The 144,179-nt window shown below is 40.7% G+C and overlaps 1 protein-coding gene and 1 pseudogene across 2 annotated transcripts; one reads left to right on the plus strand and one right to left on the minus strand.

Annotated features, from left to right (window-relative positions):
* Nucleotides 1-19,897: 19,897 nt before the first annotated feature.
* On the plus strand, nucleotides 19,898-61,858 carry E2F7 (E2F transcription factor 7). 2 transcript variants are annotated; one of them, XM_028533193.2, is made up of 13 exons: nucleotides 19,898-20,098; nucleotides 20,811-20,903; nucleotides 28,601-28,876; nucleotides 32,317-32,485; nucleotides 36,400-36,690; nucleotides 38,087-38,242; nucleotides 39,677-39,811; nucleotides 45,462-45,647; nucleotides 46,140-46,212; nucleotides 47,968-48,472; nucleotides 50,110-50,365; nucleotides 51,825-52,246; nucleotides 59,375-61,858. In XM_028533193.2, the coding sequence occupies exons 2-13, from the start codon at nucleotides 20,811-20,813 to the stop codon at nucleotides 59,543-59,545; spliced, it is 2,733 nt and encodes a 910-aa protein (XP_028388994.1). In that variant the 5' UTR covers nucleotides 19,898-20,098; the 3' UTR covers nucleotides 59,546-61,858. The 2 variants fall into 2 exon arrangements, with proteins under 2 accessions (XP_028388994.1, XP_035874540.1); XM_036018647.1 differs by lacking the exon at nucleotides 45,462-45,647 and having other exon boundaries at nucleotides 19,936-20,098.
* A 12,709-nt stretch (nucleotides 61,859-74,567) lies between these two features.
* Nucleotides 74,568-75,815, minus strand: LOC114513362 (annotated as a pseudogene).
* Between the last annotated feature and the right edge of the window lie 68,364 nt (nucleotides 75,816-144,179).

The following is a 144,179-nucleotide window of genomic DNA, read 5'->3' on the forward strand; positions in this document are numbered from 1 at the left end:
TATATATGGAATCCTTCTTCATCATTAATCTCAAGGCTAAATCTTAAAAGCAGGAGAAAGGGGGGAAAAAAACCCCTGACCAGTTAGGGCCTTACTCCTTTTACTCACCCTTACAGCCACTGAGGAAAGAGTGATAAATTAGACAACAGAGAGCACTATTATAAAATTCCAATTAGTATATTCACATAATTTAGGAACTATTACATTCACTGAATCCAAAACAGATGGCAATAAAAAGAGCAATCAGAGAAATTTCTGGGTAGGGAGTAGCTTCACCAATCACTCCAAAGCCTCCCTGGCTGTAATACCCAAATTAGCAGCCTTATTTCCAGGAATACAGTCTCCACTGGTCATGCAGAACAGCAGTGTTAACTAAGCTGAGGAGATCTGACATTGACCTTTCTGCAATCCATCTTTTCATCACCTTTATTGAAGCATAATTTATATACAGTAAACTACTTATTTTAAGATAACCATTAGAGGAGTTTTGACAATTTGTAACTATTACAATTTGTAACCATCGCCACTACAACCCAGATTCAGAACATTGCCTCACCCAGAGATGTTCACTGTGGTTCTTTGAGGTCAATGTCACCTCACTCCTGGCCATAGGAAACCATTTATCTGCTTTCTGTCCCAGTAGGTTAGTTTTTACTTTTTAGAATTCCAAGTAAATGAAGTCACAGAGTATATAATCTTCCTTGATTGGCTTCTTCAATGCATATAATAGTTTTGAGATTCTTCCACATTCTGTGTTCCTTTCTGGGTAATATCCACTCTATGGCCATACCAGTTTGTTTACTCACTTACTTGTTAATGGACCATTGAGTTGTTTCCAGTTTGGCACTTTTATGAATGAAGTTGTTATGAATTTCATGAATAAGGCTGTGCTGACATATATTTTCATTTATCTTAGGTGAATACTGATGCATGGAATTACTATATAATATAACTCATGCTTAACTTCAATTGCAAAACTGTTTTTCCAAAGTGTGTGTACCATTTTACATCCCCTCCAGCAATGTATGAGTTCCAGATGCTCCACATTTTTGCCAATACTTGATATTGTTAATGTTTTTCATATTTTTAGGCATTCCAGAGGGTGACTAATGATGTACTACTGCAGCTTTAGTTTGCATTTTCCTAATGACTAATAATGCTGGGCATCTTTTGTATGTGTTTACTGGTCATTTGTATATCTTCATTGCCAAATACCTGTCCAAATCTTTAGCTCATTTACTATTGGGTTGTTTGCCTTCTTATTTTTGAGTTGTGAGAATTCTTTATATTTTCTGGATACAAGTACCTTTTCCATATATATGCATTGAGAATAATTTCTCCTAATCTGTGGCATGCCTTTCATTTCCTGCACAGTTTCTTTCAAGGTTTTAATTTTGATGAAGTCTAATTTATCCTCTAAAAAACTATGGTTTGTACTAAGAAATTATTACCTACTTCGAGGTCACACAGACTTTCTCCTATACTTTCTTCTGGAAGTTTTATAGTTCTGGATTTCACATTTAGGTCTATGATCAATTTAAAAAATAATTTCATATTTAGTGTAAAGTACACACTGAAATTCATTGTATTCCATGTAGATATTCAGTTATTCCAATATCCTTTGTTGAAAATATTACCATTTGACTCATTGAGTTACCTTAAAATCTTTACCAAAACCAATTGTGTGTGTGTGTGTGTGTGTGTGTGTGTATTTCTGAACTCTCTATTCTAGGTTATTGATCTATAGATCTATTTTATGCTAATATTCACTATCTTAAGTTCTGTAACTGTAGCATCTTGAAATTAGATAGTGTAATTTTTTACCTTGATTCTTAGTTTTCAAAATTGTATTGGATATTAGATTTTCTGTATTTCCATACAAATTTTATAATAACTGTGCCAATATCCACCAAAAAAAGGCCACAGGATTTTTGATTGAGATGTTAAATCAGTAGAAAACTTTGGAGAATTTTGAAACTTCAATAGTTCTTATTCTTCCATTTCATGAACATGACATATGTTCCCACTTGTTTAGATCCTCTTCAACTTTCCTAAGCAATATGTGGCAATGTTCTATGTGTAGGTCTTAAATGCGTTTTGTTAAAGTTAATGTTAAGTATTTTATTTTTATGCTATGTAAATAATATTTGTTTCTTTTAATTTGACTTTTGTTTGCTACTAGCATAAAAAATTAAATAGAAAAAATTCAACCGAGTTTTGCATACTTGAACTTGTATCATGTCATCTGGCTAAATTCACTTATTAGTTCTAGAAGCTTTTTTGCAGATTCTTTAAGAATTTTTACATATACTATCGTATCTTTTACAAATACTAGAAAGTTTTACTTCTTTCTTTCTGATCTATATACCTGTTATTTATCTTGCCTGTTGCAACAGCTAGGATCCCCAGGAAAGTGCTGAAAAAGAGCAGTGAAAGCATATACCCTTGCCTGTTCCCAGTCTCAGAAGGAGGCCAGCCAGTGTTTCACTGTTAAATACGCTGTTAGTTGCCGGTTCTTAAGACTCTGTTCAGGATCCTTCCTCAAGGGTTTTTTTTTTTTTTAATCATTAATGAATGTTGAATTTTTAAAAGTAGTTTTACTGTACCTATGAAGATAATAATCTGTTTTTCCCCTTTATTATTCTTTTAATATGGTCAATCACACCAATTGTTGAATGCTAAGCCATTCTTGCATGTCTAGGATTAGCCTAATTTGGTCATGAAGTGTTATTCTTTTAATATATTGTTGGATTTGATTTGTTAATATTTTGTTAAGAATTTATCTGCCTGTGTTCCTGAGGGGCACTGGTCTTTAATGTTATTATCTTTTAATATCTTTGTTTCCAGGGAAATTCTGGCCTCACAAGATAACTTGGAAAGTATTCCTTTCTCTTCGATTCTCTAGAAGGTCTTATATATGACTGGTATTACTCTTTTTAAATTTTTGCTTGAATTCACTAATAATTCCATGTGACACTAGACTTTTCTTTGTGGAAAAGCTTTTTATTATAAATTCAAATTACTTAAAAGTGTAATGTTATTTACATTTTCTTTCTTTTTGTGTTTTATTTGTGACTCACTTATGTCCATTTTGTTTGTATCAAATTTGGTAACATATTACCATTATTTATGTTTATTCTATCTCATGCACATGTATAAGAATTTCTCTAGGATATACACTTACGTGTGAAAGTTAAGGCTTTGTTTACCCTCTCCATTGTATGTTTTCCTTTGCATTAATTTTTTTCTTATTTTACTTTCTTCTGCTTTCTTTGAGTTTATTTGTTTTTTTCTAAATGTATGCCTAACTTCTTGATTTCCAACCTACATTATTTTTCCTTTAAAAACATTTATTACAAGCCCTGGCTGGTGTAGCTCAGTGGATTGAGTGCGGGCTGCAAACCAAAGTGTCGCAGGTTTGATTCCCAGTCAGGGCACATGCCTGGGTTGCAGGCCATGGCCTCCAGCAACTGCACATTGATGTTTCTCTCTCTTTCTCTCTTTCTCCCTCCCTTCCCTCTCTAAAAAATAAATAAAATCTTTTTAAAAAAACATTTATTACTATAAATTTCTCTCTAAACACCTTTTTCCCCCATCCCTGAAAATTTGGTATTTAGTATATTCATCACCATTGAGTTCTAAGTCTATTTTCATCTTCATAATTATTCCTTTTTGACTTAGAGTTATTTAGAAATAGATACTTTCAAATGTTCAAATGTATGTGGTTTTGCACTTTTAAAATAGTTTTGTTACTGATTTTATACTAACTTGCATTGTTGACCAGAAAATATGAGCTGTATGATACCTCCTCTTTGAAATTTGTTGAGGCTGGTTTTATGGTCTAGCACACAATCAGGTTTGATTGTTTGCTTGTTTTTATTATTTTTATCTTTCATTAAATACTTTTTATTGTTATTCTATTGCAGTTGTCCTAATTTTTCCCCTTTGCCCTCTTCCACCCTCCCCAACCCTGCTCCCACAGTCAGTCCCCACACTGTTGCCCATGTCCATGGGTCACTCATACAGGTTCTTTGTCTAGTCCCTTCCCCTTCTTTCCACTGTTACTCCCTCCCTCTTTAATGCTCCTTATGTTTGTTAGAATATGTATTTTTTAATAGTTGGTTCTGTAAATATGATTCTCACTCTCTCTCTCATATATATATATACATATACACACATACACACTCATATATATGTGTATATATATATAAATGTGTGGTTCGAGCCTTCCATACATTCATTAAACTTTAGATCTATACCACTATCAATAATTAAGACATGTTGAAGTCTTCCAGTCAGTTATTGCACTTGTACACTTCTCATATAGTCATATTAGTTTTGCTCTATATATTTTGAGGTCTAATAAATTTCACAGTATATTTTATATTTTTATTGAGTTCTGAAAATTTTGAATTATTAAAACTTTCTGCAGAAGTAAACCTTTCATCATCACATTGTGTCTCTCTTTATCTTTAATGATATTTTTGTCTGAAAGTCTACTTTAATGTTAATACTGAAATCCCAACTTTATTTTGGCTAGCATTTTCCTGGTATACTTTTTTTATTCTTTTACTTTCAAGCTTTCTTATTCCTTATGTTTCAGGTGCATCTCTTATAAACATGCAAATGAATTCTGCATTTTTATACCTAACAATCTCTTTTAGCTATTGAGTTCAGCTGATTTACAGATATTGTTACCTCAACTTGTTTCTATCTTCTCACTTGTGTTTTCTCTCTTTGTTGTTTCTTTTTATGTTTCTTTATTCTTTCTTCAGGCAAACTGCAGGTTTGCTTTTTATATTTTTAAGGTAAATATGTATAGTATACCATCTGCCATTTGACCATTTTTAAGTGTACGAATGAGTGGCACAACATTGTGCAATCATCACCACTACTTATTTCCAAAACTTTTCATCTCTTCAGACAGAAACTCTGTAACCATTAAGCAGTATCTCCCTCATTCCTCCCTTGCTCCAGCCCCTGGTAACCTCAATTTCTGTCCCTATGAAATTGCCTATTCCTGATATTTCACATAAGTGAAATCATACAACCTTTGTTATTTTGTGTCTAACTCATTTCACCTAGGAAAATGTCCTCAAGGTTCATCCATGTTGCAGCATGTACCAAAACTTTATTTCTTTTTATGGGTGAATAACATTCCATTGTATGTATACACCATATTTTGTTTATCCATTCATCTGTTAATGGATATTAGGGTTGTTTCTACTATCTGGCTATGAAAATAATGCTGTAATGAACCAGAGTGTACAAATATCTATTCCAGTCCCAGCTTTCAATTATTTTGGTTATATAACTAGGAGTAGTATGTGATTTGTTCTATTTGATTTTTTCCTTCTTCTGGTTCAAGATTACAAATTCTGTATCTACTCTTTATCATATTTCAAATAATACCTTGTATTCATAGGTATATAGTAACTAAGTCTACAGTTAATGTTTTTTAAATGCTTTATTTATTTTTAGAGAGAGGAAGAGTGGGAGAAAGAGAGGGAGAGAAACATCAATATGAGGTTGCCTCTTGCATGCCCCCTACTGGGGACCTGGCCTGCAACCCAGGCATGTACCCTGACTGGGAATCAAACCAGTGACCTTTAGTTTGTAGGCTGGTGTTAAATCCACAGAGCCACATCAGCCAGAGCTACAGTTAATATGTTAACCCACTCCAAACAACACAAAAGTTTAGAAACTTAATTCTGATATTCTCCCTACTGTCTTACTTACATTTGTTGTCAAGGATTAGGTTCTGTCTTTTTTTTAACCCCCAAAAGTATTTATTATCATTATTATGACTGGATGCTGATATGATACAAATTAAATACAACCACTAAGAGACTAAAGAATATATAACTTGAAAAACAGGAGAATAAGAGTGAAATTATTTTTTTATGTGAAAGCATTCAAAAATTTTTTAAGTTAGGCACTAATAAAAACACACAAATAAAAAGATAAAAATTCTGCATTCCCACCAAAAGTACACTGGCGTTCCCTTTTCTCTACAACCTCTCCAACATTTGTTGTTTGTTGAATTATTTATAATGGCCATTGTGATTGGTGTGAAGTGGTAGCTCATTGTGGTTTTAATTTGCATCTCTCTGATAGCTAGTGATGCTGAGCTTCCTTGCATATGTCTCTGAACCCTCTGTAGGTCCTCCTTGGAGAAGTGTCTACTCAGGTCCTTTTACCATTTTTTAATTGGGTTGTTTGTCTTCCCAACCCAATTGGGAAGTTGCAGGGTGGGTTGGGGGGTCAGTTGTGAGAGTTCTTTATATATTTTGGAGATCAGACCTTTATCCAAGGTATCATTGGCAAATATATTTTCCCATACTGTTGATTCTATTTTCATTTTAATGTTGTTTTCTTTAGCCATGCAGAAGCTTTTTCTTTTGATGAGATCCCATTTGTTTATTCTTTCCTTAATGTCCCTTGCCCTAGGGAACATATTGGTGAAAATATCGCTGCATGGAATATCTGAGATTTTCCTGCCTATGTTCTCCTCTAGGACTTTTATGGTGTCACAACTTATATTTAAGACTTTTATCCACCTTGAAGTTATTTTTGCGTATGATGTAATCAGTAAATGAGTGAATGAAAAAATTTTGGTACATTTACACAATGGAACACTATGCAGCAGAAAGAAAGAAGGAGTTCCTACCCTTTGCAACAGCATGGATGGAACTGGAAAGCATTATGCTAAGTGAAATTAGCCAGGTGGTAAAAGAGAAATACTATGTGATCTCACCTATAAGTGGAACATAATCAACAAAACAAACAAGCAAGCAAAATACAACCAGAGACATTGAAATAAAGAACAAACTGACAGTTACCAGAGGGGAGGGGGGAGAGGGATAATAGGTGAAACAGGGGAAGGGCCATCAAGTAACATGTATAAAGAACACATGGACAAAGCCAAAGAGGGTAGGTTCAAGGGTGGGAGGAGGGGATGGCTGAGGTGGGGGGAACGTAATGGGGTAAAAATGGAGACAGCTGCACTTGAACAAAAAGAAAAGAAAGGAAGGAAGGAAGGAAATATTAAAAAAAAAATTCTCCCCCAAATTTCTTTCAATATTGTTCAAAGCAATAAAAAAACTCACCAGGATGGAAAATTTTGAGTCAATTTTAAAAATCTGTGTTGTTAAGTTGACATTGATATCATGTCTAACTCTGGTTTGCTCATACCTACATACAGATAGAATATGATATATTATTTACCTTGTCTATATTGAGTTTCTGAACTATGTCATCATCTCAAGTATCCTAAATTCCTTCCTCAATGCTTTATTTGAGGCTTATGAGGCCAGTAAGCCTCCGTCATTAACTTGTTCAGCATACAGTCCTTGAGTGTGCAGTAATGTGGCAGCACGCTTCCAGGCGCCGGGGGAACAGCGCTGAATCCACAGACAACGGTGAATGCCTTCTGACGTGAGTAGACACTTCTCCAAAGAAGACATACATATGGCCAATAAACACATGAAAACATACTCAATATCATTAATCATCTGGGAAATGAAAATCAAAACCACAATGAGATAGCATTTCACACTCACTAGAATGGCTCCAACAACAACAAGAAAAAAAAACCAGACAACAAATGTTGGCAAAATGTGGAGAAATTGGAACCCTGTGCACTATTGGTAGAAATGTAAAATGGTGCAGCTGCTACAGAGAGCAATTAGCTAATTATAATTAAAAATATAATCACCTTATGATCCAGCAATGCTACTTTTAGGGACCTACTCAAAAAATCAGGGTCTCAGAGAGAGATTTGAATACCCATGTTCATAGCAGCATTATTCACAATAACTAAACTGTAGAATCAATCCAAGTGCCCACAGACAGATAAATACATAAGCAAAATCTAGTACATACAATATTATTTAGCCTCAAAAAGGAAGAAAACTCTGACCCATGCTACAATATGGATGAACCTTGAGGACTTTGTGCCAAGTAAAATAATCCAGTCACAAAAAGACAAAGATGATATGACTTCACTTACCTGAGGTACTTTGACATGTCAACATCATACAGACAGAAAGTGGAATGGTGGTTGCCGGGTACTGAGAGGGGAATGGAGAATGGAGGAGTCATTGTTTAGTGGGAACCAAGTTTCAGTTTCGGAAGATGAAAGAGTTCTGGAGATGGGTGGTAGTGATGCTGGCACGATGGTGTGAACGTTCTTAGTGCCAATAAACTGTACATATAAAAATGGTTAAAATGATAAATACTATGTTATACATATTTGACCACAATGAAAAAATCCCTTCAAGAAGATTACAAAAAGAGAGAAAGAAAGACAATGAACCAATAAAACACACAACATGCCAAAGGTGGAAGTGCTCTAGAGAAAAACAAAGCAGGGAAGGAAAGGAATGCCAGGGGTGCGGGTGGGGATGGCTGCTGTGGTCTGGAAGACTTCACCAAGGAGGTGATGTTTGAGCCAAGACCTGTGTCAGAGAGGGCTAGCTGTCCACAAGTGTTCATGGGTCCCCTTCTTAGAGTAGGTTGTTCGCAAGAGGTGGCCTCTGAGCCAGGACTGCACTCCCTAGGCCTCTAGTGTGAACATAGTCACATATCTAATTCTCACCAGTGGATGTGGAGTAGATGGTTTTTTTTCTTGCTTCTAAGCCTCGGTTTTTCTGAATCTGATTTGGCTCCTCCACTGTCTCTTTCCCTTTCTGAGGCTTTAGGACAGTGCTGTCCAAGAGAAATATAATGTGAGCCATATAGGTTATTTTAAATTTTCTAGTAGCCACATTATTATAATAATATTAAGTATAATTATATTAATATAAGTAATTATTAATATAAATGTGAATTTTTAATATAATTAAAAGGTAATGTGTGAGCTTCATTAATAAGTACATATTTGAACCCAATATTTCCAAAAAATATGTCAATGTTTATCCAATGTAAAAATAACTGAGATACTTAATATTTTTTTTTCAAAATCCAGTATATGTTTTCAACTTACAGCACATTTCAAGTGCTACTTCTCACTTACCAAGTCCTCAGGCGCCACATGCGGCACCATACCGGACAGCACAGGTCTAGATTATGGTAGAGCCATAAGATGAAAGGACGGGGGATTCCGAACCTCTGTATGGAGGGCAGCCTCCCATTAACCAGGCACTTCCACATTTTATTATTATATGAGAGAAAAATAAACCTGTAGTGTCAATCTTCCAAAGTTGAGGTCCATCTGTTACAGAAACAGATTCCTTAAAGTGTTATGTTACAAACAAAAAGCTACAATAGAAAGCACTGGCTTAGCAATCAGGTAACAGGCAGCACAAAAGAGACACAGAAGCTGCAAATCAGAGACCCAGGATATGCGGTGGTAAAGCTGTCACCTGTGCATGCTCATAAGACAGAAGATGCACCTACTGCTCCTGCGGCATTAGAGTAAGTAGTTTGAAAGATCCAGAATGCCTCCAGATGCTGTATTAGTTTACTAGGAATGGCTTATACAACAGTAATTTATTTTCTTACAGTTCTAGAGACTGGGAGTCCAAGATCAAGGAGCCAAGCAGGGTCAGTTTCTGATGAGACCTTGCTCCTTGGTTTTCAGATAGCCTCCTTCTTTCAGAAAAGCCTCACATGGCCTTTTTTCTGTGTGTATCTACTCCTAGAATCTCTTCCTTTTCTTATATGGACACCAGTCCTGTTGGTTTAGAGTTCCACGATTATTACCTTGTTTAACCTTAATTACCTCCTTAAAGGGCCTATCTCCAAATATAGTCACATTAGGGCTAGGGCTTCCACATATGAATTTTGGGGGACACAATTCAGTTCATAAGAGATATAGAATGCTCTTCTCTACACTGAACAAAGATGATAAAGAAATGTGTTCAGAAGAGAACTGGCTGCTTTGCAAGCAGTAAAAAAGACAGTGAAGGGAATCTAGAAATCAAGGTGAGTTTGGGGCACTGCAGGTTTGGGAAGCTGTCAGCTTCTAGACAGCAGGCAGAGGAGACAATACCTGTATGCTTTGAGCAAAAGCACCCATCAAGTCATTTTGGTTAAGTAGAGATCCTTAAGGCTGAAACACAGACTGGAATAACAGCCTCCTCCCACCAAGCCTACTGCTTCAAAGGCCCTCAAGTTAGCCCCATCAAATTAAGAGAGAGAAATGCAAGGGAAAGAAAGAGAGCCAACTTAAGAAACATTTCTGGGAAAGAACTTTGGATGTGGTTACCGGCACATGGAACTGACAAGAAATCAAGGGAATAATGTTTTCAAAGAGCAGTGATCTGGGCCTTAAAAAGTCTGTGACTGTAAAACATCCTCCCAGGGACCTCAGATATCCACCAGCAGGAGGCTGGCTGTGAAAGCTGTGTGAGCTTCCAAGGAAGTCCTGTTCTTACCACTGCTATCAGATACTGCCAGGAGGGATTAATGGACAAAGCACACCCCCCATGGCAGAGCCAAGGACCACAGAAAACAGTGAACCAGAACGTTCTGTCCACTGAGCAGAGCCACAGTCTAATGAGGGAATCTGCCCCACCCCCAGGCAGAGCCTTCTTAATCCTGCCCCATTGGGTCCCTCATTGCTGTGGACCAGTTACTGCACTGGGTCTCCCCACCTGCCCCTTTCCAAAGAAGGGTTTCCTCTATGGTTATCCAGTCTTTGAATTCTTAGGTCTCTGAACCAAAAGAACCTCTTACCCAGAGGGCATAGACTTCATCCTGGATGTGGCACCGGGGTGGAACTTTGGATTGTCTCTTTTAAGGAGGAGGCCACACAGATATTTGGTGGCCAGAGGACAGTCTATGGCAGAAGTGCCTATTTGACCCACGAGTTCTTACTCCCTGACCAGCGTTAGGTTCTTGCTGGGATGTGTGGGCTCCAGAGCCAGTGATTATGATCACAGCCCCTTTGTATCTAGTGTGGCTGGGAGACTAGTTGTTCTCTCAAGAGAATGTGAGTAGAAGTGATGTACACCGTGTGTACACTGTTTCTCCTTCCACTAGCTAGAAACAGAGGACTCAGAGGCCTGTCTAAAGAGACTGCAGGGCCACACATGGAAGGAGCCTGGGCCCCGGAGCTGCCATACGCAGGAAAGCCTCCTGCCATCCAGGAGCACCATTATCAGACTGTTAAATGAGCAAGAGATAAACTCCTGTTTTGTTAAGGCACTACAAATTTAAGGTTTCTTTGCTATAGAAGTTAGGGTTACCCTAATTAATATGCTTCCTGAAAGAACTGAAGTAGAGAGCTATGCAGCTCTCTGGACAAAAAGCATTCCAGGCAGAGGGAAGAGTAAGCAGGAGAATATGTGTGTCTACGGATTAGCATGGAGCCTAGCATGGCTGAAGCAAAGCAAACAAGTGGGAAAGTCGAAGATGATAAGATCACAACTATAAAAAGACTGAATCTTGCAGACCTTAACTTTTACTTTGAATGAATGGGGAAGACACTGGAGTATCGGGAGAAGTAGCACATGGTCTGAAATTTTATGTGGATCACTATAGCTAGTGCTTAAGAACAAATTACAGGGGAACAACACAGCAAGAGACCAGTTTTGACACTATAACAATCCACAGCCCTGGAGCATCATCCCATACACAAAAATGTTGCAGATTCGATTCTTGATTGGGGCTCCTATGGGAAGCAGACGACTGATGTTTCTCTCTCCACTCCTCTCCACTCCCCTCCCCTCCCCTTCCCTTCTTTCGTCTGTCTCTCTCTCCCCAACCCAGCCCTTCCTCTCTAAAATCAATAAATATATCCTTGGGTGAGGATTTAAAAAAATACAATCCATGAAAGAGATGAAAGTGTGGAATCAGCAGGCTGTAGTAGAGGTGGTAAGCAGTGTTTGGAGTCTAGGCATATCTTTAGATAAGATAGTGCCAAAGCTCCTTGCCTGAAATTCGGGCGTATATAATCATGTTCTGGCTGGCTCAGGTGTGAGACCTACACATGCACGAAGAGCAGAAGCTGGCTCCTAAAGTGCTTGGTGTCCTCTGTCGTGAAAAGGACTCTGTCGATGCACAATAGTATTATTTCATTACAGGTATTAATAATTACTGTGTAAAAAATAAATGAAACTAATCTAATGTTTTATGAATGCTTTCTGGGCTACTCAGCCCATAAAAACTTTTCATTGGGATGTAATGCTATTAAAATATATTCATCTTCAAGGCATCTTTAATATTAACCATAAGATTGCCATTGACCTGAGAGAAGATTGTTCTGTGTCCTTTCAGGCAGCCACTATGATTGCTCCAAAACAAACAAAAATTTAGTCTTCCATTTTAAATAGGAAAACTATCAAGACATCAGTTTTACAGCCATGAAATCCAGTGAAGCTGGCCTCATAGATTGTATGGAGGTTTCTTTCTTGTAATTTCTAATTGTATGTTTAACGAGATCATTAGAAAGTAGTGAGAGCAAAATTGTTTTCTTACTATTGTGAAAATTTTAATTCATCCCTTGCAGAAGCAAGAAGTTGACTTGTAGCCTTGTAGTGAAAGCATGGGGTATCCATCCCCCACTGGCAATGTGGTCTGCTTCCCTCTTGACAAAATATTGGATATTGTGCAAAAAATAAAAATAAAAACCCACATAACAAATAGGAAGATATTTGTACTTTACTTCCTTAAATGACATAAAGTAAAAGATAAAATAAAGAAAGCTATGCTCTCATGGATAAAGATTTACAACTTTTAAAAATAACATTAAACAAAAGAAAGTTTTTTGGCACTCCTTTGGCTAAAACACAATCATTTTTTATGGGACTTTTATAACAGACATCTAGAGAAAAGAAAAAAAAACCTTAAAGTATATCAATAAAATATAGACCAAAAAAGAATATGTGCTAATTCGTAGGGCTCTGTGGGTCCTGTGCTAGATGGTGTCCTTCCTTACATATAACCACATAGCTGAATATAAGAACAAAACAAGTCTATATTCCACCATCTTAGAAGTAGCTGTTTACTTAATACATTTGTTCTATCTAGAGATTTCTCCACTGTAGATTTTATTCATACCTACCCAATCTTTGAGAAGAATAAAAATCCAGGAACCCCCGCAGTATCACGAAGTTGATCACACAGGCCTCCATTTTCCATACTCCTTTCTGAATCTTTCTCCTTTTACCAGGAGACTCTTCCCCTTCCTACGCCATTAGAAGCGTAGCGTGACCCCCATTCAAGCCTTCCTCCTGGAGGAACAACTCCAGTCTCCGAGTTTACCCAATTGCGCTCACCTCTGCCCTGAGCTCTCTCTTCCCAGGCCTTGTGGCTTTGGTGTCCTCTTCTCTATAGCTACACTGATAAACTTACCTGAGTGCAGTGAGGTCACTAGTGAATGCCTAAGTGGCCATCTGAAGGAGCAGAGAGGCAACTAAAGGAGTAGAGAGTAGCATCTTGGGAAATAATTCATCCAAAGAGGGTAAAATTTGATCCAATTACAATGTCTAAGCAATTGGGACAAGGGAGGAATTACAACAGTGTCTGCTACTCAGACTTGGCCCCGGACCCAGGCCCTGTGACCGAGTGCTTAGGAAAAGGGATAAGAAATGAAGAATAACCACCAACAGAGTAAGAATGTCCTCTGACTCCCTATTTCAGCACAGAGAGGCACTGGCCCACTATGAGCTCACTGGGGGGTTGGCGGAGCACAAGAGCAGGGCCAAGGCCATACTCTCTCATACTCTGTGGCAGCAGCAATTTGCAGAACCAATGGCAGCAGGAACACCAGTCCTAGGGGCAGTCCTAGGGGACTGCCACTTTACTCAGTGGCAGCAGCAGTAGCTGGCACTCCTGAGGGAGGGCACAATGGCACCTCAGAGTATCCTTGACCTTCTGTGTGCCAACAGCTTTGCTAACAGGAGGTAGCCATGCTACACGGAGACACCTGATGTCACACATCACCAGTAGGAGCAAAGAAAACAACATGTGGCAATGAAGGTCTTGAGTGTCAGGGAGAATTGAAAGGACTTGTTTGAGAGTATGTGTGACTGGGGACGCCCAGAATTCACTAGGGAGGCAGCCGTGTATTTGAACAAGGCTAGAAAGTCCAGTATGTTATGGAAAGTATTACAGAGAAGCAATGTTTCATACTTCAAGGTTAATCCCATTTTCACCCATAGGTATGGACTGAGGAAAAATGTCTTAATGTTACATGGGTGATGTTGGCTAAATGATTACTCTTTCCAAGAACCATGTGCACTTTAACAGGGACTTCTTATAGACAATACCTTAACCTTTGTACATGGATATTTTCCCATTTGTTTAGTCAATGCCTGGGCTAACCTATCTCCATTTGGGCTCAGCACTCCACTTCTCTAGTGTTCTCAGGAGTGAGGCCCCACATAGTTGAGGTGACTCTGGGTTAGGAAAAGGTAGTATTTGCAGCATTTAAACTTAAGTTTCCAGTCCCTAAGTCCCTAACCCCAAACTCCTCTTTCCACTGCACAATGGAAATATTCTCATTTGGTCCTGCAAAGTATGATCATGAATAAATGCTATTAAAGTAATGATATGATGTACACATAAAAAGTTACATTCAGCAATTGAATTCTAAGCTTGGAAAAATTGAGGTGACAGAGGTCAGTCTTTGGTCTGATTTTTTTATCATTCTCATTATGTATGTATGTACATGTGTAATGTCATGAGTACATATGGTGAAGGAGACTAGACTTTTGAGTGGTGAACACACAATATAATTTACAGGTGACATATTATAGAATTGTATACTTGAAACCTGCATAATTTTATTAACCAATGTAACCCTGATAAATTCAATATGTATTCAATTTCACCAAATATGGAATTTAAAAAGTGATTTCATTTTCAAATTAGTCAGCAAGAGTCTTACATAGCCACACTAAGTGATTGGGAGTCAGTAGCAAATACTTTTAAGACGATATCCTCAGTATTTGATGAGTATTTAGAATGACAGAATTGACAGGTTTTTCAGAAGTCTTCCAAATCAGCCCTACTACCACTTTAAAGAGAAAGCTTAAGCCTCGGTAAGCCAAACCTCATGTTCCGGGTAGTCCAGCAAGTTCATAGCCAAGCTTAGTCTAGAACTATATCTCTCTACTCCTCAAGTTAATTCCTTCTCTTCTGGGTGAGCCTCTGGAGATTAAGGAGAAGCTTGTCCCCATTTTCTCCAGCATCTCAGTTGCGGAGCAGTGGTCCATCCTCATTTTTTCACTGCTCCAACCACTGTGGTTCCCCCCCAGACCATGCCCGAACCTGCAGCGTAAAAGCGGCAGCGTATAAAGGGTACCCATGACACTCTGTCCATTATCCCATTGTTCCAAGAAACACCCAACCCAGCTCAAAATCCAATCTATCTGTTGTGGTCCGGAATATTTATTTCTTCCCCACATCCTCGCCTTCACTATGCCCACACAAGAACACACATGCACACCAAGTATGCTCTCTTTTCTTTCAGTAAGAATGCAAATGGCATGATCATCAAGGAAACTGACTTGCTCCATAGTGCTAAGCATGAAAACGAGCCTGTAAAGATAAAGAATGAATTCCCTCTGTTCCCTACGGGACATGGAATCACAGCTTAAGCACCTCCCTTTGAACAGCGGGACATCTGGATGTCATTAGAAATGGGAGCCATGACTGCCCTTCTGTATTAATCTGCTGTTGTTGTTGTTGTTGCCAAGGCCATTGGCAGGAAACAACCATGGACTTATTCTCCATGTGACACTGGTTGGGATCAGTCATGAATACATTTTCTGCCTTCTCAAAAACAAAGCAAAACAAACAAATAAAAAAAGCCTCATAGACCCAGACAACAATATGGTGATTACCAGAGGGAAATAAGGATGGGGGAGGTAGAAAGGGGTAAACAGGGTAAAAATGGTGAAGGAGACTAGACTTTTGAGTGGTGAACACACAATATAATTTACAGGTGACATATTATAGAATTGTATACTTGAAACCTGCATAATTTTATTAACCAATGTAACCCTGATAAATTCAATAGAAAAAAATATATAAGAACAAATTTTTTTAAAGTTCTTGCAAAGATAAAAAATTTAATTAAAAAAATGTTCTGCCTTCTCTGAACTTGCTTGCAGTTGTAGAAGCAAATGTGTCATATTCCCAGACTCATGAGTGACTGAAAACAAAGGCTATTTTAAATGGCAGCCTGCAGTTTGAGAAGAACTGCTAAACTGATCCACTCAGGAAGACGAGAACTGCCTGGTGTGAAGCCAAGGTCCTTCTCTTCCCCACGCAGTGAAAACTCAGTTTCTAATTCCCTTCTGTGGCTGCACTTTTGTGGACAGATGATACATCAAGACAACTAGACTTGCAGTAGTGGAAGGAAAGGAAACTCTCTGAGGAAGCTTACCCATTAACTGGACAACTCAGACTGTGTGACATGGATTATATTCCACTACAGTATATTCTTTCTGTAAAGTGACATAAATCTTGGGACTTGGAACCCTGAAAGGGTAAAAGGCTACTTGCAAGTTGGAGAGGCTGTGGAGTAAGTCTTTTGCACAGAGGGATGTCAGACATCATCACTGCATATTCTCCTGAGCACAGCCTTTGTTGCTCATTCTTCCGCTATACCTCCATTGCACGTCCCACTCGCTGGCTTTCTCATTTACAACCTGGCCTCCTTCCAAAAACCAGTGGCATAGCCACATACAAGCAGGACCTAGCTCTTTGAAACCTCTGCATCTATTTCAAAGGGTAACATACCTGCCCAACTCCTCCTGTCCTTAGTGGTGGGACTTGAGGATCTCTTTCTAAAACCACTTCAGAGTCAGAAGTATCCAAAGGAATCAATGAGCAGACATACAACTAGCATGATGCTAATGAGCAAGATGCTAAGCATTGAAAAAATACTTAACACCCAAGCCTGATTCCAGATCAAGTAAACTAGAAATCTATGGATGTGGCATTCAGATATTTTCAAAAACCTCCCCAGCTGATTTTAAAGCCTAGACAGGGCTCAGAACCATAGGCCTAGGACAATACAGAGCCATGGGTACTGTTGCCACAGAGGTAATAATATAGTGTGCCCAAGTCAATGACCTTCCAAGCAGAGACCGTTGAGGTAGAACTGAAAATGACCTCCATTAGCATGAAACCAGGTATGACAGTTTTAAAAAATGGCTCCAAATTCTTCAACACTTCTCTCATTGAGAGGTAGGATGTATGCCCTCTCCTTGTTTCTTGTACATATGTGTGGATCTTGACTGCTTCATCGAGAAAAAAAAGAAAAGAATCAATGCTACATTCGTTCTGAGACTACACAGCAAAAGGCAACATAATTTCCACTGCATGGGCTGGGACACTCAGAGCCCCGAGCCATCATGCCATAAAGAAGAATACGGGGAAGCCACACGCAGGAATTGATGCCCAACCTGAGTTCTACCATCAGTGTCAATGGAATAACTGAGAAATGGACAGATTATTTTAAAATTCCAGGACTTGAAAACATCAATATAAACAGCGTTGGGGTAATATCTCTGAATTTGCCCATCAAATGTTCATTTTTTAGTTTTCCTCCAAATCTAAGATCAATCTTACTTTTTAAACAATCAATGAAATTACAAGTTCCTGAAGCTGTATACATACTGAGTTTGTCTTGTTTTGAATAGTGGCTGCATTTGAATTGAAATAGAAAAAATACTCTGAAAATGATAGGAAAAGGTCTGTAACATAAAACTGCCTAACTTCAAAGAAACAACCACTATTATTTTGAAATATTAGAAAAATGAATGGACTCAATAATTTTAGTATAGGTCTAAAAGGCTGAATAGTGGTCCCCCCATAAAAAGGCATATCCCTGTCTTAATCCCTGCAACCTGTAAATGTCACCTTATTTTGAAAAAGGGTCTTTGCAAATGTAATTAATGATTCTGAGATAAAATCATCCTGGATTATACAGGTAGAACCTAAATTCACTAACAAGTGTCCTTATAGGACCCAGGAGAGACGAGACCTGGGCCACTGATGACGAGATCTCAGAGATTTGAGTGAGGCAGCCCCAAGCAAAGACTTGCTTATGGCCACCAGAGGCTGAAGAGGCAAAGAACAGATTCTCCTCTAACACCCCAGGAGTGCGGGGCTTGATTTCGGATTTCTGGCCTCCAGATCTGTGAGAGAATAAATCTCTGTTGTTTTAAACGAACCAGTTTGTGGTGATTTGTTACAGCAGTCACAGTGAATTAATACAATTGGAGAAAAAAAAACCAAAACATTTCATCATCAAAATTTACTGTTTCTGTGTATGTGCAAAATTTAATAAATTGCAATTTTATTCTTTACACTTGTCTCCTTATGCTTCTACCTACAAGACAGATTTCAGTTCAAAATATCACTTCTAATATAAAGTGTCAAATTTTTATTAACATTATTTTCTTTATGTTTAAGTTTTCCATACCTTTTTGTCTTTTTAACATATGACCTAGCAGTGATTTTTAGGCTGTTTTTATCACCAATCTAAACAGTACAAAGTGAAGGGCTAGACTGAGTATTCTGAATTCTGCAGACAGTTCGTTTAAAAATGTGTGTATCAGGGAGGTGAGGGATGGAAGGTGGAGCACTTGGTACAGAAAAGATAAGAGGAAAAAAGACATCCTTGCTACAAAGTATATGGTTTGTAGGGAAATGTCTACGGACATGTTTTAAAGAAGGCTGTCTCAATTTCCAATAGTGAAGCATCCTACAAAATGACTTACCTGTACTCTCCAAATCTCTCAAGGTCATCAAAAATGAGGAAATTACCATATAACAAATTGTACAGCCAAGACGAGCCTAAGGAGACATGAAAACTAAATGTAATGTGGTATCCTGGAAGTGAAAAAGGGCATTAGGTAACAATGAAATCTGAATATGGTAATGATTTTAGTTAAAAATAATATATCAGTACTGGTTCGTTAATTTTAACAAAAGTACTACACAAACGTAAAATGTTCATAAATACGTGGGACTAGTTGCCGGATATACGGGAACTCTGTCTTATTTTTTCAATTTTTCTGCAAATTTAAAACTGTTCTAAACAATAACATCTATTAAAAGACACGCACACAAAAGACTGTCTATATCAATAGTTATATTTTAAATAAGAAACTAAAGTTGAAGGAAGTGAAACAAATAGAAATCCGTAATGTTGAGGAAAGTTTCTTGACTGTTTCCCAGAATGCTAGTTATTACAAATAATTACTTAATAAAGCTTTTTTTCTTCTAATTACTAGCGATGTTCTGAAATGGGAACACCACCAAGAAACTTTTCCAGACTTGCAAGGGGGGAAAAAAACCCAAACAGCTGGCTCGGCTGGCAGTCTAGTTTGTAGGGCTAACCGGCGTGCCATCTGCTCGCAGCACAGCGGTAACCATGGTTCACGTGCCACACCGGCGTTCGGTGTTAGGAAGTGCTCCAACAAGCCTGGGCAACTCCGCTTCCGCGCAGGTTGCTGGAGTCAGAGGGTGGCGGCAGCAACACCCAGAGTGTGTGTATCGTTTTTCCAAACTCCATCTGCTTTTCCCCTCCCGGGCTGTGCCCGGCGGTCTCCCCGCGCGGCAAGTTTGGAAGACCGGAGCGGGTCTTTTAGGCAAAACAAAAGAGCCCTCCTCCCCCGAGCCGCCCCGCCCGCCCCCACCTTGGCTAAGCGCGGCTGCCGGGGCCCGCGTCCTCAGCTGGAATTGGCTCCAGGACCCGAAGTTTCCAGGTACCCGGAAGGGGGAGGGGGCCGAGGCGGCAACAATTGGGCGGGTGAGGGCAAAACGCGCGGTCCGGAGCGCCAAGACTCCCCGGGCGGTGAGCACGGGCCCAACGGCCGCGTGATAGGCCAGGGCCGCCCCACGGGCCACCGTTGATTGGTGGATTCTCAAATTCGGCCTCAAGGCGCCAGAAGGAGGTGTTTTAGCGGGGACCGCAATCCTAGACTGCAGTCAGAGTTAGCGTGTCGGAACCTGGTGCAGTCCGCACGCTGCGGAATCCCCTCTAGCGCAGGGCGTTCTGAGCAGGGGTCTGCGCGTCCGGCTTTCGCCGCCCGATGTCGCCGCCGGGCTGTTGATCGCCTCCCTGATCACGCGGGGGTGTGAGGCCGTGGAGGTCCAGGTAGAAGCAGAAAACTTCCTACGCTAAGCGGGAGTAAGTAGCTTGCGGCCCCAGCCCTGGCGGGCAGGCGGGACTTGGGGGGAACGGAACCCTCCCACCTTGCGGCCAGTCTGCCACTCCTCCCCTCGTAGGCTGGCGGGGAATCGAGGAATTTATGCTGCCAGACAGGGCGCGCGTGGGGTGTCCTGGTTCCATCTCTAACGCCGGCCGGGCAGTAGAGGGGACTTATCTTTGCTCACTATTTGGGGGCTTCACTGGAAGAGTTTCTCCTTGGGGTCTAGTTGGAAGCCTGGAAAGGGGCTGCGCTAAGATCTGAATGGATTTGGTCTAGGGATCAGGTTTCCTCCCCCCCCCCCCCCCCCATTCAAACCTTCTCAAAGCCGAATTCCTCCCAGTTCTTTGCGCCAAAATTAACTGACCTAGGAGACCCTGTACTTTCTGACAGATTTGCCTTTCACTTTCCTGACTTGGTAACGTTATTTTGTTCTGTTGCTTTTCATTAAAAATTACTATTTTGTCGATATTTTCTTACCAATTTTTCAGTAATTAGTGGGTGTTTGTATTCGTTCCTGTGCATTCTAGAGAGTGGGGGGCGGGGGGAGGGGGTGGCTATGTTCCTGGAAATTCCCAGGATGAGTTTAGGGAGGGGAAGTTCATGTTCATGAGCAAGTAATAAATAGATATTTTTGTTGGAGGAGGAAGCATCTAATTGTAAAATCATTTTTAATGTAATTGTGCATTACAGATGGAAGTAAATTGTTTAACACTAAAAGACCTGATCAACCCCAGGCAGCCCAGACTAGATTTTGCAATTGAAGATGGGGAAAATGCACACAAGGTAGGTGCACTCAGGTCTAATGCATTTAGGATGGTGATGGGTAATTCAGTTGTGTTTCAATATGCCACTTGTATTTGTCTTACAAATCTAATGATTCTGATGAACATTATAGAAATATACTCTTTTAAATGGAGGCATGCAAAATATTATTGAGTTTCTCAGTCATTGTGCAGTGGAAAGAGGCTAGGTTAGATGTAGTGTTGGAACCAGTTATATGAATCAATGATATGCTGGATGCCAGAATCAAAAGTACATATTATTTCTAGTTGTCAAAATTGGAATTAGCTAATGCTGTGCAGGAATATTAAGCCTCAGTTCCCAGGAAAATAGACTCTCTGCTATAAAGACTGGATTATTTTTTTAAAGATTTTATTTATTTATTTTGAAAAAGAGGAAGGGAGAGAAGCATTGATCAGTTGCTTCTTGTATATGCCCCCACCAGGGATGGAACCCACAACCCAGTCATGTGCCCTGGCTAAGAATTGAACCAGTGACCCCCTCAGTTTGTGGGAGGATGCCCAACCAATGGAGCCACACTAGTCAGGGCTAATGCTGGATTATTAAAGTGCTGTGAAATGTTCTTTATACCTGTTAAGGAGCTCCTAGAGGCTGTTCCATTCACCCATATAGGGAGATAAGTGACTGAGCTTTAAATATTTACAGTATATACTCCTAAAATATTTACAGTACTACTGTTGGTGTAGTTTTGCACTGAGTCATTGCCCCTTTTTTGCACCCTTGTGACTTTTAAGACCATGGTGGTGTCTTCAAGAAACATTACTAAGTAAACTGGCCATTGCAATACCATTGCAATATCACCATACCTGCATCAGCACAGTTACACTCACCACCAAGTGCCCTACCAGAAAGCTGTAATAGCTTCTTAGTAGCAAACATCTAAGCATTTGTAGGCAAAGGCAAATAGATATAATAAACCTGGATGTAGAAACTTTGAATATAAATCTAAGCATAGCAACTTCCTGGGGCACTGAACCTGGTCTAAATTTTAGATTTAGCATCAACAATGAAACTGCCTGGTTGCAAAGAACCTGCTATATGGCCCTTTGAAGAATATTTAATAACTTGATTTTAGGTAGGCATGAAATTGTATGCTTTTCCATGTAGGATTTTTCCCCCTAGCATTTGATTTATTTTTGTTAGGAAAACAAGTACACCAAAACATTATTGTTTTAAAGAGGACTTTTCAAAAGAATTACCTAAGTCGTATGAGAGTAGAAATGCCCAGGGTTGCAGAGTTTTGGCTTTGAGAGTTTCAGAGCAAAACTTTGCCTTTTATTATTTGGATGGGACAGCCTTGAAAAAATATGTATACATTTATATAAAGCTGAAGTCGGTGTCCACTTTTTTCCTTCTGGGTCAATGACTTTTTATCAAGTGCCTTCAACAAGGGCACTTCTACTCTAGTTAGCATCTGTCAGTAAGTGCTATGTCCAGGTGAGCTTTCACATTCTAATAGATGCCGGGGGGGGGGGGGCCAAGTGACTCAAAAGAGAATCCCTACTCTCTTTTGAATGGTTAAAATGTCTGAAATGGAATGTCTAAGCAGGAATCATTTTGCCTCTCTAAGCAAAGACAAGGGATGAGAACAGAGTGTTTCTGCCTGGATACTTGGAGGGTCTGCTCCAAGTGTACAGATGTCTTTCCTTCCAGGGATAATGAGAACATGGGATGTGGAGTCAGACCTGGGTTTGAGTTTCTGTTCTGCCATTTATTAGCTATGTCACCTCAAACAGATGCATTTGTTCAGTCTTTCCATGAATATTTATGTCAAAGGCGCTAGGTGTACAGTGATTTAATAAGTCTCCTAACCTTGTTAAGCTTGCTTCTTTCTTCCATAAATTGCAGCTAATAATAACACCACCCCCTCTGGGTTTCTGTGAAGCACTCATACTGTTCACACTGTGCTCAAACCAACAGCCCAAAGATGAGTATGAAGTGGGCAGGGCCCTCAGTTACCTGAGAGACTTTCAGGGACTCCTGTAAAACTAACCAGTTGTACTATGAATTGGTAAGTGCTGTAATAGGAGTGGCAACAAAGTGGCCCCCACAGAACAGAGGAGCAAAAAATAAATGCATGGAGAGTGTAGGAAGAGTTGGAAGGCTTCAGAGGAACTAACATTAGTTGAGGGTGTCCAGCCTACAAGAAAACAGGAGTGAGTGAGAGGGACGTTTTGGGCAGGAGAAATAACATGAAGTGTGTGCGTTTAAGAAATGTTCAAGAGATTTAACATCGCCACAAACTATTGGTGCTGAGTTGTTCCTTCTTACAACCCTCGGAGAGGTGCCTCAAAATTGGAATTAGCTAATGCTGTACAGGAATATTAAGCCCCAGTTCCCAGAAAAAATAGACTCTGTGCTATAAAGAGTGGATTTTTTTAAAGATTTTATTTATTTATTTTGAGAGAAAGAGTAAGGGAGGGAGAAAAGGAGAGAAACATCGAGCAGTTGCCTCTTGTATGAGCCCCCATGCCTGCTAGAGTGTCCTCTGGATCAGTTGGTGTGTAGAGCATTTATCTTTCTTGACTGGTCAAGAACTCTTGTAAATGCTGTATTATACCTGCATGTTTCTAGAACTCTTGGAGAAACTTACTTTAAAACAAAGGAGTTTTCAACTTGATCACACAAATTTACTGTGCCCATTTGTGGGATTATAAACAACCCTCCTGAGTTGCTTACAGTGCATTTAGGCATGACAAAAGTAGAAAATGGATGATTTGAGATGAAGAGGTAAGCAGTAAGGATTGAGCTGTTGGGAGGGCTTTCTGCAGGAGATAACACTTGAGTAAGGCTTGAAGGAATAAAGGCTAAGACTGAGGCAAGTAGAGAGGAAAGAAACTAGTAAAGAAGTCAAAATGAGTGGTATATTAGGAGACAATGCCTAGACTTAGTGGGCACAGGGTGTTTTTGATGGTCATTCTTCTGTTTTGGGAGTGGTAAGAAAGAAGGGGAGTTCAATTTGAAATACGTAGACCTGTACCTGTGTGTTACAGGCAAATAAGTATGTGCAAAAGGCAGCTGGTTGCCTGACTTTGGACTTCACAGAAGGTGTTAGCTAGATACAAATGTAGGAATCACCAGCATACAAATTGGTTTCAAAACCACATACATGAAAGCGGTGAACTACCCCAGAAACAGCAGGTGGAGCAGAGTAGAGGGCTGAGGTTTGTAAGAGTGGAAAAAGAGGAACCAGTAAAGGAGACTGTGAGGGAACAGAGAAATAGAAGATAACCAACCAGAAAGACGCTGTCTCAGGGGGTACTGACAGTTTTCTAGGGCAGAGAACAGTCAGCAGTTGTAACCATTACAGTGAGGTCAAGTGAGGCAGGTGTTCTGCCATTGATCTGGCCCCAGAAAGGCAACGTAAGTGAGAAGCAGTGGATCAGAGCCCACTGTGACAATGTGAGGGATTCCTGGGTTGTGAGTAGGGGGAAGTCCTCAGTGTGGATTACTCATTCTACAAAGTGTGCTATGAGTGGAAGGAGAGTTTTTAGTCAGTATCTAGGGCAACTTCCTAATGGGTCATCTTTGCAACAAGACTTAAACGATAGGTAGGGTTTTAGCCGGCCGGGTTTAGCCGATGGCATGAAAGACAAAGTGATGGTGTGAACAGCAGCTCAGATGTGATAAACTGCAGGGCAGGTTTAAAAAAAGCAAGTGGACTATTGGGGCAAAATGTGGAATTTGCATAAGGTGGAACTGGAAAAGAGGTTAGCACAGTATTGCCAAAGGCCTTGACAAGGCTGATGACTGTATATTTTTTAAGGTTAACGTGATCGAAACTATCTGAAACAGAAGCAATATTGAAACCAAGATCTTTTAACCACCAAGCCCTTTCTGTGGCAGCAGATAGATAGTTGGAATGCTGGTATAATTAATAATAATGATGAACATTTGTATAGCACTTCACAGATTACAAACTGATTTCACCTTCATTATCTGAGCTAATCTGATCTGATTCTCACAGTATCTCTATGGCAGATAAGCCAGTGTGTATTACCTCCGTTTACAGATGAAAACTAGGGAACATGTGTCCTGGGTACTTTCTCTAGGCTCTAAGGAAGGAAGTGATTTCCAGGGTGTTGCAGATTAGATTTCCTGACAAGCGTGTGTGACAGGGAGCTTAGTGTACTGGAGGTTTATAGGAAGTGCCCTAGGGATCAGTGCCTTGAGAAGGGAGGTGAAGGGAAGGGAAGGCAGCAAAAATGGACAGAGGAAGAGGCAGGTCTACAACACCGTTTCAATGGAAGTCTGAGTTTCCCCTATGGGGAGTTCTGGGATGACCCTCAGCATAGTCCTGAGCTGGGCAAGGGGCCAGACTTTTACCTATCCGTGCTGCCTCTACCAGCCAGGCAGGTACAGACCTCCTGGGAAGGGGCATGATCCCAGATGAGTCAGCCTTCTTCAGCCAAGGCATTCCAGTTAAGGGCTTCCTATTGGCATCGCTTCCAGCAGCTGGGGGAATGAATCATTCATTTCTGAGGAGGTCTGGTTGCATCTCAGTGTCGACCACTCGGCTGAGCAGCCTTGCTGGAAAGCCTTGGAACTAGAGACTTCAGTCTGAACTCCCTGTTTTATAGGTCAGGAAACTTGGTCTCAGACAAAACGAACAATTTGTTCAGTATCAAAAAGATACAGAGCTGAGACAAAAACCAGGTTTCCAAATGCTTGTTTCAATCCCCTTTCCACTGCCTTACGCAGTGTCAGGATTGCAGGATAAACAGAAAGGTGGAGCAGGATGTGCCTAGGTAGCAGTTGACTTTCTGCCCACCTGAGAACCAGTGAAACAATTTGCTAGGCTTTTTTTGTTGTTTCTTTTGATGTAACGACGGTGTGATATAATCACAACCTACCAGGTAACCTAATTTCCTCCTACTTTAGGTACAGATAGTCCCGACTTAGGATGGTTCAATTACAATCACTCAACTTTACAATGATGTGAAAGTGATACACATTTGGTAGAAAATGGACTTCAAATCTTGAATTTTGCTCTTTCCTGGGCTAGCGATATGCTGCACAATATTCTCTCAGGATGCTGGGCAGTGGTAGCGAGCCGCAGCTTCTAGTCAGCCCCGCAGTCATAGGCTAAACAAGCCATACTTTATTGCCAGTGTCTTTGGATGCTGTATTTCATGTTTTCACGTTCCATCATGTCTACAGAAGGCCCATTTGGGTCTCCTGCTTCTGGTGAGGAGAGGAAGGCAAATACAGATGCTCCTCAACTTTGAATGGGGCTACATCCCTGTAATGTGAGTGTCAGAGCACATTTAAGGTAGGGTAGGCAAAGCTATGATTGTCAGTAGTCTAGGTATGGTAAATGCATTTTCAACTGACGTATTTTCCAGCTTATGATTAGTTAATCAGGACACAACTTCATATGTCAAGGTGCACCTGTAATACTCACAGTGTAGTGAACACATGTCAAAGTGTTGGAGCAAACGATCTAACCGAATTGCTCCCTGGTGGGGGCAAAGTAGGAGCGCATCTTTCCTGTGGCTGCAGGTTCCGTGGGACGTAGAGAAGGAGGATGAATCTCTGTCTGCCTCAGCAAGCCTGGGCCGCATCCTGTGCTGTAGGGGTACCTTTTTGAATACCTAGATGATCAAGGCACAGTGTTCCCTGAGCACCTGTATAGGGCAAGGCATTGTGCCAAAAATTGTGAGGAATGAGACACGTGGAACTCACTCCCTGACCTCCAGAAGTACACAGTCTCGTTAATGAGACAAGACGTACACCCAGGAAGTAAAATACGTTAACTCTGAGTGTCAGAATGAATGGTAATAAAGAATAGGAACACAGGAAAAGATAATGACTGTTTTACTGCGTGCTTGCTCTATGCCAGGAACTATTCTCATAACCTCTGCTATTGGTATTTTTATGAACTTCATTTTCAGTTGAGAGAATTAAAGCCTGGTGAGCAGAAGGAACTTGCCCATCCTCACACTGCTCGGTAGCTGGCCCCGGAGCCTGTGTGCAGAACTGCTCCCCCATTCTGCCTTTCTGTGGCAGAATGCTCTCCATAGAAGCTAGCGGGGCCTACTGGGTGCTGTATGTTGGAGCTGTGGCAAAGATAACTGCCTCCCAACTGGCACCCAGGACAAGCTTATTTCTAGATGCAGAATTTCAGAAACTCTGCTTTCAGTTCTTTCTTGCATACCAATAACTTACCGTGTATACCAAATGAGGTTGTATGTAACCTTGAGCAAGTTATTTAACCTCTGTGCCTGTTTCTTCATCTGTAGACTGGAAAAATAATAGTACTTACCTAGGACATAGAATTAGCTGAGGAGTTAATATATGTAAAGTACATGGATCATGGTGTGGCACATGGTAAATACTCAGTAACTTCCCTGGAGGGCTCCCTTGTAGAAGACTCCATCAGAATTGCACACCAGCAGGAAATTGTAAAGAGATGTGGGTGGATGCAGGGCCCCCAGCTGGATGCTTACTGCTGCTGTGGTGTGCGAAACCATCTCTCCCATTGCCACCCTCTTCCTTCCTGTTACAGGAGGACAGGACCTCACCATGGCTAGCTGGCAGCTCCTGCCAATCCAAGGAACAAGAGTTGGGTTGCTAACACAAACTCTAGTTTCTCCCAGTCTTTTCCCTCTTCACATGTTGCTCATTTATAAGAAAGTAGTTCTTTTTAAACCACTGTTCAGCCACAATCCAAGCATTGTAGTAGCTATACAGTGATTCCTGTGTAGGGAAGGGGTGATGGATATTTACCTCCCCCATCTGCAGAATGATGTAAGACACTCTTGCCTGGAGATGAATTCTGCTATAAGAAGAGCAGGATTTTGTGGGTTCTCTCTATGCAATTCTGTTTTACAATGGACATAATGGGCCCATCATTAATCTTATAATTATCTAAGGCATTCTACTCAAAGTGTGGTCTAAGGGTAGTAGGTTCTACTCCACAAACTATTACCTGCAAAATATTAAGAATAGAACTTAAGAGTTAAGCACTTAGAATTCATTACAGCAATTTGATATTGTCCCCATGACATCTAAGCCTGTGATCAGTGGTCTCTTCTTATTGAACAAGCTGTAGGTCAGTTTGATTGGCAAAGTCAAGTGGAGAATCACATTGGGTGGGGGATGCACATGAGTCCTGTGAAGTAAGACCACATATCATGTATGTGGGAGGTAGAAATTTAAAAACTGGTCCTTCACCATGGGTGGTTCGAGAAGAACAGCTTTGAGGGAATAGCACTAGACAGCTCTCCTTGTTGGATGCACTTCCACTAATTGGTCTTACTAATTGCTATATTAGCACTAGTGAACACTGAACTACAAAAGCATCATTGCTCTTCACTGCTTAGTGCAAACTTGTAAGTAGTGTTTTAAAAATATGGCACTTAGGAGCATATGGACTCAACTCACATTTGCCCTTCTCATCCCCGATTATTGTAACAAGCATCAGATACACCTATGACTTCTTCCACAAGATGCCATGAAAATTATGCATAAAAGGGGGAGCAGATTGTAATCAGTTTCTCATTGGAGCCTCTCCTTGATTCCCATGAATCCTTCTGTCTGTTTTCATTAGTCCTACCCTAACATTTTCCAGCCCTGCACATACGGTCTGTTTGTATCTTCACTATGAAAACTAATTGTTCTCCTAGCTGAAGGCTGCCCTTTCTCATTCTTGCTAAAATGTATCTTTTTTAAAATAGGAAAATGTATTTGTTGATCGGTCAAGGATGGCCCCGAAGACTCCAATAAAAAATGAACCAATTGACTTATCGAAGCAAAAAATCTTCACTCCAGAAAGAAATCCCATCACTCCGGTTAAGCTTGTCGACAGGCAGCAGACAGAACCCTGGACTCCCACAGCTAACCTGAAGATGCTCATTAGCGCTGCCAGCCCAGACATAAGAGACTGGGAGAAGAAAAAGGGGCTGTTCAGACGCATTGAGAACAAGGATGAAGCATTCACGGACTCTCTGCAGGTAAACAGGCTGTGCTCCCAAGGGCTTTTATAGAATTTACAGTTTTTACTTGATTATTAAAAAATCAGAGCTCTTAATTTTTAGCTGCTATTGAAGCCAAAAGCACTATTAAACTTACTTTTTTAGATAGCTGAAATGGAATTCTCACTCTATCTCATTTTTCACAATGAATGCTTTCTTCTCTTTATGATAGTCCTTTGACCAGTACACATTTAAAAATAAGTTTTAAGCAATGATATTTAATAATTCTGATTTAATGAGAGAATTTGTTTTTTTAATGGTGCTGTGGATTTAATTTTACTCCAATTATAAAAATAACATTAGTCTAAATACTTTTAACTTGGGGAATTTTATAATCCTCATTTATGTTCACTCTGTGGGTTTGGGCTTTAAAGTTATCTGTAAATTACATGTCCAATGGCAAACCAGAGCTACTGAATAAGCAGTATATCTATACTTTTAAAAAATCAGTTGTCAATTATTTTCACTCCCATCAGACAATTTTCCAGACTTGCTAAGCAAAGTTACCCACAGATTTGAATGTTACTTCTCTTCCATTTTTCCTCATTTTGCTGGATATTTTTAATCTGTAAAAATTGCCAGAATAAATACTTTGGAACTAAAGAAGAGAAAAAGATGCCCCGAATTACAACTTGAAATTTATAGACCAAAATGAATTGAATCTGCTTACATGCTTTATTGCAGGGGTAGAACTAACAGATTCTTTCATGTAACTGAGTACAAATCAGGTCACACATTGAGAACCACTGCCCTAGAGAAAACTCCGGTATATGTTCACCAAGAGACATGAACGAGAACATCATAGCAGTGCAGTTCCTATTAGCACAGTTGGGGAAGCCACCCTAATCGTTATAAACAGGGAATGGATAAGTAATTGCAGTTTATCCATGCAATGGATTATCACACAGGGATGAAAGTGAGAACTGCCGCTACAGGCGAGAACCTGAATGAGTCTTAGGATACACAGTAAATCTTCCCTTAACACTGTCAATAGGTTCTGCAACATGAAGCAAAATGAGGTTAAAAAAAAAACAACAATTTTACCATAGGCTAATTTACACAAGCCAGAGTTAAGTTCCTATAGCATCTCATCGACATAATAGCAAAACAATGTTGAACTAATGATGTAGAGGTGAGGACTTGTTGTATGGATTGAAAACAGCAAGTCCCAGAAGAGTAAAACCCAAGCCAAACAAGCCTAAGCAATATATTATGTAGGAATATACGTGTATGTGATAGAGTGATTTAAAAATGTCAAGGAAGCGATAAATACAATTTCAAGAGAGAAGTTACTCTGCGAGGTAGGCAACTGTAAATTAATAGTATTGCTCTGGTTAGAGGGTTGGTTGGAAGAAAGATTCGTAGGTATTAAGGACATTACATACATGATAAGTATATTTTATATGACCAAATATTCTATCAAAAGGTAATAAAGAAACAATTTTTTACAAAGATATTCCCTCAGTAATTTTTAAGAATATAAAGGGACTCTGTGAGCAAAATTTCTAGGTTATATACCTACTAGTGGAATTACTAGGTTATTGGATGTTCAAATGCAAGGTTATGTGGTTTACTTCCATCCATAATGTGTAAACATACATTGATCCACATCTTCTCTGACACTTGAAATTCTCAAATGTATTAATTTCTGCCAAGGCGGTGTGTATGCAGTTGTATGTTTTTGTGGTATTCATTTGTTCTTTTTCTTGGTTACTAATGAGGTTAAGCTTTATCTCTACTGGCCACCACATATATTCCTCTTCTTGAAATACCTGTTCGTGTTCTTTGCTGATTTCTACTGATTTATAGTGTTCGTTGTGTATTTGTGAAACTAAACCTTGAGCAGTTACACGTTACATTTCTGCTTGGTGTCCGTCTTTTCCCTTTTTGTTGCTTCTTATAATCAATTGTCCTTGTATCATTTACTCAGTTCTTCCTCCTCCCTGCAGTTAGTGCACTCTGTCATGTGTCAGAGGTCCACTGGTGTGTGCCCCTGTTGTTTCTGCGCTCTCTTCTGTCCCATTGGCCAGTTTGGCCCATGCCATATTGCAGTGAGCCTTCATCTTAGGTAAAGCAAGAACCTCAGTGTGTTTTCCTTCAGAGTATGTGAGCTATGTATGCTTTACCCTTTTTTTGTCCATATGTACTTTACATTGGATTTCAATTGTAATTGCATTATATGTAGATTAATTTGAGAACTAACCTGTTTATAATATCGAATCCACCTATCCATGAGTATGTTTCTCTAAGTTTTAAGTCTATTTAGGTTGTAAGTTTTAATATTTTATGCAACTCTTTGCTAGCTAAAAATGCTGTCATTCTTTTCACTAATATAAATTGTGTCTTTTTAGCTCATTTTCTGTTTCTATTGTGTAGTAATGCAGCTGACTTTAGAGTCATGTCTTTTCAGCTGCCTTGCTAAATTCTCTTACTTTTTAAATAACTTGTCAGTCTTGAATTTTTCATGTAAACAGTCATGTGTTCTGCAGAATGAAAGATTTGCTTATTTATTCCTTTCCAATTCCTGTGTTTTGGTTTCTTTTTCTTGTCCTCATGCACTGGCTTGGACCTCCAAGGTGAGGTGCCATAGGAGCATCCTTATCATTTTCCTGATTTTAAGGGAGCATGTCCAAGGTGTTCTCTTTAAGGCAGATGTCTGCAATTGGGTTTTTATGATATACATACTTTATTAAAGTTGCCCATTCCTAGATTTCTAAGGGTGTTTTTGAAAATCATGAATGGATGTTAAATGTGTTAAATTATTTTTTTTTCCTGCAGCTATTGAGATAATCATACTGGATTTTCTGCTGGAATTTGTTTATTGAAAAATCTTTTACTTTCTTGGGACTGAATTCGGCCCTTTTCATATGTGGGTCGATGAAACAAGGATACTAATTTTGTGTACTTGCAATAAGAAAGAATAAGATTTAGCTGCGTTGGTTCAGTTCCATCAACCCTTGGTCACTTGTAAACATATGAAACCAGTTTAATGACACAGTGGAGGCAGTGCATCTCAACTTTCATGTCAGTAGAAATCACCCAGGATCTTATGAAAAGACAGATTCTGATAGATCAGGTCTAGGTTGAGGCCTGAGACTCTGCATCTCTAACAAGCTCCTAGTGATGTTGATCTACAGTCCAACAAACACACTGTCTGCAAGACTATAAATGACTGCTTTGTTCATTGTTTAAGCTTTTAACCAATAGAGTTGGCCTCAAATTGCAAAGGAGGAAAAATTTAGTTCAGAGAAGGCAATAGGTAAAATGTTAAGAAAGTTAGTTTGGGAAATATATTTTAAGTAGAATCTAGGATGGTATGGATTGGGATGTCTCCCCAGCTTGCCAGTGCTGCCATTGCAATCTGTCCTTTAGAGTGTTAACCGTGTCCTCTCCCCCTCCCTTCTGTCTGCCCTCTGTAGCTTCACGTTGTCGGGAACAGTGCTGTGGACAAATTTGAAAAGCGAAGGCCAAGCAGAAAACAGAAAAGTTTAGGACTCCTGTGCCAGAAGTTTCTAGCTCGCTATCCAAGTTACCCCTTATCAACTGAAAAAACTACCATCTCCCTAGATGAAGTTGCCGTCAGCCTTGGTATGTGTCATCCGCTTACAGCGGAAACTGCTTTCCTGGGGCAGGCTTTAGGCTCCAGGTTACCTTGTCTGTTTCGTAAGCAGTGGGCCTCCCAAAGGAGTGAGGACAGAGGAGCAGGTAGAGCTTCCTTCTGCCATTATCGTGATGTGTAGGATTCCAGGGAGCCTTCTAAGCCGGAGGCTCAGACAAAAATTTGGTTTTCTTAACCTTAAAAAATAATTTTACAAGACTCACATTATGAAGTAATATCCTATGTTTTAATTTCATCTTATTTCATACAGACTCAAAAATTTTTTTGAAATACCCTGCTGTTTATTTTTAATAATGTTTCTAAGGATTCAGAACTGGTGTTATTTCTAATATCAAGCAAGATTTGAAAGCAAGAGCATTATGTTTCAATTCCTATGCTGTGATACTCGCAGCAAGCCTGCCAAACTAGAAAAAGCACATCTGGACATAACTCAAACAGCTAACCCTTATAACAAAGAGGAATGCATGTGTCACATGGATGGGTGTGTATAATGTACAGTGGTGTATGTGCTATAAATGTGTACACAGCTTCTGAATAGAGACCCCTAGTGGACATGAATTGCAGATGGTTTGTGGATGAACACGTTGCAATCATTAAATAAGCAGAAATCACAAAGATTTGAAGGTGTGGGGTGTCTCCTTTGAAAATAAGGCATTATACAGGTTTTACACACATAATTTTGAAAGATTAAATTTTTAGTTTGTTTACTAGTTCTATCTCTTCCCACAGCCCAGAGGAATGTGCACCAGTAGGGGATTGTCAGTCTGAATTATTCAAACTGATGGCTGAAAAGATTGTATTTGCTGGAAATGGAAATAACAAGGAAGCAGTGTGTTGTAATGGGAAAACCAGGGGCTGGGCTTTGGGTCAGATAAAGGTGGATTTGAAGCCCAGCCCCAATTTATAGGCTATAAGAGCTTTAAAAAGTTAATTAACCTTTTCTCATAGGAACCATAGCACCACCTGGCAGAAACTTAACAAAGTCGGGATAATGTCAGCAACGTGCCTAACTCGGGGTCTGGCATGGGCTACTCATCGTAACATGGAAGTCTCACTCAGCTCTTAGTAAATGTAGCCCCCCTTATCCTAAGCTGCCCTTCCAACCTCTGCAACTAGGAGGAGAAGTATTGGTGACCATTCTGCAACTCAGAAGTAGAACACAGTCTTTGACACTGATGGCAGTGAGACAAGAAGAAGAGAGTGACCCAGCTAGAGAGAGGCCTGATGTAGGCCCATTGGAAGCACAGCATCCTGGAAACCAGTCTTAGAGAGGATGAGGGTAAAACAAGAAATCATAGTGTCTTCTCATCGGGCTCATACAGCCAGGACCTTGCATGGATGTCAGTGCAGAGGACAAACTGTTACATGTTGGAAGGCCTTGTTCCAGTTCAGAAAGTGGGCTCCTACTCATGGGCTGCAGGTCATTTTGCAGATCTCCATGTTCTGACCACCTGCAACAGAACTCCAGAGATTTCTGCAAGAGCTTCCTAATGCCTCACCTCACCCAGACCTGCCAAATGAACTCACCATCTCCTTTCACATGAGGTTGAAAAATGAGGTCCCTTCCTGGAAGTTATTTAGCCAGTGCCTGTCTCTTTGGATTGAGTCTGAACTGCCTGCTAGTCCCAGGTCACAAGCTGTAAGACCATATTTTAACCAAAAATGTGCAGAACATTCACATTGCACAGTTTCCCAGATTCTGGTCCCCTGTAATAGATTTGACATGGATATTTTAGGTATGAAGTTAAAGAACTGAGAGTGGCTTTAGTAAATGGAAAATAGCACAGCCTAAGAGACTATTGTATGGGACTGAGAGACGTTCCTGATTAGCTCCATCAGGGACTAAGGGAAGCCTGGTAAGAACTGGTAAATCCTCGAGGGCATAGCTACTGCCATGAATAAACAGGATTGATAGGGTTGCCTTGATACAAAAGCAAAGAAGGCCAAGTGTCAGGGAAAACCTTCCTGGCAGTCCTGTGAAATGGGACTTTCCAGTGTACCAGCCATAGGACCACCAAACTCAGTCCAGGCAGAGAAGGTGAGTGATTATGCAGGCAAGCAGCTGCTCATGCTTTTACCAGCATCACCTACTAGACACCTATTGTGCACATTAAGTATCATCTTACTCTCCAGGTGGTCAGAACCTTCCCCTGTTTTCCCTTCTTGGAATGTCTAGCCACTAGATGGAGACTTAACAGCTTCTTTGGAACACAAAACAACAAAATGGCCCGGCATATGGGGGGCCCTGGGGTGTCTCGGTTGCGTTCACATGACTTTTCTAGTGGGAAGGTTTATAGAATGTTACACTCTAAACAAGATGTGTTAAGATATGAGAACAGACTGGAATGAGGAGCCAGACGGGTCTGGACAAGATGCTGCTACTGCCCCTGCCACCACCTCCCAGCAGACACCTGGCACGGAAGCTGGAGCCTCAGAGGGCGAAGAGCCGTTCAGGGTCAGGAGCCGCAATGTTCTGACTGACTGTGAAATGCCTCTCCGTGCTTGTGGTAGAGCTTCCTCTCAGCTCTGCGTTCTCATTGTAATTTGGTCTATTTCTCTTCTTAAATTTTCAAAGGGACAAAAAGCTACAATCGTGAAGTCTGCCCTGATTACATAACAGCTCCTGGCAAGTGAACAGAAAGAGGCTGGTTTTCTAGGAGATGCCTGGAGGCTCTCTTCAGGGACACTTGGACAAGAGCAAGGGGGGCTAGTGCGCTCCAAAATCCTAAGGCCTATTGCACAACAGAATGAGTCACAGACAGGGGACTTTTGAAATCTGTTTCTGCTCATCCTCTTCTGCTGGCAGGGATCATAGGGATCCCCAGTGCCACGTAGGAAGTATTTGCAAAATAACATATAAAGTAAACATCTATTGGAGACCCTTTATTTTTGTGGTTGCATTTAATCCTTGTCATTTTGGGAGATCAATACTAGGGCATAGATAGGTTAATTAACTTCCCAGGATCACCTGGTTGGTAAGGGACAGCATGGGGATTCAGATCCAGGCAATCTGACCCCAAAGTCCCCACACTAACCACCGTAAATATTTTTGGTAAATTCAGTAGAGAACTCATAATCCTAGCTATTTGGGGAGTGTTGGGGAAGGAGGTAGGGAATCAATGAACTTGATGGTCCATCTGTACTGTAGGTGAAGTCTGTTTCACCATTGGGCTGTTGGGCGGGATGCGGTGAATGAGAACACTGGTAGCGTTGTTAATAGCTGTGGTGAACGCAGGGATACTCACAAGTTGTTCCAGCCCTGGCTGTAGCTTCCTCCATCAACTCAAGAAAGGTGCCTGAGCTCCTGACTCCTGAGCTCCCATTGCAAAGTAGGACACAAAATATTGTTCATGTTTCCTTATTGCACCATTAAGAGAGTTAACAAGAAAATTCTTCCACGTCATTCAAACTCCAGGAAAGGAGAGTATGGTTCAAACGAAGTATCAGTTATTAGACACACTTTATAGTCTGCATAATTAGGAATATAAGTCAAAATCAATGATCCAGCATTCATCAAGTGTCCATTGGGCATACTAGCACTTGTGTTGCTCAGTGTCACCCATTTTAACAGGCTGAAGTGTTCGTGTAGTTTGCCTAAAGGTCTAAAGAAAAGACATACCACTGTGTGTAATACCAAAGGAGCATCATCCATCTCTAGGTGGATGTTCATCCTAGATCTTACTGGGGGCTGGATCCCAAGAAAAGGAAAGAAAACCATTTCTGTTACTTGCATCCTTATGGGATGAATGTGTGGCACATCCACCCTTGCTAGGCTTTCCACTGGGTATCATGCAAAATAGTTCACAGTCATGGTCCAGGCTGTCAAGGAATTTATACTCAAAAAAGTCTGCATGATGATGGTTGGCTTCTGTTTTTCAAACAGGCGTTGAAAGGAGACGCATCTATGACATTGTAAACGTGCTGGAATCGCTGCATCTAGTCAGCCGGGTGGCCAAGAACCAGTATGGTTGGCACGGATGGCACAGCCTGCCAAAAACCCTGAGGACCCTCCAGAGACTGGGAGAGGAGCAGAAATATGAGGAGCAGATGGCATACCTCCAGCAGAAAGAGCTAGACCTGATGGATTTTAAATTTGGTGAACGTAAAAAAGATGGCTACCCAGATCCTCAAAATCAACAGTTACTGGATTTCTCTGAGCCCGACTATTCCTCTTGTGAGTTCATTATAACCAGCCAGTAACAGCAGAGAGACAGTGAGGGTCTCTGCTGAAGGGATTTTACTGCTGAGGTGGGAAGTGCCAGATTGACAGCCTGGAGGGAGGTGTCCTTTTATTCCCTCTACTGAGGAAAGGGAGACAGATGGCTCCCCAACTGGGTTGCCCACTCAACCTCACTGGAAACCTGTCTAGTGGCCAGTCACTTGGTATTTGGTGTTTGGACCGTAGATCGCTAACAGAGCTCCAGGCTTATTTCTGTTTGTGAGCCTTTAAGGAAAATTTGCTTTGAAAGAAGTTATCATCACAATGAATTCAATTTTTCAAATTGCATGTTGGGGTAGACTACTTAGAAAAGACCCCATTAGTGGAAAATGTTGATTAGAAAGATAGACAACCCCTGCTTTCATTTGATGCAGAATTGTTTTCACTACATCTACACTGTTCCTCCCCTCCAGGCTCATTTGTCCTCTTCCTGTTTTAACCAGTGATCTTCACCGTTCTTGCCCGAGCCCCGCTTGCTAAGATGATAAGGTGCAAGTATCACTCACATTTCACTTGCAAATTTAAGAAATATGAATGAAAAGGTGGCCCTGGTTTTCATTCATTTTACTGCCTCATGCCTTTTAGTTCCACCCCATGAGCCAGTTCTTAATAACCAGAGAAGACAGCCATCTGTTGGGGATGGCTTGCCTGCCATCCACGGGAACACACATCGCATCGGTGTCTCCTATTTAGCTGTAGGTTATTTCTTCCCCTATTTCTGAGAAGAGATGAAAGAGGTGGGCACCTGTGTGTTTAGAGTATATTCTAGATACAGGCATAGCTCAGAGCTAGTGTGGGTTAGGTTCCAGACCACCACAATGAAGCGAGGCGTAATCTTTGCTGGTGGAGGGTCCTTGCCTCCAGTTTGTAAAAAAACAAAAAAAAAATTCAATTTCTGTCAAGCACAATAAAGTGAAGTACAATAAAACAAGGTCTGCAATACTGTGGGCACAGAGAAATTAAAGTGGAGTCCTTGCCTTTGAGGGGAGAGTTGACATTCTGAAAACAGTTCCTCATCCCCACCCTACCCTTTTCTTCTTCCTGGCACAAAGCTGCTTTAAGAAAACTACCTCATGGATTCTCTTCCACAAAGTATGAGTATAAAGCATTAAGAGTTGTTTAACATACTCATTTCAGAGTTTATGCCGGCTGAACTTTTATGAGCAACAAGAAAAGCCATCTTTTTTCTTTGTGAGCCATCTTTTGTGACACTTGTCCAGAAGGCTTCTCTCTGCAACAAAAGTGACCTTTCCATCTACTGGTGGAGTTAGAGAGTTCTGGCAAACTGGAAGTGCAGTCTTGCTTGTAGTAAATTATCTCTTTTGATGCCTTTGTTTTGTTCCCTTTGTAGCCTCTGCAAACAGAAAAGACAAGTCTCTGAGAATCATGAGCCAGAAGTTCGTCATGCTGTTCCTCGTCTCTAAAACCAAGATCGTTACTCTTGATGTGGCTGCCAAAATACTGATAGAAGAAAGCCAAGACACGCCGGACCACAGTAAATTTAAAAGTAAGCATCTTCATCTAGATCCACCTAGCACAAAAAGGCTGGGGTTTCGAAAGTTGATGTTTTCTGCCTCTGAAAGTACAAGAATTATTTTTTTGGAGAAGTGCACTCCTTCCTACATCAAAGGTTCTTGGTGTTGTGAGAGGTAAGTCAGTGGCGTACCAGAATCCCCATGACAGGCCCGTCAGCTGCTTTTTCCTCTGCAGTTCGAGTGGACGGTGGAAGCAGAATGCCATCCCGCACAGGCAGGCCAGGGAGGGTGTATGGTGCTTTGCATTTCTCTTTCGTATCGCTGCATCCAAGACAGAATATCTGAGTTTTGTTTCCCCTTTTTTCCTCACCCTCTGCTTACCCTTCTGATGGGTGGAGATGAAAGTTGTCTGCAGGTAAGAACCAGAGGAATGAACAGGGAAGGGGAAGGGGGGTGGGACACGGCTGCCAGACCAGGAGAGCCTTTCTGAGTGTCCCATGCAGTGTGTCTTCCTCTCCATCACACAGTGGTCCTGAGCCACATGCGCTTGGCTGCTAGTCACCCTTTCAACACTGGGAAGCCATGAGCTCAGCATACTCGAGCTTTTTGTTTGTTTGACTGGAATTATAGGCCCCCTGTGGAAGACATGACTAAGTAAATTCTAGCTCTACCATGATTGGGAAGTGAATTGCATCTGGGATGAATGCTTGATGTTTCTAGATGATAATCAAAGCTCCTTTGCTTGATCTCAGCCCTGAAGTCAAGTGGGTTTCCTACCTGCAAACTGATTTCTTAAATAGAAATTACTTTGTGGGCATTATTCTGCCTATTTAATGTTACCACCCCTTCTGGATTTCTCCTATAGTGCATGCATTTTCAAATGTGTCTTCCAAAACCTCTTAAGACGCAGGGATTGTGCATTCCACCCCTCCCCCACTGGGTGGCCAGAAGGCCAGGATTTGAGGTGAGGAACTGCCTGTCTTTAGCACAGTTGTACTTCATAACCTTGAGCCCTGAACGCCTTGTGCACTCAGGACTGCCGCCTTGCAGGAAGCTCTGGGGAATCCCTGTCATTTTCACAGCCCAGCTGCCTGGTAGAGCCCCTGCTGGGAGGAACTGGGGCAAGCTTTTGACATGCCATGCTTCAGAATTACATTCACTCAGCCTCTAATTACAGCCTGTTTCCCTCCCTCAGGGGTTTTTGCAGTCATGGCACTCCCTGCTTGTCTTGTATAGGTGTGAAGCTGTGGAAATGGAAGGACACACTGACCTTAGTATGTGTCTTCAGGTCCATCAGACACATAAATCCTGGGTGATTTTGTGACAGAGCCATTGTTCAGTCCATCCCACCCCACTGCTTTCCCCCTGAGGTTTACATGGCGTCCAAGAAAAGTGACCTGTCAGATAAACTAAAATGTGCTGCTGTCACAGGCAGCAGAACCGTAACTGTGTTTTATATCTTCAAGCAAAGGTACGACGCCTCTATGACATAGCCAATGTCCTGACCAGCTTGGCTCTGATCAAGAAAGTGCACGTGACAGAAGAGCGGGGCCGTAAACCAGCCTTCAAGTGGATCGGGCCTGTGGACTTCAGCTCCAGTGGTAAGGCGCGGCTTGGCCAGGGACCTGTTTTATTTGTAGTCCCAATTCCTTTGTTAAACCGTACATGGACCACAGAGTGAGGCTGAGCTTCTCCTTCATCTTCCATTACCCAAGTCACATTCCTAGTCAGACTGGCGACGTTACTCTTGGAATACAGTGTTCGTCTACAAACCCCGAGTGCTGGCTGGCTCGCACCGGGGCGGGGGGGGGGGGGGGGTTGTTGCTGAGAGCTTGAAATGCGGCTGTCTCTGTAGCTGTTAAATTACAGCTCTTTAGCATTTTCTATTTTATTCAGAAGGGTTTTTTTTCCTAGAAGTTTGGAACTGAGGATTAAAAATGACAAACTTAAAAATGACTTACAAACTCAGGTTATGTCTACATTAATGGAATAAAATATTGAAATTTCAGGTAATGTAAAAATTAAATCAATTAATGTCACAAAACTAATATGTGATTAAGTGACTTCTATATATAGTATGGATGTAATGAACACCTTTTTTATAATGTATTGGAAAGGTTGCAAATGTCATAATTTTACTAAACTAGAACAAAAAGTATTGTCTTCTACCTATTTCACAGGTAATATCTGAGCAATTGGGTCCTGGATCTTACTGTACGAGCCACTTTATATCTAACTAGGCTGCCTGGAAAAAAGCCATTAAAGTTATTTTTAAATTACCCTTCCAATTTTGATGTTAGTGGTATAAATTTCTGCCACTTAACCCAGGCTTATGAAAGGCACCACTCTCTACCTCATTGTAACACATTATTCACTTAGGATCTAGATGAAACCACTTAGCATCTGGTGCAACTAACGTGGCCCAGCAACTACGCACTGAATGTGGACCCTGCACGATTACCAAATGCCGTGAGAGAGCCAGAGATGTATATGACACAGTCCCTGCCTACATGAAATGTACAATTTTGCCATTTTCTATGCTTCTGCCTTTGGCTTCTCTTAATTTTTTCCCCTCCAAAGCCCTCTCTTTGACATGTAATATTCTATTCAACTTTCAAGATCTGTCGCAAATGTCAGCTCTTCCATAAAGCTTTCCCTGATCCCCCAGAGCAAAAAGTGTCTCATCTGAACTATTGCAACTTAGTATCGTGCTGTCTGTCGTACTTGGTGATATTGGCGTTATGCTACTGTCCCTGCTCTATGCATTTGAGGGCAGAAGAGGTCTTTGTTCACTTTTGATGCCTATCGTGCCCAGGTCAGTGTCCTGCTCACTTTAGTTGGTTAATGAGCTCCTACCAAAGGTATATAATTAGCACACATTTGAAAATTAGGAAACAATTAAGGACTACACCTGGCAGTAGTGACTCCATAAGAAATCAGGGAGGATATGGGTTACGTTCTGCTGGACTGTTAGGTTTAAGAGGGATGGAGAGCTTTTAGTTGAAGGAACTGATACCTAAGAACATATCTAGTTTGTGCTTCAGAGATCAGCCATCCTGATTTAAGTGGAAGGCATAGGGTAGAGAATGATGAGAAACGAAATGTAATCAGTTGGAACATTTTTGGAGGGCCTCAAAAGTTAAGTCAAGAAATATGTAATAAATGCAATAGACTGGAGTGACAAGAGGTCTTTATACAGAGAGATTGAAGAGAAGAGGGACTGGAAGGTGGTGGTGTCGTTGCAGGAAATGAGGTAGTTGGAGAAATGGGCTGGAGATGAGAAACTCCAGCAACTGCCAGTGAGACAGCAGTGGGAGAGCTCCGATCTGAGGAGGGAAAGAGGGCTTGGAACTAAGTCAGGAACCTCAAAATGAGCTTGCCCACCCGTCAGAAGTGTCATCCTCTTTCTGCATTCCCTAGTTTCAGCTGACACCACCATCAGCATCAACCCAGCAGTCAAACTTGGGATGCCAAGTTGCCTTTGATTCCTTAATTCACTCCTTCACTCCTTGATTAGTTAGCAAACTCTCACAGTTAAACTTCATAGATGTCTCTTTCCTCTTCTCCCTTCCCACCATCATGGCCTTTTCCCCTTTAGTAGCTTTATTGAAGCTTCGTGACATACAACAGTTGGCACGAGTTCAAGTTACAGTTTGATGAGTTTTTGTATTGTATGCACCGGTGCAGTCACCACCACAGTCGAGATGATGAACCCATCACTCTCCAGCGTCTCCTCCCTTCCTTTCATAATTCCTTCCCTCCTGCCCCCAGCCCCATCCCCAGGGGAAACCACTGGTCTGCTCTTTCACTCTAGATTTATTGATATTTTCTAAAAATTTTTATCAGTGAGTCACATATAGTTGATGTTCATTATTCACAAATTCCGTATTTGCAAATTTACCTACTAACTAAAATCTGTTTGTACTCCAAAGTTAATACCTGCATTTTCTCACTTGTTCACAGACATGGAAATAGTGGTGAGAAATTCGAGTTGCCAAACCCATTTCCAACTGCGGTCGAACAAAGCAATGCCCTTCCTTGTTTCAGCTCTCATGCTATGAACAAGTGTCCTTTTAGTGGTCTTTTTAATGCATGTTTTCACATTTGTGTGTTTTGGGTTGGTGATTTCACTGTTTGAAATCGTTCCCAAGTGTTGTACTGAATGAAGCATCATCTAGTGTTTCCAAGTGATGTACCTTACAGAAAGAGTACATAGGTACATTAGAGGAGCTTCATTTGGCCATGAGTTCTAGTGCTGTTGGCAATGAGTTCAGGGCTGATGGAAATACAATATATATTAAGTAAGGTGTCTTGAAACAAACACATAAAACAGGGTTATTTATTGATCAGTTGACAAAAATGTTGTAGCTCCCAGGAGGCTAATCCTGTATGTCCTCTAGGACCAGTGGCTCAGCGTTGGCTAGTTCATTGTTCACAGAACAAGACAACCACAAGTACAGGAATAGACGGTGCTCTGTGTACTCTTTATCATGCTTCTTTCACTCAGCATAATTGTTTTGAGGTTAATCATGTTGTAGGTAAGTACCAAGAGTTTATTCCTTTTATTGCTGAGGAGTATTCTACTGTATAGATATATCATTCTTTACTCACTTACTTGTTGATGAACACTGGGATCATTTCCAATTTTTGGCTGCAATGAATATTCATGAGCATGTCTTTATATGGTAGATGTGGGCCAGCAGTTCCCTGTGTGAGAGGTTTTTAACAACAGATTCAGTTTCTTTAATAGCTGTAGGGATATTCAGGTTCTCTCTTCATTATTGTAGTTCCTTTCTTCTACTTTGAGTTCCACTTGCTCTTTTTCTGGTTTCTTAAGGTAGAAGTGGAGGTCATTAATTAAAGGCCTTGTTTCCTTTCTAAAAGCTATTTAGTGCTATAAATTCCCCTCATTATCTGCGTCCCACAATTCCTTTGAATATTTTTTGGCCCCTCCTCTCCTGTCCTTTGGAGTCCCTGGTTATGCTTATATTTGGCCACTTGAAGTTGTCCCACCATTCACTGATGTTTTGTTCACTTATTTCCCTCTCTTTTCTCCCTGTGTTTCACTTTGAATGGTTTCTTTTGCTGTGTCTTCAAGTTCACTCTTTTTCCTGCAATATGTAATCTGCCATTAAACCCACTCACTGTTATTTCCGTCTCCAACACTGTCACCTTCATCACTTGAAGTTTGGCTCACGCCTTCATATTTTCTTTTTCTTTTTTTTAAAGATTTTATTTATTTATTTTTAGAGAGGGAAGGGAAGGAGATAGACAGAGAGAGAGAGAAACATCAATGTGCAGTTGCTGGGGGTTATGGCCTGCAACCCAGGCATGTACCCTGGCTGGGAATCAAACCTGGGACACTTTGGTTCCCAGCCCGCGCTCAATCCACTGAGCCAGCCAGGGCAGGCCGTCGTATTTTCAACGTGCAGTCTCTCCTTTACGTAACGTGTTCAGTACTTCCTCCAACTTCTTGAATCTATGGCATACAATTATAGTAGCTGTTTTCATGTGCTTGTTTACTAATTCTATCATCTGTTTCACCTTTCAGTTCAGTTTAATTGATTTATTTTATCATCACTGTGGGTTATATTTCCTGGCTTCTTTGTGTACCTGGTAATTTTTAATTACATGCCAGACACTGAGAATTATATATATTGTTAAGTGCTAGATAGTTCTGTGTGTTTAAAAATGTCCTTCAGCTTTGTTCTGGGATACAGTGAAGCTACTTGAACAGTGATCCTTTCAGGTCTTGCTCTTAAGCTTTGGTGGGCAGGATCCCAACAGCATTTAGTGATAAGGTCATTGTCCCCACCATCAAAACAACACACTTTTTAATATTCTAACCAGTGACCCATGAATTATGAGGTTTTCCACTTTGGCTATTGGCAACAAGCAATTCCCAGCGTTGTATGAGCTGCAGACACTAGTCCCTCAGCTCCTTTGGAGTGGTTCTTTCTCCCGGGGCCTGGGGTCGTTTTCTGGCCTTTGTGAGTGCTCCACTGAACCCTCAAGGGGCACCTGCTGCCATCTTCAGCACCCTCTTTCTCTGTGGCTCTCCTCTCCAATCTTTTGCCAAATGAACTCTAGCTGCCTTGGCTTTCCTGGCCTCCCAACTCCATTCTCAACTTGAGGAGACTTCCAGGCTCTCTCTAGGTCCCTGTTGCTGCACTGCAGCCTGGAAACTCTCTCCAGGCAGGAAACTGAGGCAGTCACAGAGCTCACCTCACTTGGTTCCTGTCTCTGAGGGATCATTGTCTTTCACGTCCTGCTGTTCAAAACATTGTTCCAATGTTTTGTTTCCGGAAGGAGGAGGACTCTGAGTCCTATTACTATCTTGACCCATTTTCTCCTTTTTGATTCTGCAATTTCTGATTTTCTGAAAAGAACATTTATTGGGCTTTTGTTAGAAGAAATAGAAAACCATAAAGGTGATTTTATTTTTCTATTTTTGTGTGTTTTAGAGAATGTAAGTGTAGCTGGACTATTCGGTTTACTTAATTAGTCATTAAAATATGCATGCTTTGGGCTTAAAAAAATAGCACAGATGAACAGGGTAGGAATAACTGTCTGAGCAACAGGGACTACTTCTGTATAGAAATATTGGTCTGGTTCTATGTAGAAATTCTGCCCTGGCTTCATATAGACTCCGTCAAGCATAAAATGGGCCTCGAAGGCCCAGCCTTTTATTATCCTTACCGTTCTGCCGCATTTCAGCCGTGAGGTTTCTGCTGACCTTATTCCTACGGTCACTTAGTAACAGAGCCTCCTACTGCATAAGAAAGAAATAATAAAGCAATAAAAAATAGAAATTCTTATATTCATTGCCCTAGAGATATGGCTTGAGAATCTGATTTCAACTAATGTTAAAATCTCAAAATTCACATGTTGGGCTCAGTATAGCTGGGTTTTTCTTTGATACTCTCTGCCCAGAGAAAATATCGGAAATGTCAGGTCCATTTTAATTTGGGGCAAAGAACTTCTTGCTCTACTTTTGTTGTAGTTTAGATAATTTTACAATATATATAGATTCAGTCTCACTTTATAATCATCCACTAACTTAAAATTCTACATCAAAAGAAATTGGGGTTTGAGACAAGGCTCATAAAATTCCTTTGAGTGTATTAGTTTTTAATTTATAGGGTAGTTCCATTACAATTATAGGCTCTCAAAGCCATATCTTAAAAAGGGTAAAATTATCCTGAATAATTATCCTGTATAACAACACTACCAAATCTCTCATTTATTTAGATGAAGAACTAGTGGATGTTTCCGCATCTGTCTTACCAGAAATGAAGAGAGAAACATATAGCCAGATTCAAGTCTGTGCAAAACAGAAGCTGGCTCGACATAGTTCTTTCAACACTGTGCAGGCTACTGAGAGGATTCGCAGGAGAGTGAGCTCAGAACCCAGCAGCCCTTCCAGAGAAGAACAAGGTATCTGCCTTCACTAGTCCACGGAACCGTCAGCCCCATGGGACTGCAGCCGCCGCTGTGCTCTGGCACTTTAAATTGAGCTGACTCTCTAATCTCTAAGCCCTGCCTGTTTTTTCACTTCCCTGAAGTGAAATAGTTGTTGGGTGTAGAAGAGTCTGTGACTTCACAGGGTATGAACATGGCTCCATTCCCTGAAATTGATCCTAGTCAGCCTTGATGATCAATTAGCTTGCCACAGTTGGCCCATTTGATGCATCTCAAAAATTCATCCAGCTTACAAAGCAACACTTGTTATGTTTTTCTGTTACTAATTCATGATGAGACCTGAATTTACCATTAACAGCTAACTTCTAAACATTTCTCCTTGAATCAAAACCAGAATGGATTTGAGATAGTCTTATAATCCCTGAGCTGTGAATAAGGAGCCCTGCTGTATGTAATTGTTACGTGTAAGTCTCTTGCTGTATTTTAGACCTTCATTTTCCTTCATAGGATCAGGCAGCTTCTCCTTAGAAATTGGAAGCCTGGCAGCTGTTTACCAACAAAAAATAGAAGACAGTTCACAGTAAGTAGTCTTTTAAGAACTCTGGGTGTGTTCCTTTCTACTTCTGAGTGTTAACTTTGACTAAATTGAAATGCCACCCATTAAAAGGTAAATTTTAGCAATCTTGCTCACAAGTCAGCCATTTGTTTATTAAAAATTTTAAATAAAATTTTTGTTTATTAAGTCTTTCCTTTGTGCGAAACACTGCGGCACAATGTAGCATCAGCACCACAAAGTACAAAAAAAAAAATGTGTCCCCTAAGTTATAAAATCTTATAGGGGAAAAACTTTAAAAAAACAAATATGTTGAGAAAAGACAAACCACTCCTGGCGTGACACTGGAAAATAACGCATCATAGTCCCATGAGCCACTCGGTCATCACGGTGACCTGCACTACCAGGTACTGTTCCAAAAGTTTTATGTGTGTTAACTCGTCTAATCATAAAAACAGTCTTTCGAGGTTGGTACTACGATCCCCATTTTACAGAAATCACATTATCAGAGGAAGCAGAGTAAATGCTAAAGAAGGAAAAAGACATTTTTAATGACAGATATGGGAAGGAACAGTTCTGTCTGAGTCAGGGCCAGGAAGTAGGGGGGCAGTAAGCCGATTAGCGATAATGATTTGTCCAAAGAGGATAGTAGAGCATTTGCAGTCATTCTGGTCTGTGGCTCAGGCGAGAGCCAGGTCACCGGGGATGGAAATTAGTATAAGACAGTGAGTCAGCAAGACCTACCACAGTAGGACGGGACATCACGAGGAGCACCTGGGTCTCAGGTGGTGACGATGGTGCTGGAGGTGGATGGCAGGTGACACACTCGGTGTGGACACACTGAGTTTCACAGAGCTGGATAACAGCGATTACTCATTCGGAGGGGACTATGGTTGGAGAGGTTGACTCATCACTGCGGCCCAGTGTGCTCCATCTCATTCCTAGCAGCACAGTGGACAGTGAGACTGTGAGCAATACAGGCCTTAGCAGTTCCATCACAAAGGGTGTGAGAAACCCCTGTCCTCTGTTGACTAGTTCCTAAAGGGTCATAAAAGGGTTTTCCTCTTCTGTTTCCAAAACTGCCCTGAACACAAAAACACTTTTTTAATTGCTCGGAATCTTTTTTGTATAAAAGGCCAGACATTGTTTATAATCTCTCATACTTACGGACCTTAATTCTGAATGCATTGACTAAACATTCTATAGTAATACTGAGCAGAATGGGATGAGAATGACAGAAAATAGTAATTGTGTAGATAAGTCTATCTTCCCACTCACTGCCACTTTATTTATCTCGCAGTGGGTGTGAGACAAACAAAATGTGTCCTTTTAGATCATCCGTCTGGTCCCGTCTCTCATGCGCCCAGGATCTTTCACCGTGACTGAGCGAGGCCGAGTGGGCGGGTGACCTTCAGCAGGTTGCTTAGCCTTTGAACCTCAGTTTTGCTCCCTAGTAAATGGGGGGAATGACGGTGGCTATCAATATTATAATAATTATGTAAATTATAATATTATTCAAATTATTATAGGATCTATGTACCTGGGAAGGGGTACGTGCTGGGTAACTAATAGCTGTTAGTTGTGGAAGAGGCAGGTGAGGAGCTGTATTAGCTCAAACCTGAGATCCTCCCAGAACGACTCCCACATCAGCTCCCCTATCCCTAACTGTCCATCCTGGTTATACCTGGTCACCTGCCTCTGCAATTAGGTTAGCTAATGTGTACTCAGGGAATACACTTTACAGTAACTCAGTGGCTGCATTTGTGTTCCTTTTTTTAACAGGAGGAAAGCCTTTGACAGGAAGAAAGTGATGCCTCCATCAAGTAGCCTGGAACCCCCTGCTCCATTCCCTGTCCACTCTGTAGACCCAGAATACTGTGTTAATCCTTTAGCCCACCAGGTATTTTCTGTGCCTCAAACAGACTTGCAGACCTTCTCCATACACAATGGTCTGCATGGACAAGTGGGTGTTTCACCCACTTCTGTGGCCTCAGACATGGAGGGCCTGAAGCCAGCCCTGCTGGCAGGCCAGCCCTTGCTATACGTGCCCTCGACCTCTCTGTTCATGCTGTATGGGAGCCTGCAGGGGGCACCGTCTCCAGCGTCAGGGTTGGAGAGGAGCCACAGTAGCTCAGAAGTCTCAGCAGCAGCCGAGCTGTCATCTACACCCACAACACAGAAGCGCCTCGGTGAGGACAGGCAGCCTCAGGAGGATGGGGAGCCGACCACTAAAAGACAGAATATGGACGACGACGAAGCCGGCCCTCTCTCTCTTGTCATGCCCAAGGTAAGGGAGTTCGGGTGGACATGTTTAGTGTCCTCCTGTCAACCAAGAGCTTCCTCCTAATAAGGAAACACATACTAATAAGCTATTGAGCCTGGAATGTGAGGTATTTTATGTATCACTTGTAAAATTAAGCCCTGAACTAGTTTTCCAAAAAACTCTTGTAATAAAGTAGTACTGTAAGAAAAGTGATTTTTATAAAAGTCATATTTTATATAAAATAAAAAAACTTTAAAGGAAAAAAAACCTACCATAATGCTGCCACATAGAAGCAATCACTGTTAACACATTTGTATATTACCCCCCAGTCTGTTTGATATACTTTTGTTGCAGACACATTGAGATGACTGAAATAATCCAGAGTGCATATGAGTTCCATAGTCAGGAGTGTGGATGCTGTTTGGCTTCCTGAGTCTGTGCTTAGTCAGTTATCATCTCTGCTCAGAGACCCTACTTCCTTAGCCACAAAATGAAAAGAACAAAAATATGAGCTGTCTGCATCTACCACACAGTAGCCATTCAGAGGTTAATGAGACGTGACCAGTGAAACTGTGAAAGCAGAAGCGCTGTCATTGCAGTGGTTTACAGTGGGTCACCTAGGCACCCTTCGTGGAAATCATTCATTGAGACCCTTTTTCCTCTGTTCCTTTCTCTTGCCCAAGTGAGTTTCCTAAGTTTGTATGTAGCTTGGGTTACAGAACAGAAGTGAAAGGCTGACTGGTAGATGCCTTAGATCAGTGGTCCCCAACCTTTTTGGCACCAGGGACTGGGCACAGTGACTGGTTTTGTGGAAGGCAGTTTTTCCACAGACCGGGGAGTATGGGGAGGATGACTATATAGCCTACCACTAGATGCAGCTTAATTGTCACTTGCCACTAATTGATAAGGTTTTGATATGAGTCTGCAAACAACTGATTTATCATGGTCTCTGTGCAGTCACACCTCTCTGCTCATGATAATCTGTATTTGCAGCAGCTCCCCAGTGCTGGCATCTCCGCCTCAGCCCCACCTCAGCTCACCAGGCATTAGATTCTCATAAGGAGTGAGCACCTTATACCCCTTGCATGCACAGTTCACAGTAGGGTTCATGCTCCTATGAGAATCTGATGCTGCCACTGATCTTGACAGGAGGTGGAGCTTAGGAAATAAGATGAGCGGTGGGAAGCAGCTGTAAATACAGATGAAGCTTGGCTGACTCACCTGCCGCTCGCCTCCTGCTGTGCATCCGAATTTGTAAAAGACCATGGAGCAGAACCAGATAGTGGCCCAGGGGTTGGAGACCCCCACCTTAGATAACCAAGACAGCTGCTTCAGGCTTCTCCGCAATTCTTATCAGGCCCCTAAAAGACTGGTATCAACACCCTTTCTGGGTCAGCAGCTCAGAAATTTATTTCACAGTCTGAACACCATGACCAGTTTTGCATCATTAAATCTCTGTCATTTCTGTGCTTGAGACATGGCATTGATTTTCAGAGCACTCCTATAAATGTGACTGCGACAACTGACATACACAAATCACTGTGGTTCACAGCTATGTTTGACCCTTTTGTTTATATGTTAGCTGTATTGGTAAAGCTGTTATTAAAGTCCACTACTAGGATTTTGACTTGCTTTTCTGTTCCTGGTTTGGTTGTGCTTAGAAACCCCCAGACTCCACAGACTTGGCCTCTCCCAAGACGCTGGACAACAGGGAGCCTGTGCCCCTTGAAGACATGGACTTGAACAGCCAAATGCCTGCAGCAAAGGAAGTTTGGGAAAACACTACACCATATAGCTTCGTTTCTTCTGAGTGGGGAAATCTTTCAAGAAACGCAGAGGTCGAAAAGGCCTCCAAAGAAAATGAAGGCCCCAAAGAGCCCTCTGTGCTGCAGTGTCTGTATCTGCAGTCGCCAGCTGGTAAGGATGCTGCTGAATCTCATAGTCCTTTGGGGTGGTCGGACCGTACACTGGATGTTTAAGTCTTTGTCCGTGTCACCTGACCGAAGCTGCTCTTCGCTGAGCTGCTGTCTGCGGCCGGAGTCACTGCACTCTCAGCCCTCTTGTTCTTCTTGGTGGGATGAAGGGAGAGGCTGCTTGCATGTTTCCAACTTCAGGAATAATGGGAAATAATTAAGGCAGGTGATATTTTTTTTAAAAATGCATTAAACTTTATTTGCTATAAAATACAACAAAGTCAAAAGATGCTTCTACCCTTATAATTCAGCTGAGTCTGGTGTTAGTTCAGACTGAGAGTAGGAACCAGTCGGCCGCTGCGTGCTCCTGCTGCGCCGATCTCGGTATCCCAGGGCTGGAGGGCAGGGCTGGGGCATTAAAACCACGTTTTCTCTGATTTGTTCAGCCATTCTCATTGGTAAAGTGGCAATAATAATCTGCTTTGTGGGGCAGGGGGTGTGAAAACTAAATTAAATTTAATAAGACTACATCTAAAGCATTTAGAATACTAATGCCTGGCACTTGGTAAGACTCAGTAAATGTTACTATTTTGAAATAAAGCTGAGATATAATGTAAATTTAAATTTTAAGATACGCACAGTGTACTTCAGTTGCTCTTGATGCAAAGAGGTAGGTTATTGGCTATCATTCACTCATCTAGAATATATTCTGTATTCCTTTAGCAGGTTTTTTTTTTTTTAAGTTTAATCTAAGCCTGATACTCAGTGTTACAGATCCATGGAACAAAGAACAGACAGCCCTGCTGAATGAATGACAGGGACTGTAGCCTTCTCTGGACCACCGTGGTGCAGCCCACGGTTCCCTCTCAGCATGTTCCCAAGTGCACGGAACATGGGGATTGCAAAGGAAGCCAATTGTATTGAAATACAGTTAGAAAAATACTTGTTCAATTATAGTAACAAAGGATGTGACAGAGAATCCAGTACTCTCATAATTTCAAAGTTGTAATGAGCTTAACAGCCTATTCAGAATTCTGCCATAGCTGTAATGTTCTGTGAATATATCTGTGCTTTTTCCTCATGACAAGGTCAAGGTGCTCTTAAAACTGTTGTGATTTGTTGCCTATGATGTCAACTGAGGGAAATAGAAATTTTGGCTAGAAGTTTGTAGTAGTAAAGATACATGCTTTCCTTCTCAATTTGGATGCAGTGGAGTTCACCTTTAAAACCCTCTCAGGAGACACAGGCATCCACCAAATTCCCACACGGGAATATGTGAGGTTTCATTCGGAGCCGCTGCTGGGAAGAAGTGGTGTGCAGCTGGGAGAGCAGGGAAGAGGAGCCCACCCACTTGGGTGGGGTTGATTGGCTGTGGGCGGCCCTCTGCCAGGGCCACGGGGAATGTGGGATTGAATGTCGTCTGCATGTGGTGCTGACTTTCGCCTGTTCTCCTTCCGTTTCAGGATTAAATGGTCTCGGTGTGCTCTTACCAGGCAGTCAGACCCCTTGTGCTGCGGGACCAGCTTCAGGTTCGCAGCCACCCCTCAGTGTCCCTTGCATGGTCTTACCGCCTTCGACACTGGGCCCATTCCCTGTTCTCTACTCTCCCACGATGGCCAGGCCAGTCTCCTCAGCTCCTGGCACTCTCCCACACCCCGGACCTGTGAATTTCAGCTTGCCAGGCCTTGGATCAACACCTCATCTTCTCATCGGCCCTGCAGCCGTGGTTAATCCAAAATCCTCGACACTCCTTTCTGCAGACCCTCAGCTTCAGGGTCCTCACTTACTTAACCAGAGTCCAGTGATGTCCAGATCACACAATGTCATCCAGCCCGAATCCCCAGTTCATGAGGGACCCCCAGGCTCTGTGGTAAAGTTGCAGCAGGTGAGTCCGGAGGTTTCATTTCACTTTGGCATCAGAAGATTCGTCACACTGTGACAGGCGTGCCTGCATTTAGTTAGTGTTGGTTGGAGTCACCTGACTGCATAGCAGAGGCTCTAGGTCAGGTTCTGCCAGCTTTCGTTATAGACCCTGAGTTACCTGCTTGCCCTGCAGAGCACAAAGTCTAAAGGCAGGAGATCTATGCTTTAAAGACAAAAATATATTTTACTTTATTAAACTTGAATTTATTTTAGACTTAGTTCAGGTATGTTTTCGATGAATGCTGAATATTCAGATTCTCCAAGCTTTCATTAGGTTCAAAAAGGGAAATTGAAAGTCTTGATTCTGACACAAAGATTTTTAGCATGTCATTTCTTAAAATGCAATGTTTAGAAGGCAATGGGTATATATATATATATGCACATATATGAGGGGGGACCCAACAAAAACAGAAATTATCTTCTGGTGGATACGCCCCTTGTAGTACAGGCTTCCCTCACTAGGAGAGTGTTTTAGGAACCCATCTGTATCAGTGTGCCAGCTGGCATTGTTGTGAGAGGCTGTGTTTGGCCTCAGTGAATTGTTTTGAAAACTCTTTCAGTGTGTTTGCCCATTTCATGATGGGTGATTTACTAGTGCACGTGCCTACACTGCACTGAGTATTAAGGAGTTTTTGACCAAAAACGTCATGACCCCCATGTCCCACCCTCCCTGTTCACCTGATCTCTCCCCAAGCAGCTTTTTTTTTGTTTCTCTGGATGAAAAAAGTCCTCAAATGGACATGTTTGGCCAATGTGGAAGAAGTGAAACAAAAAACAGCAAAAGCACTAATAATAGGCATCAGTTCAAAAACTGTTTTGAGCAGTGGAAACAAAGTCTCTCAATAGGTATATTGTGTCAAATGGAGAGTACTTTGAATGTGACTGAGGTTTAAATGTAAGAATAAAAGGATATCCCATCTCTTCTCTACTGGCTGCTACTGTAAATATCATAGAATACTGTCTTGCTGTCTTAAACCATTTTGCCTTACTGCTCCAACTGATCACAAAAAAGAGTAGGGGGAAGGTGTGAACACCAGGATACATGAAGGAGACTCCACCACTGAATCTCACAGGTATTCTACCACAGAAGTTCACACCTTAATCACAGGGAACCAGAACAGATCAATTTAAGAAACAGAGGCTAAAAAGAAGAGTATTATGAACAATGAGAAAACAAAGAAACAATCCCCAATGAAGGGAAATGAGGAAGCCTCAGAAAGAATGCTAAATGAAATAGAGGCAACTCAACTATCAGATATTGAGTTCAAAACAGGATTATCAGGAAACTCAATGAACTCACAATGAGCTACCAGAAACTAGAAGGAAGCTACAACCATCTCACTGCAAACTATATCAACATGAAAAAGGACACAGAAACTATCAACAAGGGCCAAAAGGAAATGAAGAATACAATTTCTGAACTGAAGAACACAGCACAAGGAATGAAAAGCAGGATCGAGGAAGCGGAAGACCGGATTAGCAAATTGGAGGACAAAGTAGAAAAAAACACCCAGAAAGAGCAAGAAAAGGAAAAGAGGCTCAGAAAGAATGAAGAGGGATTAAGAGAAATGCAAGACAATGTGAAACGTAATAATATCCATATAATAGGGATACCAGAAGGAGGAGAAGAAGAGCAAGGGATCGAAAACCTAGTTGAACAAGTAATGAAGGAGAACTTCCCTAATTTGATGAGAGAAAAAGTCACACAAATCCAGGAAACACAGAGAGTCCCAATCAAGAGGAACCCAAAGAGGCCCACCTCAAGACACATCATAATTGAAATGGCAAAATTTCAAGACAAAGAGAGAATCTTAAAGGCAGCAAGGGAAAAACAGGAAGTAACATACAAGGGAGCCCCAATAAGGCTAACAGCTGACTTCTCAATGGAAACTCTCCAAGCCAGAAGAGAATGGCAAGAAATATTCCAAGTAATGAGAACCAGAGGTCTGCAACCAAGGCTACTTTACCCAGCAAGGCTCTCGATCAAGATAGAAGGCCAAATAAGAAGCTTCCCAAACAAAAGAAGTCTAAAAGAATACACCTCCACCAAACCAGCTCTGTAAGAGATGCTAAAGGGACTGCTTTAAGGAAAGGAAGGAAAAGAGAGAGAGAGGAACACACGTACATAAATGGCAATGAATAAGTACCTATCAATAATATCCTTAAACGTAAATGGATTAAATGCTCCAATCAAAAGACACAGAATAGCTGAATGGATAAGAAAACATGACCCCCACATATGCTGCCTACAAGAGACCCACCTCAGGATAAAAGACCTGCACAGGCTGAAAGTGAAGGGCTGGAAACAAATTTTCCAAGCAAATGGACAGGAAAAAAAAAAACCTGGGGTAGCAATACTCATATCAGACAAAATAGACTTCCAAAGAAGGACCATAAAGAGAGACCCAGAAGGTCACTTCATAATACTCAAGGGAAGAATCCACCAAGAAGACATAAACATTGTAAATATATATGCACCCAACATAGGAGCACCCAAATACATAAAGAAAATTTTAGAGGACTTCAAGAAAGATATTAACAGCAACACAATTATTGTGGGGGATTTTAACACCCCACTATCAAAAATGGACAGATCTTCCAAACAAAATATCAACAAAGATATTGTGACATTGAACAATACCCTGGATGAAATGGGCTTTACTGATATATACAGAACCCTCCATCCCAAAGAAGCTAAATACACATTCTTTTCAAATATACATGAAACATTTTCAAAGATTGACTACATGATAGGACACAAAACAAGTCTCAACAATTTCAAGAAAATTGAAATCATACCAAACATTTTCTCGGATCACAAGGGACTGAAGCTAGAAACCAACCCCAAGGAAAAAAACCCAAAACACTCAAAATCATGGAGATTGAATAGCATGCTATTAAACAATGAATGGGTCAAGAATGAAATTAGGGAAGAAATCAAAAGGTTTCCAGAAACAAATGAAAATGAATTCACAACAACCCCAAACGTATGGGACACAGCCAAGGCAGTCTTGAGAGGGAAGTTCATAGCAATACAGGCTTACCTAAAAAAGATAGAAATTTTTCAAACAAACAACCTAACCCTATGTCTACAAGAACTCGAGGAACAACAACAAAGACAGCCCAGAGCAAGCAGAAGGAAGGAAATAACCAAGATCAGAGCAGAATTAAATGACATAGAGACTAAAAGCACAATTCAAAGGATCAATGAATCAACAGCTGGTTCTTTGAAAAGATAAACAAAATCGACAAGCCTTTAAGCAGACTCATAAAGAAAAAAAGAGAGAAGACCCAAATAAACACAATCAGAAATGAAAGAGGAGAGATTACAACAGATACCACAAAGATATAAAGGATTATAAGAAATTACTACAAAGAACTGTATGCCAACAAATTTGAAAACCTAGGTGAAATGGACAAATCTCTAGAAAAATATAATCTTCCAAAACTCAGTGAAAAAGAAGCAGAAAGCCTGACCAAACCAATAACAACAAAAGAAATTGAAGCAGTAATCCAAAAACTCCCGACACACAAAAGCCCTGGACCAGATGGTTTCACAGGAGAATTCTACAAAGCATTTAAGGAAGAGCTAACCCCTATCCTTCACAGACTATTCCAAAACATCCAAAAAGATGGAAGACTCCCAAACTCTTTTTATGAGGCCAACATCCTAATTCCAAAACCAGATAAAGACACAACAAAAAAAAGAAAACTTCAGGCCAATATCGCTGACGAACATTGACGCTAAAATCCTCAACAAAATACTGGCAAATCACATCCAACAATACATTAGAAAGATCATACACCATGACCAAGTGGGATTCATCCCAGGGATGCAAGGATGGTACAACATTCGAAAATCAGTAAATGTAATACATCACATAAACAAAAGCAAAGACAAAAACCACATGATCATATCAATAGATACAGAAAAAGCATTTGATAAGGTATAGCACCCATTTATGATAAAAACACTCAGCAAACTGGGAATAGAGGGAGCATTCCTCAACATAATAAAGGCCATATATGAGAGACCTGCAGCCAACATCATACTCAATGGGAAAAAATTAAAATCTTTCCCACTAAGATCAGGAACAAGACAAGGCTGTCTACTTTCACCACTTCTATTCAGTATAGTACTGGAAGTTTTAGCCACAGCAATCAGACAAGAAAAAGAAATAAAAGGCATACAAATCAGAAAGGAGGAAACAAAACTGTCACTCTTTGCAGATGACATGATAGTATACATAGAAAATCCTATAGACTCCACCAAAAAACTGCTTGACCTAATAAATGAATTTGGCAAAACAGCGGGATACAAAGTCAATATCCAAAAATCAAAGGCATTTCTGTACACCAACAATGAAACAACAGAAACAGAAATCAAGGAAAAAATCCCATTTGAAATAGCAAAAAGAAAAATAAAATATCTAGGAATAAACCTAACCAAAGAGGTAAAAGACCTGTATTCAGAAAACTACATAACACTGAGGAAAGAAATCAAGGAACACACAAACAAATGGAAACATATACCGTGTTCATGGATTAGAAGAATTAATATCATCAAAACGTCCATACTACCCAACGCAATTTACACATTCAATGCAATTCCTATTAAAGTACCAATGGCATATTTCACAGACATTGAACAAACACTTCAAAAATTTATATGAAATCATAAACGACCCCAAATAGCTGCTGCAATTTTAAGAAGGAAGAGTAAAGTAGGAGGGATCACAATACCTGACACTAAACTATACTACAAGGCCACTGTAATCAAAACACCCTGGTACTGGCATAAAAACAGGCGCATGGACCAATGGAACAGAACAGAGAGCCCAGAAATAAACCCAAGTCTCTATGGTCAACTAATACTTGACAAAGGAGGCAGCAACATAAAATGGAGTAAAAATAACCTCTTCAACAAATGGTGTTGGGAGAACTGGACAGCTACGTGCAAAAAAATGAAATTAGAGCACCAATTTACACCTTACACAAAAATAAATTCAAGGTGGATAAAAGACTTAAATATAAAACATGGCACCATTAAAGTCCTAGAGGAGAATGTAGGTAGGAAAATCTCAGATATTTCACGCAGAAGCTTTTTTACTGGCATCCTTTAGAGCAAGGGACATAAGGGAAAGAATAAACAAATGGGACCTCATCAAAATTAAAAGCTTCTGCATGGCTAAAGAAAACAGTATCAACAAAAAGAGAACCAACTGTATGGGGAAACATATTTGCCAGTGATATCTCAGACAAGGGTTTAATCTCCAAGATATATAAAGAACTTACACGACTACACTCTAAGAAGACAAGCAACCCAATTAAAAAATGGGCAAAGGCCTTGAACAGACACTTCTCCAAGGAGGACATACAGAGGATCCAAAGACACATGAAACAATGTTCAATATCGCTAGCTATCAGAGAGATGCAAATTAAAACCACAATAAAATACCACTTCACACCAGTCAGAATGGCCATCATAAACAAAGCAACAAACAACAAGTGTTGGAGAGGTTGTGGAGAAAAGAGGTCCCTAGTGCACTGTTGGTGGGACCGCAGACTGGTACAAACACTATGGAAAGCAGTATGGAACTTCCTCAGAAAACTAAAAATGAATCTGCCTTTTGACCCAGCAATTCCACTGCTGGGACTATATCCTAAGAACCTTAAAATAACACTAATACAAAAGAACCTTTGCACCCCGATGTTCATAGCAGCACAATTTACAATAGCTAAGTGCTGGAAGCAACCTAGCTGCCCATCAGTAAATGAATGGATCAAAAAACTATGGTACATTTATACAATGGAATTCTATGCAGCAGAAAGAAAGAAGGAGCTCCTACCCTTTGCAACAGCTTGGGTGGAGCTGGAAAGCATTATGCTAAGTGAAATAAGCCAGGCAGTGAAAGACAAATACCATATGATCTCAGTTTTAACAGGAATCTAAACAACAAAACAAAGAAACAAGCAAACTATAGTCAAAGACAATGAAACAGAAGACAGGCTGACAGTGACCAGAAGGGGAGAGAAGAAGGACTTTCAGGAGAGAATGGGAAGGGTTTACAGGAACAAATTTAAAGGACACATGGACAAAAACTAAGGGGAGGGCCGTAATGGGAGGGAAGTGGGGAGCGTTGGGTGGGTGGGCTGGAATGGGAGTAAAAGGGAGAAAACTGTACTTGAACAATGATTAAAAAAATAATAAATGCACAATATTTTATAAATAAATTCTGGCTTTTGGGGGTTCCCCATGTATATACACACACTCATGAAGTATATGCAAACATCGTATGTAAATATATATGATCAATATAAATTAATCACTAATATATTTCCCCCCCAAATTCCATTTGTACTTCAGTCAGTAAGTATTTGTTGAATTCCTATCATGCATTCAGCATTGTTCAGAGTGATTACTTTCTCTCCCAAAGAGTTATGTTGTGGCCAGAAATATTTGACATTGAAATAAATATGTTAGTTTTTAAACAAGGCTATTATAACATAACATGTTCTGTGATCACCAGTTATGTGCCAGGAGTGTCTGGCAGTAAGGATATTACAGTAAACAGAATAATAGCCCCTGCCCTTTTAGGCATATTAAGGGGATAAATATTTAAAATTTAACAGGAGAGGGTAAATATTAATAAACAAAAAGAGCCAATACACATATACTTACTATCTGCGTAGCATGCTCTGAAATGCTTTATAAATATTATATTGTTCAATTTTTACAACCCTCTGAAGTCGGTACTTTTGCCATCCCTATTGTGTAGACGAAGACACTGAGGGACATAGCAATTAAGTCCTGTGCCCCAGGTCACACAGCTTGTTATGGCAGAGCCCAGACCTGGCTCCCAGTGCCACACTTGTAAACTCTTTGCTAGGCTGCCTTTCTGCACACAAAGTAAATAAGTTAATTTCCAGTTGTGATAAGTGTTGAGAAGGGGATGAATTGGATGGATGTGATAGAGGAGGGAACACCTGCCTAGGAATCAGAACGACACAGTTCTGGGCCTCCGTTCAGAGGCTGAGAACAATTTGACTTTGCTTCTGCTTTTATTTACTCTTTTTTTTCCTCTTGTAGTCACCAGCTCCAGTGACCCCCAAGAGCATCCGACACACACATCGTGAGACATTCTTCAAGACACCTGGCAGCCTCGGAGACCATGTCCTTAGGAGAAGAGAAAACAAACAGTTGCAAAACACAAGCTCCGCGCAGAGGAGACTGGAAATACCCAGCAGCGGCGCCGACTAGCCTGACACTTTGCCAGGTGTGGGTGGCGTCCAACCATCCGAGTTTCCCTGCATCACCGGCCTTGTCCTAACGCTGGAGCAGACAGCTGGAGCAGACAGCAGAACACACACCAGCACCTCCTTCCTCCCTTCCCTGCACTGGTTCTAATGTTAACTTCCCATCATCACCATCATTTTCCTCAGCGTAATTGTTACTGATTGTGGTTTAATGCCAGTTAGAATCCAGACTCTGTGCCTGATGTCACAGTGAAAGCACCGACTGACTTGTGGTTTTGCTTCAAGAATTATGTTATCCCTGGAAGTAGATCTGAACAGGCTACTGGAGCCTTGTGGTTTTCCCAAAGGTAGGGCCTACCTAGCACTTAACTAGGGTGAGCATTCTTGATGGTATCTCCACTCGCCCTGAGTAGACCTGTGGTGAGAGACGCTTCCTTTCTGCAGTTTAAAAAAGCTACTGCTTCCTTAGGCTTCCTCAGGAAGACAGCTTCAGTTGTGAATCCTATGGCATTATTTATTTTGTCCCTGAAATGGGATTTAGTGCAAAAAGTTTACAACTACAGCAAAACATGTTTTTCAGGGTATGACGACTTGAATGTTTGTACTTTTTTTCCTATAATTTGCCCTGCACTTACTTTACAACCTAGTGATAATGTGCGTAAATATGTGCACTATGACTGAATGTCAAGACCAAAATCACTGTGAATGGCACACACCACAGTAATGAACTGTGCTAATAACCCTCTCTGGGCGTGAGGACTCAGATCAACTTCAGCAGTCTGATAGCTGCTTCTCAAATACCTGAGTGGACAAATAATCCAACCAAGTTCACTACCCTTCACTACAAGCCCCTGTGTTTTCATTTTTTGTTTTGTTTTGTTTTTTAATTTAAATGTAACTATAGACTAGAAGGGGTGTCCAACCTTTTGGCATCTCTGGGCCACACTGGAAGAAGAACAGTTGTCTTGGGCCACAGATTTAATACATTGTGATCACAATGAGATGTAATCACAAAAATATCTCAGTGTTTTAAGTAAACTTACGACTTCGTGTTGGGCCACATTCACAGCCATCCTGGGCCACGTGCAGCCTGTGGGTCATGGGTTGGATGCCCCTGGTAGAGTATCAGGTACGGACGCCTTCTAACAATTGCTGTTTATTGAGTAAATCCGGATGGTGGAAAGTAATTGCATGGAAAATTGGAATCTGGATAGGACCTTTTGGTAGAATTCTGAAGAGTTAATATAGAAATTGATAATAGGACAATAGGTGATTATTTCTTTTATTTTTTTTTCTTCAGTTTGGAAGGGTAAGAGGAAAACGAACGCATTATATTCAGTATCCAAGAACATTCAAACCAGAATTTTTTTTCAGAGTACTTCAGAAGATGAGAGTGGGGAATATAGGAGTTTATTGTTCTCTAGTATGACTGCAGCTCTGGAAACTGTTAGGCAGTATTCCTTTGTTAAACTGTATTACTTTAGGGCGTCAGTAAGTAGCCAAACTAGATCTTTGTATGCATAGATTAACTGATAGTTACCCCCCTCTCATCTCTTCAGAATAAATGGCTTTCTCCCTCCTTCCCTTCCTGCTTTCCTTCCCTCCGTCTTTATTCCCTTCTCTTTTTAAATATTTCTATCTTAGATTTGGAATCTTGGTATAGGGTTTTATTTTATTTTTATTTTTGGACCCAATAAAACGTTATATGAAAGAATGAAAATATTAATTTAAGGGACTCTAGGAGTCTGTGTAAAGTAGCTTTATATTAACTACGGAATAATATTAGTCTTATTACCCCCACAAAATCTTTTGAAACTTGAGATAGGTAGTCAGATTAAATAAATTTGCTACTATATAAAAATTTAATTAACACTAAACTTTTAAAGTTTATAAGGTGATATTTTCCCCTTTTTACAATATTCTCTAGAGTTAAACAGATAAAGATGTTCAGGCATCAACAATTGCATGGGTAATGATTACCTTGAACTAATATGATGGGTTTCCTATCGGAGCCAATCAGAATATGTGCTTTTCAGGACATGTGGTATATAAATCTGCACAGGATAATGCATTTAAATATGCCAGGCTTAAGACTTTCCCCAGAATATTTTCACTTGATAGGTCTGCATTTAGACTGAAACACAAACTAATTTTCTTTTCATTGTTCCTAGATGTTCTTCACTTTCCTAACCTGTTTTAAAAAATTCTGTTAATAATATGACCACATAAACCTTAGAGAATTCACGGTTCTTGAGGGGTGTTAGGAAGCGACCCTGTCAATGAGAATATTATGTCTCTGTGACCACACTTAGCAATAGACAATGGAGAACAGATTTCTTTTGTAGTGAGTACCCACGTAATGTGGCTGTGTGATACATAAACAGAATACAATGGTTGTTTCCATCAGGATGATGAACCTGTTTCTTACAGAGCAACTGATGATAGTGAGAAGCTGCTGAGCTAGACCTAGGTATTGGGGCAGTGGCGCAGCAATGCCGATCTTGAGTCTATCGTTGTGTAACTTAGTAAAAGAAAAAAATCATTGCTGGTGATCCTGTTGCAAAAGCGCAGCTCTGAGTTGGCACTGAGGAGGGTGTGTGCCCTGCACTGTCCAGGGTTTGTGAAACCCTTTCATTCTGGAACAAGAGTTGAGGGTGTAACTTTTATACTTGAATCTACCTACCAAGTTTACATTTCTCAATTCCTTTTTTGTAAGGTGCTGTTTCTATATTTAAGTAACTTTCTTTCAGTGTAAAGCTGCTTTCTGCTTGTCTGTTGCACTGCTAGTTTTACGTAGGTTTTAATTTTATTGCTGCTTAACTGCTTTTGTTTTCATATTTAGTTCTCTCTTTTTAATGGCTATATTATCTATAACTATTTACTTGTAACTCTACTACATGTAAACTGATTCTTTTAGAAAATATTAAACATTATAAAACAGCAATAAAAATTAAGAGATGTTGGTTATGTTTGTCGGTGGACTTTTTGTGTGTGCCGTTTTCAGGAAGACCTTTCACAGCTACAGGGCAGCCAACAGGCCCTCATAAACCCATGTCAGATTTTTCTGCTGAGAGCTTCCCATGGTTCCCAAACTCGAAAACTTGCTGTATCAGAATGACATGGAGATGGGGAAGGTTGACGGACCATGCCATTAAGCACCTGAATTCTGAATTGGAATCTGGACATCTGGAAGTTCCAGATGATTCTGATGCTTAGGCAATATAAGAATCACAGGTGAAGGCTGGCTGGTGTGGCTTAGTGGATTGAGTGTGGGCTGCAAACCAAAGGGTCACTGGTTCAATTCCCAGTCAGGTCACATGCCTGGGTTGCAGGTCAGGTTCCCAGTGGGGCCACATGAGAAGCAGCCACATGTTAATGTTTCTCTCCCTCTCTTTCTCCTTCCCTTCTCTCTCTAAAAATAAATAAAATCTTTAAAAAATTTTTTCTGTCAATATTATTTTTTAAAAAAAGAATCACAGGTGAATGCAGACCCCTCCCCAACTTCTTGTGATATCTACAAGGTTAAATGCTTCTCAGCGTAGTAAATGCCTACCTTTAGTTCAAAGCCAAATCCCATTGTTAACCCTCACTTCTGAATGAACCTCCAAGCAATCTGATTTACACTAGCTCATTATATCCCCAGAGTCCATTATGTTGCATTGTTAGTCTCCCCAGGTAAATTGTGAGGTGCTCAGGAAAACAGCTGGCATTCCAATATCAAGCCCAGTGTGTGGTGCCCAGTCGGGAGCCCCCAAAATGGTGAACAGAGGAACTACAGGACCCACAGTTGGGCTTGGCCCTTGGCCAGGATTCAGTTACATTCAGCCTGTGCCTCCCTTATTTTACTGTAACCTCTTCTAACATGTCACTTCTCACCCCAGTCCCTAGTATAACAAGACAAAATAAGCAAGGGTCAATTTGTCCTGCACTGCACCAGGGTTAGAATTTTACTGGCATATATTCAGTGGCATGTTATAACAGGATCTTGCTGTATTGCAGGCATTTGCCAATACCGTATGTCCTGTCGTGGCTGTAATGGGATAAACCATGCATTGAACAAGCAGGACTCACGAGCAATCATGAAAGCAGCTTTGATACATCTCCCAGAGTCTCTAAGCCTGGTCAGTGGGGCTTACCCACTCATCTTTGTATGAACACTAGGTTAGGTGCTATGAACTTCTATGACTATAGAAATGCTATAGTCATTTCAAGCTGCAAAGACAGTCTTGATTCATTATATGGAAGAGCATTTAAAACTATCTGGCGCTCACTTACAGTAGAGGTGGACATGGTCCTTTGTCTCTGCTGAGTATCTTTTCCTCAGCCTGCTTGCCTACATTTCTAGCCCCAACAAGGTACAGATTCGTGGGTAGAATTGAAAACAGTCCCTGGCTGGCTCCATCATCAGCACACAGCTGTGCCCTGTGCCTTGATTCTTGGAGAAAAGGCCCAACCAAATTCAGCAGCCTCTACCTCCTGTCACTGCCAAAGCTGCTGACACACCCACATGTCCTAGATCCCCTGGCCCAGCGTCACAACAGAACACACTTCCTTTTGCAGGAAAAGGGTGAGAGGCAAGCAACACCCCACACTTCCCTTTAGTGGCTCTAAGGAGGCAGAGGTCAAGACACACAGCGTAACTCTCCAAAGACATCAGAAAAGCCATTTCTCTTCCCATTGGTTCAAACCTTTCAAGGCCTTAAAGGTGCAGGAATTCAATAGTAGTAGAATGGGTTGCAAAACTTCCTCTCTCCATTCTTTGGAGTGCAACAATTATGCTAATTTGGTGCTGCAGTCAAGCTCACCATCCTATTACAACAGTTATAAACTTACATTGTTTGAGATTTGTTATTTTCCTAGAAGACTTATGACATTTAATAGCTCATCTTTATAAAAGTAAGTTTTGGTAGCCATTAATTTGTTTTTAGTGTTAAAATCAGTTTGTGTTTCAATGTTCTTTTTAACCTGAAAATGCTTCTGAAATTACGAAATCATACCTAAAACTAAAACAGTTTTCTTCATTTTATTCTCTCATATCTAAATTCTTTTTTGGAAATAGCCCACTGGCTTTCCAAAAGACCTTCGATATGATTGACTGGCTCTTATATACAAGCATCCATTCTCCTCAACTGTGCCTGAAAAACTCAAAAGTAATCCTGGTAAATCAAAATGAAACAGCTATTTTGTTTTAATACGAGATTTCATAGAGACAAATTCACAAGAGGAAATAAACGTAACTGGTTTGATAGTGGTACAGCTTTTTTTCCTCAGAGCATCTCACAGGTTCTGCAGAAGGTACCATGATAAACAATGAATTAATCCACAAGACAATCCTCTAAAACTTTTAGTTTTCACTGAAAAGAAAAGGAATTAATATTAGTTTCTTAAGGACAGAGACCACAGGTGATTTATATCTGTATTCGCAATTCTCACCACAAAATGTACAGCCACCTAAGTCATATTTAGTCATTTACTCACTCAATAAACATTTACTATGCAAATGAAAGTAATCTTTGTGGGGGGGGGGGCAGGTGGAGTGAGCAGCATTCTATTTCTTTTCCTCTCTTTAATAATGGTAGAAAATTAAAGAAGTATAATTCCCAAAGGAACCTGAAAAGTCGTTTTACTCACCTATTTTACAGAGGGGAAATTGAAGCAAGGGTGACTCATCCTGGATCATACAGCTGCTCCACCAGGTAGCTGAGACCAGGACACAAGACTCCCGATACCCCAGTCCAGCACACTTGTCCCCAAGCCATGCCACATATCAAGCTACGGCAAAATCTTTTAACAAAAAAATGATAAAGTCCTTCACACAAACCTATCCTATTTTCAGGATGTATGAATTTTTTAGACCTCAAACTTGGGTGTGCACAAAGTTGTGACTTCATTACACAGGCACACCTCTCTTTGCACAGCCAGCTGAAACTGTGCAAAGTAACCTCAGCATTTGAACTGGTTTGGGAAGATGTGCATGAGACCATCGTCAGGCAGAGCACCAGAAATGGGTGTGGGGTGAGGGTTCCTGGGGCAGAGGGAATGGCTGGTACAAAGGTAAGGATGCAACATTGCAATTGCTCAGTGATCTTTAAAATGTATCAAAACCTTAAAAACGCTCGCTGTTGACTAAAAATATTTTGGGAAATGTAAAAAATAGTGAAACAAGTACTTATTTAGTACATAATTTAAGACATTAGAAACATTCAGAATTAAAATGTTTTATTTCTTTTTAATAAATTTATCAAGAATAGTTTAAATAGTACTTATGTCTCATTGTATAAATTAGATAAATAGTGATCTTCATTTCTATGTTATGAATGAATTGTTATACTCTTTCCTAAGTTTGGGACAGCTTCTAAATTTTTATCCTTTCGATTCCATGAAATAGCTCCAAGAGCTCATTTCAAGTTTTACAGACATCACTTTCTGTGGGCCATCATCACCCTTCTCATCACAATTACTTTCCTTATCTTTGTTGATTAACTCACCTTCATTCAGTTCCTGTAACTGCATGCGTAAGGTCTCTCAGGTGGTGGCCATGTCAACATCCCCTCTACCAACTATTCCTTCCTCCCTCCCTTCACGGTTGAGTACTGTGCACCTCCAGTACAATCACTTTGTGTTTCTTTACTTCACTTCTTCTTGGTTGGTTAATCCTCTCTTCCAAGTACAGTTAATTCTTGAACATGAGATTTAGGGGTGTCAAACACCCTTGCAGTTGGAAATCCAAGTCTAACTTAAATCTAACTTAAGTTGGCCCTCCACACAGGTGGATTTGTAATCACAGATTGAAAATAGACTATTCATTTTATTAAAATGTCATGTGTTTTATCACTGGGGAGCACAGAGACCACCCATGTACATGCTTTGCTATCTGCATGAAAAGACTTTGTAAACAAAGAAGTTTTAAAAGGAGCGATAGGACTGGCCATCGGTCACAATTGGCACTTGTTTTTATTGTAGAGGTTTGTAGACTGAAACACAAAGTTTCTACTTTTGTGCAACTACTCACAATTAATATACCAAAAATAGAATTATCTTCTGAAGGGTGGGTTCCTTGTAGTACAGGCTTAACCTGCTAGGTGACTGTTCTAAGAACACATCTGTATCAGTGTTCCAGCTGGTGTTGTTGTGAGAGGCTGCATTCACCTACAGTGAATTTTTTTTTAAGACTTAATGCCTTTGCCCATTTCATGATGGGTGATTTACAAGTGCACCTACCATTGTGCAGAGTGTTCAGTTTTTGGCCAAAAATAGCATGACCCCTATGCCCCACACTTCCTATTCACCAGATCTACCTCCAGCGACCCCCCTTTTTTTTGTTTCCCTGGATGAAAAAAGTCCTCAAATGGAAACATTTTGCCAAGTTGGAAGAAGTGAAACAAAAACCAGCAGAAGCACTAAAAGGCATCAAAATTGACGAGTTCACAAACTTTTGAGCAGTGGAGAAAATGTCTCACTCCATAGGTGTGTTGCATCAAATGGAGAGTACTTTGAAGGTGACTGAGGTTTAAACATGTAAGAATGAGTACACAATTTTTTATAAATAAATTCCATTTTGGGGGGTCCCCTTGTATGATATCATACTAACTGAAATTTGAACCATGTTTTTTGGGGACTGGTGTTATTTAACTAAACCATGGTATCTGACATGCATGCTTCCCAGAACCGTGCAAAGCAAGGACTGCTTGAATATATTCTGTGCTTGAAATGAATTCCTGTATAAAGACTCCATTCAACATTGTGGCAGAAATTAATTTCAGTCAACTCAGAATAATATCAGCCAACTAAGCCCGCTTCTGTCCCTCCCCCCACTTCCTGCCACTCTTGAGGAGCAATACTTGTAGCAGCAAGTACTTAAAAACAATTCAAACAGGCTTAAACAGTCAGAGGCCTCACTGGCTCACGTCACTAGAGCCACAGAAGCAGGACAATGACTCCAGCCCATTTTCACTCCAGTCGCTCCGTCCTGCCTCACTCCACACGCCAGTTTTATCCACAGGCTGCAACAGTGACAGCCCCACACAAGCCACAGTCAGAGAAAAAAACACCCCTTTGAAAGTCAGAGAAGTAAGAAAGAAGGAACCTTCTCTGAGTTCCCTAGAAACACTCTTCTCAGTTCTTATTGGCCCAAATTGTGTCACATGTCCATTTCTAAACCGACTACTGGCAAGAGACAGAGGATCACCTTTATTCCAGTTAGACTTATCCCTGGAACCAAAGCACAGGGGCCCTGTAAGGGAGGGGTCGACACCTGAACAAATTTTGGGTTCTGTTAGGATGGGAAAATCAGGAAATAGAAGCCAGATAGCAATAGCAACTTCTCTACAGCTCTGTCCCTCTCCAAGTGGTGGCAGGGCAGGGGAAGGACGAACTGGCTCTCAGTCCTTATCAGTTCAAATTGACGTCAGCTGAGATGCACACTCTTCCTTCTGCTCTTGGGTCCCTATTATCTTTTTTGACAACCACTGTGAGTTCCTGGGATACCAAGCCCACTCCCCTATATCCCCTGCGGGGCCTTCTTCATCTGCCCACAGAGTCTCTGAGTCTGCTGGTTCTCAGGCCTCTGTTCACCACACCATGCACAGCTCCCAGGAAAACTGTTAGTTTTCTACAATGATGATCTTTCCAGTGTTTTGCATAGAATGTCTTGTGAAGCTGTCTCTCACTGTCTCTGCCGACATGGTTTCAGGTAAGACTGAACCAGGCCCTAACGCTGAAACGAGACCCTGACAGTTTTTTCCCTCTCTCTCTATATTTTTATTTGTTTGTTGTTGTTGTTGATGTTGTTGTTGCTTTTTTGTTGTTGTTGTTTTTTAGTGTTTTTCATCAGATATCACCAGGTCACCTTACCGCACTCCAGAAACCAGCAGACCTAATCAGATCAAACCAGTCTCAGAGGCTTGAGCAGGCACGGTTAGCAGTGTAATGACCCTCAGCTGACCTCCAGAGCACAGCAGAACCAAAGTTCATGGAACTTAACAGAAGTGCTGCTGTAGCCATTCAAAGCCTACTAAAAAGCAGGAGATCCATCGATAAGGATGATTGGTGACTAGACCAAACATGGACACAACCAAACTCTGCCAGATTGCACTTACTCTGCCCCCGCAACCTCTGTCACATTTCTCCCCTTAGATGGCCTTGTTCCAAGACTACCAATCAGAATATCCCCCTGAATTAGAATTCATGAAAATGCATTGTCCCTCCTTAACACTGTTCTTTAAATTTGCTCCAAATCTTTATTCCAAGAGTCAAATTTGGACTTTCTCTTCATTTCCTCATTGAGCTGTCTCATTGAGCTGTTTTGTTTTTTGTTTTGCAAAAAAACCTGTTGCCTCAGAACCTAGCTTCTCTGTATGCAACAGGCCAAAGACCCACCAAGGTTGGTCAGTAACAGGACTGGGCCATGGTCCCATTTCCTGCGAAGCCTGGCACTTTGGAGCTGCCACTTGTATAACTTCAATCTGATATGCAGAATCAATTAGCTTTCTCAACACTGCAAGGCCCCATGGTAAAGTGTTTCCATTATTTCAAGGGCATAAATCTCAGAGAAACTCCTGTCTTACATACAGACAGACATGTAAAGGGGTTTATCATTCCATTTTCGTAACAACAGAAAGCTATAAACAAAGGTACAACATGGATAAATTGGGGTCTATTCATATCACATATTCCTATCCAATACTTTAAACAACATGCATATGTCTAAAGTATGTAATGCTGAATGGAAAAAGTAAATTGTCAAAAGATATGTACATTTTACATTACGCACAGTTTAAAGCACTTTTGTAATAGACATGTAAGAGAACAGACACAAAGAAAACACACTAGCATCAGAGAAGGGTGACATCTAGAAAGGCAGGGGTTTGAAAAGGGACTAAGATGGGATTGGTGAGGGCGCTTCGACTGCATCCACAATGTTTTAGGTCCTTTTTAACGAAGGGATCTAAGGTTAATATGGCAGATGTTAAATTAACAGTTGGTGATTGTGGGGTATAAGTACTCGTATCTTTGTTATAGTAATCTCTGTACTATTCTCCATAGTGGAAATATTTTGTAATTTTAAAATTAAAATAAATAGTTTTAGTGTGATAATTTTAGAAAAGAATAATCCTCTGTTTACAATGAATCAGTGGTTCCTGGACTTAGGCTTTCCAAGGGTGTGGGAAGTTGCAATGTCCGTCAGAATACCCGCTGCCCCTGTCTGGAGGGAGTTTGTGTATCCTCATCATGCTCAACGGGGCAAAGGTCACGAACTTACTTTTTCCAGTGAGATGTGGACTCAGCGATGCCTGTTCCTTTGGAGCAGAAGCATTATGAGACTGCTCATGTTCTCCATGCCTGCTTTTTCCTCCACTGTGAAACCGGTGTCCCAGAGAGGGGCTGCTCTGTCACTGTCTTAAGCAAGGAGCAGAGACATGGTCAACCTACAATGCAAATGTGGCCTGAGCATAAATAAAACTTGTTCTCAAATCACTGAGATCTGGGGTATTTACTACCTCAACTTAATTTAGACTATCCAAATTGATACAACTTTAAAATCATAACAAATGAGGGACCAACATAGCATGGGTTTTCAAAGTTGCTATTAGCACCGTATTTTTCTTCCATGCAGAAGACATTAAAGCAAAATAAGAGTTACCATATTTTGTCATATATAATGCACACTTTTTGTCCAAATTTTTGAGGGAAAAATAAGGATGTCCATTATACATGGGTAGTACCTGAAATATCTTGTATCTGTTCTTGTGTTTTGTAATGATTTGTTATGTAAAATTTTTTGCACCATACTATGTTCAAAAATAAATGCTAAAATTTATTTATAATAAAAAAGTATCCCAATATAAATAAATAACTGAATTAAAATATTAAAATGAAAGATTGTTTTCCTGAAAGATTATTTTCCTGAAAGTTTGGGCCGAAAACATGGGTGCGCATTATACACAGCAAAATACAGTATTTCGACTCAGTAAATTCAACAGGCTGGAAACCTAACTGTGCCCCTTAACCACTTAACTGCCACAGCCCCGCTGGTGTCCGACTTATGGAAAACTTAGCCATAAACTGGCTTTGGGGATAAACCAGTGATTTCAACCTGGGTTGTAAAAAAGGATTCAAGGGATGGGTGTTTATTAAAATAACTTTGAGGGGATCAACTTTCCTTGCATCTTCAAATTCTATTTGTATTCATTTGTAAAACTGATCACGTTAGTAATGACTAAAACAGACTACCTCGGTAGCCCTGGTGATCTCTGGCCACCTTCATGCCAGCATCACTGTAATGTCGTGTTGTTACAGTTCTTTGCTCCTATCTCCTCCTTTTTAAAGTTCTTTCACCCATTAAAAAAGAAAAGCAGACCTCCTACATAACTGAAGGTCACACAGGTGCACTGCATGGGTCATAGAAATCTATGGGATGTCCGTCACAGGGACAATTTTAAATGCTGGTATCTGTCTGTGCTGAGAAAGGAAATGATTCTAATGACTGGTTAGGAAATCCTTTGCTAGGTGAGGTAGCTTCCAATTATTTTGTTCTCGGTACCATTGAAGCAAAACTAAGCAGTTGTTCACTGATCATTAAATATATATATGTGTATGTGTATATATATGTATATATATGTGTGTATATACACACACATATATGTACACATATACATATATACATAAAAAAAGTACTAGGTCATATTTAGCAAGTAACTCAGAAACAATTCAAAGCATTGAGTTATGTTACCTATAAAATTTCTTCCAGTACCACTGCTTATTTCCATGTATGAAGTTTCTTATGCTTATAATTAGAGAAAAAATGACATAGACAGTATGAATATGTACTCTTTTCTCATTCTAGCTGTAATAAATATTCATCATAGATAAGTGAACTAATATTTTTAAAAGCTCTACCTATCTCATTAAGAGGTAGATGACCAAATAATAGTCTACCTTTCTAATGTTTAAAAATTATTTATTAATATTTTTGTTTTTAATCTATTGTGTACTAAAAAAGTATAGATAACTACGGTCTTAAAGCCACAGAAACATTTTGTAATTTTTAAATTCCGGAAAGTTTTTAAATTTTTAAATTCTAATTCATATATTATTGTTGTTACAGAGAAATATACATAAATAAAATGTAATATGTATAACATTATAAACTTATATAACTAAGATGTACAAAACATTAGGATATGTCTAATGGGGAAGAGGAATTCAAATATAAGTTTATAAATGAAAAGGAACTATGTAAAAAAATACTTATTTAAAAGAGCATTCTCATGTATTTAAAAAATAACTGGGTATATATTAAATCCTTTAGATTCCATTTAGATTCCACTGTATACATTTACAGGAGTGACATGGAAGTTTTAGGAGATTGTATTTTGTACAGTTATTTAAACTTATAATTTATACTTTTATATACTAACTTAAAAATGTACCAGAAATTTTCAAATTCTAAAGGACAAGAGCAACAACATCTGCAGAGCACACTCGATTCCCAGAGAGGCAATCCAAAATTCTCCAGCCCATCCCTCACCCTTCAGCTCCCCGCAGGCTCCCAGCCTCGTCCACACGGTGGCAGTAGTGTCTGTGCAGAAAGATGAGTTTCCAAATTGAGAGGGCTGCTCAATCATCCCCTTATTTCATTCGCTATCAACATGTTAAATAAATATTCTACATATTGCATTAGAACAATAAATATCCACTGTGACTTACCACTGCTGAATTTCAAACTATTTCATTAAATTTTCCAGTCATGTAACAAATGGGCTATGGCTATAAATATTAGCGCTATATATAAATCTCTTTTCACCCACCTGGGAATGACCCGGACATTAAATTCATTTTTCACACTCCTCTCTGCTTTTCTCTGCTGCTTACACAGTCTCTGCCCACCTCACCTCCAGCTTCCGTTGCTAAGCAACTAAAAGAACTTTATTGTTCTTGAACACTAACCATTAACTGCCCTCAATTTCTTTAATAAGAACATGGATGCAGCCCAAATTACCTCCTTTTCCTGAAAAACAGAGGAGCATGCATATGACTTATGCTGATAGGAAGGCAAATCACATTCTGATAGATAAATGCAAGAAAAGAAAATCCAAAATCCTCAAGCAACTCTGAACACATACCTAAACACAGAGTTCACTTTGCCTTATTAAAATGATGATATTATTGAGCACCTATTATATGCTAGGCACTTCACATATATACTATGGGCTTCACATTTATTATTTCCTCCGATATTCAAAATATTATTTCTCTTAATAACCACCCTATTTTTGAAGGTTTTCATACCATAGGACAGAGTAATTTTATAAGATTCCATTGGGTGCAAGGTATGTTCTTTTTTTTTTTTTTTGAGAAAGGGTTATTGACACAAGGAAGTGGAAAAAGAAAACTTGAAAAGATAACCATTCATCAGTGACTCCTAGGCAAATTTTTTTTATTTTAATTTTTACTTTAATTTTCCAGACCAGAAAGCTGAGACCGGTAGACGTTGAATGAGATGTCCTGATAGCAAATAGCAGATTTAGATTCTGTCAGACTCTCATGCCATCCAGGCACATTGCCTCTTGCTCATATGGGGTTCCAAGCATTGTAAGAATCGCTTTCTTAGCTCACTGGTTTATAAAAAGGCATTCTTTTGTCCGACATGTAAAAGTATGGTGAGAATTTCTGCAGAACGACTCTGGCAGACTCTTCTCTATGCATGGATGGAATGTTTGCAGTCTCTTTATGAGCAGAGTTGGACTGGCTCAAGTTCCAGCCTTGCTTTGCCATTTGTATAATCTGAGAAAGTCACCTCCTCACTTTGGGCTTCAGTTTCTCCTTTATAAAAATAAAAATAAATTATATCTACCTCATGAGATGATTTGAAAATTAATGTGTGCATAAACTGCTGTAACAAGTGGAATATGATGGCTCGGATGTTTACAAGTTTCCTTGCACTCACTGTAGTTTCAGGCAGGCATGGCACACTGGCGGCTCTTCTCTGCTTCAGGGTTAACAGGCTGATAGCAGTTCCACCGCCTTCAGCAAATGGCTTTCAAGATCACCCTGGCATTATCGCCATCCAGGTAAGCTTTAGAAGTAGAAAAGAGTGGAAGGAGCATGTGTGAAGGCTTTTTAAAGTCAGACCCAGAGATGGGCACCACTTCCACTCATATTCTATTGGCCGGGGCTCAGGTACATAGGTACAGCCATCTGTTAGAGGCTGGAAGATGTAATGTGGCTGAGTTCCCAAGAAAGGGACCTAGAATTTGGAGAACATCTAACAATTTCTGCCAAGAATCATGTTTCTGTAATCATTTCTTACCACACACATAGTAAGAGTTCAGGAAATGTTAGTTTCTCCCCTCCCTCCCTCCTTTCTTCCTCATTTTTCTTTCTTTCCATCATCTCTTCCTCTGTGTAGAAAATGTCTTGAACCAGATATAACTATTGATTACCCTATAACAATTCTTCAACTGACATTAAAAGTATAAAATAGAGATGAGATGACTTTTATAGCAAAAACTTCTTGTCAAGTGGAAATTTAAGCCTACTCAATAAACATTAGCTATTTTAATTAAGATTCCCTCTTTTCTTAACACTCTCCAAGAAATTTATTTTAGCATATGCCATATATTGATATAATTTTACATGAAGAGAAACCATTGAGGAAGTGACTAATATGGTGCCCTTACAAGGAAATAAAGAAAAGGTAATATGAAAGAAATTCTTCCATATAAAGACATTCGATCTGCATCATTTTCTCAAGATATAAAACCTTAATATTAGAAGCAAAGAGAAAAACAGCAAAGAAAACAATAACACAGAAGACCAAGGACAAGAAATTGCTTATGCAGATGGGTTGCATATGTAGTATATATATGTATGGGCTGAGTTATAATAAAAATACTTATGTATTATAGTCAATTCTCATGTAGAGTTAGAAACAGCAATATCCAATCAAGCATGATTGTACTGAAATTTTCTCAGTCTTCAATTACATGGTGAATTAGAGCTATGCAACAGTAACTTCTGGTCAGCAGTATCATGATAAATGCTTGGTAAGATATAATTTTTCTCCTTGTTCACTTGTAAAAATTGGTGCTTCTTTGTAATGTTCTACAAGCTCTTCCATGGTGCTGAATTTATGCTGCCCAATGCAGTAGACAGTCTTTTTTAGCTGGACTTTAAAATGCTTGTTTTTCCCTTGTGCTTTTAGTGATACTGAGAAGTCATTAGGCAAAGACTCACTATCACGAATGAGGAAATCACCTTTGTGCCCTCTTTCATTTAATGCCATTTCTGCTTGATGCCTTCCATAATACCAAGGATTGCCAGCAAACTTTCCAGTGAGTGAAGGCCTAATATAATCACACTGTGGAGGTGATGGTTCCAAACTTGAGGTTAAAGGATTACTCTGCATAATGGTAACATAGTTTTCTGGCACCAGACCAACCATCCCATTGATCTTCCTGCACTTCCACCACTCAGGGTCATTTTCAGGTTTTTCAATAACATCCATTACATCTCCTTTCTCAAAATTAAGTTCTTCATCATTGGATGAGCTGAATGGGTAAAGAGCTTGTACCACATGCAACACTTGCCTAGTATTTAGGTTATTGACAACTGCTGCTAATTTCTCTGACAGAGAACCCACATGGCCACGCAAAGGACTGTCACCTTCCTCAGTTACATAGTTTGAAGGGAACCATCCAACTTGTCCACTTTATCTACCATGCCACCACCCATCACTGCATTTCTCCATGATGATCACCTTCGTCCCTTTTGTTAATGATAATTCATCCTCTCTCTCTGCCATGTAGTTAAATTTCACATATGCAGGCATGTTGAGGTCATAGAGATGTTCCCCTAGGTCAACAGAGCTATCATCAGCAGGAGATGCAGAATCTGGCACACTGGTTTTCTTTTGACTTTTCCAATGCCTAAGGTATCCTTTAGGTTTTTTTACAATAGATGCTTTCTGAGCACTCTTTTTCCTTTCCACATAGTTAGAAGGCACAAACCCCATTTTATTCATGGAATTTCGAACTCACCAGCAAGACTTAGAATCATCCAGAAGCCATAATCTCTCATTCATCTTAATGTCCAGCTCTTGTTCTTGTTGGGCCACATAATCAAATTTGGCTACTACCACCACTTCTTCTGCCATCTTTCAGTAGTTTCAGCACCATTTTGACCAGACATTGAGGTCCTTTGCTTACCACAAAAGATGGGGTTAGAAAATTCTCCTTAACTTCATTCTTTCCTACTTCATTAAGGTTTCTTACAGAATCTAACAGGCAGAATTATTTTCAGGTCACTAGCTCATCAGTTGAACATTAATGCATGTATTTTGTTATGGTTCTCAGCCCTGAACAAAATCTAGCTCCCTGAGCTTCTAATGGCAAATTTAACTTTTATGGAAACACATAATGTTACAAAACCAACCTTTCGAAATCATTTTTACCAGATATATTACAAAAGCCCACAGCCCAAGCAACTCAGGTATGGACTACCACGGATCTACAGCAGATCATACAACTAAAATAACCCAGATTTCCCAAGAACGAGGGTACTGGCTGGTGGGGGAGGGACAAAAGGAGCATCTCAAGGATGTCCATCCTCCGCCCAAGGCTCTCCCCTTTCCTCCTCTAACACATTACCACCTTCCCGGCCTTGCTTTAGGCTACAACAGGCAACAGGACTTTTGGGGGTAGGAAAAGAAACAGAGAAGTGCACGCTGCACACTGGACCCCTGAAGCCTCACAGGGGTGGCCGCCCCAGGTGCTCATCCCGACCTGGCGCTCCAGAGATGCGCAGGAAAGCTGCAGGCCCACGTCCTGCCAAGATTTCCTCTTTTTTTTCAATGGCTACAAAATATTTAATTTACTAAACCACAAAATAAAAAAATATTCAAAATCACAGTGCATTCTCCACATTTCACTTCATAAATATTATTGACTATTATAATGTGATTACTTAAGAAAGAGCCTCTCAAGGCCAATTTGTCAAATTTCCTCAGATTAGAAGTGAGAAAAATAAGCCCTGGCTGGTGTAGCTCAGTGGATTGAGTGCAGGCTGCAAACTAAAGCATCACCAGTTCAATTCCCAGTCAGGGCACATGCCTGGGTTACAGGCCAGGTCCCCAGTGGGAGCCATGTGAGAGGCAACCACACATTGATATTTCTCTCCCTTTCTTTCTCCCTCACTTTCCCTCTTTAAAAATAAATAAATAAAATGTAAAAAAAAAGGAAGTAATAAAAATAAAGTGTAAAGTGAAGTGATGTACCCAAAATCACACCGTTAATCAATGGCAGGGCTGGGGCTCTTGAAGTCTAGTCCAGATGCGAGGAAAAATGTATCCAAAGCTCCTATCAAGTGTTCCACCAATGGTCATGACTATTGAAGAACAACATACAAAGTGTTCTGAGAGCCCAACCAGGAAAATGACTCCAGTGAACTTTCTGATTTTACTTCAAAGAGAATTTTAAGGTGATTGATAAGTGGGAGAAAAAAATGGGCTTTGTTTCTAGATAGCAGCTTTGAGATGACTCCCTAAAGCAGCTGGCTTGAAACTCTGTGTGTGTGTGTGTGTGTGTGAGAGAGAGAGAGAGAGAGAGAGAGAGAGAGAATGCCCATATGCATTATCTGCCAGTGAGAGAGAGAGTATTTGTTTCCTCAGAAATGAAATGGAAGGTTCAATAGAACAGAAAACAATGTTATCACTTCTGTTCATTGGCCACAAGTATCACTACCACTATAAACCTTAACTCTAAAGTCACTTCTTGTTTCATTCAAGTCAACTGGAAAGACAAAGTACTCAGCAAGGTTGTATTTGATGCAGAAAAGCAAAATGCCTCCAACTTCCTTGAGTCTCACAGCAACGAGTAGGAAGTTTTTGGTGAAGGGTGGAAGCCCATTCACTGGTACATCAGGTGGGGAGTCAGGTGCCACTCACCAGGAGGTAGGTTTCATGATGGCCGGGTTTTCAAAGCCCGTTGGTTGTACTGCTGCACGTGCAACACCCAGCACAGCGCTTCACTCACAGTAGATGCTCAGTACATATTTTTGGAGTAAATGCTCTGTCCTGTTTTTGTGATTTGATATTTCTGTTGAGCTCCATTTTGTAAAGGAAAACATTAAAACACAACAAAAAATCTTATTTGCTCTCTCTCTCTCACACACACACACACACACACACACACACACACACACATTCTCAGCTGCTATAAAACAGGGATGGCTTTGTTTATCTAGAACCCAGAATCACTTTTCTGCCTTTTTGACAAGGAAATGTTAACAGGGAAATATTTGACAGGGAAGTCTTAAAAAGAATAATAATCATCATGATGAATTAAGAGATGTCACAGAAAGGAGAATCAAAGGAATAACATCTAAGAAAAAACCTGTAGTCTCTTTCTCTAAATGGCCATTAATTACTATTGCAAGGAAACACTGCCTTGAATGTTTAGAAATCAAAAGTTTCTTGATAATGAGAGGAGAGGGATGGCCAATACTTGGACTGCCCAGTGTTTTTAAAACCTAAACTTAAGCAATCTTATATGCCGCCAACTTTTTCATCCCTCTTCCATTATTCCAACAATCATGAACCCCTGGGCTGGACACTGTGTGAGTCTTCAAGGGGAATGTGGCTGCAAGCTCTGACAATGACCCAAAGTCTCCTTTCTTTCCAGGTTGGTCTCAGATCTTCCTTGTTCCTCCCTACTATTTGTTCAGTCATTTTATTTCTACAAGAATTGAGCAGCAGAAATTGTGCCATTAGAGGATAAAGGCAGGGACACGTGAGGGCATACATATAGAATGAGGTTTCCATGAGACTGTCAGCAGTCATCACCAAAGAGCCTACAGGTACATTGTCTGAGAGAGAATGCCCAGTCTACTGTGAGCCTGAATGAGCAATCCTTACTTGCCTCTCTAAAGCCAGTAGATGATATAATCCCTATTGAAGCTTAAAAGAAAGCTTCTGGGTAAGTCGAGGATTTAGTCAGATGATCCAGGTATAAAGCTGAAGTTGTCATATTTCAGGTTGCAATTCTGACCTGAACTTTTCTGCATTCCTGGGCTGAGCAATTCTGAGGTTGGATTGCAGGGAAACTCACAAGAGGCATTATAGTAGGAGAATTCTGGGCTGACACTTAGAGCCCTGAGCAGTCTTCTCTGCTGACCAGGGGAGCCAGTTCCCACAGGAAGCCTAATTATAGTCAGAGAACGCTTGGTGAGCAAGGGATCTGCTGAAGGGAAGCTGGTTAATCTAATCCAAGCAAGACAAAAATCTCATGTCTTCTCTTCTCTCAGATATTCCACTAACCCTGTTTTACCTTCCCACTCAGTTGATGACGTACCATAATCCATTGGAGAAGAGTCGCCTTACGTGGGAAACACATCACCCTCCCATCGTGGACACACGCATCCCTTACCCTGGCTACTTACCACCCCGCTAGTGAAGGTGTAGGGCATATCCTTTCCTGTCTCCACCAGTTCTTGTGTATCAACAATCTCTCCACTTCTACTTACTCTCCTCGGAACACAAACATATTTTGGCATCTCCTTTCTCACACACACACACACACACACACACACACACACACACTACCTCCATCGTCCACACATTCCCTGCCATTTCTGCCCCATTTTTCAGCAGTGCTGTCTGTGATGGGTAGTCTCAAAAACACATCTTTAAAAAATTGTGCAAGAATTTCTGTGGGGTGACCTCCTGGGATGAGCACTGCCTGCTGAAGGAATGTACCTGTGGGGCTTCGACAGGCCCTGCACACTGCTCTCCCAGAGGAGGGGCCTTCCCCTTTCCTCTCCAGGGGGTCTGCTGGGGCCTCCCCTTCCTCACTCTGTCCCCAGGGCTGGTTGCCACCAGACCAGAGCCTGCCAGCCTGATGGTGGCAGTGCTCTCTCCCCAGTGTTGACAGTGCATGCGTCCCCATAGGGGAGGTCGGGCATCTCTGGCATGTAGTGGCGTGTGCACTGCCTCTTGTTGGAAGTGCACATGCTTGCCCCTCGTCCCTTTCGAGGCTTGGCCGCACCACAGGGATGCTCAACCTTCCTGTGGTCTTGGGCTGTGGAGAACGCTTTCCAGTGTGTGGTTTGTGTTTGTGGATTTCTGCATTTTTCTGGTTTTTGTTTTGGCCACAGAATGAGCCAGCCATTGCCTGACTGGCTTCTGTCCCTGGGGTCACAGGCAGCACAGTGGTCTCTCTCCCCCAAGATTATGCACATGCTTCCCAAAGGGACTTCTTTTTTTGCCTCTGATCTCTAATCCAACTGGGATTTCTCTTTCAAGTAACAAACATGTATGCAAACAGAGAAAGGCAACTATTGTAACATTCCATTTATAGAAATCCTCCAGAAAAGCAAAAGGAAGAGGAGAGAAGCAGATCAGGGGCTGCCAGGGGCAGGAGGAGTGGGGAGGGAGCACTTCTGGTGCAGGGTTCCCTTTGGGGGCGTTGGAGCATCGGCAGCGAGGTGGTGGTGACGCTTGCACAGCATAGTGAATGTACGCCGCATTCAGGAACAGCACAATTTCAAATATAAACAAAAACTTTTGTTTAATACTTAAACTTAATCATGCCCTGGAGGAAAGGAAAATATAACAATAAAAGAAAATAAAAAGACCACAGAGGGGCAGTGAAACAACTTCTGGTGGGAGTGGGAGACCCGGGTGAACAATAATCAGCTCTGAAACTGACCTGGTGCCTTTTCCAGGGGCAGCTCCTCCTCTGTGGCATGAACAGAACTGGGCAGGATCCAGAGAGGATTCTTCAGGTGGGTCTGGTAGGGTCTCCATCAGGTCAGGTCAGCCTATGCTGCACAGGCTGCCCCTGGCTCCAGAGCTGGGGCTGGAGCTGCGGCTGGAGGTGGCACAGCCACTGGAGGTGGGGTCTCCTTCAGGCCTGGAGCGGCCCCCTGGTCTGCCCCTGCAACAAAGCCCAGAGATGTACTACATACAGGTGTTGTAGCAGGAGCCAGCTCAGCCTCCTGGGCTCCTGCTAAAGTTACGAGATGAGAAAAATGCAGTGCCTGCATTTCCAAAGGCCCCCCACAGACAGAACACAGCCAAGCCTTCCTGAGAAGCCACAGCTCAGGACACACCCCAGGGCCCCCTGGCCCCATCCCCCTCACCCCCTGACAGTCTAGCAGGTCTGAGGCCTGCCTTTCTTCTGGCCACCGACTCCTCCCAACAAGCTTTCTGCAATTCCTCCTCCATCCCACCTTGGTCTTTCCCTGCTTCTTGCCGGCAGGTTCTGATTCCTTGGGCTCCAGGTCATCTGGCCCAGTTCCACTGATGTGGGTACCATGCTCCATGTTGGAGGCAGAAATCTTCCGTTTCTACTGGTGCCTCAGTGGCTTCGAGGGAGGTGTCCTTTTCTGGCTACCCATAGGACCTGGTTCCCGAGACATCTGAGTGGCGACACTGACCTTGGGATTGCTGTAGTCGTTGGTGGCGGGGCCTACCTTCCCCTCACTGCTGGATACAGGGTAGGGTTGTCTGTTGACCAGGTGTTTTTTCTGGACTGCTGGGCTTGTAAGAAAAGAAAGATGATCCCCACCCCTTACTTTTCAATGGCCCCCTACACACTGAACACAAACACAGCGTTTTGAAGAAGCCACAGGCCATGACCCACCCCAGGGTGCCCTCCCCACAGACAGTCCAGAGACAGGTGATCTGAGACCAGTCTTTGCTCTTGGCCAGCCTCTGGGGGTGCTCCTGTGTGTTTGGCAGCAACTTCTCCTTACACGCTCACCTGCACCTCCACTCCCATTCCACCCCTACCTTCCCTACCATCTCACTCTTGGGCTCTGACTTCTTGGACTCTGGGTCATCTGGCCCAATTTATTTAACACAACACCATGCTCCAGATTAGAGACAAAAATCATCAGCTTCCTGTTCAGCCTGGATTGTTCGGGATAGGTGGCCTTCTCCATTTATTCACAGGCCCTGGTTCTTCAGATCCCTGGGTGGCCAAAGTCACTCTGGGCCTTCTCTGGCTCTTGGTGGTGTGGCAAATCTTCTCATCACTGTGGGAGTCATGACCAGTCTCTCCGTCAACCAGCTGCTCCTCTTGGCCTGATGCTGAAGCTGCAAGAGGGGAAACGGCCTGCATTTCCAGGTGCCTCTCACAGCCAGTGCACAGCCAGAGTCCTCCAGAGAAGCCACAGCCTGGGACCCCAGCACGTCCTCCTCACGGACAGCCCAGGACATGGGTAGTCTGAGGCTGGTCTTTGCTCCTGGCCAGCCGCTGTGGGTGCTCCCTGTGTCTCCGGCACCGACCCCTCCCCACAAGCTTTCCTGCACCTTCACCGCCACTCCCACCTCCCTCACCTTCTCCCCCTATACCTTTTCCCCCTTGGACTCTGTATTTTGGGGTTTTGGGTCATCTGGCCTGGTTTATTTAACATGGAAATCATCAGTTTTCTGTGGAGCCTGGGTGGCTTCAGGCGAGATGTCTCTTTTCCCCCATGAACAAGCCCTGGTTCCCCAGACCCCTGGGTGATGACAGTGACTTTGGTCTTGCTCTGGCCCTCGATAATGTGGCATACCTCTCCCTCACTGGTGGAGATGGGGCAGGGGTCTTTCGTCGACCTCCTGTTGCTCCTCCATGACCTGGGTTGAACTCTGCAATGACAGGACTGGTAGCCAATTGGGAAGCCTGAAGCCCTGCCCGGCCCTAGTCGCTGGTGCATCTGCCCATTGGACTTGAGGAGTCTGGACCTGCTGCTGGTCACTGCCATTGCAGAGCTCCACCCAGGTGGAGGAGCAGCAGTTGGTTGACAAAGACCCCTTCCCTGTGTCCACCAGTGAGAGGCAGGTGCACCGCACCACTGAGGACCAGAGTAGGCCGGAGTAACTGTGGCCAACTGGGGGTCTGGGGAACCAGGGGCTGTGAATGACCAGTAAATGACACCTCCCCAAAAGCCCCCCAGGCTCCACAGGAAGCTGACGATTTCTGACTCCAACATGGAGCACAGTCCCCGAGTTAATGGAACTGGACTAGGTGACCTGGAGCCTAAGGAGGCAGAGCCCAAGGGTGGGAAGGTAGGGGAGGTAGGAGGTGGCTGTGGGGTGGAGGTGCAGTGGCGCTTTTGGGGATGGGTCAGTGCCAGACACACAGAGAGCACCCGTGGAGACTGGCTGGGAGTGAGACCAGCCTCAGACCACCCATATGCTGGACTGCTGGGGAGAGGGCGTCCTGCGGTGGGGTCTGGGCTCCAGCTTCTCTGGAAGCCTCTGTTCTGTCTGTGTTCTGTCTTTGGGGAGCACATGGAAATGCACATGGAAAGGCACACGGGTGATCTTTTGTCCTCTCATGACTCTGGCACCAGCCCAGGAGGCAGAGCTGGCTCCTGCTTCAACGCCTGTCGTGCATCCCAAGCAGCCCAATGCCGGGCACACCAGCAGGCCGCTGCAGACTCAGAGGGCTGTCTGCCTCCAGTGGTCGTGCCACCTCCAGCGGCCACTCCAGCTGCAGCTCTGGAGCCAGGTCTGGCCTGTGCAGCATTTCCTGACAAGACTGAGGCCCTACCACCACTACCTGAAAATCCCTCCCTCGAACCTGCCCTGGATCCCACCACAGAGGAGGAGCTGCCTCTGGAAAATGCATCAGGGCCTGCTCTAGAGCTATGTGTTGAATCTGCTTTCCCCCTCTCATCAGAACAATTTGTTTTACCTTCACTCTTTGACCCTTCTCTTTCATTTTCTTTTATGGTTGTGTTTTTCTTTTCTTCATGGCATAATTTAATTTATATTTTTTATTTGAGCATTTTGAGTGTTTTATCTTCTTTTCTTTTTTCAATTTTATTCATTTTTCAATGGTGTAATTCATTTTAAATAACAAATAAAAGTTATTTTTTTATTGTAAATTGTGCTGTCCCTGAGTATGACACACACTCACTACACTGTACAAACACAACCACTGCCTAGCTGCCGACAGCCCAGCACCCCAAAGGGAACCCTGCACCAGAAGTGCTCCCTCCTCACTCCTCCTGCCCCTGGCAACCCCTGATCTGCTCTCTGTCTCTGCTCCGTTACCTATTCTGGATGTTTCCTATAAATGGAATCTTAAAATAGGTGCCTTTTTGTGTCTGCTCACATACTTTTATTTTTATCTGAAATAGCATTTTTGTTATTTGAAAGGGAAATCCTGGTTGGATTAGAGATCAGAGGCAAAAAAAGAAGCCCCTTTGGGAAGCATGTGCATAATCTTGGGGGAGAGAGACCACTGTGCTGCCTGTGACCCCAGGGACAGAAGCCAGTCAGGCAATAGCTGGCTCATTCTGTGGCCAAAACAAAAACCAGAAAAATGCAGAAATCCACAAAGACAAACCACACACTGGAAAGCGTTCTCCACAGCCCAAGACCACAGGAAGGTTGAGCATCCCTGTGGTGCGGCCAAGCCTCGAAAGGGACGAGGGGCAAGCATGTGCACTTCCAACAAGAGGCAGTGCACATGCCACTACATGCCAGAGATGCCCGACCTCCCCTATGGGGACGCATGCACTGTCAACACTGGGGAGAGAGCACTGCCACCATCAGGCTGGCAGGCTCTGGTCTGGTGGCAACCAGCCCTGGGGACAGAGCGAGGAAGGGGAGGCCCCAGCGGACCCCCTGGAGAGGAAAGGGGAAGGCCCCTCCTCTGGGAGAGCAGTGTGCAGGGCCTGTCGAAGCCCCACAGGTACGCTCCTTCAGCAGGCAGTGCTCATCCCAGGAGGTCACCCCACAGAAATTCTTGCACAATTTTTTAAAGATGTGTTTTTGAGACTATCCATCACAGCACTGCTGAAACAGGAGTTAGGAAAAACACTAATGTCTATGGAGAAGGGATGTGATCCACCAGTCCTGGTCTCCATGGACAAGGTTAGCTGAGCAGCTGCTAAAGTGGGCACAGAGGTCTCTACGTGCTGACAGGATCTGGGATCCTTTCACATGAGACATGTGGAGCAGCCGTCTGCATCCAGGACTCCACCTGTTAGACCACACACATGTCATCTCAACAGGCACACAAATGTACTGGAAAATGACACGATACTGTATATAGAGAACCCTAAAGGTTCTCCAATTAACTACTAGAACTGATAACTGAATTCAGTAAAATAGCAGAATATAAAATAAATATCCAGAAATCAGTTGCATTTGTATACACCAATAATGAACTATCAAAAGGGAAACTAAGAAAACAATGCCATTTACAATTGCCTCAAAATAAATAAAATACCTAGGAATAAATTTAACCAGGGATGTAAAGAACTATACTCAGAAAATTATAAAACACTGAAGAAATAAATTTAAAAAGATATAAATATGTGGAAGCATATATTATATTCATGGACAGGAAGAATCAACATCATTAAAATGTCCTTACTACCCAGAAGAACCTATGAATCTACTAAATCTATTAAATTCATAGTAATTTAATGCAATTCCTATGAAGGTACCAATAACATATTTCACAGAATTGGAACAAATATTCCAAAAAAATTATTTGGAACCCCAAAAGACCCCAGATGGCCACAGCAATCTTGAGAAAGAACAAAGTTGGAGGTATCATGCTACCTGATATCACACTACACTACAAGGCCAAAGTAATCAAACATTATAGTACTATCATTAAAATAGAAACATAAATCAATGGAATGAAATAAAGAGCCCAGAAATAAACACACACTTTTATAGTCAATTAATATTTGACAAAAGGGGTATATACAATGGAGTAAAGACAGTCTATTCAACAAATGGGATTGGGGAAATTATACACATACATGCAAAAAAAATTAGACCATCTTCTCACATCATACACAAGAATAAAATGAAAAGGGACTAAAGATTTAAATGTAAGACTCAAAACTAGAATAACCCTAGAAGAAAATATAGGCAATAAAACCTAGCATTTCTCATTTCAATATTTTTTCTGATATATCTCCTTGGGCAAGGGAAATGAAAGAAAAATATACAAATGGGACTACATGAATCTGAAATGGTTTTGTATAGCAAAGGAAACCACCAAAAAAATAAAAATAAAAATGTAACCCACTGCACGGGAGAACATATTTGCCAATGATATATCTGTTAAGGGGTTAATGTCAAGAATTTATAAAGAATTCAAATAACTCAACACCAAAAAACCCAAACAATACAATTAAAAAAAAATGGCAAATGAACCTGAATGGACATTTCTTCTTCGTGCACTGCTGGAGAAAATGCAGACTGGTGCAGCCACTGTGGAAATCAGTATGGAGTTTCCTCAAAAAGTTAGAAATGAAACTGCCTTATGGCCCAGCAACTTCACTTTTTGGAAAATACCTGAAGAAAACCCAAACATTGATTTGAAAGAATATAAGCACCCTTGTGTTTATTGCAACATTATTTATAATAGCCAAGATTTGGAAGTAGCCCAGTTGCCTATCAGGAAATGAATGGATAAAACAACTATGTGACATTTACACAGTGGAATACAACTTGGCTGTTAAAAAGGAGGAACCCATCCTGGCTAGCGTAGCTCAGTGGACTGAGCGTGGGCTGCGAACCAAAGTGTTGCAGGTTCGATTCCCAGCCAGGGTACATGCCTGGGTTGCAAGCTATAACCCCCAGCAACCACACATTGATGTTTCTCTCTCTCTCTCTTTCTCCCTCCCTTCCCTCTCTAAAAAATAAATAAATAAAATCTTAAAAAAAGTGAGGAAACTTTACCTTTCACAGTAGCATAGCTTGACCTGGAGTGTATTATGCTTAGTGAAATAAGCCTGTCAAAGAAAAGCAAATACCATATGATTTCACTTATATGTGAAACCTTATCAACAAAATAAATAAACAAAAGAGAAATAAATTCACAGATACAGAGAATAGACTTACAACTGTCAAAGGGGAAGAGGTTTAGGGGGCTGGGTGAAATTGGATGAAGAGATTAGGCAAAAAGAGAAAAGAAACCATCTCCTAGACACAGATATCAGGACAACAGCATGGTGTTTACATCACCAGAAGCAAAGGGCCGTTGCAGCAGGTGGGGGAAGGGGAGCAGGGAGTACATTGTGACTGAAGGAGATTTGACTTGAGTGGTGAACATACAATGCAATATACAGATCTAGTATCATAGAAACGTATACTTGAAACCTATTCAATTTTATTAGCAATGTAACTTCAATAAATTCAACTTAAAAAAGATTATTCTGGTGCTCTATGTGGAATGGATTAGAGGCATGGCTGGAATCAGGCCTTCAGATTTGCTATTCTCTAAAAAATATATTCCGCAACTGACCCTCCACCAACACACACACACACACACACACACACTCACACTCACATACACCATGCTCTCATCCAAAAGAAAAGCAATCATATAACATCATTTTAAAAGTCTTTAAATGATCCAAATAGAAATGGGTACTGATATTAAGCTTTTACCCCAATTGCTTTCACTCCCTTCTGTATGTTTATGTGGGTATGGAAGGAAATGTGTCCCCATCTTCCTGGTATCCTCAGCACCTTCTCAGCCTACCTATTGGGTAACCCATTGTTAAATAGAGAGAGGCAAGGTTTTAAGAGAGGGATGCTTGTAGCTTAGATGAAGATGGTAGTAATGAACTATTTGGTGGGTAAATGGATGCAGTTTGCTGGTGAATTGCTAATGGGAGAATGAGGGAGGGGAAGGGGTTAAGGATGATTCCTCAGGCTGTGGGCTGGACAAATGGGTGAATAATGCCATCCAGTGAGATGGGGAACATGGAGGAGGACTATATTTAGGAAGGACCCTTAATGACAGTCTGGTCCTAGTTCAAGAAATGGGTGGCCCCGGGTGCTTCTCTCACCCTGTAGAGGGTGACTGCCCACCCCACAAGCGTGCTCTCCTACTGAGTCGGTGCTTCAGTAAGGCCATGTCACCCTCCCAGATCAAGTACAAGCCTTTTATTTAGAAGCTAAATACACTGAGGCCCAATTTTTTAAAAGTACAGTTTTACAGAAAAAGTATTTCAAACAAAAACATTCCATTAAATTACATTTTAATTTAAAATTTTAATTAAAACATTTCATCTTAATTCTACATATCTTTACTATACTCTACTATTTTTTTTTTATATCTGTAACCTAAGCAACTTACTTGAACTCACATCCAGGAGAGCACTGGCAAAATTTTGGAAAAATGATGATAAATCAACAGTAAATGCAAAGGTATTGCTTGAGCATGTGTGAATATCAATCAAGAGATGTCAGTGAATCCCATCACATGGGATGGGATTCCCATGCTCCCATCCCATGTCCTTACATCTCACAGGATGTGTGTCACTGCTGGAAAGAAATTGAGAGACCATCTAGTCTGCAACTTTGAAAATGAGAATTCAGTTTCAGAGAGGTGAACGTTCCGGTTTAGGGTCACAAAGCCTGTCAGTGACATTGGCCAGCAGAAACCAGGGCCTCCTGGTTTCCAGATCGCCACCCTTTCCTGTGGGCTGCACTATCTTCACAAACACATGGGCACAAATGCACCCTCTAACCCTAACTGACGGACAAATATAAAAACCTCAGGAGCAGTCAACTGGGTTGTATTACCCCAGTCATCATTTGAAATTCCCTAAACAACACTATCTTAACCAAAGACTTTTCTCCGTCTTCCTATTGCCCAGCCAGTGCGCTCATCCAACACCTCCCGCCCTCCACCCCACCCAGAGTGGGCGGGGCGTGTACCTCCTCCTTCCCGCCAGTTTGTAAGTGGGGTGGAGGAATAGAGCAAAACGATGGGTAAGGATAAAGTTTCATGTAAAAACATTAAATACTCATGTATCCAAACTTCCAAAGAGAGAGATTAAGGGAGGTTACTCTTATAAACCAGACTTTCTTATAGGTTTGTTTTAATAACATTCTCCAATAGAACTTTCTAAATATTTACAGATCACTAGGTGTTTGATACGAAGATTGGGGTTGGAAAGAGAGAGCCTTAAAATTAGAGTGTTAAAATAGTCAACTAACTGATGAAGAGGAATTTTTAAAAAATAAAAACTACTTAAATGACATTGTCAAACAACAGGAAATGTCATCTTAAGCACCAAAATAATCTTGTAAGAGCTGAAAACATTGATTCCTTTGAAGAGAAGTGGATGGAAATGGGATTGCCTGATCTTTGCTTTACATCCACGTCTAATTCGATGGTTTTAAATGTAAACAGCACTTTGAAGGAGCTCTGGAATACATGTTATAGGAAGTCACTGAAATAGCCTTGTTTCTCACTTTAAGAATGTTCTTTTGTCTTGGGTATGAACTGCTTTAAAATGAGAAGATAATGTTTCAATACAGTTATATTAGACTCAGAGATGTGCTGATTTGGTGATATGTTTTATTAAGATTTTCCCCAAAGTGTGACATATATTTACTCTCAGAACCTCAAACTCTAACACACTCCTGCTCCTACCTGAAAACATACTTGGTCTTCAAATTACACTCCCCTGCTTTTGGCTGTGTTTATCTTACACAGCTTCTGGGCACCAGCGATCAAATTTCATCTATAAAAGACTTTAGAAAATTTTCCAATGCAAAGGTAAAGAGAACAAAACCCAATTTTGACTTTTTGATGCATGTTTTGTGTGATGGTTTCTAAATGTTTACAAGTAACAGAATGCAGTAACTTTAAGACACCAGATAGGCAAGGTGGATCCTTCTCCAGGAAGGAGAAGCCTGGAGGTTGAAGAATACCTGCAGCCTGCCCACATTTTCTTGTGAATCATTGTAAATCACTTGGGGGCAAGGAAAGGAAAGGAACAGAGGCTTGGAACTCCAAAGTAGTGGAAAGTTGATCTAGGTGGAAAAGAAAGCGAAAGTTTGAAGACACATAATGTTCAAGTTTCAAGGCATGACAACTGAATGCAAAACATAACCATAAACTTAATCCTAGATAGGGGGAAGGGGGGGAGCGAAGAGAGAGAGAGAAAGAAAATAAAGGAAGGTGAAGAGAAAGAAAGAGGTAAGGGAGGAGGAAACTGCAAAGAGAGAAGAAAGAAAATGGGAGAAAGAGACAAATACTATGTAGGGTGTTGGGGCAACTGGTAAAATTTGAACAGCCCTGAATCCATGCCAACTGCCTTGAACTCAATAATCATATTGTATAAAAGTATGTCTTTGTTCTTTGGAGAGTCATGACATATTCAATGGTGAAGGATTAGGAGGTCTATAACTTACTATCAGTTTAGAAGATAACAATAATGCTGATAGAGATGTAAAAAGTGATAAAGCAAATATAATGAAAATCTTTTTAAAAATAATCTAAAAAGATTGATGAATCTAAGTGAAAAATATCTAAGATTTAATTGCATTTTTCTTGCAACTCTTCTGTAAGCTTAAATTTGTTCAAAATAAAAAGTTCATTGAAATAAAAAAAAACACATAGCAGAGAGATATTAAGGAGTTAAATAGTCCTTGTAGTTTAAATTTAAATATAGACCCTGGTTGGTGTGGCTCAGTGGATTAAGTGCCAGCCTGCAAACTGAAAGGTCACCAGTTCAATTCCCAGTTAGGGCACATGCCTGGGTTGGGGCCAGGCCCCCAGTTGGGGGTGTGCAAGAGGCAGCCTATCAATGTATCTCTCATACACTGAATGTTTCTCTCCCTCTCTTTCCTCCTCCGTTGTCTAAAAATAAATAAAATATGTATGAGAATAAATTTAGAGCAAACAAAAAATAAAAATAAAACATACATGGATCTCTCTACTCAAAGTATTTGAAATGGTTTATATAAACACATAAAAGTGGGTATGTTAATACATTCAAAGATCACACAGATATTGGTTAAAAATGCTGACTTAGTAGTAAGACTGTCAGCATCCAAATTCTAGCTCTATTGTTACTGGTTACACGACCTTGGGCAAATTATTTACCTACTCCATGCCTCAGTTTCTTTCTCTGTAAACTGGGGTAATAAACTGGTAGACTTGTTGTAAGAATTAAATAGAATAACCTTCAGTAAGTGCTTGGAAGATATCTGTCACATGGTAAGCACTCATAAATAGAAAGTATTTTTACTTTAAAATATAAACTAGATCATTGTGATTAAAAAAAAAGATAAATAAAAGCTGAAAGTCAATTCCAAGGTGAAAAATAAGATAGAAAGACAGACTGCTATGGCAATGTTTGTCACATTCATATGGTGCAACCCCACCCCTCGAAGCAATAGTGTTAGGAGACAGGGCCTTTGGGAACTGATTGGGCTGGAGGGCAGAGTGGTGCAAGTTTCTGTCTGATACCAAGGCAAGAGGAGACTGATAGCTCAGCTTGAGGACCATCAGGCACAGAGTGAATTCCCTCCTCCTCGGCCTCTTGTTCTTTTGGAGCCTTCACAGACTGAACAAGATCCACCCACACTGGGTGGATCTGCTCTACTGTCAAGCATCTCAAATGTTAATCTCATCCACCCTCACAGACACACCCAGAATAATGTTTAACGAGACATCTGGGCTCTCCATGGACCAGTCAAGCTGACACATAAAATTAATCATGACAAGGTGATTCCTAACTACTCCACAAGGGAGGCAGAAACTTTTCCCAGCATTAAATAAAAAAATTAATTTAGGAAGCATGGAGTATTTTAGAGAAAATGTCCTAAGCAAGTTTTTTTAAATAGCTATACTTATGGATTGGATTTGGCTTTTAAAAACAACTATTTTTTGATAAAAGCTAAGGGAACACCATCCAAAGAAAACTCAATGAGATATAATTATGAAAGCAGCTAAGGGAAAAAGAGTTCACCTGTATATTGTTCGCAGAATAACTGGGCCCAACAATAGAACTTGTAGCATCTAGAGCAGCACTTTTCCACAAATGTGCTGTGAGAATTTTTAAAACATGTAAGACATGACTATTTAGTCAGGGGCACTGACTTCTCTTCCCTTAGATTATCAAATAAAAAGAATGACAGTAGTCATCCAGTGTGAATGCCCTGTCTTGAAACATAAATTTGTAGGTTGTATAACAGAGTGCATCTTATTGGTCACATCGCATAATAATGTTGTATCAGATTGGTTATTTTTGGGTACCAGGAATCCTTATAAACAAATATAGGCATCTTATTTTTTAAAAAGTTACTCTGGAGCAAAAGGGGTAGGTAATTACTATGATTTTTTTTTTGTAAATCAATCAAAATATACTTATTTTTGTCAGATTGGCAAAAAGAAATAATGTCATTTTTGGCATGCAGCAGAATTTAAGTAACTAGTTTACATGTGCCGTATGATGAAAAAGACTAAAAATCACCAATCTGGAGGAACAGGTGAGTAGCAGGGCCTTTGAATGGTGCCTCATAACACTCACTTCTCTTCTCAGGGCCATGTTAATGGTCCAGTGGCAGACAGACATTCCACTCAGCCCAAGGTCTGTGGAGACTTTCATGCTGCTGCTGGATAGTGAGTGGGACCTTGCAGTTGGGTGCAGGGTTGGGACCTGCATGGCCCTAAGAGTGAGTATCGACCTAAACTTTGTGCCCTATGTGCCTATTTTGACTTACTCTAGTCCCCATTCTGTGTAAGGAAACCAAATAGTTCAAGGACAAAAACAACACATCAGTTAGTGCCACCACATTTTACATGTGACAGTTGTTAGGAAGGGACATGAAGTGGCCCTCTTTTCTCTCCACCAAAAAACAAACAAAATCTGGAGCACAGATGGGGCTGATCAAGAATATCACCTTCTATTTAATTATTGCAATACAGTAACGATGAACTTCCTGGTCAAAGATCAAGCACTCAGATCATCATTACTTGGGTAGACAGGAACTCAGAAGGTCTGGCATTCTGCTTGTGAAGAGGTTGCATCTCCATATACAACGTGGATGTGTGTGTACATGCTACACTTACAAGAACACTTTGTAAGTGTCAATACTTTTCATGCTGAGATCACAAGTTGGTGGGTTCATTTTCAACAGTAACCTTTAAGTGTAAAAAAGAAGAAATCTTACCAGCCTATAACCTCACTATTCACATCCAAAGCCCTGAAACAGAGGCCCTTTGCAGCCACGCTAACTACCATCCTGGCTCACACAGGTCGTTCAGGGGCAACAGTGTTGGGTGATCTGAGCTACCTGACCAGCTGATGCTCAGAGTCTAGCTGGGGAAGTGCAGGCTACTTGGGCCCATCTCCGCTTTCACAGGGCTTGCATCCAAGACCCACAGGTTCTCCAGACATGCTGAAGCAGCACTCCAGTGGGAAGCAAATTCTGGTTTGTGGTTTTGTGGTCCTAATGGAAAAAAAGAAAATCAAGGACCCTTACAGAAAGTACTTAGGTTTTCACAACTTTGGAAGAAAAAGAACTTTTATGAAAATACAGTAGTTTAAGCCCTCAGTGTGCTCTGGAGTGGGATGTGGTAAAGGTGGTTTCCTTAATACTTTATATTTATTTCAGATTTCATTAGGTGGGATTTTGACGGTATCAAGAAATGTGTAAACATCCACCATCCCCACGTTTGCCCCTGGGTGGCAGGAAGGAACTATGACTTTAGAGTTGCATTTCCAATGGATCAGCTTTTTAGATAGAAACTGTATGAGTGTGTGTATGTGTTTGGCTGCTTTCATCTATGCAGATCATTTCTAAATATTGCCACATGGTAATTGAGTTGTAATGCTGCAGTCTCTCTGAAAGGAAGATGGAGTATGAAACAGTCTCTAAACAATTCAACCCAGCCAGGGTCGGCGATGAAGGGAAGGGAAGAGGAGGGAAATACTCGATTTACCCTCTTGCCCTTGGACAAATGCTGTTTCCGGGGAGGTCCATGTCCTGCGCTGCAGTGCCGGCCCAGAACAACTGTTGGAGCGCTGCTGAAATTATGTGGATCAGCAAGTATTCGGAATAAAACAGCTGTGCCTGGTGGTGCCTTTACACCATTAACACCGTGAAAGCTCCAACACGGAGAAAATAGGAACCTAGGAAATGCCTTCTTCCCCTCACTTGAAAGCCTCTCCGACCCTCACCCCTGAGGTGGCTCTTTTCTGCCACAGGTTTATCAGGGGCCCAAGTGCACTGGAGGAATATACTGAGGGTGGGAGTGGGGGCTGTATTTTTATATCCTCTTCCTCTCCATATCCTTTCTTATTCCCCCCCCCCCCCAGGAAAACCAGAGAAGCTATGATGCCATTTAGCCAAAAGGATGGGCAAAAGAAAAGAAGACATTATAATATCCTGCTGTTTCCTTCTTGTACATTCCTTATATCTCACAGTGGGGCCATCAAGTCCCCCAAAGGCTGATGGGCTTCAAAAGTTCCAGTCAACTCAAAACAAAACAAGACGAAACCAAACACAAAGGAGTCACAGTGCTTTTGAAGCAGCACCACAATCAAGCAGGGAAATCAACAATCCAAGAAAAATAGCTGGGGGCTAGGGAGGGACGAAGATGTGGTGGAGGTGGTAGAGGTGGTAGGGTAGTCGCTGTTGTGTTGGTACAGGTGGTGATGGCAGGGAAGGTGGTGGGATGTAGAGCAGTGTTGGAAGAAGTGATGGGGGTGGGGGGTGGGGATGGTGTTAATAGAGGTAGAGGTGGTGCAGGTGGTGGAGGTTGTGGTGGGGGGGCATGGGGCGGGAGTATGGGGTAGTGGGGGTGTTGATGAGGTGGAGGTGGTACGGGTAGTAGAGGTATGGTGGAGGTGGTGGTGGGGCTGCAGGAATGGGGTAGTGGGAGTGGGGATGGAGGTGGGGTCAGTGCAAGTGGTGGGGGTTATTGTGGAGGTGGTGGTGGAGGTGGGGTTGGGGGTGAGGAGGCTGTTGTACAGGTGCAGGAGGTGGTGGAGGGGGTGGTGCAGGTGGTTCAGTTGGGGGGTGGGGGGTGGAGGAATGGCCTAATAGGCCAACAGCCAGCATAAAGACTTTGGACTAGTGGGAAAGTTTTTTTTAAACCTTATTTATTAAACACTTGAGAGCTTATATAGCAAAAAAAAAAAAAAAACCCTCAAAAATCAGGTGGACAGTGTCATCACATCATTTTAAAGACAGTAAAATGATTCTCAGAGAACAAAATAACTTGTCAAAAGAAATAACACAGCAGAGACTTGAACCTGCTGTTTTGACTTATAATCCACTAAGATTTCAGCTAACATATGCTATAGGAAAGATATCAGTGAATTATCAAAAACAAATTTTATTTACTTTGTGCTTTTACTCTTATAGTCCATGACAGATAGATTGTAAATATGGTGCCAATTCTTCACCCACACTTACTCATCTTTGCTCATCACAATGTGACTTTTCAGTTCTTCCAATCAGCTGACAGAGTCCATTGCCCCATCCTTTAAATCTGGTTGACCTTGTGACTTGCTCTGGCTAACAGAATGAAGCAGAAATGATGATCTACCAATTTGAAGCCAGACCATAAGTGACCTCATATGTTTCATTCTCTACTTTGGACTCCTGCCTCCACCATGAGAAAAAGATGTCTGGACTAGCAAGCTGAAAGAAAGAGACCATTCGGTGTAGAGTAGATTCATGCCAGCAGAAGCCCTCCTAAATAAGGCAGCTCCCAACAAACCCACCAACTCATAGAAGACACATGAACAAGCCCAGCCAATGTCAGCCAGGCTCAGTCCAGGTCAGCAGACCTGCTCAGTGGTCCCACAGATGAATGAATGATAATAAATGGTTGTTTTAATCCATTATATTTGGGGTAATTTGTTACCAAGCAGTTGCTAACTGATACAAGGTGAGTCCTGCATCAGAACCATAGGGAGGATTAGGCCAGCCCAACAATCCATAAAGATTTACCTAAACATTACAGAAAAATATTGGAAATGTGCCAATTCCCTTTAGTTTCTGCAGCTTTCTGCAGGCAAGCTATATGTTGCTTCTGCTTCTTCCAAATATCCTTAAGTGAAAAATAAAAATTACTTTACTCAGTCACAACCACACACTCATTACATAAATGCAGAACAATACTTTTAAAAATATTAATCTAAAGGACATCAAATAATTACATTGCCAAGGAGCCTCTGTTTTTGTTCAATTTTGCCTGCTTTTTATATAGATCATGGAATTTAAAATGTTCTTAAATTAGTGTACTAATCATCCTCATTTCCTTGGGCAATGTCAAAAAAAAAAAAAGACAAGTGGAGTACTGTTTTAATCCAGAAGTAGAAAAATTAATAGGGCTTTGAGGGTAAGATCAGGTCAAAATTTGATGGCTGAAAAAGATGTCTCATTTCTCTTAATCTATGTCTCCTTTCCTTCCTGAACAACCCCTGCTGTGTAACTAACTGCAGGCTAGCCTTTAGTGTGTCAGTTCCAGACACCAGTTCATCTTGAGACTTTGCTGAGTTTGGAGTTTGGAAGATCAAGTTTCCAGAAAACCAGGAAAAGTCATTTATGAACTATGTGAGAGTGGAAATTCCATATGGTTTCTGACTTGTAAAAGTATAATAATATTTTTTAAAAAGTCTATCTTCTCTATCCAAACTTGTTTTCTTAAAGTATAACCTTGTCTGGTGGTTACTCTCTAAAAGGAATAATTTTAAAAGGTCTCCCTTGGAAATAAAAAGTTATTCAAGTTCACTTTTGGTCTGTGTCAGCAAGTATTTCCACATGCCGTTCGCCCTCAGGCTGTTGGTGCCGTGAGATTTCCTGAAGGCAGCCTGCCTTTCCTGAGACTCAGGGTAGATAGAAAAAGAAATATGGTTTGACCATTACATTTTAGATGTTGTTAATATTGAAAACATTTAAATAGAGTATAAGGAACTCAGTTCTCTTATGCCAGAGGCCAATTATTCCCACACTTGACTTATGAGAAAGTATTGTTCAGTAGTTAGAAGAATGGGTTTTACATTCCAGCCCCTTTTCTGCCATTTACTTGCTATGTGACCTCGGTTTCCTCCTCTGTAAAATGGGAATAATACTAATGTCACAGAGCAGTTTTTAGGAAAGTATGCCAGGTACATAATAAAAAATAGCTAATATTTATTGAGATGAACATTGCATAAATATGTGACATCTCATTTAAACCTCAAATGAGGCATTGAGGCTGAGAGGGTCTATGCCTAGGCAATAGCTTGCAGAAAGCGGAGCTCGTATTTGAGCTCAAGTGTGTCTCATCTGAAACCTCCTCCATGCTCTTCCTCTCCCCTCTGCCAGCTTATTACAGGTGAAAACAGGACCCTGAATTACAGGGAATGGTCAGGACATAAGAGAAAAGGAACTTGAATTGCTGATTCACTTGCTACTTTGCTCTGCTCTGGTTGTCGATCAAGAGAGAAATAAACTTCTGTTGTGTTTGAGCCGCTGTATTTGGGGTCTTGTTTGTTGCAGCAGTTTGGTCTACCCCAATCAATATAGTTAACAAGTACAGAATTTAAGAACAAATGATAGTTGGATTATGTTAAAGGCTAGTAGGAGCAATCTGTCACAGCCTAACATCCCCACCTCCAAGAAGAAAACATGCATGAGAGGCGGAAGAGCAGGAAGTTAAGAGCACGTTCGTCTGTCTCAGACTGACTGGACTGGAGACCCAGCCCTGCCACTAACTCGCTGTGAGACAGTGGGTAGATCATTTAACTTCTCTCTCAGCCTTGCTGAGCCCAGGTGTAAAGTGAGGATCATAATCACCTAAGTTTTGTAGGATGAAATGGTGTTATAACACAGAGCATTCAGCACAACCAATAAACTCTGTGACAATCACCATATCAGTATTACAGCCAGTTGGGTGGGGAAAGTTCCTACCCACTTGATCAGAGCACCCTTGCTAAAGGGTAGAGCTAGGGACACAGTGACAATTCTCACTCTTTGGTCCCTCCTTTTTGTCTTCACTTACCTCCCTCATCCTCCTTGTTCCCAGAGTAGCCCTTCACATATAACAGGAACATCCATTAGGGTACCACTCTCTATCGCCTTCTGCCCAGATTCGATTTGATTTGATTTCTACTCTTTGCCATGCTTCCTTTTAACCTATGCCATTTCATTGTTTTTTTTAAAGGTATCCATCTATCACATGTTATTTGTATTATTTTACTGATTTACTTCCATAAAAGTAACATTATTTGCCTGTTTCCCATCAGCCCCAAGTACTAATCATAGGTATTAAATTCTAGGCTCATACTGCCCACTTGCCAGTGGGCAGAGGAAAAGCAGATGAAGGAAGAGTATCTCCACAGCCAGCCTGGGTAGCCCACAGAGTGAAAAGAACTCTCTGGTCCACTCACGACTGACAAGTAGTGTCTATCACTGGAGCATATCCCCATTCAAATTTTCCAAATCAGCCAACACAGTGACACCATCTGCGTGGCCCTGCATCATGTGAGGAAGAATGTGAAGTTGCCATTCGTCCTCATTTATCCTGGCAAGGTGAGAGTCTGAGGCAGTTGCTGCCATAAGGAGAATGGATGTCCCTGGATCTTGAAAATGTCCCTGTTCCTAAATTCCAGTTTTTGCAAGACTCCTGGGGACCAGCAGTTGTGTAGCAATCTACACAGGAGCCCGGGAAGGTTCACTCTTCTGTATCCCCTTTCCACTGCCTTCCTCACCCCCATGCATATTCCACGAGGGCCACACCTCTTGCAGGTGTTCAGTCATGTATGTCATTCTCCACAGGCAATATTCCTTGCTGCTTAATGTTAAGTATTCCCACTTTGCTTTGTCTTAGTATTTCTTGAAATAAACCAAGTAGCCTAGTAAATAGGGGTGCTGATTATTCCTAAGGCAACCTTGTTGTTACTCGATATTTTCAAGTATCCAGTAAAATTCCTTTGGCTTCTCTTGGGTCTAGTCACCTTGCCCGTAAGCAGACTTCCAAGTTCATGAAAATCTTCCACAACACATTAAATTGCCCTCAGATGCACCATGTTTTACTTGACTAAATTGGCACCACTTGGTTACAGTTGTATGATAGTTACAGTATTTCCTGGAATAACTTCACCATTTACTTTATTGCGAAATACTAAAAACCACATTGTGCTCATAGTAATAGTCAGCTAGCGCTTTAACTCTAGTATGCCTGGCACACCTAAACTTCTTTCTTCTTTTCTTCTAATCTACTGTGCTTCAATCTCTGAGGTAGAAGGAAAAGTAGAAGTTATTTTTAAAAATTGCTAAAATTCTTTGGAAAATGTTATTACTGTGATTTAATTTTTTCTGAATCACAAATTAAACCACAGTGACCAGAATGTCTACCAAAGTTTATAGGAATTCAGGTAGCTGTATATATTTCCATCATGTTTAGCAATTTCTCAATACTATAGATCAGAAACTGGCAAACTGTAATCCCAGCATATCAAGCCTGTAGTCTGTTTTTGTAAATAAAGTTTTACTGGAACACCTCCACACTCCTTTGTTTATGTATTATCTATGGCAGCTTTCACATCACAACAGCAAAACTGATGGCCCACAAAGCCCAAGATGTTTACTATTTACTCCTTTACAGAAGGTTTTCTCACTCCTGCTATAGTTGAAAGACTTTAAGTGAATCAGTTTGTATTTGTGAGGCTGTGGGTGGGATGAAAGAACTTCCTCTTCATTAAATGGCAATGTGTACTTAGGATTTCCCTTCTGTACAGGGTTTAATAGTGTCGCCCCAAAATTCATGTCTATCAAGAACCTGTGTGTGACCTTACTTGGAAACCAGGCCTTTGCAGATTTAATCAAATTAAGATGAAGTCTTACTGATTTAGGGTAGACTCTCAACCCTGTGAATATAAAGGGGCTACCGGACAAGCTCAGAGGCTACCTGTCAGGCCTGACAAGCTCTGTGACCAAAAGTAACTACACAGGATGGTCTGATCACTCATTCCTAACTGGGCAGGCATAGTGGGTAATTGCATCCCAGGCTAACAGCTTCCTCAGCACAGGTCAATCTTTACCTTAAGGGAGCCCTGTTCATGGTTCTTAGGCATCAAAGATAAACATACCTTTGTAGTGTCACAGTGATTTTCTTTTCCAGACTCCTCAAAGGCACAATGGCCAGTGCCAAATCACAAGACCATGGAACCCCTTCTTTTTATCTTGTTGCACACATACCATGTCTATTTATTGTAAATGCTCATGTTAACTATCCTGTACTCACCAATGTAAAAGAAACATGTGTCTCTCCATTTTACTTTTTGTCCCATCCTAGATATTTCCCCCACTTTGCTTTCTTTCAGTACCTTAATCTACCACTGATAGATTTCATGTAACCCCCTTATGTTTTCTCCTTTGATTCTCAAAGCATGAAAACAATTGCAAAACTGCTATTCTCTGGAACATCTCAATCTTTTAAGATTTTGCTCTAGTTCCATCTATGATGTTACAAAGGGCAGGAGCTCCTTCTTTCTTTCTGCTGCGTAGTATTTCATTGTGTAAAAATATCACAATTTTTTGATCCATTCTTCAGTTGCTTCCAAGCACTTGGCTATTGAAGTTATGCTGCTATGAACATTGGGGATCATAGACTCTTTTTGAATTGGGCAGCATTATGCTAAGTGAACTAAGCCAGGTGCTGAAAGACAAATACCATGTGATCTCACCTATAAGTGGAAAATAATCAACAAAATGAACCACCAAGAAAAATACAACCAGAGATATTGAAATAAAGAACAGACTGAGAGTGACCAGAGGGGAGTGGGGAAGAGGATAATGGTAAAAGAAGGGAAAGGGTCATCAAGGAACATATATAAAGGACCCATGGACAAAGCCAAAGGGGGGATGGATTGAGGGTGGGAGGTAGGGGTGGGTGGGGCAGGGGAAAGTGGTGGCAGGAAAATAGAGACAACTGTACTTGAACACTAAAAAAAAAGATTTTGCTCTAGGTCATCCATCATATTTGTCTCCAATGAACTTTCAGAAAATTTGTGTATACGTTTGAACTTTCTTTTGTAGACAATCCAATGGCTGGTGTCTTTACAAGGACAGGGACATTTGGAGACCCAGAGGAGACACACACATACAAAATAAGGCTGTGTGGCAACAGGCACAGACCAGAGTGGTGTGACCATAGCTAGGGAATGCCAAGAGTTTCCATGGCCACTAGAGCCCAGGAGGAGGCCAGGAGAGAATCTTTCCTAGAACTTTTAGAGGGAATTTCTCTCTGCTGACATCTTGGTTTCAGTTTTGAAGACTCCAGAAATGTGAAAAAAATAAATTTCTGTTGTGTTAAGCCACCTAGTTGGCAGTAATTTGTCATGGCAGCCCTGGGAAACTCATATACCCTCTATTCAAATTTTAGCTGTAAAGTCCTTGAATTGGTTTTCAGAAAGGAAGGCCAAGTAGCTAATGCAATTGCAGGTCGAAATACATGTACAGATGACATAAAATATTTTTTAACTTTGTAAGCTGGGATTGGGATGGAGTAGGGATAAAAAAGTAGTAAAGAATTATAAAATTAAGGTGGAAGAGAATGAGGTTACTAAGAAAGTATGTGTTCTCATGATGGCCACATTTTTTTACCTTAGCAAGCAGAAAAAGTTGACTTCTATCCTCTGTCAGAATCGCACATTGAACAGTTTCTCCTCCAGAGGCTACTCCCTCTACTTGAAGCACTTTGTTCTGATATCCATGTTCTTCACCCCCTGCTTCCTTCAGGTCTAGGCTCAAGTGACAGTTTATGAAGGAAGCCTTCTCCTGACCCCCATCTCCCTCTCTCTCTCCCTCTCCCCCCTCACCGCCCCCACCACATACACCCTTGCCCAGCCTCTGCAGCCTCTTCAACCTGACTTTTTGTCCTGGTATTTATATACTTGCATCTGTTTATTGTTATTGACCTGCACTAGAATGTGAGCTCCATGAGGTCAGGAACTTTGTTCTGCTTTATTCACTTATGTTTCTCCACTGTTTGTATTTGTGAAGCAGGAACATGGAGAAACAGAGCTGATGGCCTGAAGTTCAAATTTTGGAGCTAGCCTCTACTAGCCACGTGAGCTTGGGTGCATTATTCATCTCTCCAAGCCTAAGTGGCCTCACCTATAAAGCAGAAATCAGAAGATTAGTAACAATATGTACCCAAAACATTGTACCCTCTGTATCATTGTTGAAATGGAAAAATGAAATTTAAATGTACAGTATCTCCAGGTCCATTCTCCAGTTTCTAGAGTGGAAGGGGTGCCCAACCTTTTGGTGTCTCTGGGCCACACTGGAAGAAGAAGAGTTGTCTTGGGCCACACAGTAAATACACAAACACTAATGAAAACAAACCAAAAAAATCTTATAATGTTTTAAGTCAGTTTACAGTTTTCTGTTGGGCCACATTCATAGCCATCCTGGGCCGTATGCAGCCCATGGGCCATGGGTTGGACACCCTGGTAGGGGCAGTAGTGACTTCATGATTGGGATATACGTATAAAACTGACCTTTAAAAAATAACCTCTTATACCCAGGTATATAACCAAAATGTCTTCATCAGATTCCAACAGTTTTAAGATACATAAGAATTGATTAACCATTTTATCTTTCAGAAAGATAATTTTAAAAGAAAACTGTTAAAATTAGCTTAATTAAAAACAGATAAAGTCATGTGCTACTTAACTACAGAGATAGCTCTTCCCCAGGTGACTTTGTCATTGTGTGAACATCGGAGAGCGCACTGACAAAGGCCTCAATAGTATCCCCTACTGCACAGCTAGCCTGTGTGATGCAGCCTATTTCTCCTAGGCTACAAGCTTATATACCATGTTAGTGTACACAACAAAATGAGATTAAATCAAGCACGAGAAAACAATGCAATCAAGAGACATGGTAAACACAAGATGTATAAGGCTTCTGCCAGCACAGCATGGCATACTGTTTTCACAGTAAATTTTCTTTTTTGTAAGTAGAAAGAGTACACTAGAAAATAATGGTTAATAGTATAGTAGATTTTAAACAAGTAACATAGTCATTTATTATTACTAATATGAGGGAGGACCCTGCAAAAAACAGGAATTATCTTCTTGAGATCAGGCCCCTTGTAGTAAGGTTTGCCCCACTAGGTGAGTGTTCTAGGAACCCATCGGCATCAGCATACCAGCTGGTGTTGTGAGAGGCTGTGTTCAGCTTCAGTGAATTTTTTCTGAAGACTCCTTCAATGTGTTTGCCCATTTCATGGTGGGTGATTTACAAGTGCACATGCCCACACCATGGTGAGTGTCCAGCAGTTTTTGACCCAAAATAGCATGACCTCTGTGCCCCATGCTCCCTATTCACTACCTGGATGAAAAAGTGCTCAAAGGGAAACATTTTGCTGATGTGGAAGAGGTGAAACAAAAATGGCAGAAGCACTAAAAGACTTCAAACTTGACAAAAAACTATTTAGAGCAGTGAAAAAAATGTATCTGGAGAGGTGTATTACATCAAATGGAGAGTACTTTGAAGGCGACTGGAATTTAACATGTAAGCATAAATACACAAATGTTTATAAATAAATTCCAGGTTTTTTTGGTTCCCCCTTGTACTATGTAAATGATACTGTAAATAGTAGTACATGGTGCATTTGTACAAGACTGGCAGTACAGGTTTGTTCATACCAGAATCACCATAAACACATGACTGTCTCTGTGCTGTGATGCTATAATGGCTACAGTATCACTAAGTGATAGGAACTTTTTGGCTTTATTATAATCTTATGGCACCACTGTCACATGCAGCTCATTGTTAACCGAAACATCATTAAGTGGCCCATGACTGTATTTAAAAACTAGGTAATAACATGATATCCAAGGTCAGGATGTACAGTCAGGACTATAAGGATCTTCTGGAGAACAAGAGCAATCAAGAACCAAGGCAAATTCTCTCTTCTCTTCCTCTCTGTCCTTTATTTTCTTTCTCTCTCTCCTTCCACTTCCCTCTCTCTGCCTCTTTTTTCTTCTTTCCCCTCATGCCAGCTTGTCTAAAGTTGTAGACTCACTTTTCTCTGCTACCACAGGCAGGCAATGGTTGCTGCAGTCCTGGCTGCATGGACACTATCAGCTGACTTGTCCAACAACCATCTAGAGCCACATCTCGAAGCACGATCTGCACAGGAGTCTCATGGAGATGCTTGTTGAAAATGGACATTTCTGGGACCCACTAGAAATGGAGCACTGAATCCTTCCTTTTTCACAAGCTCTTCATGATTTTTACACATATGAAATTTAAGAACCACAGAATTAGAAATTGGATTCTAAATCATAAGAGGGAGAGACTCTGATTGGCCTAGCTAAATATATGCTAATCATCTATGACTAAATAGGGCAAAATCACAGAATCTGTGTGGCCCCTGGGCTCATATCTGGAGTAGCACACCATCCTTACAAGTAGGAATGACTATTTCTAAAGTCCTAGTTGCCCCTAAACACCCAGGAAGCTAGAGAATGGACCCTGGAACGCTTCTGTGAGAAAGGTTCTCACTTCTAGAACCTTACATGCTGGAGGATCAGTCAAGAACCCACAGGAAGATGATTTCCACCTTACCTTCTTCACCTTTCAAATATCTCTTGGGTTCACTCATTGGCAGAACTGAATTCACACTTAGAACCTTGACTTCAAGGGTATCTAGGAAATGTAGTTTTAGCTTTTCAACCTCTCCAAATGAAAGACATTGAGGCTGAGTGAGCTAATGTATAGTATCTGACACAAATGGCATTTTTATCATTTATGTACTTTCATAGAATAAAAATCAATTCACTATTTTATCTTTAGATCTTTCTCTATTTAGATTTATTTGCAGATTTCCCCCTGTTTAGAATAGGAAAAAATATTTAAAAGCATTCTGATATCTTCATAGTGTAGTAAAATTACACTATTAGGATTCTTCGGTTTAGCCAGTTTGCTGTAAAGTTGCTAGATTAATGACATGCAATCCAAATGTCATCTAGAAGCCTTCCAATGCCAATACTCAAGTAAAATTGGCTCAGATCCCAACCCAAATACCACAACCTGTACAAACATAAGACTTATCCTCAAATTTCCATGAATGCCACATGGACTTATGTTCCACAAATCAATTTGATCTTGGGACTCCTCCTTTCACATATTCTCTCTGTTGAACATTTTTTGATCCAATGGTTAAATTTAGAAATTTAGAAATTAAACCATTGAGTCAAAAATGTTTAACAGAGAGAATATGTAGAAGTAGGAATCTAACCATTCTCTCATTTCCACAAGATTCTATTAAAAATATTAAGAATGTTAACAGGTTTTACTTACAACACTGCAAACATCTTTGAGCAATAGGCACTGTAGTTCTTAAAACATCCTCTGGCCACTCCAGTCCCATTAAAACGACCCCAGTCTACTTAGTTTCACCCATACCCCATCTTGTCAGCTGAGTCATCTCTTCTCTAGATGGGGGGGGGGGGGCGCTCTCATTATCTCACCCAGAATGGTTTAGTCTTTGTTAGTGCACAGGAATGTATTGTCTGCAAGTACAGAAACCAAACTCCAGTGACCTAAGCACATATGGATTTATTTTTTTGCCGTATCAAGATGTACAGAGGTAAGCAGTCTAAGGCTAATATAATTACTCAGTGATTACATAAGTGTCCCAGATTCTGCCAGTCTTTCTGTTCTACTATTATTAAACATTATTATTTGTTCTCATGTGGATAGCCTCATGGTTACAAAATTCCTGTTGCTCTTCCAAGCATTAGGCTATTTTCTAAGTGACTCTAAGGCTCAAAAGCAGATGATGTACTGACTAAAGTATTCATTATATATTTTGAAATGTCGTGAGACATATTATACACACAATTTTAGAAACTAAAACAGAATTAGATTTTTTAAATACCTAAGTACCTGAGCATAGGTCAATTGATGTTCTAGTACAGCAATAACAAAAATTTAAGAAATTGTAATGAGCTGCTGCATCATGAATATCTCTGTGTTATAGACCAGAATCTGTAAAAGGTGCTTTATATGCGTTATTTTCCCCAACTTTCATGACTCATCATCTTAGAGATAAAAAGACTGAAGTTCAGAGATGTTTCCAACTCCAGGGCTGGGGAGCCTTCTGCTGTTCACCACGTTGAAAGGCATCTGGGCCACAGTCCCTGCGGACTCCCAGTTAATGTCTGTGCGTCATGATTTTTGCCATACGCCAAAGTAATGGAATACATTTCATGAATGTTCTGCTTTAAAATAATTTAGTTGTACTGTGAGGGTTGTTACATTAGTCTTAAAATACATCTACAACATTTCTGTAAGATTAGACAGGTTGTGGGTCTATTTTTAGATGACATTTCTGTGGCCCGGACATTACACCACAATATAATGCTACCTCCATTAGGAAATCCTCTGGAAAATTTTGAGTTTAAGTTCATATATTATGCAAAAGAACTAGCTGTGTTTCCAGCTGTGTGACAAAAATACCCTCTGTAGGACTTCAAAGGGCTCCAGCTCATTTTAAAGAACAAAGTCAATCAAAGCTGGACACTGCCTGGTGAGCATGTCATCCTCAGAACTCGGCAGCGCCTTACCCCGCTGCCCGTCCTCAAGGATGTCCCTCCTGTGTTGTAGGTGCAGTGAAAGCACGACCAGTTTCCTTTACCACCTCACCCTATCAAAACAAGGGAGGGTTTATTAAATGGTCGTGCACATTAGTTAAACTAATGACACTTTGCTGAAACATATCCAACCTAAACATTACCTCATCTAGACATTTGCATTTTGTTTTTCACATCAAATGGTTGAGTGAAAGGTTGCTTCTAGTAAAGGAAACTGGCGTCTGCGAGTATGTAAGGAAATATGGAGAGAGAACCAGCAGAGGGGCCCTTAAATAAAGCAGTGTCTTTTGTTTAAGCTGAAGGCAAACCTATTCATTACTTTAAAGGAATTTTGTGAATGAGAATGAAAGGAACTTGTAGCATCCCCCTTCTTCTCCTGCTTATGATCCCTAACGAAAAACAAAGGGTAACAGAATATTGCTCATCACCATGCTTCGTCTGCAACATCCTCTGAGAGCTGAGACTCCTCTCCCTCCCTTCTGACCTAGGTCTGTCTCTGCCGCTCGAAACAGACAACAGCTGCCGTTTCTGCCCACCAATCATGTGCCATGACCGTGCCCAGGTCTAGTTTCACAGGCCTGATCTCCTCACCTCTTTTATAAGAGAGAATTCAGTATTTCCCGAAGGGTTTCTGAAGACAGGTTGTATCAGAATTACCTGTGGTGCTTACTTACTTACAATGGAGATTCCTGGTCCCTGCCATGGTTTTCTTGAATCACAACCTTCTAGGATCTTATGCACACTAAGTGTGGGGAACAACTAGATGTGTTCATTAGCCCAGTTTTACAGCTCAGAGGTATAGAGAGAAAGCAGTAACCTAACCGTGGTCACCTGGCTACAAAGTGGCAAGTAGCTGTCTCTGTAATCCCTGCCTTCAAACTCTAAGCAGTTCTGCAACTCACCTTGCAGTACTGACAATTCTGAGTGTGATGGCAGCTGTTCTCTTTGGACAATAATCCCACCATGTCCAGCCTCAAATTATATCGTGTGTGAGCACTGCTACCAATCTGTCTGGGTTCAAATCTTAGCCCCACCCTTTCCCAGCTATGTGATCCATTATTTAACTTTGCTGTATCTTAGTTTATCTACCTAAAAAATGGAGATAATAGTACCTACTTCACAGGGTTGTTGTAAGCTTTAAATAAGTTGCTACATAGAAAACGCTTAGAACAATGCCTGGCATATTGTAAGTACTCAGTGTATAAGGTGTGAGTATTTAAGCTCAACTCTAGCCTTAACCAAATTAAACCCTGGACAGATAGCACCTCTAAGTCAAAGCACATTTTATATTTTTTTTGTTCACTTGACTTTCTCAGTTTATATTTTAATTTTTTAATTCTACAGCTCTGATCTGCTGATTACTGGAAAGTGTTGCTCTTATATTAATCCTATCCTTGTGTTTCTGACTAGGGGGATTATTCGATATTTATAAGCTTAGAAAAACAGCCAGCTCACTGTTATTTTAGAACATAGCATGCATTAAAAATTGATAGATACATGTTACCTTTCAGAAATAGTTAATGAAAAAACTATTGCCCTGAAAACTTGACCTTTATGCTAGCGTGTGCTAGAAATTTTAGAAGAGCTCAAAAACAGCAAGATACACGAGATAATTCACTTATCACTTCCTACCAGTTCCTTCAAATGATGTCCAGAAAGGAAAATATTAACTTCTCTGACGGAACATTTGAATGATGAATGTTGTTCTTGGTGTCTTCACTTTCATTATTCTTCCACCTGACTCTTAGGCTGCATATACTGATATAAACAAGATTAGAGAGATTACTAAAAGGTTTGGTTAAAGTTTGAGCATAAGAAAACTCTCTTCAGGCTGAGGCATTAATGCTTTTAGCCAGAAACATGTGAAAAGTTTTGTAGTTAAATTTCAGCTAAAAATTATCTTTGCTAGTTTCTAAAACCACCCGATTTTTCCACATTAGTAAAAGAGTTTCCCATGGGTATGGCAAGGCCAGATTCTACCTCAGAATCCAGTCATTCCTCCAGCTTGTACAATTTGCCCATAATTATTTAGAGTAAAATGCTTTTAAGGTTATGCCAGCTTAAGCAATAGCTAGTAGACTTTCCAATCTTGTGACCAAAATATAGTGTCTATTCCTCACTAACCAACTCATGTTTGTAAAATTTTGCTTTGACCCACTTAAAATACACTGAGGATGAAGGCAAGCTTTCAAGTTGCTTGAAACTAACTCAATGAATAAATGTCAGCTTGATGAAGAGCCACAGTCTGCCTGCTGGAACGAGGATGCAATGGTCACTAACTCTGCAGCAACCAAGACCTGTGCGAGGAGACTTTGTGTAGAGGTGCCTCCAAGGCCATGCCTGCCCTCCCTTGCCGATCTCTGTTACTCTTTAAGCTGTCACATCACACCACTTCACCATGCACCAGGATGACGCTAACAACCCTTATATAAAGTGAGATGACATTAACAACCCCTGCCTACTCTAAACCCTAAGAATGCTACTCTTTTCTTGCTGTGGTCACAGTTGTTGACACTCTAAAATCTATATTTACCCACTATGATCAGCATCAGCTGGCCAGGTAACCTACCTCTCCTTGTGACTTACCTAGCCAAGGAGAAGTGAGTAAGTATCTGCACTGAGGCACGCTGGGGGTGGGGGAGGGTGTGTATTTCTGGTAAAGATTTATCCTCACCTTAAAAAGAGAATTGAATGAGAAGACTTCTCTTTTTTTAGATGTTATCAAGTCATGAAGGCCTAAAGCGAAGCTAACAGAATCAGGAAGAACCCAAAGGTCACAGAGAAGCAGAGGAAGAGCCAAGGCATTGACCCAATGCTCCTGGATCCTTTTCTGCTGCTGGGCTTCTCATTATGTGAGATAACACCATTCACTATTGTTTTACTCCGTTTGAAGAGTTTACCGTTAGTGGAAGGTGAAATCATCCTAATTACAATTCCGCAGTGCCATGAATTGCTCCAGTTTTGGTTTGCTTATACTCATTCTCTACTTCTGTGCTGGTGCAGGGAAAACTGAAATGTAAAGGATAAATTTCTGGAGGCTCAGATTGGACAAATCCGAGTGATAAAATCTCCAGGGCGCATATGATCCCTGTTTCAGCACGCATAATCCCCCGTCCCAGTGCGTACTGGTGGTAACCAGTAGATGTTTCTCTTTCACATCAGTGTTTCTCTCTCTCCCTTCCTCTCTCCCCAAACAGTGCTAAAAAATAATGTCCTCAGGTAAGGATAAATAATTATAATAAAATAAAATATGCTAGAGTATTCTATTTTTCTTAGCAAGGTCTTCCCTCAGGGAACCCTATATAACCAGAGCCTAACTGACCTGGGGAAATAGAAATATGTGATTTCAGGACACTCCAGCCTTTACATGGGAGAAGGAAGATATCCAACTCCAGCCATCCTGTCCCAGCTAGAGGGGGGTCAGAAACGATTGGGAAACACTTGTGAAGTTCAGTGTTTCCCAGACACATAGGTTTACTGAAAGACTGGGACCCACTCATAGGACTGTAGGGAGCAGCCCTTCCCCCACACCTCACCACCACATTACTCGAGCCTTTTTATAGCAGTTTCTTTTACCTGGTGTAAGTGTAATTGTCAAGAGAAGTTTACAAGGCAAACTAGAAGGCAAAAAACAAAGTTTAAAGAGACAGAACAATCACCAATCAGGAGCAGATGCAGACGTAGCAGATCAGGAACTTAAAGCAGTGATAATTGATATCTTAAGGGCCCTAATGCAAGACTGCATGCAAGAACAGATGGGCAATGTAAGTAGAGAAATACAATTTCCAAGAAAGAAGCCAAAAGAAATGCTGGAGATTTTAAAAGCTATAATAAAAATTAAGGATGCCTTCAATGGGCTTTTTGGTAAACTTATCACCAATAAGGAAAGAATATCTGACCTTAAGGATAGCTCAATAAAAACCTCAAATAGAAAAAAAAGGCTGAAAAACACCCCTAAAACAGAATATACAAGATCATGACGATAGTTATAAAAGGTGTAACATAAATGTAAGGGAATACCACAAGGAGAAGAAAGAGGAAAAGGAACAGAAAAAAATGTTTGAAATAATAATGACTGACACTTTCCCCAAATTAATGTCAGAATTTCTCCAAATTAATGTCAGATACCAAACCACGGACCTAGGAAGCTCAGAGAAGAAAAAGCAGGATAAGTAAGTAAATAAGTAAATAAAGTAAGCTACACCTAGGTGTATCATTTTTAAACTACAGAAAACCAATGATGAGTTAAAAAGCCTGAAAGAAGCCAGGGGACAAAACATCTTGCCTACTCAGGAATAAAGATAAGAATTTCATCCGATTTCTCCTCCAAAAGTATTCAAGCAAGGAAATAGTGGAATAAAACATTCAAATTGTTGACAGGGGAAAAAAATCAACCTAGAATTCTGTAACCTGCAAAATTAGTCTTCAAAAGTGAAGGAATTTGTTGCCAGTAGACTTGTCTTGCAAGAAATGTTAAAAGAAGTTCTTTAGACAGAAGGAAAATAATGTTATTATGTTTGCTTAGGTGTACACATATGTATGCTACATAAGAATATATATATGTTCACATATGCTTATGAAATAATGACAGCAATGATATGGGGACAAAAAGGAATTAAGATTATTTTATTATTTGAAGTTACTCATACTACACATAAAAGGATATAATACTATCTTAAAGTGAACTTGGATTAATTTTAAATGTATATTGCGAACCCTAGGGCAACCATTAAAAAAAGTAAAAACAAAAGTAAATAGATATGCTAAGAAATGAGAGAAAGTGAATCATATAAAATACTCAATTAAAATAAAAAATGCAGGAAGAGTGAAAGTCAAAACTAAGAACAAAGACAAGAAAAAGAAAACAGTAACAGATATGGTAGATATTAATCCAACTATATCAATAATAACTTTGAATATTATTGGTCTAAGCTTACCAATTAAAAGACAGAGATTGTCAGGGTGGACCAAAAAAAAACAAATAACAAAAACAAAAACAAGACCTACCTATATGTTTTCTAGAGAAACACACTTTAAATATAAAGACACATATAAATTAAAAGTAAATGCATAAGGAAAGATAAACCATGTTAATACTAATCAAAAGAGCAAGAGCAGCTATATTAATTTCACACAGAGCAGACTTCAGTCCATGGGGAGTTATTAGGGATAAAGAGAGGCATTACATAATTATAAAGTCATAAACTCTTCAAGAAAACAATACAATCTTTAACACGTGTGCACCTAACAGTAGAGCACCAAAATGTATAAGGCAAAAACTAATAGAAATGTAAGGAGAAATACTAGATTAATTCACTATTATAGTCAGGGGCTCCAACACCCCAGAAATGAACAGACCCAGCAGGCAGAAAATGGTAATGATGTAGTTGAACTCAAAAACAATGTTAATTGACTGGATATAATGAACTCTATAGACTACTTCATCCAACAACAGTAAAATATACATTATTCTCAAGGTCACAGAGAAAATTCACCAAGATAAACCATATTCTGGGCCTTAAACTGTACTGACCAATTTAAAGGAGCGGAAATCATATGATGTCTGCTCTCAGACCACAGTGACACTAAACTAGAAATCAGTAACAGAAAGACAGCTAGAAAGTCCCAAAATACTTGAAAATTAAACAATGTACCTCTAAATAACATATAGGCCAAACAAGAAGTCACAAGAGAAATTTAAAAATATTTTTAACTAAATGAAAATGAAAACATCAAATGCTGGTGAGGATGTGGAGCACCAGGAACTCTCATTCACTGCTGGTGGGATGCAAATTGGTACAGCCACTTTGGAAGGCAGTTTGACATTTCTTACAAAATTAAACATGCGCTTACCATATGATCCAGCAATCATGTTCCTTGGTAGTTGCCCAAAGGAACTGCAAACTTATATTCACACAAAAACCTGCACATGGGTGTTTATAGCAGCTTTATTCATAATTGCCAAAACATAGAAGCAACCAAGATGTCTTTCAGTAGATGAAAAGATAAACTGTGGTACGCCCAGATAGTGGAATATTATACAGCCCTAAAATAAATGAGCTACTAAGCCATAGAAAAACATGGAGAAAACTTACATGCATATTATCAAGTAAAAGAAGCCAATATGAAAAGGCTACATGTGGTATGATTTTAGCTGTAAAATATTCTGAAAAGGGCAAAACTATAAAACAGCTAAAAGATCAGTGATTGCCAGGGGTGGAGAGAGGGGTGAAATATATAGGTGGGGCACAGAGGATTTTTAGGGAAGTGAAAATACATTGTATAACCGTGGACACATGTCATTAGATATTTGTCCAAACCCTTGGAATGCATAACACCAAGAATGTACCATGATATAAACTATGGACTTAGTATGATAACGATTTGTCAATATAGGTTCATCAATTGTAATAATAAATGTACCACTCTGGCGGGGGATGTGTATAATGGAGAGGCTATGCTATGTAGGCATTCAGGTAAAGGTATATGAACAATCTCCGTACCTTCCACCTAATTTTGCTATGACTCTAAAATTGCTTACAATTTTTTAAAAAACTGATGATGATGATGATGATGATGATGATATAGGTTCTTAATCCTTTATCCATAATTATAAAATCAAAGTAGCTCTAAAAACCAAAAGTTTTAAAATAATTTTTCTGTGGCACAAGCTGACCTGAATTAACATGAGGCTATTTATATTCTATGTGAATATTCATGTGTTTCACTGAAGAAATATTAATGTATTTGACTTGGGGGTGCTGGAGATACTGTGCAAGATACGGTATATCTAGCATATTTTTGCTTTAAAATCTAAAATGTTCTGAATTTCAAAATACATCTGACTTCAAGGGTTTCAGAGAAGGAATTATTGGCCTATAATGTAATTAGTACTTATAGAGTACTTAAACTATTCTAGGAGCTATTCTAGGCACTCTGTATTTGTTAAATCATTTTATCTAATTCATATAACTGTGGTACTTCCAAAATTGGAGCATCCCCCAAAAGATATGCAATCCAAGAAAGCAGGAAGAAAAACAGAAAATATATATGTTGGGTACAACAGGCCATTGGGGAATTCAGACCACTCCCCTTGTATCACTGATGGACCCAGGTCTCTCAGACCCACCTTCAGAATGATGTGTTTCAGGTCTCCTGTGGCTTATGGGAACTCGTTTCAAAATCTTTAATTTATCCACCTAGTGGCTGAAGCTTAGATAAAAAAAGGAAAGAGCTCTTCTGATACTTGGTCTTTTTTTTTCTTTTTTGACAACACCAAGTTGTGAAAAATAAATGTGAAAGAAAAATATGCAGCAAGCAAAAATGAAAATCTAAATTACAGTTCTACTTACAGTAAACTCATTAGACAAATTGTCCACTATATAGTTCTCACCAGTTACTTTTTGAACAGAAAGTATACACTGGAGCTATGAAAATCACTTATGGAAAAGGAAAATTTTATCTGATGAGAGGATTTTACTTTTCCACAGCGTGTTGAATGAGTATTGATTTCTAAGGATGCATGACTAAAGAAAAACTATATATAATTGATATTATAATCCTTTTCTTTAGCGATCACTTCCTGGAGCACAGAATTGAACCAAATCAATGGGACATTAATTTTCATGCTAGGCTTGAAGAATAAAATATCACCAGTTAAACTAATATCCCACATTACCTACTATGGCTCCATTATGTAGGAAAGGAAGGCCCCAATTAGGTGAAATACCATCATATTACATTCATTACAAGCTTATAAGCCTGATTTCTACAATCCACATCTGTCTTCTAATTTCAAGAGCTATGCAAATAAAGATAAAAAGCAGCAAGAACAACAGCCACTCCCTTGTTCTCTAGCACAATATAACAGATAAGGCAATTAATTTATCATAACTGAGTGAAGAGGTGGTGCTATCCTATTTATCTAATTTTTTAGAACAAAAAAAAGTTCAAGGTGAAATGTGTCTTTCTCATATAGTCCATAACAGTGGTTTATAAAAATAAAGCATCTTTTGTCTGGGAATATCAGACTAATTTATCCACAGGAATTACAATGAGAGACACAGAATTTTCATTTAACACATCTAGACACAATCCTAAATAAAATTAATGACTAGGGACCGTATATTGTTCATTTGTTCACTAATTTAGCTCACTTGGTATAAGCCCTATTTCCAGTTTCAATAGGGAGTAAAATTAAATATCAAAATCAACTATGAGCCAGCCCTTCCTGACCCTGCAGTGGTGGGACTTGCAATGAGGGGGAGCAGGCTGTGGACCCTCATGGCCATGGTGATCCCCAGTGACATTCTGGGCAGCCCTGAGGGGGCCCTTGACCCTGGTCTAAACTCACGTGGACCAGCCCCATACACATCCAATAAATGTCTCTACACCATAAAAAATCATCATCATCATCATCAACTATTGACTTCCACCTGCCTTCAGAGAGCAAAGAGCTCTCAGTTTAATGCAGAACGTAAGGATGTTGTGTTGTTGAATTCAGTTCTGGAAAATTGTTAAGAGTCTTTGGAAAGCATTGTTTGACCTATTGTCTTCATTGTATTGCATTCTCCAGAAGCAAACCCTGAGAAGAGGATTAGTGTAGAAGGAAGTACCCCCAGAAGCAAGAGGGAGAAGCACAACAAAGAAGAAAAGGAAACAAAGAAGAAAAGAAAACCAAGGCTTTGATTTCAGCAAATTCCTGGGAAAGCAGTTCCAGCCCCATTCTATAGGACAGTTCTGGCACGCAAATTCAAGCCTCAGAGCTGTTATGCCTTACTGCAAGGGAATGGACTTTTAACTCCCAACATCGCCAGGCATTAGCTAAGCATCACCATGGTGGGTCAAAAACTCCCCTACCCCCCAGTTCTCTGTGTCTGTGGGCAAAGCTGCTCCAGGCAGTTTCTGGTGACTAAAGATGTTAAGCATCCTTTCATGAACCATTTGGCCATCTGTATGTCTTTAAGAAAAATGTCTGTCCAGATCTTCTGCCATTTTTTATCAGATTTTGTTTTGTTATATTGAATCGTACAAATTCTTTACGTATTTGAGATATTAGCCCCTTATCAGATATATGATTTGCAAATATTTTCTCCCATTCAGTAGGTTGCTTTCTCATTTTGTTGATAGTTTTCTTTGCTGTACAAATTTTTTATAATTTGATGTACTCCCACTTTATTATTTTTGCTTTGTTGCTTTTGCTTTTGGTGTCAGATTACAAAAATCATCTCCAAGACCTGTGTCAGAGTTTACTGCCTATATTTTCTTTTGGAGTTTTGTGCTTTCGGCTTCTTTGGCTTTTAAGTGTTCTGATAAGTAGTTGTATCACGGAATCCTCCTTGTAGAACATGCGTATCTTTCAAAGGTTTCATCATAGTAGTTGAATAGCTTTTCTCAACTAATGTTTCCCAAGCTCCTTAGTTCATGAGGATGTTCCTGCGATCTCCTGTTAAAAGCATAGAAACAATGGTTTCGATCTTTACATACAGAAATCAAGCAATAAAAAGATTATCCACATCTTTGTCTTGAAAACAATACAGTGAAAGAGCTTTTGAATCTGTGCACAAAGAGCATGCGTACCAGTTAGTGGTGATCGGATGAGCAAGTTTTCACAGGCCCCAATGCCAGGACACCAGTTCATCATGAGGTGTCAAATGAGCGGGCTCTGAAACATTGATATGAAGGACTATGTTCATGAGAAGATACTGAAGTTGAAAGACTCTTAAAATTCCAGAAATATTATTTTAAAAAAATGTCTGCTTCCAGATTGGGTTCAAATGACATACTACATCATTTTGTTTAGGTCACCTTTAAACATTTTTATTTTCATGAAAATAAAGAATTTCTTTATATAATATTATTTCCAATTTTCTTTTTTTATATTAAATTAATTCCATATTGGTGACAGTTAGACTTGCTTCTATACATAAGTCTAAATAGCATATTTTCTATTACATTGTATTTCATAAGAAATTCATTTATGAATTTATATTTTTTATTAAAATTACATATACACACAATAGAAATGTATAAACAAGAAAATATGCCCAGAAAAAAATCACCAAAATTCTATTATCCATTAATAACCACTAATAACATTGCAGTAAGCATCCTTTGAAAGAGAAAGATATAATTTTTACATAAAAGAAATTATGCTTAGAGCATTTTTCACTTGTTTTGTTTTTCACCCAACATTATGTCACAAGTATCATTCAATGTTAATAAATATTGAACTACATCAAGTTTAATGGCTTAAGAAATTTATTGCATTGATGTGCAATAATTTAATCAGTCCCCTATAGATAGATGCCTGTGATGTTTCCAATTTTTGTACATTAAAAACAGATTTACAAGAAACATTTATATGCCTACATCTTCTCATTCTTGTGTGACATCTCCTAAGGGAAAATACCTAGAAGTGGGAGTATAGTGTCAGAGTTTATTTTACGAGTTGCCAAACTGCACTCCAAAAATGGACTGTGGATTTATAGCATCCTTCCCCCTGTTCAATGAAAAACCCTCAGTGTGCCTTTAAAAATATAACTTCACTCCCTGAGAAATCTAGAAACACTTTTCTTTATTTTCTCAGATGCATTTCTCATTAAAATACAAGCATCTCCAAGAACTGTAATATATAATTCCCACAAATTTTGTTCTCAACAAGTTTTAATTCTGTGATAGTTGTAAGATGATGTATTCAGGTTTCAAAAGAAATTGATTGCTTCTCCTGCTATTATTTAAAACTCTTGTTACATACGATTTAAAATGTGTTTGCTGAGAATAACTGTTTTTCAGTTACTAGAAAAATAAATGGATTTAAAATATAGTAATATTCACTTTATAAAATGTACAAATAGTTGTTAATTTTATTCAGGACAAAAATTATTTTAATAAAGAACAAGGAATAGGGAAGAGACTACCATTTTTAGTGATAAAATTGAAAGTAATTTTGCCACCTCATCAAATTTAAAATAGGGAGTTTGCTGTGTTTAAACAAAGACCCTGAAACTTAATAATTTGTGCAGGTTAGAAAGCCTAGTCCCAGAGGGCTTGGTATGAGGGAGATCCAGTTTGTGGGAAGACTGACTTAGAGATAAACTCAACGCTTGCTCCTCAACCCTGGATATTTACCAGTCAGTGTCCATCGGTTCTGATATCTAGTGTGGCTGACCTATGCATAGCAAATATGGGCAGGATCCATATTCTCTAGGGAAACTGATCACACTCAGTGCTAGCGAGGCTGCAGTGTCTCCATTCCTTTTGAAGGCCAAGAGTGAACACGTGCAGCAATGACTATGTGAGGTTCATGACAAGATGGCTACTTTGGAAGAATAATTTCAGAAACAGGCATCAGAGTCCTCAATTTATTTTCCTTTACTATAAAAAATTCATAAGCACTCTCTCCTTTGCCCTAGACACACATACCTTATGCTACGTTTTTACTTTTTATTTTCCTGTTTAAATCACTATTATTACTTGTTTACTTCATTTCAATATATATTTATTGAATGCCAACCCTGTGTCAGAGCAGAAATGGTTGCAAGCACTGAGAATGCAGCAGTCAACATAGCAAATTCTCTTTCCTAAAGAAGCTTAAATTTTAGCTGGAGAGATAGAGTAACTAAATGAGTAACGAGCCCTGGCTGGCATAGCTCAGTGGATTGCACTCGGGCTGCGAACCAAAGCATCGCAGGTTCAATTCCCAGTCAGGACACAAGCCTGGGTTGCAGGCCACGGCCTCCAGCAACCTCACATTGATGTTTCTCTCTCTCTCTCTTTCTCTCTCCCTTCCCTCTCTGAAAATAAATAAAATCATTTAAAAAAAATGAGTAACGAAATATGTGCTAATGTCAGCTGCTCATGGAACTATAGAGGAGGTGAGGGAAATAGAGAATAACAAGGAAGGTGACAGGGAGTGCTCTGTCACAGATGGCGTGATCCAGGGGAGCCCCTCTGAACAGGTGATGTTTGAGGACAGACCAGGGAACTAGGGAGTGAGTCATACAGCTACATGCAAGAAGAGAGTAAGGGCCCAGGCAAAGGGAACAGGAGGTAAGGTGGGTAAGATAAGAAGCTGCGGGAGAGTTTTTAAAGAGTTGTTCTGCCCTGGCTGGTGTGGCTCAGTGGATTGAGTGCCAGCCTGAGAAACACAGGGTTGCCGGTTCAATACCCAGTCTAGGGCACATGTCTGGGTTGTGGGCCAGGTCCCTCCTGGTAGGGAGCACACCAGAGGAAACCACACATTGATGTTTCTCTTCTTCTCTCCCCCCCTCCCCTCTCTAAAATAAATAAATAAAGTAAAATAAAGAATTGTTCTGACTTCTGTGTAGAGGAGCCTTTAGTGATATGAAGAAGATTGTGATAAGCAGGATTAGAAGAAGAAATTAAGGGTTTGGGGGTTAGGTATGTTGAATTTGAGACATCCAAGTAAAGAGGTTAAATAGGCAGTTTGATATGTACCAATGAAGTTCAAAAGAGACATCTGAAAAAACGTATCATGAAATGAATCATAATACCTCAGGGCTGATGAATCATTTAACTATTACCTACCCTAAACACCCATCAGATGCGTGAATCTCCCCTATAATATTTCTGTCCACTGATTACACAGACTAACTCAAAACCTTCCAATTACAGGTAATTTATCTTTCCCACCACCACAAGCTGCCCACTCCATGCCAAGACCATTTGACCAGTAGAAAATTACTCTTGTTTACAAAAAATCAGTCTCTGTAAATTCTATCTGCCATTCCTAGCTCTATCTCTTGGAGCCCTACAAAGGTGTCTATGCAAACCAGCATCAAGCCAAACAGAGAAAAGACATTTCACCTATTTAGGAAGAAGGATTATTCAACTTTTAAAGCTATCCTAAATTTAGATTGACATTTCATAAGGAGTGGTTACAGAGTTTAGTAATTAAAAGTTGCACATAGATTCAGAGGATTTGTGCATCAGCTAGGTTTCTGAGGTCCCTTCTGAGGATAATGTTCTAAGTCAGATAAAGCAAATTATCTGTTTATAGAATATTAAGTAAATATATCATAACATGCATTTAATATTGGTTTGGGAGGATGAATTATTCTGTATGAAAGTGTTGTACGCTTGCTCTAGAAAACTCAACTCCTTATATTGAGTCTTATTTTACCACTGGCATTCTGAAGTCAGAAATAATATCAGCAGTCTGGTCCCCACCAGAAATACAGTCCTTTTAAGTGCTGTGTTCCAGCGATAGATGTCTGGAGGGAAGAGTAAATTCTTCAGCTAGGCTCCTATTCCAAAGCGGTCATTCTTCCAGAAACTGGGGTGGGGACTCTACCTCCCACTGGAGGAATTTAGGGCCCTAAAGGGTTAACCTCAATCAAAAATAAGCACACTTCTAAATGGACCAAAGTAAAAACTTGTATAACAGGTTAGAAATTGCACATTTGCACTGACCTATTTCAGTTTTATCTCTAAGTTTAAACTTCAAGAGATTTACAGTTTGTGCCAAAATAACTTGTTGGTTTTCCATAAATTAGGTAGAGTTAATGGGAATGAAGAGTGAGAATTTATGCATTTATCCAGAGTTTAAAAGTTCACTAAACTCAGAAAATAGACTTTTATTTCACAAGTACTGAAGTAATGGACTTCAAATAAATGCTTCAACTTGCTCATTTTCAGTGGACTGTGAAATGCCTACATTCATTTATTTATTCAGCGAACATTTCTAGAGTGTACCACGGGTCGTTACAGGGCCAGGCACTGAGAAATTCATTTTTCAACTCTTTGATGGAAAATGCTAGGCTACAGAATAGAATGATAGTGTTAAAAAATGAAGAAACTGGCGGCCCAATAATTACTGGGTATTAACTAAGGACGATAAAAAATTTTCTTTCAGTAACTATGTTCTGTACGAGATGACTCAACCATGCAAACAGAATACACTATTATGAGATAACTTTTCTGTTTCTACTCTAACAGATGAAATGTAAGCAAATTTCCTCAGTGTTCATGTTCTAAAATATGCTCAGACTTCTTTTTCCTAATGTTACATTTTATGCAACACTCACGTGGCGTCATTGAGCTGGTTGTTTTAAAATGTAAATAGGTGTTTGAACCCTTGCACACTATGTTTTATTCTGGACTCATGAAATGTGTCATTTGAAAAGCATTTAGCTAGGTGATAAAATAATTTTGATTTTCTATTTGCACATAATTTTGTCCTTTTTAAATACAGTTTTCACAGCTTGTCAAAGGGAATGGGAGTGAAGGCTATGGGAATCATAAGGGGATGTTGCTCTCAAGTTTTGATAGCACAGCAGCTGTTGTGGCAGAATTCCTCACCCTTGTGCCACCCTAAATCCATAAGCCCTGGCCAGGCTTCAGACCAAGCCACAATCCCTTTGGCAAATCAGAATTTCATGCGACCCCAACAACCACATAACTGCTTTGAACAGAGAAACTCGTGTTGTTAAACAAACAATAGCAGAAATAGCTGGGATTTATTTTTTCTTAATTTTTATTTTTATCCACATACAAAAGAGAAACAATCAAAGACAACAGAAAAAAAATGTAGAGGAGGGTTTGGTTTATTCCAGTACTTCAAAAGAAAAACCTGAAAGAAAAATATTTCAAAGGCATCCTTCCAGGCATTCGACCTTCGTCCAGAAGGCTGAGGGAACAGAGCCCCTGTGTGGTCCTTGTCAAAGTACACAGTCCTTGTTGACAAAGTCCCCGTGAGGCCACAGTCTGAATTATGTTCTAACTGGGCCTCACCAGGCCCTCCCCCCCAAAAGAGAAAAGAATATCGATAATGGCTTTCTGGATTTGAAATTTTCATTTTTTGTTTTTAAACACCAGAACTCTTTCTTCAAAAGAAAGCACACCAAGAAGTTCAAAATGTAAAACAAAAAAACATAGCAAAAGTAAAGTGCTTTTCACTTAAAATGGGGGTGGCGAGAGGGAGGGGTAGCTGATTTTGTACTTGTTCCTGCCCAAAGCGTGAGTTGTTTCTTAAAAATAACCATCATCCTAATTGTTGTATTTTTAAATTATATTTTATTGGTTATGCTATTATGTTGTCCCAACTTTTCTCCCTTTGCCCCCTTCCAAACACCCTCCACTCCCTCAGGCAACACCCACACCATTGTCCATGTCCATGGGTCATGCATGTATGTTCTTTGGCTGATCTATTTTTTATGCTGTACTTTACATGCCCATGGCTACTCTGTAACTACCAATTTGTACATCTTAATCGCTTCACATTTTCACCCATACCTCTGACCTCCTTCCCATCTGCCAGCCATCAAAACATTTTTTGTGATCTATGATTCTTGTTCATGTGATGCTTGTTTGTATGATGCTTGTTTGTTTAATTTGTTTTTTAGATTCAGTTGTTAATAGGTATATTTTCATTGCCATTTTATTGTCCATATTTTTTTCTTCTTCTTAGAGAAGACCCTTTAACATTTTATATAATGCTGGTATGGTAGCAATGTACTCCTTTAGCTTTTTCTTGCCTGGGAAACTTTTTATTTGTCCTTTGATTCTAAATGATAGCTTCTCTGGGTAGAGTAATCTTGGTTGTAGGTCCTTGCTTTTCATCACTTTGAATATTACTTACCAATCCCTTCTAGCCTGCAAAGATTATTTTGAGAAATCAGCTGACAATCTTATGGGGGCTCCCGTGTAGGTAACTAACTGCTTTTCTCGTTCTGCTTTTAAGATTCTCTCTTTGTATTTATTTGGCATTTTATTATGATGTGTCTTGGGATGGGTCTCTTTGGGTTCATCCTGTTTGGGACTCCTCTGTGCTTCCTGGACTTAGGTCTATCTCCTTTACCAGGTTAGGGAAGTTTTGTGTCATTATTTTTCCAAATATGTCTCCAACTTCTTGCTCTCTCTCTTCTCCTTCTGGCACCACCATGATGCAAGTGTTGGTATACTTGAAGTTGTCCCAGAGGCTCCTCACACTATCCCCATTTTTTTAGATTCTTTTTTTCTTCTTGCTATTCTGAGTGTGTGTTTTTTGCTTTCTTATATTCTAAACTGCTAATTTGATTGTCAGCTTCATTCAGTCTACTGTTGATTCCCTATAAATTGTTCTTTAATTAGTGCACCCTTCATTTCTGACTGGTTCTTTTTATGGTATTCATATCCTTTGTTATGCTGTTGAAGTTCTCACTAAGTTAACTGAGAGTCCTTATAACCAGTGTTTTGAGCTGCATCTAGTAGCTTGCTTGTCTCCATTTTGTTTAGTTCTTTTTCTGGATCTTTGTTATGTCCTTTCATTTGGGCCATGTTCTTTTGTCTCCTCATTTTGGCAGCCTCCTTGTGTTTGTCTCTATGTATTAGGTAGAGCTGCGACAACTCCCAGGCTTGGTAGAGTGCCTAATGTAGTAGGTGTCCTGTAGGATGCAGTAGTACAGCCCCCATTACCCTAGCTGGGTACTTTGGGTGTACCTCCTGTGTGGGCTGTGTATACCCCCTTGTTGTAGTTGAACCTTGATTGCTATGGGCACATCTAAGGTCAGTCACAACATGTGTTCTCTCTGGGGTCACACATCATAAGCTACAAAGCGATCTGCAGATGGCTGCTACTTGTGCGGAGTTTGGAGGTGCCCAGGTAAGACCAAGCTATGAACCAAGCTCATCTGCTGCTAATGCCAGGCCTGGGGCAACTTAGTGAGAGATATGAGGCTTGTTGAAGCCAGATGCTGCTTTTAAAGATAATTTAGGAAAATCTGAGACATGAGCCAAGACAAGCCATTTGTATGGAAAAGTCACTGGAAATAGCTTGGGTGGGCCTGAAAGTCATGTGTGGCAGAGCCTCAGGGCATCACCAGGGTGGGGCAAACAGTGTGAGCCAGGCTGATGGAATCTCAAATATGGCACCTGCCTGCTGGCTCTGTGGCTCTGTTGGGGGAGGGCTCAGAAAAGCAACAGTGGCCTCTGCCAGCACTTCTCTCTGGGAGAAAGCTGTCCCCCACCTCTCGCCCTGATGCCAGACATTTCAGTTCCTCCTTGTATGTCTCTGAAGCCTTTCAACCTGCTGTTCCCATGCTGGTGCTCAGAGGGAGTGTGTCTGAGTAAGTTAGTGTGCAGGTCCTTTAAGGGGAACTGCCAAGCAGTCTAGCGGTTTCTATCTTCCACACCACTGCCACAATTCCTGCTGGTTTTTACAGCCAGAATTTATGGTGACTTTTTATCCTGGCACTGGAACCCTGGGCTGGGGGTCCTGATGTGGGGCTAGGACCCTTCACTCTTCAGATATCCCTCCTGATTTTTATCCACTACATGTGGTTGTGGGACCAGCCTGTTCAACATCTCTGCCCTTCCTGCCAGTCATGATCTAGTTTCTTCTTTAGTTCTGTAGTTGTGAGATTTCCATTCAGCTTAATTTCAGATGGTTCTGAGTGATGGCTGTTCTATAGTTTAGTTGTAATTTTGATGTGATTGTGTGAGAACACAAGCCATGTTTACCTACACTGCCATCTTGATCAGAAGTCCTCTTTATTTTAATTTGTGTTACGCAGACAAGCAAGCCTTCCCACATTTTGCTACATGTGACATTGAATCCAATTACATTACCAAGTTCATTTTGATTCTCATTTTAGCCAAGAGCCTGAGCATTTGTCCCCTGGAGCAGTGAGTAAAAACTAAACAAAATTACAGTTACATCCTTTAAATGAAGACTACATGAATATATTGTGCTTAAAGCAAAAAATAGAGGGAGGAAGGGTTCTTTCCCACTTTATTATTATCCACCATATCATGGGTTGATTCTGGAGCACTTAGATTCATGACTTCTGGGGTCATGATCCTTTGGTTGGAATCTAGCTCCACACTCATTGACTTATATATAAAATTGCTCACCCCTTCCAAAATTCTGTTATGGCCATTTATAAAATATGGATAATCACAGGGCCCATCTCATAGAACTGTCATGAATATGAAATGAGTAAAGCTTTTAGCACAGAGTAAGTGCTCAACAAATGTCAGTGTGACTATTAGTGGATGGTGGTGTTGCACTCTGCCCTGGGGAAGGCACCAGTACAACGGGTGTCTCAGCTTCAGTACGGCAAGCTGGTATCAAGCTGGCTTTGATGAATGATAGACAACTTTGGCGTATCAACAATGCCTGCTGGCAGCTGTCTGCCTACCACCCACTATCAGATCCTTTGGTTCCCACAGCAGCAGGATGCAGGGCTTGATGGCAATGGCTTGATGGACTCCAGCAAAGAACTCCTTTGTACAGTTTTAAGAGTGCTACGGGCACTCTTTACCTGGGCAAGGCAAGGTCTCTGAGACAGTCAAGAGTCCAGCATGTTCAAAGAGCAGCAAGATGACCAGTGTGGCCACAGTGGGGGAAAAAATGGAAAAAAGGAAGGAAGTGGAGCAAAGAGAGGCCAAAGGACCAGATCAGGGGGTCTTACAGGCTATTGAACAACTTTGACTTTCATTCTAAATGAGACAGGAAGCCATAGCAGGAATCCGAGAAGTAAAATATCAGCAGCTTGGTTGAAGTGAATGTCTCAGGTAAGACTCTAAGCCAAGTGGCTGATTAGTTCTGAGACTAAGTATCTGCACAAGGTCACAGGAACAAAGCAGGTGTACTTTGGTCTTGGTAGTCAGGCAAACTACACACTATGGTCATACATTCACTATGATCTCAGAATAGATTCTGCAGGTATTTTATAGCACTGAAATTGTAAAAAACTATTGGAAGTGTCTGGATAATTGTCCAGCTTCCTTTAGATGCTGTGTTGCTATAGCATCATTTACTGGGTTATCGAGCTGTGAAATACAGGTCAAGTGTAACAACGACAAAGTCCAGTTCAAATCTGAAGCAACAGGCAGTTGGTGTTTGTACAATTCATGGGTCACTGAAAAGGCTAATCCACATTGGAATAGTGCAAATTTGATGAAAACAGAAATAAGAAAAAGCTTAGAAATATTAGAAAACATTTGGTGACAACCACCCTCAAACCAGAGATTATGTGTGTGCATCTCAAATTTACAACAGGTTCAAGCCCTCTGAGAGGCAGGGTGCCCTGCTCACAGCAGATATCTGCTGAATGTGTTTAATTCTAATTTAATGTAATGTGTCAGCATTTCCTGCTCTCTGGATGTAAAGCTAATCCCATCAGCCATCTCTGAGGCTAGCTCTATCATAAACGCCCCAATGAGCTGAGGTAACATTTTCCAAGAACAGAGAGTTGCTTGCCCCTTTACTCTCCTGTTGTAGGAATCCACTCCAATATCTTGTCACCCAACCCAAGAGATGACCTACAGAGTAAATACTCAGTCAAGGATTCACATATCTTGAATACTCATAGCATCCTGTATGTGGAAACAAGTGAAATGTCTATAAAAATTCTTACTTTAATTAGAACATTGTTATTTTCTGATAGTGGTCCCTAACGAAAACTAACATGAGTCACAGAACTGTAGTTTTAAAAACTGAGCCTTCACAGATATCTGGCCTATTGCTTCCACAGAAAACAAAATTAAAGTCCATAAGGGTTAGGGGATTTTTACTTGGTCTCAAAGCAAGTTAGTTGCATAGCCACAACTATAATTCATGTTCTGTGACTCTTAGCTCAGGGTTTCTTCCACTTCCTGATGCTTCCTTCAAAGCTGCATGAATCCATTAACGTGGCAACTGTTTTGGCAAACAAACACAAAAGGAAGAATTAATTGAAAGGATGTGAGGGAACTACAACTTGCAAAGAAGAGATGAAAACCAGCCTTGAAATAGAACCAGGTGATTCCAGAAAGTCTTTGCAGCAGAAACTGCTGTGCACCTAGCCCAGATGCTACCACAGGTACTGAGGAGCTCCAATAATCTCCTGTCTTGCATCACTACACGGTTATGTTATGCCAAGTTGCATGAAACCCTGATGATATCATATACTTACCTCTTGGTCGTTCTTGAGTGATAAGAAAAAGGTACAGTCCATAATGGCAAAATGCCTAGGTTTACTGCTGTGCTGAGACAGCACACAAATGAGAGAATTAATTCCCCTAAATGCAAAGTGTAGGTAGGAAGGGGTATTGCTGCTGAGTGGTCAACAATTTATAAACACCTACTACAAGATGAGATCCATACGTAAGACCTTCCACAACTTGAAGAAAAAAAAGAAAACTAAACTTTAGAAAGAAGAAATCACTTATAAAATGTGATAGGTAAGCACATATTTTTCTACATTTATAAAATGGTATAGCAATTCTAAGAGTGACATGCATACTTAATATTTGATTTATTGGCTGACAATGTGTTGAATTAAAAACATGATTAAAACACTTATATTGCTTAATTTTTTTATAATTCTAGGCATGGAAGGAAAAAATACCGGTAAATTTATATCCTCCATAAACTATTTCAACTACTTAAGAGAATGAGATCATTGTTAACAGTACAAGACAGTACCTGTCTTGAGGATTTACTAGCAAAATTAGTAATAGATGGCAATGTAGGAGGGAGTACATGTGGAGTTCCGATTGTCTGCGGGGTTCATTGGTAAAACAACTGGACTTGATCTCAGCGCCCAACTTATCTGTTTGATTGCTAAAAATACCATTGATAAAATGTTACTATAATTCAATTGAGTAAATATCCATTGTCTCTACTTTTTAATAGACATTAATACAACTATGAATAAAGCCTTACCCTTGCCCTAAAAATATTATTACACATTTATAATGAAGGTAAAAAAAATGATGGTCATATATTTCACCACTTTCATAAGTGGGATAGTTCAAGGTTTTACCTATAGCCACCATTGTTCTTTCAGGGGATAATATTCAAAATCCCCACTGTGGTACTTCCCAAGTTCCTGGGATTTTTAATAAGGTGGTTGACCCACTTGGATCAGTTAACTGGGTATCAGGCAAACTCTTGTGTGGATGGAGATAAGTGATGTGCTGGTTGCTGACTATTAGAGGGGAGAACCTCTTCCTCATTCCTGGCATGTCCTTTAACGTGGGGAAAAGCACTGCAGCTATAACCCTGCTGGCCCTCTAGCTCAGTTTTATTAGATATGTATAATCATTTCCCTCTCTGCTAAAATTGGGAAGACTGAACTGGGCATGCTGGTATTTCCCCTTTTCTTCTCAGGAGCAAACCTCTTCCCAGGATGAGTGGTGAGAGCTGGCAAAAACCTCGTAGGGCACCCCCCCACCTCCCTTCATCTGGCACAGACTGGGGGAGAGGAAGTACAACTGGGGGCTCTGCAATCCTTACTCTACATCTGCAACCTAGGATTTAGCAATAAGAAGGGCAATATTATGGCTCTTGTTTGCTACTTCGTTTTATTTCTGAATTTGTTCAGAGCTCAGGCATTTCTCACCATCCCAGATCCCACCACTCTAGGTTATATTCCCTCCACCTCCACTCCTCCCACACATTAACTGACCCCAGCACTAATGAGAGGAACAGCTAAGGTGATATACAATCCACACTGAAATGGGAGTGGCCATCTAAGGCTGCTAACTCTGCTCTCATATATGGTTCCCTGGTGCCGGTGCCACACAGTGCTCACACTACAGGATGCTCAAGTGGGGACCAGCTTTCTCCAGAGACTGGGTCCAGACCCATGTGTGTGAACCCTCCTGACCTGCAACCTCAGCCCAGATCCCCCTATCTCCGTCTCCCATTAGGCTATGTCCCTTTACTTCCCCATACTCCAGCTCAGGGAATCCTGGCTAACAGTTAGCTCTTCTCTAATGCATCACATCTTGCACCAAATCTATTATCTCTTTATGGGATCTTGTTCCCATGAAGCCCATGCTTCAGGACTCAAATGGCCAAGAATCAAATCTTTTCTTGTCTCTGTCTACTCTGTGCCCCTTCCCTGAGGCAATAAGCACACAACATTTAAAGAGCCGAATGGGGAAAAGGCCAAGGGATAAGAATAAAAATGGGAAGCAAAAAGCCTGTTTGAAAATATTCCACTGCACAGGTGACTAAGCAGTCACAACATGATGGCAACAACAAAAGGAGGAAGTAGGTGCAGAGCACTGTGTGGGGACAACAGAGGAAGGCCAGAGAGCCCAGGGGGACGGATGGAGAAAGGCTTCGGGGAAGAGAGGACTCCAGGCCCAGGCTCGAAACTGTCAGAACAGAATCTGAGTTCTTGCAAAGATGTGTGCTTTTGTGTGTGTGTCCATGTGGTGGGGATTTTTTTTTAAATTGCTTGTTTGTTTATTTTTGATTTTGGAAAACTTAAACGTAAATGTAGAAAAAGAGTTCAATGAACCCCATTATCAAGCATTTTAAATTCCAGATCATAGCTGATCTTATTTCATGTAAACCAACCATCTTCCCTTGCCCAGATTATTTTGAAGCAAATTATAGACAACTTAAAAGGACATTGAAAATACTATCCCAATACATTCAGCACACATAAACATCAATGATCACTTTTTAATATCATTAAATAATGAATTAGCATTCAGGTTTTCCCAATTATACCTATTTACAAAAAAAAAAATCCCCCAAAACAAAAAAACTGTTGGCTTATTCAAGTCAGATTCCACCCAAAATTTTTGATATTTTTGCCTCTTTTCATCTATAGCTTCCACCTCCTTTTTTCCCCTTATAACTCATTTGTCAAGGAAATCAGATTATGCTATAGTTTCTCATATACAAGATTTTGATGAATAAATTCCTGTGGTGCCTTTTTATATGCTCCCCTTTTCCTTCCATTCACTATAAACTGATAGACCTAAAGCTTGATCTGATAAAATTTTGAAGTTTTTTAAATTTTATTTATTTATTTTTAGAGAGGGGAAAGGAAGGAGAAAGAGAGGGAGAGAAATAGCAATGTGTGGTTGCCTCTCACATGCCTCCCTGCTATGGACCTGGCCTGCAACCCAGACATGTGCCCTGACTGGGAATCGAACTTATGACCCTTTGGTTCGCAGGCCAGCACTAAATTCACTGAGCCACACCAGCCAGGGCCTGAATTTTTTTTAACAACAACAAAAAAATACTTGTATGGTGGTATTATAAACTTCCAATAAGAGCCACATGATTTTCTATTGCCCTCTGTGATGCTAATAACCATTGAAGATGATTACCTACATTCATTGTTTCATTGGGGGCTTGTATTTAATTTTAGAGGCTTATAACAGATCCCACAAAAAGAACTCCTATTCCTCTGTGATTGGCAGTAGGAGACGACATATTTCTTATCATCATACATTCTCTAATGCTCTGGAGTTCACACAAATACAGTGAGGAAGGGAAGAACGCAACAGCTCCACCAGCTAGTCTGAAATAAAGCTTTCCAATGTTTCAAAGCACACTAATGAATCCAATTTAACAGCAGGATTGTGATACCCAAAGACTGATGCCTAAGCTGAACACTGAGAGATGTACAAGCAGGTTCCAGAGTGGCTCTGCCAGGGCACAGACATTTCTGGCATTCTGCTGTCATTTCCTTTGTGCTCACTGTTCGACCACATTCCCTTACTCCCACTAAATAAGAATATAGAATCCATTCCACTTTTATCAATTCTCATTTTTTCCTTGTTCCCTCCTCAAGCTGAAATTCTTGCCACAAAAAAAAATCAGTTGGATTCACTTATAGAGAATACTATCAAGAATCAAAAAATCACTAACCATGAGCAGCAAAGACGACACTACGAAACAAAAGAAGCATCCATTTTCCTGCCCAACACATCTGCAAGCAGTTAAGGTGTTGTAATAGTTCTTTTCCTTTGTGCATCAATTTCTAAGCCAGTTGTTAAGTTTTCAGTACTACTCACTTCAAAATGCAGACTGGGAATTTGTACAAAATGAGGACTGCCCCCACGACCAGCTCTTTTTAAAGGTTTGGCTAGACTCCTTTCTTATCTAACAAGCAGTGATGAAAAGCAACATTTATATCACAGTTGTTTCATAGGTCCCAACTGAGTTCCACAAAAAGAAACAAAAAGAAAGGATTTATTTTCCTGTATACCCAATTGAATGCAAAACTTCAAATGAGATAATAATCATAATTCTCTAATTGCCCCAGGGATAATTCAGTGAGTGTCGGGGGAGGGCAGTTTGGCAATCGTGAGAAGGACAGATTCACCCATCATAATTGTGAATGCCACGGGAGGTGCCTGCTTTCACAGCTTGGCATTGCATTACAAACCACCTGTGAAGTTACAATGTGTCATACTTCAGAGAAGCCTAGATACATTTTCAAGTACAATCTTTAACACTTTCAATTCTCTTTGATATCAGGTCTCTCGAAAATTTTGCGACTGTTTCCGAATATGTTTAGTTATTTAAAAATGCAAGTCACAGTAGCATTTCATTTCAGAAATGCGCGTAGAAAATAGTGCCACACACAGACACTGTGTGTTTATTTATATCCTGCCTTATTCATGATGGATTTAACACAGTTTCTAAAGGTACACAAAATAAGGTGAGGGAAAAAAAGGGAAAGCAAGGAAGACATAAAACAGAGGTGGGGCCGAGGCTCTGCCCGTGCATGAAGGGATTTTTCTGAGATTCAGGGACGTCACTGAATAAAGCCAAGTGGGACTGACTTGTGTGAGCATTGCTTCTCAGGCCTTCACCTTGGGCTAACTTTCTCCCACTTTCTCATCTGTTCTCTGGCTTTAAAACCTTTAGATTGAAAACAAATGTCTTTAATTGCAGAACACAACAGAAAGCCATCATTCTATCATTTTTACATCATTGAAGCCTCCAGATTTCTTTAGAAACACTTTCCCTAATCCTGAGGCTAGGATGACTATCATACAGCTATCAAAAACAGTAGTAGGACCTTTGAACCTTTCTAAGCCTTTTAAGAGTTTCTAAAAGTCAGGGTGTGAATTATTTAAACAATTTTCCCCTCATTTTGGCGTGAGGAATTCTCTGCACCACATTCTGACTCATCAGCCTTACAAAAAGTGAGGCTTCTCTACCCTTGCCCGCTGAGAAGCCATTCATCTGTGCATTTATTTTTTTCCTTAGTCATAAATTCACCAATTTAACAGACATTTATTGAGTACTTCCCATGTTCCAAAAGTGCACTAGGCACAGTGAGAAAGGATTAAACATCATATAAATTGTGTCTTAAAAGAGTAGGGCAGATTCAAGGCCTACTCCCAACTCACTCTCCTTCCATGCTCCTCCCCGGTGGAGCTACGCAGCTCTCCAGCCTCCCTGAAGCTTGGTGCTGCCATCTGACACAGTCTAGGACCAGACGTATAAGAGAATATCTGCTCAAATGTCTGGAGAAGCTTTCTTGATGAAATGAAAGACTTAGCTAGAGCAGAGACTTTGGCTCTGCAAAGAATTAGCTGCTGAATCAATGCCAGCCACTGCTTCCCTTCATCTTGACATTTTCTGTGTAAGAAAACCACCTCTCTTTAAGCCACCCTGAGTCAAATTTGGTTACTTGCATCCCAAAGCATTTCTAACTAAATCAGGGAACCCACAGTCTTTTTGAAAACCTGGACACAGATAACCATGAAATGTAAGGTAAAAAGAAGAAAAGGCTGTTAGAGGTGTTCCAATGAAGTGCTATTAGCCTGGAGGAAGGAATGTGAATCATATCTGTCTGGGAGCCATTGAGAAAGAAGAGATGGGTGGGTTTTGAAAAGTGGGGAGGAAGCAGGGGAAATGGGAAGATTTTTGCTGTTGCATCTACTTATCCAGGTAAAACTGCTTCAGGAATAATGTGAGGCAACTCCTCCTCATCAAAGCTCAGACGACAGGACTTTCATCCCACAGGACCAGGGAACATGGCAGAAGGGTAGGGCCAGTAGGAAGAAGGAACAATGAGGAAGAATGAATATTTTTGCCAGAGTTGATGTAGCTGCACTATGGGCTGTAATTAGGGGGAAAAGAGAATTTTCAGGAAGTTCTGATAAATGTTCAATGGGATAACTCCTCTCCTTTTTAGGTACTTTAATGATTGGTATTATTTTTTAGGGCTTTTGGAAGTGGATGTAGATTCTACTGAGTGAAATGCTATCTGAACAAAACAGAAATTTTAGGTAGCATAAGGCCAGAATATTCAAATTTCATGTACATTATCACACTTAATCATTACAACTACTCTGCAAAAGAGCTATTTTTTTAAAAAATGAGACTGTGGCTCAAAGGACTAAGGAATTTGCTGCGGCTCTTATCTTTAGAAAGTTGCATAGTGAAGATGGAATAGACTTCCCATTTCCAAAATCTGCTCTCTCTCTACTATAATATTTGGCCTGGAGAAAAGGGGGAGAGTGAAGAAAAGTAAAAGTGAGGTGAACAAACAGGGTTGAGAGAAAAAAAATCCCTGAAATTCCATAATATATAACCAGAAGCCAAAAAGGTTTGTTGTTCTGTATAGAGAAGGAAAAAATAAACCCATGCCTTTTTCATGAGATGAAAGTGGAGCTATACTACTAACTATCTGGGTGGCTTTGGAGAAATTTCTTAACATCTCTGGGTCTCAGTTTGAGATAATGCATAAAGTACTTAGCTACAGTGCTTGGCATGTTGTTAAGTTTCAAAACTGTTAACTATTATTATCATCATGATTACTATGATTATATCTTTCCCTGCCCCAATCAGTGCTCAACTATAACTGAAACTTTTTTGTTGCATTCCTCTTCTGTTCTTTAAACAGATTGGTTTCCAAGTGGTCAAAAAGGAAACAAGAGCTGCCTACAGGCAGTGGAAAAAAAATAATATCAGGAGAACAGTCTGCAATGTGAATAATCTTGGACCATCACCAAGATCCGCAGGACTTCACTCCATGGCCAATAAATAACATTCACGCCACTCTTATATGGAGCCCGGCTTCCGGAGAGCCAAAGCAGCCAGCTTCTGTGGCTGCAAGGGGAGCGATCAAGCAGGGAGACTGAAGGCAAAACCAGCAGGTCACAAAGGAAGAGGCCTCCTACTCCCCAGAAAAGATGAAACTGGATCATTTATTCCTTTAAACCTGATGTTTAAAATCCACCAAGTGAATTCAGTTTTTTACAAAGCACAGGACATGCCTTGACTGTGTTGTTTTTGTTTGTTTGTTTTTTGAATGTCACTTTACCTGAAACATTTCCCTAAAGGTCTCTAAGCTGATTTCCCAAAAATATTTAATGTTTTTTCCCTAAAAATGCCTAAACTTGCAACAGTTGCAAATAAATCTTTTGTTGGGATTCTAGGAATTGATTCTTAAAACTTTAATAAGTTGTAGATAATGGCTTCTAGACTGTTTGATAGCTAGACCAAAAGTGTCCCTCTAGCAAGCACCAGGACCCTGGAAGGTACACAGCTGAAGGCAGGTGAATAGCTTCATCTATACCAGGCTGGGAAAAGCCCCTGGATAACTTAAGCCTGAGAGGAAATCCTCAGTAAGTGAAACATGAGATACAAAGAAATTTGCAGCAGGTAATCCCTGGGAACAGACTGTCTGAGTGCCTCTGGGCTCCAACTGAAGCTGGTGAGGAGCAGACTCCCAGGGGTGGCAGAGAACAACTGGCCAGTGGTTACCCAGCCTTCCATCTGTTCTGCTCTGGGCCACTGTTGGCTCTTCCCATTATCCTTCTCTTCCTTAGTTTCAGTCTTGAGTCTGGGACCTAAAACTCCAGTTAGTGTGAACACAGAAATTTAATAATGTGGAAGTATTTTTGGATTTTAGATATAATTTCAGAGCTGGGAAGGGTTTGGGGATGGTTGATCCTGCCCAGACTAGATCACAAGTGTTCTCATTTGGATGCCACCCTCATGCTGCCAGACAGCTCGAGGGCTAAGGAAACTGGCTGGGAAGGAAAGTAGGAGGGGAAGGCAGAGAAAGGACAATGGTACAGAAACTCCATGGGGTGTGGCAGCTAAAATTGCTGCAAGAAGTTCCTATAGCATCTGTGACTCAAAGTCTGGTCTACTCCTGGCCTACTCATTACTTGAGCTTTGCAAATGTGAACAGATGTTAGAGAAATAACAGAAAAATGATGATCAGAGGGAATCTCAGTGTTCATTTTGTGAGTCCTGTGTCCCCAATCGGAGCTTTGCTTACAAGACAGGGAATCAAATCCTCCCAGCTTCTCAGCAGAGGTGAGTGGGATATGTGCCTTCCCATACACCACTGCCATCTCCCAGATTAGCACTGGAGAGCTGCTCTGCACTCCAGAGTTTACCATTTTCAAAGCAATAAAGCTTCATGGTTAAGGCCCTGGAATCAGGCAGCCTGAGAGCAAATATTACGTTCTTATTTGTTGTGTAACACAGGGCAAATTAACTCATTTGTTTGGCATGGATTTAAAGAACCAAAGGGTGCCAGGCACTAGAGATACAGCAATGAACAAAAAGTCCTTCCCTCTCCCACAGAGCTTAATGTGTTGGTGGGGGAGACAGTGAACAACTAAGTAATACAGGGTGGGGCAAAAGTGGTTAAAGTTGTGAGTATACAAAACACAAATTTTATTCTTGTATCATTATTTATTAATGAATAGTTATACAGCATTATTACAATGTTATACAATATAATATAATATTGATTTTATTATTTTCCATGTGAATCACTGTAAACCTACTTTCACCCCACCCTGTATGTGTATATTAAGCCATGATGGTGCTAAGGAGAAAAAAATACAGAGCAGAAAAGGGAGATACGACGTATTAGGGGCATGGGACTGTAATTTTAGATAAGGTGCGAAGGGAAGGCTTTCTAAGAAGGTGATCTTTGAGAAAAGAATGTGAAGGAAGGGGCTGTGGAGATAGTTGAGGGAAGAGCATTCAGGAAGAGAGAGTAGCCAGCATGATGGCCCAAAAGCACTGGGACAAAGAGGAACACAGAGACCAGGGAACTAACTGGAGGAAGCAAGAGAAAGGTTAGAACCAGTGAGAACAGGGAGGCAGCCACTCAGGAGGCCTTTGCAGACTGCAGGGTGGATGTTGGCTTTTACTTTGGCTACGATGGGAAGCTACTAAAAGGTTTCAAGCAGAGGAGTAACAAGTCTGACCCAAGTTTCAACAGGGTCATTTTGTCTGTGTGTCTAAGAACAGAGTGAAGAGAGAAACAGCAGGAACAGTGACATCAGTCAGGAATCTATTGCAATAAATCCAGGCACGAGAGATGGTGGTTTACGTTCGCCAACATCTCGTGTGTCTCCTTCCTCACCCACTACACAGGGGAAGCGATGCTCACTGTTTTGGGTAGGCAGTGAGGTGTTGCATGAGGAGATAGATGTGAAGCCCTTAGAACAGTGCCTGGCACATGGCAAACACCTGTATGTCAGTTATTACATGGTCTCCTTTGAATTTCTCAATTATCCCCATTATATGGATACAGAAACTGAAGCTTAGAAAACTTATATGACTTGTCTAAAGTCACAATATCTTGAAAGTGTAATGGGCATGACTTGAACATGAGACTTAAGCCTCTGTGTGTGTGTGTGTTTTTAATATGTTTATTCATTTTAGAGAAAGAAGGAAGGGAGAGAGAGAAACATCAATGTGAGAGAGAAAAATGGACTAGTTGCCCCCCATACATGCCCCAACCAATGATCAAACCACAGCCTTGGAATGTGCCCTGACCAGGAACTGAACCCTTACGTTTTGGTGTATGGGACAACGTTCCAACCAGCGGAGACACTCAGCCAGGGCAAGCCTGTGTGTTTTATAGTGTGATAATTCCCTGCTACTTTCAGGGGAGTGCTCGCTCAAACTCATTCTTGCCACTAATATTTGCTCTGACTCTGTTCATCAGATTCACCAGTCATCCAAAATGGTCCTTAGGAAACCCTGGGCCACAGAACAAGTGGGTTTGATGGATGGAAAGAGATGGGGACAGATTCTGAGGATAGGGGCACTCCAAGTCCATTCTGAGAGTTCAGAGAGAACATGAGATACTTTAGAAAGAAGGTAAAATGAAGAAATGTAGAAAGAAAATGAAACATGTAAGTATGTAGGAAAAGCAAAACAAGGAAAAGTACAGAAAGAAGCTTAAGCGCTACAGGAAAATTTTACCTTCTTCAAAATCCTACTCAGCTCTGCCTATATTCCTTCTTATATCTTTTAATTTTCTTGAATGACTTTGCTTTTGATCTGCTCCAAGTTTTCCACATCTCTCTTTAGCACCAATAAAATGCCTATACCAATAATACCAAGAAACCATTACGAGGGCAGTTGAAATACAGAAGGAAGTAAGTATACCTAAAATTAAGGCCAATTAGAGGGCATGATCACTGTAGTCAGGAGCCAATTAACAATGAGAGTGCATTCTTCCTGGAATGAGTTATTCATGTTCATTTTTTTTTTTAAACCAGGACCAGGCAACATTCTTTTCCTTTCAAATCCTTTCTTCAAAGGAAAGGTGTCTCTGATTTTTTTTTTCTGAAAAGAAATCTAGACTAACAAAACACTTTTAATATAAATAAGCCACCCCTGTGTTGTGAAGTATCACAACACAACTTCGATTGTGCTGGTACCTGCAGTAGTCTTCGCCCATGAGTGTGCACCCCCCTCATCATTAGAAAGCTTAATGCATGCTTGTATTCATGAACAAAAGTAATCCTGGCTTAATTAGTGTCCAAATTTATATGCCCTCTCTTGTACAAATAAGCCCTTGGAAATTAATAAAAACGTCTTCTAATTTATGCAAATGATCATAATCAAATTTGCCGTTAATTTTATGTGCATTAAGTTTCTATTTGGAAAATGAGGAGAGCTTGGCCAAAGCCAGAGCATGCACGAATCCAAGCCAGAAAAAGAAATCCTTATTCCTATAAAAATGTGGGGAGAAGGGGCATGCCACACACAGGGACCAGACCTTTTATTAATTCGACAGCATATGAAGCTAACAAGACCATCCTCAAGTTATTTTATATCTTCTCCAGTTAAATTGAATCTGAACGATCGAGTCAGACACCAGGGGCTGTAAAAATGTCAGAGGATGAGCCAAACAGCAGAGCCAGCATTAACAGAGGCAAGTCCTTTTCTTCTTGGCCTGAGAAAATTACAGTGGGAACACCCCTCCTCCCTAGGGACCCTGAACACCAAAAGAAGTGCAAGAATCGTAGTGACTGACATTTCATCATTTTGCCTTCATCCTTAATGGAATGCTACATAATATTTTCCAAATCTTTAACAATAAAGAGGCAGTTGTGTTTTTTTAAAAAATGATTTGCTTTGGTAAATGTAATTAGGGGATTTCAGCAGGGAGCCCCCAACAGCCAGCCAAATCTTGATTTCGGTAACCCCGGCAATGGCTCCCCAAAGACCTTGCCTCTTAGCAGTTACATCTGCTCACTTAATTGGCAATGCAGGAGGGAATTGTTGTAATTTGTTGTCTTTGGACCACATCAAAAATCTGTAAAACATGTTGTTAGAGACAGCAACTCTGTAAGTCCTTGCCAGTTGTTTTGGTGAGAACTCATAATTTCACATAACAAACTGCTTTTTTCACGGTCCTTATAGCATATTAATATCTGTAAATAGGAAACATGTTCTGTTATGGTACTTATCTAAATGTGTCTGAGAAATTACATGTGTGCAATAGGTGAGCCTCGACAGGAGTGAGTTAGCATGAGCAGGCAAGAGGAGAACAAGACATTTCATTGTTGAACCAGATAACCCATTTAAAACATTGTTTTTCTTGTATTCGGAGAATATCAAGTATCTAAGAATTGTCAAGAACGAACAGGCTTTCACTGTCTTTTGCACTTGACCAGTGAGTTTGTACTAGCAGCCTACTCTACCATGTTTGAAAAGTAATTAAATTAGGTTGAATGATGTTTACAATTATAAGCACATTTAAATGGTCACTTTTTGATCCTCTGTTACTACCACCTGCTTTTTATTTTTGAAACTAGAACAAAAATAATTCAAGTAGAGTTTGAGTAATTTAAAGCATATAGCTAGAAAATTTTATTTCTCTGAATTGTCATGAAAGAAATCAAGAAATTCATTTCAGCTAGACTCAATTTTCCAGGGTTCTTTCAGTAAACAGCTCCCAGAGATGTGGTTTGCATCACCACAGCTGCGCGAGCAGCGTTCTCCTAAGCGGCGCAGGGCAGAGCCCGTTCAGTCCTCCCGGGAGGCGCCTCGGATTTCCCTGGTCTACCGCTGTCAGAACCAGACTTCACCAGCCAGTTCCTGTGTGTCCACTCCACCCTGTGCAAAGTAAAAGTTTCACTAGGAGACCACTCGCCAGTATAAAGTCAAATTAGTCATTTGTTCCATTTTGTCAGACATCGTATTCTCTCTACCATCCCATCTATGAGAAGGAATAATACATGAGAGCAGTGGGTTTACCCAGAAATGTTTATTGAGAACCTACTACATGCTGAATACTTTGTTATTTTAATTAACCCTCACAATAAGTCTATGTAATAATATCACTGTCTCCATGGGATGATTCAGTTAATAAATTAGAAAATGTATTTAAACTCAGATCTAGTTAATTCCAATGCATGTGCTGTTTTCCCCCACATAATATTACCACACTGCTATGATAAGAACATGCTTTAATAAATGGCTATGGAACTCCCCAAAATGGGATAATCAATTGTCAGAAAGATGATGCTACAATGTAAAAGAGAGTTTTTAAGTATTATGTAGATTTCCTAGGGAAACCGGTGATGCAGTTAATATGAAGAAGTGTGTGCCAACTCTCCCAATCTGCACACTGCCGGGAGGACAGACTGAACTGAATGCAAGTCACCCGGTGCAAAGGAGAAGAGGGCGGCAGAGCTGTGCAGAGCTTTGCAAGCCAATGTAGACATGGGTGTGATGAGTCAGGAAGATGAGAAAACACAGATGGAAGGCACAAGCTACTAGATGAATCTATGATTAAGGGGCAGTGGACCAAGACTAAGGGTATCGATGTCAGAGGCTCAGGGGAAATAAAACTAACGTTTACTGGCTAAAAGAAAATGAACAAAAGCAAGAGCTCAGGAGAGTAAGGGCCGCATTCCAGAGGAATACCAACTGACTGAATCAGGGCCTGGAACCAGAGGTTAAAGAAAGGTTTAAAAAGGAAGTTTCTGATTCCTTACGAGTTTTGGCCACAGCTGGAGGTGGGAGGAAGAGGGCAATGTTTCCAGAAGGATTAAGTTGTGTGTTGTTAAAAGATAAACTGAGGCATAGTAAAACTCTTCAGAGTTGATTTGAGCAAAAGTAAATTCCAGTGGGTCAGCACCAAAATGGGAATTGTTAGGAGCGTTGCTGAGAGGAGCCAGGGGAAAAGACGGAGAGAAAGTGCGGAAGCACAGGAAGGTAATTGTTTGACTGGGTATGGCTCAAAGCCTGGCTGGCTCTTTGTGACGGGTTGTCCTTAGTGTTTTGATTTCATAACCCTGAGGCATTTACAGGTTTAGATGTTAGTTCACTTATGTAGACCATGGCATTAGAGCCCCTTTGTCTAATGGCCTTCTTATTAATGTAATAATATTCACCAAATCCCATTTCCTTTTTTCCTGGCTTACAGCTGGACTATTTCCCCCATCTCCCTGGAAGTTACGTACGGCCTGTGGGGCTGAATTTGGCCACTGGAAGGGGCGTGAGATGACTGGTACCACTTCATGCATGAAATGGTTAAGACACATGCACATCTCCTCCCCAGTCTCCTTCCCCATCTACTGGCTACATGAAGAAAGCACCAAGTTTCTAAAGGTAAGTGGAGTCACAGATGAAAGGAGCCTAGGCCTCTAATGAGCACATGGAAGGCAAGCACTCAGAAATTACATGTTGCACTGTGACTTGAGTGAGAAATAAATGTGTATTACCAAAAGCCTCCGAGTGTAGGGAGTTGATCTCTGACAACTGGGAGTGTGTACCCTAACTAAGCACAGATGACTTAGGGTTAGGGCCTAGAGGAAGGCTGTGTGGAAGGATAAGAGTGGTACAAGTGTCACTCGAACCATCTGAAATGTTTGGAAGTTAGCCAAGCTCAGTGAGCAAAGCGAGCCTCCACTCACTCAATTGCCTGAGCATTCAGGGGCTGGGTCGGCAGTGAGAAGAGAGAAAAGGCTTCCTGAGGCTCCTCTTCAAGAATTTCAGGTAGGAAGGTTGGAGACAGACATTAAACTTATTAAAGTTTCTTTAAAAAGCACTTCATTTCAGACAATGAAAAGTGCTATGAGGGAAATAAAATTGGGAGATTTGGTGAAGGTGAAAGGCAAGCTAGCTACTTCAATTACAGTGGTCAGGGAGGCCTCTGGGGAAAGTAATTTTTGAGCTGAGAAGTAAATGATGAAAAGAAGCCAGACACGTACAGACCAGGGGGAAGAGGAAAGAGCAAGGACAGAAGTCCTGGGGTGAGAACAAGGTTCACCTGTACATGGACAGACAGGAAGTGCCACTCCAGCCCGGGGAAAAGTGGGGGAGGGGAGAGGGGAACACACTGAACCATGCAGGCCCTGCTGGGCCATACTCTGGAGTTGCTGAGATTTTTCAAAAAGGTGTTTTAAAGTCAATAGAAAGCAATTAGAGGGTTTGTTTTTCCTGAGGTATCATTTATTTTTTTTAAAGATTTTATTTTTATTTGAAGATGGAGGCATAGGTGGATGCACTGTACCTCCACGCACAACCAAGATTGGAACAACAACAATTTAGAGGCAGAATAACACCCAGAACTGACAGAAAATTTATCTGAATGGAAGTCGGACAGCCAAAAAGTTGAAACAGACCCGTTCATTCAGACCGGTAGGAGGGGCAGAGACAAGCTGCCAGGTGCAGGTCACCGCGTGGAGAGCAGGGAGAGTTGGACGCGTAAGGCATCTTGGGCACACGAGATCACAGTGGGTGGACCCTGAGTACGCAAGCAGCAGCTGGTAGACCCGGTGAGGCAGTGATTGTGGAGCCGGGCAGAGTGAGCAACCCAGGATCTCAGGGAAGGGATTGAGGTCCCATGGAGAACAGAGTTACCACCAATTGTTCCCTCCTGACCCCCGCCCTCACATACAATGTCACAATCTAGCGACTGGGGTGCCCAGCCCTGGAGAATACCTAAGGCTCCACCCCTCACCATAACAGTAGCAACCAGACCAAAAAAAAAAGAGAGAGAGAGAGAGAGATGACTCAAACAGAAGAACAAATCAGTGCCCCAGAACTCATCCTTTTGAGTGACTAAGAGATAGTAACCTATCAGATGCACAGTTCAAAACACTGGTGATCAGGAAGCTCACAGAATTGGTTGATTTTGGTCGCAAATTAGATGAACAAATGCAGGTTACCATAAAAGAAATGAAGGAAAATGCACAGGGAACCAATAGTGATGGGAAGGAAACTGGGACTCAAAACAATAGAGTGGACCAGAAGGAAGAAACAACCAAACAGGAAAGCATGGAAAATAAGAATTCAAAAAAACGAGGAGAAGCTTAGGAACCTCCAGGACATCTTTAAACGTTCCAACATCCGAATTATAGGGGTACCAGAAGGGGAAGAGGTAGAGCAACAGATTGAAAACGTATTTGAACAAATAATAAAGGAGAACTTCCCCATTCTGGCAAAGGAAATAGACTTCCAGGAAATCCAGGAAGCTCAGAGAGCCCCAAAGAAGATGGACCCAAGAAGAAACACACCAAGGCACATCATAATTACATTAGCCAAGGTAAAAATGAAGGAGAGAATCCTAGAAGCAGCAAGAAATAAGGGGAGAGTCACCTACAAAGGAGTTTCCATCAGACTGTCAGCTGATTTCTCAAAAGAGACCTTCCAGGCAAGAAGGGGCTGGAAAGAAGTATTCCAAGTCATGAAAGACAAGGACCTACATCCCAGATTACTCTATCCAGCAAAGCTTTCATATAGAATGGAAGGGCAGATAAAGTGCTTCTCAGATAAGGTCAAGTTAAAGGAGTTCATCATCACCAAGCCCTTATTTGATGAAATGTTAAAGGGACTTATCTAAGAAAAGAAGACTAAAAAAAAAAACATGTATAGTAAAAGGACAGCAAGCTCACAATTATTAACAACTACACCTAAAGCAAAACCAAAAGAAACTAAGCAAACAACTAGAACAGGAACAGAACCACAGAAATGGAGATCACATGGAGCGTTAGCAACAGGGGAGTGGGAGGAGGAGAGAGGGGGAAAAGGTACAGAGAATAAGTAGCATGGATGGTAGGTAGAAAACAGACAGGGAGGGTGAGAATAGTATGAGAAATGTAGAAGCTAAAGAAATTATAAGTATGACACATGGACATGAACTAAAGATGGGGAAGTGGGTGGGAGAGGGTGTACAGGGTGGAGGGGTATGAAGGGGGGAAATGGGACAACTGTAATAGCATAATCAATAAAATATATTTTAAAAAGAGATTTATTTTTATTTATTTTTAGAGAGGGAAGGGAGGGAGAAAGAGAGAGAGAGAAACATCAATGTGTGGTTGCTGGGGGTCATGACCTGCAACCCAGGCATGTACCCTGACTATAAATCAAACCTGTGACACTTTGGTTCGAAGTCTGAGCTCAATCCACTGAGCTACGCCAGCCAGGGCTTATTTTTTTTAGTATATTTTATTGATTAAGCTACTAGTTGTCCCAGTTTTTTTCCCTTTACCCCCTCTGCCCAGTACCCTCCTTCCCTCAGCAATCCCCTGCTTAGTTCATGTCCATGGGTTGTGTCTATAAATTCTTTGGCTTCTCCATTTTCTATACTGAGATTTTTTAATATTACGGATTTTATACTGTGTAATGGGACTTAATTTACCTTTATATGATTATATATAAAATGTCATACCATAGAACAAAATTTAATTGTACTCTGAACTGGATTAATGGGTAGAGACAGGGAAACATCCCTCATTTCAAGGAAATAAAATACAGTTATGATGGAGAAGCTCCCAACCACACATTTTTTTATCTTGAGTGGCAATGATTTTTGAACCTGACATCTCCAAGGAATGGCATGTTAACTGTACTGCAGCTTTTGAAGATCACTGTAATACTTGTCAATGCCTGTATTATTTCCTGTATTACATAAAAATAAAAAAAATTAGCCAAGTGATAGAAAATATGGGGGTGTGTTCCCAGTCTTTCTCAAGTCACCCTACAATCTGTTTCATATCATTATTTTTCCTTTGGAGCATTAGTTTAAAAACACCCAATTCAGAAGCCCTGACATTTGTGTAGATAGAAGTAAAATACCACAGTATAATTTAAATTGCAAATAAAGAAACAAGGTATTTGTGTCAAAAGGACCAATATGTTAGTGCCACTTTCCCTTCTGACAAGTCTGATGATATCGAATGCCAAGCTGACAAGCTGCCCATAGATGGCCCCTAGGGTCAGCCGTGTGTAGGCTTCCTTCCTGCAGGAGGACCGGGATGTAGAAATGTGTCTGCTGGCATACGATGCTAAATGACTAGCGTGCCTGCTGAAATTAGCTATTTCACTCAGTTGCAGTCTGAGCATGAGGATGTTTGGTTCAAGGTCCTATGTTTGCTGTTTTTATTTGTTTAACTGGTAGGCAAAATGCTTGCATTAAAATTCGGATCAAGGACGATTTCTTCTCCTGCCTAATTAAACCTGCAGTGAGTAATCCAGTCTTCCTTTATAATCTAATATCTGTTTAGCAGCCATCAGGTATGTGTCATGAGGCAATAGATTTTTCTCTTTAATTTGCACATGTGAGTGTGTGTGCACATGTGTGCAAGTGTGAGAATGTGTGTGCATGCACTCTGTTAAGATATCTTGACAACTGAGTATCTTAAAAAATTACTTGTGATGCCCTGGCTTGTGTGGCTTAGTGGATAGAGCACCAGCCTGCAGGTAGAAAGGTTGCCAGTTCAATTCCCAGTCAGGGCACATACCTGGGTTGTGGGCCAGGTCCCCCATTGGGGGCATATGAAGTATAACCTATAAATGTTTCCCTCCCTCCCTTTCTCCCTCCTTTTTCCTCTCTTAACAAAATCTTTTTTAAAAGTTACCAGTGACACTGGCTGCCTGGTAAACCTCCCCTTCCTAGAGGCACCACACCACAGAAAGACCCTCCTAGCAGCGAAAGAGGAACTCCTTGTATGCTAATGACTGTCCCCACAGCCCTAATGGCTCTGCGTCAGGAAGCAGATTCTGCAGCACAGACCAACTAGCTTACAGGCCTTGCTACGCAGCCTGGGATCTTGGCTTGCTGCCACAGGCACCAGACAGCATAGCCAGAGTGGGTCTCAGCCTGTCCAGGGCCCTGAGGATGATAACAGATGTCTGAAATGGGTCTTCCTGTGCTAGGATTACACATTTACACAGTGTGGTTTGTACATGTCTAACTATGATTTTACTAGCTGCCCCGTAGTCTGCAGTCCAACACACAAGAGATACCGGAATTATCACCAGAACGTCTATGTGATACATTTTC

The sequence above is a fragment of the Phyllostomus discolor genome, chromosome 2 (genome assembly GCF_004126475.2).
Source record: "Phyllostomus discolor isolate MPI-MPIP mPhyDis1 chromosome 2, mPhyDis1.pri.v3, whole genome shotgun sequence".
NCBI lineage: Eukaryota > Metazoa > Chordata > Mammalia > Chiroptera > Phyllostomidae > Phyllostomus > Phyllostomus discolor.

Coding starts and splice junctions, on each gene's coding strand:
- E2F7 (XM_028533193.2), top strand. CDS start 20,811: ATGGAAGTAAATTGTTTAACACTAAAAGACCTGATCAACCCCAGGCAG. Junction 38,243..39,676: donor GGACCACAGTAAATTTAAAA/GTAAGCATCTTC, acceptor TATATCTTCAAG/CAAAGGTACGACGCCTCTAT. Junction 52,247..59,374: donor CTGTGGTAAAGTTGCAGCAG/GTGAGTCCGGAG, acceptor TTCCTCTTGTAG/TCACCAGCTCCAGTGACCCC.